The sequence below is a fragment of the Culex quinquefasciatus genome, chromosome 2, assembly GCF_015732765.1.
Source record: "Culex quinquefasciatus strain JHB chromosome 2, VPISU_Cqui_1.0_pri_paternal, whole genome shotgun sequence".
In the NCBI taxonomy this organism is placed as follows: domain Eukaryota; kingdom Metazoa; phylum Arthropoda; class Insecta; order Diptera; family Culicidae; genus Culex; species Culex quinquefasciatus.
The window spans coordinates 43,475,987-43,577,344 of NC_051862.1; the positions used below are offsets into that span (position 1 = coordinate 43,475,987).

The window sequence follows — 101,358 nt, forward strand, 5'->3', positions numbered from 1 at the left end:
TATCGTTGGTTAGTAATTGAAAGACCTTCCAACGAGTCCACAACATTGAAGATCTGGCAACCCTGTCTCGAGTTATGACCACTTAAGTGATATATTTGTACTTTTTGATACAGGATCTCACTTAAATGTATGTAAACGATGTCCGGTTCCATCATCCGACAAACCGTTGGTTAGGTAATTGAAAGACCTTTGCAACGAGTCCACAACATTGAAGATCTGGCAACCCTGTCTCGAGTTATGACCACTTAAGTGAGTTATTTGTACTTTTTGATACAGGATCTCACTTAAATGTATGTAAACGATGTCCGGTTCCATCATCCGACATATTGTTGGTTAGGTAATTGAAATACCTTTCCAACGAGTCCACAACATTGAAGATCTGGCAACCCTGTCTCGAGTTATGACCACTTAAGTGAGTTATTTGTACTTTTTTGATGCCGGATCTCACTTAAATGTATGTAAACGATGTCCGGATCCATCATCCGACAAACCGTTGGTTAGGTAATTGAAAGACCTTTGCAACGAGTCCACAACATTGAAGATCTGGCAACCCTGTCTCGAGTTATGACCACTTAAGTGATATATTTGTACTTTTTGATGCCGGATCTCACTTAAATGTATTAAACGATGTCCGGGTCCATCATTCGACATACCGTTGGTTAGGTAATTGAAAGACCTTTCCAACGAGTCCACAAAATTGAAGATCTGGCAACCCTGTCTCGAGTTATGACCACTTAAGTGATATATTTGTACTTTTTTGATACAGGATCTCACTTAAATGTATGTAAACGATGTCCGGTTCCATCATCCGACAAACCGTTGGTTAGGTAATTGAAAGACCTTTGCAACGAGTCCACAACATTGAAGATCTGGCAACCCTGTCTCGAGTTATGACCACTTAAGTGAGTTATTTGTACTTTTTTGATACAGGATCTCACTTAAATGTATGTAAACGATGTCCGGTTCCATCATCCGACATATTGTTGGTTAGGTAATTGAAATACCTTTCCAACGAGTCCACAACATTGAAGATCTGGCAACCCTGTCTCGAGTTATGACCACTTAAGTGATATATTTGTACTTTTTTGATGCCGGATCTCACTTAAATGTACGTAAACGATGTCCGGTTCCATCATCCGACCCATCGTTGGTTGGGTAATCAAAAGACCATTGCAACGAGTCCACAACATTGAAGATCTGGCAACCTTGTCTCGAGTTATGGCCACTTAAGTGATATATTTGTACTTTTTTGATGCCGGATCTCACTTAAATGTATGTAAACGATGTCCGGATCCATCATCCGACATATCGTTAGTTAGGTAATTGAAAGACCTTTCCAACGAGTCCACAACATTGAAGATCTGGCAACCCTGTCTCGAGTTATGACCACTTAAGTGAGTTATTTGTACTTTTTTGATGCCGGATCTCACTTAAATGTATGTAAACGATGTCCGGATCCATCATCCGACATATCGTTGGTTAGGTAATTGAAATACCTTTCCAACGAGTCCACAACATTGAAGATCTGGCAACCCTGTCTCGAGTTATGACCACTTAAGTGATATATTTGTACTTTTTTGATACAGGATCTCACTTAAATGTATGTAAACGATGTCCGGTTCCATCATCCGACAAACCGTTGGTTAGGTAATTGAAAGACCTTTGCAACGAGTCCACAACATTGAAGATCTGGCAACCCTGTCTCGAGTTATGACCACTTAAGTGAGTTATTTGTACTTTTTTGATACAGGATCTCACTTAAATGTATGTAAACGATGTCCGGTTCCATCATCCGACATATTGTTGGTTAGGTAATTGAAATACCTTTCCAACGAGTCCACAACATTGAAGATCTGGCAACCCTGTCTCGAGTTATGACCACTTAAGTGAGTTATTTGTACTTTTTTGATGCCGGATCTCACTTAAATGTATGTAAACGATGTCCGGATCCATCATCCGACAAACCGTTGGTTAGGTAATTGAAAGACCTTTGCAACGAGTCCACAACATTGAAGATCTGGCAACCCTGTCTCGAGTTATGACCACTTAAGTGATATATTTGTACTTTTTTGATGCCGGATCTCACTTAAATGTATTTAAACGATGTCCGGGTCCATCATTCGACATACCGTTGGTTAGGTAATTGAAAGACCTTTCCAACGAGTCCACAAAATTGAAGATCTGGCAACCCTGTCTCGAGTTATGACCACTTAAGTGATATATTTGTACTTTTTTGATACAGGATCTCACTTAAATGTATGTAAACGATGTCCGGTTCCATCATCCGACAAACCGTTGGTTAGGTAATTGAAAGACCTTTGCAACGAGTCCACAACATTGAAGATCTGGCAACCCTGTCTCGAGTTATGACCACTTAAGTGAGTTATTTGTACTTTTTTGATACAGGATCTCACTTAAATGTATGTAAACGATGTCCGGTTCCATCATCCGACATATTGTTGGTTAGGTAATTGAAATACCTTTCCAACGAGTCCACAACATTGAAGATCTGGCAACCCTGTCTCGAGTTATGACCACTTAAGTGATATATTTGTACTTTTTTGATGCCGGATCTCACTTAAATGTACGTAAACGATGTCCGGTTCCATCATCCGACCCATCGTTGGTTGGGTAATCAAAAGACCATTCCAACGAGTCCAAAACATTGAAGAACTGGCAACCCTGTATCGAGTTATTACCACTTAAGTTATATCTATGTACTTATTTTTCCGGATCGTAAAAAATAGCTGGAGTATGTGTTTAAACCACTAATATTACCCATTGTTGGTTAAAAGTGAGGAAGGCATCAACCACATAGGTGGATTAAGTTAGTTTTTTCATTTAGAACAATTTTTTTCATTTTAAAATTTCGTGTTTTTTCTAACTTTGCAGGGTTATTTTTAGAGTGTAACAATGTTCTACAAAGTTGTAGAGCAGACAATTACAAAAAATTTGATATATAGACATAAGGGGTTTGCTCATAAACATCACGAGTTATCGCGATTTTACGAAAAAGTTTTGAAAAAGTTACTTTTGCGTTTCTCTTTGTTTCGTCGTCCGTGTCTGTCGCGGGTGACCATGAATGGCCATGATCGATGACGACCAACTTTTTCAAAACTTTTTTTCGTAAAATCGCGATAACTCGTGATGTTTATAAGCAAACCCCTTATGTCTATATATCAAATTTTTTGTAATTGTCTGCTCTACAACATTGTAGAACATTGTTACACTCTAAAAAATAACCCTGCAAAGTTAGAAAAAACACGAAATTCTAAAATGAAAAATTTTGTTCTAAATGAAAAAATGACCCTTCTGGGACAATGTAGATTCGAAAAGGACATTGAATTTCCCATAAAATGACATGTTCCAAAATTTTTTACAGTCGAGTAACGGAAAATGGGAGAATTTTTAAAACTTTTTTAGTGTTTTTTTCGATGAAAAATACGTTTATTCGGAATTCTGAGTACGCCATCAAATCGGGCGTCTAATTTTACACAAAAGTCCCTTTGACACCAAATTTCTATCTCATCACCGTTTCAGGCTGCAAATTATTGAAAAACACCTCTTTTTTCACATGTTCAAAAATGGAAGGGGTCGTACCGCCCCTCCGTCACGAGATATCAAAAAACGGACCTCGGATTCGTGATCAGGGACAAAAGTTACCCCTTAGGATAAAGTTTCACGCAAATCGAAGAGGGGTCGGGGCAACTGCTGTGTGAGTTGGCGGAGAATTACCCAAATTATATCTTAGAAAAACAAACTCTGGAAATCTTTGTAAAGTCCGCCAAATGTGAACATTCGGGTTTTCCGGATCACTATTTCTTCAATGCATATTTACAGTTTTAAAAAAGAAAAAAAATATTAAAATTGTTGTTTTGAGTCGCTATTTATTATATTGTAAAAATCCCGATACTGGGAAATTATATATTAGCTATTTTGTTATTTCACAAAAATCTAATAACAAGTTTATACAACAAGTTGTATTGCAGATTCAGAAAAAAATCAAGAAGTAGATCATAGTTCCCAAAAATAATGAGGCTACTAATTAACATTTCATTAAATAAGCATGAATAAATCGTAACTGAATTCATTGAAAAGAAACACATTTATAACTTTTCTTTATACATTACTGGCACTATTGGCATAGTTATAAACACTACCAGGTCCCGGGAATTCCCGGGAAATTTCCAAATTCAACTCTCAATTCCCGGGAAATTGAAAATCTCGAGAATAGTCACCCTCTACACACAAAGCTTTTAGAACCGTTTGTGTAAACAATTACACTGGATAGCCCAACACATGGAATCCATGAAATAAAAAAAATGTATGTGAAAGATAAGCAACTTTATCCATTTCATTAACACATAACAAAACAAAAATTTTCAAGGAAAATGTTACTAACATTCTTCAAATTATTGACCCTAGAAGCAAAATTAAGTGGAACTTTGTGTTTTCCCAAAAAATATTGCTGTTTTTGGAGTTGGAATTTTGCTTTGGTTTAAATTCTAATGGGTCCGCGATAATGGTGTTTCAACAAATCAAAATTATACAAGAAATTGTATAATATTTTACTTTTACGACTAAAAAGTTGGTGGGCATGCCAATCTATGCAACTTTGTCGAAGACACCCAAATTATACTTTTTCACTCTTGCTACAAGCAATTGAATACAAGCAGCAGAATATAATATATTTAGAGCAATTTTTGTGCTCTTAAAAAAACCAACATTTTTACGTTGAAAAAAAAATATTTTGCTAGAAATTTAACAAAAGTCAAAGCATTTTTTGGGTTAGAAATATTCAATTTAAACACTTCAGTATTTCGAAAACGTAGGCCAATCTCATCGCACAAGTTTGCATTTAAAACGATAAAAATATCTCAAATGCCATTTTCTTTTAACTTGAAATATCTTATTCTTTTTATTTCAGATTTTCAATAGAAATGTGTAAATTTCAATTAAATAGCTGATTATATAAAAAAAATCCTTCAAAACATAAAAAAGCTTGATGGTTCCTGATGCTGGAAAAAATGGTGAAATTTAAATTGAATTATAAAATCTCTAGCTATTTCAAAGAATTGTTATAAAACCCTGAAATTTTTGCCACTTGAGCGCCCCCTTTGATAAATGAATTGAGAGAATTTAATTTTAAATTTAATTCTGGTACAATTATTGAAATAGTTGATTTTGGCGCCCCAATTGTTATAAGTAATATTTGTAATATTCCGACCAAGATTATCGAGTTATTTTGTAGTCCTTCTTTAAAATTTGGCACCCCTTTTGTTCTGAATACCTTTCTAGGATTTTATAATAACATGACAAATTTGTACAATCATCGTTTTCGGCGCCCCCCAAGGGCTGGCGCCCTTGGCGGTCGCCAACTGCGCCAACCCCTAGGTACGGCGCTGTATACTTTCTTTAATTATCCGACGATACAGGCTATATTTTAACTTATGTCTTACTTGAATACAGAAAAATATTTGTACATGTAGTCAATAACTAGCAGTTGTTAGCAATATTTTTATTGAATTTGCAGTAAATTTTGTAAAAATGCCTCACAAATTAATGCTGAGTGTTTTTTTGTTCGCATTTATTCTGCCTAAAAATTTAATGTTTTGTACTAATTTGTTTTTTTTTTTTGCATGAAGTTGTTAAATTACTGTTAAAAAGCATCAAAACAAAACATTTTTTTAACTGTTGTTATAAAACATGTAAAGTTTGATTAATATTTTAAAAAATTACGTTGCATTAAACTAAAAATGATGAAATGGATTAGTAATTAAATACAAAATTCTTTTTTTCGGCTATAAACTGAAAAAAGGAACGTAAATAAATGTTATTATAATGAGGAAAGAAGAAATATCAATAATGTTACTTACCAAGTTTGCATTAATTTAACAATTACTTTTGGCAACAAACTTGTATTGCATTTGATTCAACGTACTCCGATTCCTGAAAAAATATTTTGAGTTTTACTTACCAGTTTATTGAGCTGTCGTATTGCAACAAAACTTTCAAGATAATAATTATCTTCTTTTATATATTTTATACAATTTTATTTTTATTTTAAAAATTACTTCATCTCAATTTTTTATGTTGTCATGTGTACGCATTTCTATGTATTTTATAATTGATGATTCTGAAAAAAAATAATGGTTCATTAAGATTTTATCCGTCGTAAGCACGAAGCTTTTTAATGATTCAGTTTTCTAATAAGAATCACATTAGATAAATTATTGTGCAAAAATAAACCCATACTTACTTGGATTAACCAACATTTTGTTAAATCTGCTCGGGCTGCTCTATCCGTGAAGAGTCGGTCCGCATTTCCCTTCTATTGCCCTCCCGTTCCATCAAACATTCTTATAATGTGTTCAACTCACTCGCATTAGAGGTCCTCATGGTGAAGTTCGTCCTCTTGCTCTTCATAGTTTATCACCTGCAAAGAAATCATCAACAAACCTACTCACCAATTCCACCTCCCCAGTTGCAACACTTTGATTTGCCACTTCAACATTAGCCAAATAGTGTAATTTTCACCTTTCAAATCCTCTCACTTCATAATTAACAACACAAATTCAACAAATCGACCGCTCACGTTCGAATCCTTATTTCAAATGACAGACGTAAACAAACCCAAGTTCATCTTTTAAATATTCAACCAAATGTAAATTATATTCAACCAACAAAATTTTTGATTTTCCTAAAACCAAAGCTAACAGTCGAGCACGTTCATTCGAGTTCGGGGAATCTGTTAGCTTTTTGCCTTTAGCATTTTCAACAAACAGGTTATTAAATTAATACTAAATTTTGGTTAATTTAACTGAAAATTGGCAGTGACAAGTACGATTTTGTTAAAATTTGCAAAAGTAAAATCAACCATTTTAATTGTTAAAATTTCTGGGCACGGTCTCTCCGTGTATTCTCTCGACTCGAGGCCATTATTCTCTCGGACGAGCATTGCCCAGTTTTGGGTGTATAACATCCAGTACAGTCATCCCTCATATTCGGAACAGTTTACAGATCGGCCAATGTTCGAAAAATCATAGAAAATCGATAATTGAACATAATGATTTGCTTTTACCTGCACGTGAAAGCTTTTCTTGCGTTTTTTCGATTGATGTATTAACCGGCTGTAAATTTTTACGTTTTATGTTAAGTTTTCAAAGAAAAACATCTGGAGTTTTTTTTAAAGGTCCAATAAACCAAATGTCCAGTTTTTGCTTTTTGGGTGTTTTTGAAACCGCCTAGAGTCAGGGGTATGAAAAAACACTCAAAAACTGAAAATTTGGTTTATTGGACCTTTTCAAAAAAAACTCCAGACATTGACCCTTGAAATCCACAAATTCAGAACAGAAAAGTTGACATTTTATGTCCCCTAAAATATATCAAAAATTAAAAAAAATAGTGTTTTTTTGCAAATCAAGTTTTAGCGACAAAAAGTTAATTTAAAAATCACCAATTTTTTTAACCGTGTATCATTTTTTTCAGTGTAGTCCTTATCCATACCTACAACATTGCGGAAGACACCAAGTCGATCAAAAAATTCCTTCAAAAAATACAGATTTTTGAATTTTCATATATCATTTTTATATGGGCAGTCGCCAAATTTGTATGGAAGTTTATATAGACAAACTAATAATGCAAAATGGTTTGGGACCATCCATAAACCACGTGGACACTTTAGGGGGGGGGGGGTAAGGCGATTGTCCATGCTTCATACAAAAAAGATTTTTTTTTTGTATGGACAATTGTCCACGAGGGGGGGGGGGGGTTGAGATTACCAAAAAAGTGTCCACTTGGTTTATGAATGGTCCCTTTCTTTTGGCATACCGAAGGCACCAAAAAAGTTTCAGCAGGATTAGAAAATACAAAAAAAATAAACGAATGACCGAAATCTGAGAGAATTGCTCAATTGTGGGAGGCACAATAACATCCCACAATTATGGAGGCAGTGTTTTGCAAATTGTCTCAAAATGCAGTGTTTTGTTCAAAAAGAACTACTTTTGCTAGTGAAATAGCAAGAGAATGTCCAAAAATGTTCCGAATTTGTGGATATGTGGGATGACTGTTCTTTGTTCTAGAAATCAGGAGGAAATCCAGTTATTTCAAATGCATTTTTCTCAGCTGTTTTTGTTTATGGGACATATATGCGAACATGGGCAGTTGAGCGTAGGTTAGGGGTACTTATAAAAGCTCGACAATCAGTAATTAGACAACAAAAAAAAACATTTTATCCGTGATTCGATTATCCGAAGTGATATTTTTCAGAGGACTTTGTTTAATCGTGTCTGGACTGTAAATTTTTTCAGAACATATTCATATCCTGGGTGCTGAATAGTGGTTCGCAAAACGGCCTCAATTTTGAACTGTCAAAGTGGAACCAATTTACTGTTTGCCAAAAGGAGAGAGTATTGTTATCGATCATTAAAAATTGTTTATTTTTTTTTTTTTTGCTAGAATGAAAAATGTTTGGCTTTTGAAAACCTGGAAAGGTGGGCAAGAAAAATTATAAAAGTTGGAGATTTTTTATAATTATGAATGGAAGTTGTTTATGGAGTCGATGCGGTTGTGTCCATCCGGAAGCTGTCTTTATTGTTTGATTCCGTTTGAAAACCTACTGGGATTTAGTGAAAATATTCTCTGCTTGTTGGATCAGCTTCGCTAGAATTAGCAATGTTTTTTTGCTGGATCAGGAAGAGCTGCAAGATTCCAGAATCAGCCAGGGAATATATCTGCGACATCGCAGAAAGACACTCTCGCCGCAGTTCTTCGTCAAAAACCTCCTCTAACTGATCGAAACTTGAAAACATACACAATTTTCCACCAAAAATTGTCGAAAACAAGACAAAATAAGACATGTACTACTGATTATAAAACAACTCATTTACCAATAAAAAAGTCATGCTTGTGCTTGTACAGCCTGCTACTTTGTAGATGTAAACAAAGTGGGATCATTCGAAAATCACGTTACGCATTCTCTCTTTTCATCACCCAGTTCATATCTTGCAAATTCTTGATACTTTTTGTTTTTAAATTCTATATTAAGTCTTTTCGCCCTTTTAATCTAAAACAAACTCTACAGCACGTACCCAGACAATGTTTCGTTTAATTTGCATGACCAACCTGTTCAAAATTGCAAATTGCACCATAAAACGCACCTTAAAAGTGGACCACAAACCCATATTCGCAACTCAAACAAAATAGCAGCCATTGTGGTCCATTTACCGCGGACTCGTAAACCGAATTGAGATAAAAACCGTCATTCCGGCTTCACTCCTCACAGACCAGTACAAGAAAATTATGAAAAATTAAACTTTTAAAAAGCCGAATTAAGATAGGAACGTACTGATTAAGGCCTTCCCCCCTAAAACAAAGTGAAACAAAACGCTCGTTTTTGGCCACTTCGCCCCCCACCCCCCGGGCAGCAACCAAAATGGCCGCCATTCAATCGCAAAGCACGCGGAAAAACAACATAATTAATGAGTATTCATAAAGGACCCGAAAACACACAGTCGCGCTCGTGTTAGAGAGGCAGAGTGATATTAAAATCCATAAAAATGAAAACAATTTCCCTTCCTCCACCCCAACTTAAGAGGACTCCCCCCCTTGCCCGGGATGGCAAACAGCACTCGCCTCATCTGCACTCACCTGAAATGTGCATGTAATTTAAGAAATTTAACGATATTAATTGTTGCTTTTTAACGTTTCATCTTTCGGTTGTTTGGTTGGTCTGACGAGGGCTGGAGAGGCCTCGAGTGAGCCCATTTGGGATTAGCGACTTTGCACGGAAAATATTTTTTTAGGCATTATTTGTAAGGAAACTTGTAAAGATTCAAATTTGGACTCAAAAACTTGTAAAACTCAATTTTTAATGGAAACTTGTTAGATGATGATATATTGGTTCTTTGGCAAACTTTTTTTAACGTTTCAGGGAAATAAAACAAATACAAATAGGGGAGCTGGGGGTAAGGCGGCCAGGCGGGGTAAGACGGCCACCCCACTGTTTTAATAAGTATACTAATGAATATAACTAAAATGTTTAGCAATACTGTTCCTCATGCTAAACAATGCTTAGGGAGTCACCTTTGCCAAACCTATTGTTTGAAATAGTATAAAAATAGCTCAAAATAAACAAATAATTTTTGAACTTGAAAATGGATGTAATTTTCATGAATTACAACTTCTTCAAATATTTTTTCATGTTAAATTGAATTTTTCCCTAGATTATGTCCCTCGGAAAAGCTAAAAAATGCAATGAGCTATTTGCAAAAAATGTTTAAAAAAATTATTTGGGGGCAAGACGGCCACCTTCTCCGGGGGTAAGATGGCCACCCGTAATTTGTAAATTTTATTTGATATAGGTTATATTTTTGACGGTTTTTATTTTTTTTTTGACTATTAGGACCTATTTGTAGATAAGGTAAAGCATTTTCAATAAAACTATTCATTTTTAATCAAAATGCTGTAAACTACCGTTTCGACAACATTCTTTACTGTGATATAGCAAAACTCATTGAATTGTATGAAATCCTATCAAACTTTTCATAAAAATCGCTAATTTAATATTGTTTACCTCATTTTGATTTACTTATTCCAATCGAAACACACAAACTTATTATTTTGCATCAAATTGTGTTTGTTTTGTAGTAAAAATTCACAGTTTTTCATAAAATGTGGTCGCAATAATATGAAATTCACTGAGCCAAAATATGAAATTTTTTAAAGAGCAGTTTGCTTCACATTTGAAACTTGATTTTTTCAACCAAAATAGTTATGATGTTCAGAGATGTCTGTTCAACCAACCATGTAGGTATTTGGGTGGATTTAGCCAAATTATTAAGGTAATTTATAGCTCGGACCGTCTTACCCCACATGGGTGGCCTTCTTACCCCGCGTATTTTATATATATACGATTTCAATTATTTTTTTAAAATTGCTGAAATTCAATACTTACAATTTTTAGACCAACCAATTTATGTCATTTCCATAATGGACTACAAGTAGAACAATATGTACGTGATTTGAGATCAAAATAATCTGTTGTGTATATTTTATAAGACTTCTCCCTTAGGTTGGCCGTCTTACCCCCATCTCCCCTATTCATAACACAACTCGACATTTTTGAAGTTGATGTCTGTAAACGCCTCAGTTTCGTCAAGGTATGATAGATTTGGGCTCCCTGAATACGCTCCAATCAACAGAATTGAATTTTAGTGAATTATCTGCAAATAAATAAAATTGAATATTTGAGTATAAAACCTATGGAATCATGTTAAACAACCATGCGCACCCCCTTATTTTTGCTACAGTCATCCCACATATTCGGAACGGTTTCCAGATCGGCCAATCTAATCTAATCTAATCTAATCGAACACAAGCGCAGCCAGTCCGAAGAAAGCATCCTGGAAGAACTTGCGGTTAGATTACGCCTCAAGTCCTTTCTTGTCTATATTAATAATTGCAGTACATCCGAGTAACCCCAAAAATGTACAGCAAAAATTAAAGCGGCCAGGCCTACTGCGTTGCATTAACCGCAGAAACAGATTCGGTGAACGGATCACATTACACAGAATCAACAGGGGAGGAAGGATGCGTGGACATACCGTACCAAACGCTCCGAATTAGTTAGGTGTGGTGTGTAAGTGTAAATTGGCAAATAATTACAACGGTTTCCAGATCGGCCAATGTTTAAAAAATCATAGCAAATCGATAATTGAACTTAATGATTCGCTTTTACCTTCATTTGAAAGCTTCTCTTGCGATCTTTCGAATGCTGTATCAAACATCTGCAAATTTTAACTTTTATATGAAGATTTTGAAGAATTACTTTGACCCATGAAATCCACAAATTCGGAACACTTTTTTCTTACGAATGTAAACAAACTTTGGATCTCTCCAGGAGTACATATTTATTACCAAATAAAGACTTCACACACTGAAACCAATGAAACTCAGCTTAGTGATTTTTTATACATGATTTGATAACTTTTTTGTGAAAATATCAGTTAAATTCAGGTGTTCCACAATTGTGGGAGGCACAATAACATCTCACAATTATGAAACAGGCCATTTGGAGGCAGTGTTTTGCTGCTCTGGACAAAATAGTCTTAGAGTGAAGTTTTTTGTTCAAAAAGTACTACTTTTACTGGTGAAATATCAAGATAATGTCCAAATGAAGGTTCTAAAAATAGTAAGGTCGACAGAAAAGCTACTTTTGGCATGCTATTGACAAATTATCATAAAAGTGTTCCGAATTTGTGGGTGGTCCGAATATGTGGGATGACTGTACCCCCATACATATACGTGGGTGCGCATGGTTGCTAAAGATGATTCCATAGAATTTGCTCCCAAATTTATAATTTTATTTATTGGCAGGGAATCCACTAAAATTCAATTCTATCAATTGGAGCGTATTTAGGGAGCCCAAATCTATCATACCTTGACGAAACTGAGGCGTTCACTGACATCAACTTGAAAAATATCGAGTTGTGTAATTTACCGAAGTCCCAAACAACTGCTCAAATTTTAAAAGTATGATGTAAAAAAACGCAAAAAATATTTGATTCGTAAAAATAATTAGAATTTTGAATTTTTTAATTATGATTTTAAGACATTTTCCTGTGTCTTTCCCATATCCATGAAAATTTCCATCAAAAAGTGTGTGTGTTTTTTTTCCCTCCTGCTCATCCAAATGAGACGTGATTGGAAGGTAATGGTCTATTTGCCATTCCGGCCAACGACGACGACGAAGCCTAAGGGAGTGTCTTGTCCGCCCTCTTGAAACAAATCTCACCTTAAAACCCCCGGACGACGGTGGTGGTTCCATAACCATTTAGGACAGTTTTGAGGTGCGCGCAACAGTAAAATCCATCAAACGGTACCCTCGAACAGAAGTAGACGCGAGGAAGTCCACGTGTTTGCGCTGTTTGATGACTGCCGGACGATTTGAGCTTGAGTGTTGGGTGTTTTAAATGAAAATTTAAATTTTAATATCCATCCGGACGAGTGCTCCTGGGTGCGATTTTGTTTGTTCATTGCTGAGATAAAAGTTCGGCAGGATGAAGGCACTTTTTGAGCACATTTTGTTTCAAATTCGTAAAAAGTTTTAACTAAAAAATCAGACAATTTATGTTTCAATTACCAATTATAGTTTTTTTTTATGAATATTAGATTTTTTCCAAAGTTTTTGTCCCTCGGCTCTAGCCGGGGTCGAGGTGGGGGGATAACATGCCATAGTTTCAACATTTGCTGATTCTGTTTTTTTTTTTTTGCAATCATTAGTTTACAAAAAAAAACTAGCTTAATCCACCTATGTGGTTGGGGCCTTCCTCACTTATTACCAACATTGGCTGTACACGAATGTCATCTATTTTTTAGATCAGGGGTGATCAATGTACGGCCCGCGGGCCAAACGTGGCCCACGAGGTATTGTTTTGTGGCCCGCGGAGCCATTTTGAATGATCATGTAAAATGGCCCGTAGAACACTTGTAAAGTGATTTCAATTCAATTCAATTAGTTTTTATTAATAAATAATCAATTCACAACTTCGTAATTCTTATAACCTAATAGAGTTTTGGAGTTCCTTTCAACTATGATTTGTACTATAGTTCATTTTGATGTAATTGGATATTTTAACAATGGATTTTTCAAGAAAAGGAAACATAAAAAAACCTTCTAAATTTGCTAAGTAAAGTAATTTCATGCTTTTTAAAATTTAAGACTTGTTAAAAAACAGAGTAATATGTTTTAATTTTTTTGTAATGTAAAAACTAATGATTTGTTAGTATTTTGATCTTAATTTTTCGAAACACATTTCTTTTAAATCATAAAACTTTAATAAATATTGTGAAAACATTAAAAAAGCATTTTTGGAAATGTCTATAAAACGTTTAAATTTGGCTTAGGTAGAAATATGTAATAATTGGAAAAGTATTCTATATTAATTTGAAAGTCATAATGACCATTTTTATGATCTGACTATCAATCTTCCCTCGGGATTCATATTTATGTTCGCATTTAACGAATCTGATTGACAAAATGTTGAAATCGGAGAATTAAGGTTGTTGCAAATATTTTACAATGCTTTTGCTGACCAACTCTCCCCTCCTTCTCCATTTTAAAAAAAATCGCTTAAATAATCAGGTTTTTAAAAAATGCTTCAAAATATCAATGTAAATTTAAGTGCAATCAGCTCAAATCAATTAAAATTGCAATAAGTGTTTTTCGCTAAAACTGTTTTTGTCGTCGAACCTAACATTTTTTGAATATTGAGATTGCAAACTTTTTCATATTTTTTTTTTTTGTTAAAATGATGAATTTCTGGCTCTCATTGGCTTTTCTTTACTGCCCACCATTGAAAAAACGGCTAATATCCACTTTTGGCAAAAACGAGTTATTAGCACCAGCTGGTAGAGGACGTTCCAACCAGCGTTGCCACATGTACAGATATTTTTGGCACATACCAAACACTCAAACTAATTATTTTTACAGTTAAAATACACTTGAGTAGTTTTTGTAAACTGCACTAAAAAGATAAACATTTTTTGCATCTCTTTAATTGTTTAGTTTTTGATAAAAATGTTTTTCTTTAAAGTTATACTTGATTGAGTGTTTGGTATGTGCCAAAAATATCTGTACGTGTGTCAAGCCTGGTTCCAACGCACCTTCTGGAGCTTGAATTTTACTGAAATAATGTTTAGACTTGGCTGCCGATAAGAAAAACCAAACGGCTAATAAGCCACTCTTATGGGAAATTGCCTTGACGGAGATTTTGTGACAAACACAAAAACGCGTTTTTCTCGGAATACTTGATTTGGCATAATAGCCGAATTTTCAATTATGGGCAGTTTAGTTACACTCAATTTAAAGATAAAATTACGCCGTTTCATAAATTGTTCAGATTACATGTCACTATTTTCGAAATATAAAAAAAAAAACCTTTAAAATTTAATGAAAACACTAGTACACTCAATTATTTTTTTCATGTGCCTAAAACACTCAAAATAACACTTATAGAAAACTGTCATTTTGTGTTTTCTACAATTTTAATTAACGAAAATGTTATTAATTAATGTTATGTAAAAATAACATAAATTACAAAAATCTTCAACTGACATATTATTTCAAATTAAAATAAAGTATTTTTTTAAATAACCTATTTTGTAAATTTGGCCCGCAAGCTCATTAGAGCTTAAAATTTGGCCCGGCCTTCAAAAACTTTGAGCACCCCTGTTTTAGATCCAGAATAAAAAAGTACATAAATAACTCTTAAATGGACATATCTCAAGACAGGGTTGCCAGATCTTCAATATTTTGGATTCGTTGGCAAGGTCTTTTGATAACCTAACCAACGATGGGTCGGATGGTGGATCCGGACCAAGGGGCTGGAAACTCTAATATTACTTTGGAATACTGAGTATACTAACGATATTCCAGTATACTTGTTACTATACTAACCGAAAAGCAATAAACTGTTAGTATATTAAAGATACTCTCAGTATATTGGTAAGTATACTGGCGATATGTAAAGGAAATAATAAGTATACTAACATATATTTTGATATACTGGTGAACATAATAAATATAGCTCTAAGAGTTTCCAACCCCTTGATCCGGACATAGTTTACATACATTTAAGTGAGATCCGGCTTCAAAAAAGTTCATAAATATTACTTAAGTGGCAGATCTTCAATGTTTTGGACTCGTTGAAAAGGTCTTTTGATAACCTAACCAACGATGGGTTGGATGATGATCCGGACATAGTTTTCATTCATATAAGTGAGATCCGGATATATGTGAAAACACATTTTTATATATAACTTTTGAACTAGTTATCGAAACTTCAAACAATTCAATAGCGATGTATGGGACCCTAAACCAAGTCGAATGCAACCGGTTTGATCAAAATCGGTCCAGCCTGTGCTGAGAAAACTTGACAAGAATTTTGGGAACATACATATATACACACACAGACATTTGTTCAGTTTTCGATTCTGAGCCGATAGGTATACATGAATATAGGTCTACGAGCTGTTTTTCAAAAGTTCATTTTTCGAGCAGGATTATAGCCTTACCTCAGGGGTGAGGAAGGCAAAAGACGCTGCCGCTGTTGTCTATTTTTCACATTTCGTCGCCGTCGTGCTAACTTGTCGTACGTGCATTTTGGGCCAAATTGAGTTAAGAACGCCATTTTGTGCAGCTCACAATGCCTCATCTTTTGACCTATACACAAGTACCCAAAATTCGATTTCAATCCTGAGATATTCAATAAAAACCGAAAAGTGTCGTCTCGTGCTATCTTGACACACCCTGAAAATTGATGTAGGGGAAGGTGGGGCAAGACGAAACCGGCTCTGTGGCTTAATGGTTACGGCTTCTGTTTCCCAAGCAGAAGGTTCAGGGATCAAATCCGTCGGTACCTTTGAAATTTGGAATCAGGAATTTGAATATGAATAAAAACTAAAATGAATCAGGTGGGATTCGAACTCACACCTTTGGATTGGTAGATTGGGACGCTAAGCAGTCGGCTATCAGAAGCTTTGCACTCTAGCAGTGAATTGATCCGTAGTGTTGAAACATGCTATCTCTTCTTCTCATATTATTAAATACGCGCTGATCCCTGATTTGCCTGAGGGGATTGGAAGTCTAAATATAGATCGAGTTTCCTTCAGATGCTTGCTCCTATGTTAAGGCGGGGCCAAACAATGCCCAGCGACCTCGGAATTGGACCGCAAGGAGCTCTGTCATTCTGAAATGGGTCGTTGGAAGCAGCGCGAGGGCTAACACCACCTAATACCCGGGACTGAGATAAGCTGTATCAGCATTCGGCATATACACAGTCTGATACAAATTATACTTTCCCATAATTTCGCTACCGGTTAGCGGGTATTGGATTGGACCACACACACACACACAGGGGAAGGTGGGGCAAGAGGAACAATCGCTCGTACGGCCGTAATTTTTACAATTTTGATTATTTCCAGTATAAGGAAATGTTGCTAGCAATGCAATTAGCTGATTCTACTACCACATAACCGCCAAAACGGCGTAAACGCCACGGAGCATAAGATTGAATGAAATTTTTTACAAACCTTTATTTTCTTATAATATTTGGAAAGTACAAAATAAGACTTTGGGTTCGTTTTAAGGCTCATTTTTTCCTAGATCAGTAGTGTCCCTACCAATGACTTGCACCTATTATAAAGTATGATTTAACTTTTGGTTATATTTGTTGAGAGCTTTAAAAAAAAAATGTTCAGGTGGGGCAAGTGTACCATATGGATTTTTAGTATGGAAAAAATACGAATTGCTGCAACAACATATTTTATAGGGAAATAAATACATAAACGTACTTAATAACTGATAAACAATTGTTTAAAAAAATGTCCATACAAAATATAGTGATATTATGAAAATTTCCTTTTTTTTCATCTAAGTAATAATCTATTTCGTAAAAACGGTCAAATTTTTTGTAAAATAATATTCTTTAATCTAAAAATGAAAGAAACGTTTCAAATACATCCTCATCTGATGTATCTAAGTGATAATAGTTCAATTGTTAGAAAATTAGCATGTTTTTTTCATGGATTGTTCCTCTTGCCCCAACGGGTTGTTCGTCTTGCCCCACTAGTTGAGTGGAACATACGGAAAATAAAAAAAATTAAAATCATTTTTTTGCATTAAAAAACAGGATTTTTTGAAAACTTGTTCTATCAAAATCTCAGTCAAGACCTGGAATAAGATGATTATTATAAAATCCGACAGATTTTTAACGTTTTTAATGGGTTACATCGATCATTTCCTTAGCTTGTTACACTTGCCCCACTTTCCCCTAAGTGCGACAACTGGCCAAAGGCATTTCAGGTCAGCACGCGTTTGACCCAAGTAAGAGCTCGACTACCGTAAACATTTCTAATTATAACTCGGGCCCTCGGCAACCAAATTCAACCAAACTTCAGGACAGTGCACAGAATGGCCAACCAAACAAAATGTGGTTGTTATTGTTTACATTGCGTGCTCTATTTTTCGTTTATTCAAGGTCAAACATTAAAACACGTTTTTCTCGGAACTTAAAAAAGCGACAAACGACAAGATGGCACGATAGCGTCGATTTGATACATTGATCATTTCGCAAAAAAAAAATGAATTTAGTTGAAAATCAAAATACAGTCCAGACACGATTATCCGAAGGCCTTGTAGGATTATCGAATAGTAAACAATATTTTTCGTCTTCATTTTTTGGTTGTCGAGCTTTAGTATAACCCCTAAACTGCCGCTCAAATCAAGTCCGTCCCATATGTAATTTCGTCAATTTTGAGTTAATGATGTAGTCAGGTTCAAAATCATCTGAACTATCAAAAAAAGCAATTAAATTTAGTAGTTTATTCTAGAAAACCGTAGAGATTCACTTTTTCAAGAAATTCTAACATGTAACCTTATGGGCGGAACAACATTGACTTGCGTTTTTCTCGGCTTGCTGTTTTACATATGGGACGGACACGATTAGAGCGGCTGTAAACTACTTTAAAGTGATTTAGTAATTTAAAATCCAAAATTTCGGTGATGAAATATTGAAAAAATGATTTGATTAAAAGGTTTGTCGCAAAACTCCAATTTGAGGTAAAAAATAAAAAAATAAAAAAATATGTTTAAAGCCTTCATAAAACCAGCCATATTGATAAAGACAAATCAGTTCAGTTAAACGAAATCTAGAACAATCTGAATCCTGCGCTTCGAGTCGTCGAATAAAGATATCGTTGCTGTGCAATCTTTACCACGTGTATACTGTTTTGAAAAATTGTTCTTTGTTGAAAATTGCCCATACAAAAAATCTTTTTTTTTTATGGAACGTAGATGATCTCACTACTCCGCTCTCTTTAGGTGTCCGCGTGGGTTATGAATGGCCTTCTACGTTTTTTTTGTTTTTTTTTCATATTTAAAAACACACGTAAGAGAATTTAATATTACTTTTTTTAACAATTTAATTTATATCGAGGTAAATATCATTCGGGAAAATGGATTTTTTGGGGAAGTAACCATTCGGATATGTGGAAATTCGGGAAAACGACAGTTCGGTAAAATGGCCATTCAGGTAAATGACATTCGGAGATATGGAATTTTCGGGAAAATGATTTTCGGGGTTATGGGATTCGGGGATAAGGGATAAAACCATATCATAAGCCAAAATATAAGTTAATTTTACAACATAATTGCTTACATTGCAAGATATCAACAGTTAAAAAGAACTAATTGAGTAACTATTATAAAAACATATTTCTTAAACTTGATTTTTTGAAAATTTTATATTTAAGCAGCGAAAGGTCGACGAAAGAATGTTTAAAATAGGAAACATCAGAATGTTTGCAACCTTTTGAATTTGTTTTAAAGGAAAGATGGCCTCGATTCCGGGGAAGAAAATACTTGGTGGGACAATTATGCGTAGAAGTACAACGATGGGACAAACAGACTTGGTGTTGTTTTTAATGAGTTTCCTAACAAATTACTAGATACGTATACGTCATACGTCAAATTAAACTTAAAAAATTTTAATCAACTTTATTACTCTTTTCTTTTGATAGGGTTCGCAGACCTTCAATATTTCTGGCTCATCGGCAAGGTCAGATAAAAAACCTATCCAACGATAGTTCGCATGATGGACCCGGACATCATTTTTATCAAAATATCTGAGATCCGGCCTCCAAAAAGTTTATAAATTACACTTAAGTACTAATAACTTTTGATAGGGTTGTCAGATCCTTGATGTTCTAGGCTCATTTGAAAGGTCTTTCGATTATCTTACTAACGATAGGTCGCATGATGGACCCGGACAAAATTTTAACTGAAATATCTGAGATCCGGCCTCCAAAAAGTGTATAAATAACACTTAAGTGCTAAAAACTTTTGATAGGGTTGTCAGATCTTCAATGTTTTGGGCTCATTGGAAAGGTCTTTTTAATACCTTTCTGAAAATGTATAACATGATAAGGTTTCTTGCAAAAACCACCCTTTTTACAATCTTCCGCACATACGCCAAAATCGTATCGTAATTAGTATAACTTTTGAAGTACTTAACTAAACTTGCTGATTTTAAATAGAGACTTATGGGACCCCAAGACGGATCGAATGAGACCAATACGGTCAAAATCCGTTCATCCAGTCCGGAGATAATCGAGTGACAATTTTTTTGTCCACTCGCCTACACACATCCACACAGACATTTGCTCAGAACATGATTCTGAGTCGATAGGTATACGTGAAGGTGGGTCTACGAGGTCGAATTGGCATTCATAAGCTAAACGACATGCGACATCTAGTGTTGAGTAGCAGAACAGAGCGAAGGATGTCGATTGAAATTTTTGCCCTTTGAGGTTATGTATGCGAATTCTGTTTTGTTAAATTCCAGCGTTGAAAACAACTTTTGAGCAAAAATTCGAGCTGATCCTTTGTTAACTTTTAATGCTCTATCATTTTAAACAATATTATTTTTTCAAAAAAAAATTTTTTTCAAAGTTTTTTTTATTGCGTTAATTTATAGAGGGCAAAAAGTTAACAATCGTACTACTTGAATTTTCTCTAAAAAGTTGTTCGAAGAGCTGTAAATTCAATTTTAAGTTTGCAGTCCTATGTAACCGAACAGCGAAAATTGGGTCCTAAAATGAAGCTTAGATTGCTGATATTATTGTTTACAGCGATAAATCTTATTTTTCTGAGTACAATGACCCTTTGTACGAGCACAAAGAGTTTAAAATGGATTTTTAAATCAATTTTGAAAAATTAACCTCGCGGTCCTTCTTGACAGAAAAGCTCCTACTTGACAGCTCGTTCCAAGGGGACCATAGTTGATCCATCGAAAAAATGTTGTCTTGCCAAACAAATTTTTTGCATTAAAATGAAAAAAAGTGATCAGAAATGGTTTTTTATCGTGTTTTTTACCGTTGTACATAAAAATTGACATAGGGCTTTAGTACCCAATTTGAATCGTCATTCTTCGATGCTTTGCGCCATCTGTCGGTATTTTTGAGCTTTTGATTGCGAATTAAGAAGTTCATTTTTCGGGTGATTTTATAGCCTTTCCTCAGTAAGGTGAGGAAGGCAAAAACCAAATAAATACATTTTTGATTGAATTTTAAATTACCAAACCTGCTGAAAAGGGGATTTCTTTCTTTCAATTCCTATCCGCTCACCAAACTCCAAATCAAACTCATCATTTCCGTTCCGTTCATGTACTAAAATTTGCATATTATATATATTATGAAAAGTGTGTAACTTAATACAAGCTTATCAGTAATGTCCCTACGCTTACGGATACAATGAACGAAACCCACTCCTGCTCCTCCTCCTCTCCGGCGTGAACTCCTTCGCGGTCTTCCCGGGCAACGGGGCCCAAAGGAGCTCGCTCCGAAGTCCAACACCGCGCGCGCCCCTTCTGGCGGCTGTTTACTTGGAAGTTTTTTGTTAAGCTAAAAGTCCTTTTTGTCACTCGCGCACACACGCTCCCGCCCCACACTACTTTAAACACTTGCGTGGTGCACCACTTTAGTTTCTCGGGGAGTTGGGCGCAACCACGGGCGGGAGGAATATCGGTATTCGGATTCAGTCACGAATACACTCTTTTGAATTTATCTTCTTGATTTAGTAGTCTATTTGCTGCTGTTTTTTTGTGTTGTCTCTGATTCACTTTTTTCTTCTTCTTGCACTTCTTGCAGGAAAAAAAAACTAACGTCCTGAGAAGGGTTTACTGCTTGCGGGTCAGTTCGATTTGCGCTTCGGCGACGGATTTCATGTTCTCCTGGACCAACGTCAGGTTGGCCTTCCACGCGTGCAGCAGGTCACGCAGCTGTTGCCATTGGGGCCGTCCGAAGGTGCGGTGCATCGTGCTGGAGATGTGCACCTTGCGGGCCTTCTGGTCCATGCGGGCGCGCACCAGCTTCGTCTTCAGGACTTCGATAATGAACGGTTCGACGTCGTTCTCGCCGATCTGGAGCTCGTCCTGGAGCTGGGCGAAGGTCATTTCCGGGTTGCTTTCGGCCAGTTGCATGAACGAGAGGAGGCGCATCTTTTTGATGTTTTGTTCGTGGTTCAGACCTTGCGAGTTGACGAATTCCTTGTGGTTCTGGTAGAACTGGAGGTACGCCGGGAGCTTCTCCGACACGAACACCGACAGCAAGTCGTGGATCAGTTCACCCTCGAGGAATCGGACCGGCTTCAGCGACAGCAGAGGATCCAGCAGGAAGGTGTTCGGATCGGCCAGCGCCGTCACGATGCACTTCATGGCGTCTTCGCGGGCGTACGAAGCGTTCTCCGCAGTGTACGTTCCCAGCAGCTCGATCATGACCTTTGAGGCCAGTTCGCTGTTGGTGTCCTTCAGGACGTCATGCAACAGCCGGTACAGCTTCTGCATCTGCTCGTTCGACGGCGGACACTGCGTGAACTGGTTCTTCAGCTGCTCCACACCGGTGAACACCTCCTTAACCTGGTCAACCTGCTTGGCCACCTGGACCAGATGGTAGTACACATGGTACCGCAGCGGAGAGGTCAACTCCAGGTTGCTGAACAATCGCCACAAACTAAAAACGAAAAATCCTATTTAAACAAATCCTTCTTACAAACCCCACCAAATCGCTCACCTCTGCAGGCACACCTGGGCCAGCTTCTGGTCGGGCGCCTTCGTCATCTTCTCGCAGAACGCCAGAATCAGGTTCTCGCCGCGCTCCAGCGGAATGGACACGATAATCGACACGACACTGTTCAGCACCGCGTCAATCTCCTCCACCGTGTGCAGGCTCGGATCCTTGAAGCACACGTCGCACACGCCGATAATCTTATGCAGGTCATCCTCGATGCCCTTCGACGACTTGTCCTCGCTGATTTCGGCGCCCAGCTTCTTGAAGAACTTTCGCAACTCTTGCGCCTGCCGGAGGAAAGCAAAAAAATAACCTCAAAATCCGCCCGAAACTTTGTAAACAAAAACCGCCTACAAAGAACCCGCCCCACGCCCAATTTCAACCTAATTTCGAGCACCCACCTGATCCTCAATCTCGGCGTCGATGAAGATTGCAGCAACTTGCATTTTGAGGCCGGTTTTTCGGTGGAATTTGGATCACAAAAACCGCAACACGTCGCGAAAAATGAAAGCCACTGGCTGGAAAGGATCGACCTGGGGTGAAGGCGCACTGACGTTTGGCGTTGGCAGTTTTCGGCGAGTTTGACAGACGCACGCACACCATCAAAGCAATCGAGATGGTAAAGTAGAATTTGAAGGGGGATGTTCGAAAATGACACACAGAAGTTGTAAGAACACAATTTGTTATGAGTTAGCGTTTGGTGAACTGCTGCATAAACATTCTAACGGCGGCATCTAGCTTCGCAGCAACGTCTTCGCCTTCGCTGCCCATCCTGCCTCGCTTCGGAACAGGAGTTTCAAAGGAGAGGAGATTCTCGGTCGAATCCAGCGTTGGTGTTGATGTGGAATCCAGCCCTCTGTCACGACGGCCATGTTTATTAAACCTAAATGTTCGACGCGAACATGAAGACAACAAAGAAGATGAAGATCGCATTTGCTGTCAAAATTTGAAAATAAACAAACCTTACCACGCGGCATAATTTCATAATGTTGAAATGATTTCCATGAAAAAATAACGACACGGGACGGATTTCCACACAAGTTCCCGAAGGACCCTATCCGCCAGAGACTATGGATAAATGCCCCGCGAAATTGCGATAAAGACGGTTTTGCAAGTTAGAAGTTCAGATTTGTTCGAACCACTTCGCGATGAACTTCTTGTGATTCCACAAAAGATCGGATTCTACACAAGCACGCGATTCCTCCGATTCCCTGTGCGAGTCGACAGCGGGATTGGGCCAGTCCTCGGACAAGGTTATCGAAGGATGCTCGGAAAGACCAGCTCCGCCACAATCACCGGAATCACGGATGTTTCTGCACTTGGTCGGTTAATCCCTGCCGAAGATTGCAGCTAGTTGTTCGGAAGGATCTACAGCGGAACTTGGCCAGTCCCCGGTCCAGTACTACCCGGCAAATCTTCCCGGTCAATCGGAAGCAACAGTTCTCACCTTTTTTCGTAACAGATTTGCACACACAAAAAGTGATATTTCTTGAAGATTTGGTGTAAACAAACAGACAACACCAACACTGCTACACTCACAGAGCCCACGCAGCAGTATTAGTGAAGAGCCCACGATAAACAACGTGGGCTCTTCACTAATACTACTACGTGGGCTCTTCGAGGTTTTGGTGACTGTCAAACGTTCTAGCCATTTACAGTGGTGCCAGAGGGTTGGTGGAATCACCATCAACTTCACCGTCTGTCCAGCTCCGCTTCAACACTTTGGTTTCGAGGCAAGGGGGAGGAAACTTCAAAAATATTAAGAACATTTTGGTAGAATAACGAAGTTTTAATATACTTTTTAATATATTAACGAAATGTCAACCATAAGTTCTCACCAACACTTGAAGCACCTTAATTTTGACAATGCAAGCGGATTGTTGTTGTTTTCATTTATCAGCTGATTGAAATATTTATTTTTAAGCACAATTGAATAATAAAACAATTTTATATTCATGGACCGTTCGAGGGGCGGGTTGGGAGATGTTTCGTCTAGGCTAGATTTTCTGCCGCGATATTTGTGGACCTGATTTGGACCTCAACCTTGACCTCAACACATTATCGTGCTCGTTTGCCTTAGATGTCAGGGCACGTTGACTGGCTTCAACATCCGTCTCCAAATTGACCGTGTCTGGTGTAACATCTTCGGTAGGGACTCTTGACATATTAGCTGGCCACTTTTGTTTGGCTAGAGCTAGCCGCCGTGCCCGACCAGGCTCGATTGACGGAATTTCCACCGTCAGACAGGCACTTGCGTTGGCATGAAAACACTTCAGAAAATGTCACCCTCCTTCTCCTTCTACTACTGTTGCGCTCATGAGGCTGTTCCTTTGGCACTGACATTATAGCCGTTCGAGGTACGGTTGGCAGAAATTCCGTCATGCCGTTCTGGATAGAACCAGCTACAACGGAATCCATCTTCCGGCAATCGCATGTACTCCGGAGATGGCAAAGTTACAGCTTCCAGTTGGCGAGTTTGAACGATATGTGAGTATTTCCTGTTAGATACTTGGAACAGAGTTCAAAGTTGGCCACATCCCGTTCTCGACGTGAAGAGCCTGGGTGGAAATCGGATGGGAACCTGGCTTAGAGACAAGCCGCTTGCAAGCGGCAACGGTCGACCGACGACGGTCAACGGTAAACAAAAACAACAAGAAAAATCTGACTTTTCTTTACGTCAGTTATGACATTTCTATTAAAGGTGTATATATTCAGGGTGGGAAAGTATTAATATAATAACGAACGTTAGTATACTTATTAATATAATAAGTAAAGTTCAACGGAGTTTCCTGCCCCTTGTAGTTATTTACTGTGTTTTGTTTTCTCCTGAAATCTTTCCTAGTGTTGAGTCGTGTTTATATGTTGCTATTTCTTTTGTCGCGGTGTTTTGTTACAATTTTTGGTCCTAAGCATGTTATAAAAGTTTACCAAAAATACAATAGTAATATTTGTGTTAATCCTTTAACCATTCCATAAATTGAGTAAGGGCTCAACCCTCACTTGTTTGAAAAAAGGGTGAAGATTGAAAACAATAGACAGTAAAAGAGAATTTATTTTATAAAAATCAAGTATCAATAGTAAGAGAATGATGAGCGTATTTTGAAGAATAAAAATGAGAAGCTAGATGTATTAGATGTAAAATTAGACAATAGTTAATAAATAGAGATACAAAACAAGCTTAGATCTTAGATTACAGTAATGATAATTTATAGGACAGATAAAGAATTATTCAAATAAATAAATTCGCAATAAAATCAAAAAAGATTAGGCGAATGATAAATAGACTTGATATTACTAGTACATTAAGGAAAAGTATATTTTAAGGAAAAAAAACAAAACAAAGTTTGTTACAGCCTCGACCGGTTCCTTCCGAAGTGCATACCTTACAGTAGATAGGACCTTTTGAAAAAGTAAGCGAGAAATCATGATTTTCGATTAAAACTACCCTGACGTCATTTTGGGGAGACCCTAATTTTTAACAAATTTTGTTCCTGAGTCTGAACTTCTTTACCGACTCTGTCAAACCGCTGTCGCGTTCCCGGTCCCTGATAACTTGCTTTGTTGTCAAATCCACGCAAATCGCGCTGCGGTTCGAATTCGTGACTAATCTGCATGCTGCCGGGTTTCATAAAATTCCGCTGAAACAGTTTTTTAAGCCGTGTGTTTCCAGTTAATTCGCACCTTGCGTTACTCTAAACCCGGGTAGTGTTGTTGCATCAGCAGTTTGCGCGACGATGACGAAACGCGTTCAACCGACGTGGCAGGTTCCGGTTCCGGCGCGGGAGGAACCCCGGCTTCGGCTGTACAACAGTTTGACCCGGCAGAAGGAGCTGTTTGTGCCGCGGGACGGTCGGAACGTGCGCTGGTACAGCTGCGGACCGACGGTGTACGATGCTTCGCATATGGGTCATGCGAGGTCGTACATTAGTTTTGATATTTTGCGTCGGGTGTTGACGGATTACTTCGGGTTCAACGTGCTGTACGTGATGAACATTACGGACATTGATGATAAGATTATTAAGCGGGCGCGGCAGAACTATTTGTACGAGCGGTATGTGGAGAGAACGAGTTCGCTGGAGAAGCTGCTGGAGGATAATGTGGAGGTGATGGAGTCGTTCCGGGGGAATTTGGGGCGGACGACGGATCCGGATAAGAAGGCGATGATGGAGCGGATGTTGGAGCGGTTGACGGCTTCGGTGGACAATCTGACGATTGCGGTGAAGAGTGGGGCAGAGGAGAAGGTGAAGGAGGCGCAGAAGCAGTTCTTGGAGGATTCGAGGGATCCGTTGGCGGATTTGCTGGACCGGAAGGAGGGTTCGTCGGTGAGTGAGAACTCGATCTTTGAGACGTTGCCTCGGTACTGGGAGGACGAGTTCCATAAGGATATGGACGCGTTGAATGTGTTGCCGCCGGATGTGCTGACGCGGGTGAGCGAGTACGTGCCGCAGATCGTGGAGTACATCCAGAAGATCATCGAGAATGGGTTGGCTTACGAGGCGAACGGGTCGGTTTACTTTGACGTGGCTGGGTTTGACGCGAGGGAGAAGCATCACTACGCGAAGCTGGTTCCGGAAGCTTACGGTGATGCCAAGTCGTTGCAGGAAGGTGAGGGAGATCTGAGCGGAGATCAGTCGTCGGAGAAGCGTTCGGCGAACGATTTTGCGCTGTGGAAGTGCAGCAAGGCAGGGGAGCCCTGGTGGGATAGTCCTTGGGGTCGGGGACGTCCCGGTTGGCACATCGAGTGCTCGGCCATGGCTTCGGACATTTGCGGAGACTTTCTGGATATCCACACGGGAGGTGTGGATTTGAAATTCCCTCATCATGACAACGAACTCGCCCAGAGTGAGGCTCACGACAACAGTTCCGAATGGGTTAAGTACTTCCTGCACACCGGTCATCTCACCATCGCCGGCTGCAAAATGTCCAAATCGCTCAAGAACTTCGTCACGATTCAACAAGCGCTGCAGAAGCACACGGCGACTCAACTCCGCCTGGCCTTCCTGCTCCACTCCTGGAAGGACACCCTCGACTACTCGGAAAACACCATGGAAATGGCCGTCCAGTACGAGCGCCAGCTGAACGAGTTCTTCCTCAACGTGAAGGACCTCACTCGGCACGTCGTCTCCGGGAAACCTCGCGACCGCTTCAACCCGTGGACCCCGGTCGAATCCGACCTGCAGCAGAAGCTAAACGCGTCGAAAGCCGCCGTCCACGAAGCCCTCTGCGACAACATCGACACCCGAACCGCGCTGGACGCGATCCGTGACCTGATTTCGTACAGCAATGTTTACATCCGGGATCACAAGTCGGCGTTGAACGCGCTGTTGCTGCGCAACATTGCCACCTACATCACGGAGTTGCTGCACATCTTCGGTGCGATTGTGGGACCGCGGGGAGGAATTGGATTCCCCGTTGGTGGCAGCGCCGGAACGGCGGATGTAAGATTATTTTTTTTGTAATCCCAAAACTTGTCTTGAACAATCCCTTCTCTTTCCAGCTCGAGGAAACCGTCATGCCGTACCTGTCGGCCCTTGCGGAGTTCCGCACCGCAGTCCGCGAGCAGGCTCGCACCCTCAAGGCGTCCGAAATCCTCGCCCTATGCGACCAAATCCGCGACGACACCCTCCCCAACCTGGGCGTTCGCCTCGAAGACCGCGACGGAGCGCCGTCCGCCCTCAAACTCGTAGATCGCGAGCTGCTCCTCAAAGAACGCGAAGCGAAACGCGCCGAAGAGGCACGCAAGGCCGCGGAAAAGGAACGCAAAAAGGCGGAAGCGGCGGCGGCCGCGGCCGCAAAGGATGCCCAGCGGAAGATCAACCCGGTGGACATGTTCCGCGCGGAGACGGACAAGTACTCGGCCTGGGACGAGCGCGGACTGCCGACGCACGACGCCCAGGGGAAGGAGATTAGCAAGGGCCAGCAGAAGAAGCTGCAGAAGTTGCAACAGGCGCAGGAGAAGCGCTACCAGGAGTATCTGGAGTCGGTGAAGGGTTGAAGGAAGGATGGAGGAATCGGTTGCTGCATTTGAAAGTTATGAACGCGATTTTGAATTGCCTTTTTTTTAACAAATATTTAATTTGGATGAGTCGAACAATTAAAAGTAACTTATATCTTTAAAATGATCCTAACAATATCGAAATATTTCCTTAAATTAAACCAAAATAAAAATTTATTTTAATTACATTCATTTTGAAACCATTATCGATTTTCAGAAAACTCATGGATCTCTCTCTGATAAATTTATTTCTAGGTTGAGGAAATTCTCAAATGTCTGCCAGGGTAAGAAGTCGATCATAATTCTATCTAACTTGCGGTTTTTCACTAATTGAACAAAATATTTTGCAAACATTTTAACGGAAACTTGCTTTCTCACTTTCTACATCTAGCTATTAATTACATGATTACATGATTGTTTAAAATGCCTCTTTATGAAAGATTTAAAACAATTTCAAAAAAAAAATTAGGAGGTCGTATAAAAAAAAAAAAAATTAAAAAATCAAACCACATTTTGGAAATTTTGGAACAAAATAAAATGTTTATAGATTTTACCACTTTTACCGATCTGAGGTCCCAAATTTCTAAAAAAATTAGAGTCTTTTTTGGATGAAAATGCATTAATAAGCGTTATAAAATTTATTCTGAATAGTTTACAACCGATTTTACCTGGTTTTTTCTATGAATATTTCGATTTAGTAATTTTTGCCAACAAAAACTTCATACAAAATTAAATAAAATTTAAATACAAAAATTTAAACAGTTAAAAATATAAAAATTCTAAAATTTAAAAATTCAGATATGTTATTAAAAATTATAAAACTCTTGAATTCTAAAGTTCAAAAAACAGAAAATTGAGATGATTTTTTTACGTTTTGAAATTCTTGATTTTTGGCTTCCTCTCCGAGGAATGCCATATAAAATCACTTGAAAATTGGCCAAAAAATTGCACTTCGATTTCTCGGAAATGGCTGAACGGATTTGGACACTTCCGGTTGCATTCGATCCCTCTTAGCTTCCGATAAGTCGCTATTGAAAATCTTCCCCGTAGCTCTTTCCTGTCAAAAGATATTTACGAAAAACGATTTGCAAAACTAAAATGGAAAAACAAAAACGATGAAAAATTTTCAAAATTGCTTCATTTTTGCACAACTAGGTAGTCTGGAATGTCCTCCATCCACGGCTGAAACGGGACAAAAATCCATTGAAATTAGCCAAAGTTACAGCCACTTTAAGAAAACTGTTTGCATTCAGCCGCCTCCAAATCGACTAAAACGTGGCCAAAATTAACCAAAATTTCGGCATGTTGCACATTTTTGTAAAGCTTTTTCAAAACCCAATCCAATGAGATACATATCTCGACGAATTATTAGGCTTAGTCGCTAATATCTGCACTAAACTGCTATTTTTGACGATACCAATGCATTATCACATGCTGGTTCGCCCATCCGGCTAAAAAACCCAGAACTATTATACTTCACTCGAAAGCATTTTTCATCGTGCTTCGAATGTCATTTTAGGAAATAAAATTCCCTTTGTGAATCGCGTCCAGCATGCAAAGATTCCGCCGACCTCAAATCAGGTCCAGCATGGCCCCAAAAGTCGAGCGGCCGGAAGATTGCTCGAAACCAAGTCGAGCACCTTCCGGCCGGAAGATTGCTCGACAACGCGCAGAGAGAAAAAACAAATCAGCTCAGAGAGCGAGCGGGAGAGAACGAGATTCGAACCCACGGCCAAAAATAAAATTCTAGGGCGCGCCCTAGCTCACTACGCCGACTCGACTTGTTGAGAAGAGTGCAACAAGAACGCGACCAACTGGTCGCAATTGGTTTACGGCAGATTATTTTATTTTGGGGAACCCGAGTTTTGGCTTCTCTCCGAGGAATGCCATATAAAATCACTTGAAAATTGGCCAAAAATTGCACTTCGATTTCTCGGAAATGGCTGAACGGATTTGGACACTTCCGGTTGCATTCGATCCCTCTTAGCTTCCGATAAGTCGCTATTGAAAATCTTCCCGTAGCCCTTTCCTGTCAAAAGATATTTACGAAAAACGATTTGCAAAACTAAAATGGAAAAACAAAAACGATGAAAAATTTTCAAAATTGCTTCATTTTTGCACAACTAGGTAGTCTGGAATGTCCTCCATCCACGGCTGAAACGGGACAAAATCCATTGAAATTAGCCAAAGTTACAGCCACTTTAAGAAAACTGTTTGCATTCAGCCGCCTCCAAATCGACTAAAACGTGGCCAAAATTAACCAAAATTTCGGCATGTTGCACATTTTTGTAAAGCTTTTTCAAAACCCAATCCAATGAGATACATATCTCGACGAATTATTAGGCTTAGTCGCTAATATCTGCACTAAACTGCTATTTTTGACGATACCAATGCATTATCACATGCTGGTTCGCCCATCCGGCTAAAAAATCCAGAACTATTATACTTCTCTCGAAAGCATTTTTCATCGTGCTTCGAATGTCATTTTAGGAAATAAAATTCCCTTTGTGAATCGCGTCCAGCATGCAAAGATTCCGCCGACCTCAAATCAGGTCCAGCATGGCCCCAAAAGTCGAGCGGCCGGAAGATTGCTCGAAACCAAGTCGAGCACCTTCCGGCCGGAAGATTGCTCGACAACGCAGAGAGAAAAAAACAAATCAGCTCAGAGAGCGAGCGGGAGAGAACGAGATTCGAACCCACGGCCAAAAATAAAATTCTAGGGCGCGCCCTAGCTCACTACGCCGACTCGACTTGTTGAGAAGAGTGCACAAGAACGCGACCAACTGGTCGCAATTGGTTTACGGCAGATTATTTTATTTTGGGGAACCTGAGTTTTGGCTTCTCTCCGAGGAATGCCATATAAAATCACTTGAAAATTGGCCAAAAATTGCACTTCGATTTCTCGGAAATGGCTGAACGGATTTGGACACTTCCGGTTGCATTCGATCCCTCTTAGCTTCCGATAAGTCGCTATTGAAAATCTTCCCGTAGCCCTTTCCTGTCAAAAGATATTTACGAAAACGATTTGCAAAACTAAAATGGAAAAACAAAAACGATGAAAAATTTTCAAAATTGCTTCATTTTTGCACAACTAGGTAGTCTGGAATGTCCTCCATCCACGGCTGAAACGGGACAAAAATCCATTGAAATTAGCCAAAGTTACAGCCACTTTAAGAAAACTGTTTGCATTCAGCCGCCTCCAAATCGACTAAAACGTGGCCAAAATTAACCAAAATTTCGGCATGTTGCACATTTTTGTAAAGCTTTTTCAAAACCCAATCCAATGAGATACATATCTCGACGAATTATTAGGCTTAGTCGCTAATATCTGCACTAAACTGCTATTTTTGACGATACCAATGCATTATCACATGCTGGTTCGCCCATCCGGCTAAAAAACCCAGAACTATTATACTTCACTCGAAAGCATTTTTCATCGTGCTTCGAATGTCATTTTAGGAAATAAAATTCCCTTTGTGAATCGCGTCCAGCATGCAAAGATTCCGCCGACCTCAAATCAGGTCCAGCATGGCCCCAAAAGTCGAGCGGCCGGAAGATTGCTCGAAACCAAGTCGAGCACCTTCCGGCCGGAAGATTGCTCGACAACGCGCAGAGAGAAAAACAAATCAGCTCAGAGAGCGAGCGGGAGAGAACGAGATTCGAACCCACGGCCAAAAATAAAATTCTAGGGCGCGCCCTAGCTCACTACGCCGACTCGACTTGTTGAGAAGAGTGCAACAAGAACGCGACCAACTGGTCGCAATTGGTTTACGGCAGATTATTTTATTTTGGGGAACCTGAGTTTTGGCTTCTCTCCGAGGAATGCCATATAAAATCACTTGAAAATTGGCCAAAAATTGCACTTCGATTTCTCGGAAATGGCTGAACGGATTTGGACACTTCCGGTTGCATTCGATCCCTCTTAGCTTCCGATAAGTCGCTATTGAAAATCTTCCCGTAGCCCTTTCCTGTCAAAAGATATTTACGAAAAACGATTTGCAAAACTAAAATGGAAAAACAAAAACGATGAAAAATTTTCAAAATTGCTTCATTTTTGCACAACTAGGTAGTCTGGAATGTCCTCCATCCACGGCTGAAACGGGACAAAAATCCATTGAAATTAGCCAAAGTTACAGCCACTTTAAGAAAACTGTTTGCATTCAGCCGCCTCCAAATCGACTAAAACGTGGCCAAAATTAACCAAAATTTCGGCATGTTGCACATTTTTGTAAAGCTTTTTCAAAACCCAATCCAATGAGATACATATCTCGACGAATTATTAGGCTTAGTCGCTAATATCTGCACTAAACTGCTATTTTTGACGATACCAATGCATTATCACATGCTGGTTCGCCCATCCGGCTAAAAAACCCAGAACTATTATACTTCACTCGAAAGCATTTTTCATCGTGCTTCGAATGTCATTTTAGGAAATAAAATTCCCTTTGTGAATCGCGTCCAGCATGCAAAGATTCCGCCGACCTCAAATCAGGTCCAGCATGGCCCCAAAAGTCGAGCGGCCGGAAGATTGCTCGAAACCAAGTCGAGCACCTTCCGGCCGGAAGATTGCTCGACAACGCGCAGAGAGAAAAAACAAATCAGCTCAGAGAGCGAGCGGGAGAGAACGAGATTCGAACCCACGGCCAAAAATAAAATTCTAGGCGCGCCCTAGCTCACTACGCCGACTCGACTTGTTGAGAAGAGTGCAACAAGAACGCGACCAACTGGTCGCAATTGGTTTACGGCAGATTATTTTATTTTGGGGAACCCGAGTTTTGGCTTCTCTCCGAGGAATGCCATATAAAATCACTTGAAAATTGGCCAAAAATTGCACTTCGATTTCTCGGAAATGGCTGAACGGATTTGGACACTTCCGGTTGCATTCGATCCCTCTTAGCTTCCGATAAGTCGCTATTGAAAATCTTCCCGTAGCCCTTTCCTGTCAAAAGATATTTACGAAAAACGATTTGCAAAACTAAAATGGAAAAACAAAAACGATGAAAAATTTTCAAAATTGCTTCATTTTTGCACAACTAGGTAGTCTGGAATGTCCTCCATCCACGGCTGAAACGGGACAAAAATCCATTGAAATTAGCCAAAGTTACAGCCACTTTAAGAAAACTGTTTGCATTCAGCCGCCTCCAAATCGACTAAAACGTGGCCAAAATTAACCAAAATTTCGGCATGTTGCACATTTTTGTAAAGCTTTTTCAAAACCCAATCCAATGAGATACATATCTCGACGAATTATTAGGCTTAGTCGCTAATATCTGCACTAAACTGCTATTTTTGACGATACCAATGCATTATCACATGCTGGTTCGCCCATCCGGCTAAAAAACCCAGAACTATTATACTTCACTCGAAAGCATTTTTCATCGTGCTTCGAATGTCATTTTAGGAAATAAAATTCCCTTTGTGAATCGCGTCCAGCATGCAAAGATTCCGCCGACCTCAAATCAGGTCCAGCATGGCCCCAAAAGTCGAGCGGCCGGAAGATTGCTCGAAAACCAAGTCGAGCACCTTCCGGCCGGAAGATTGCTCGACAACGCGCAGAGAGAAAAACAAATCAGCTCAGAGAGCGAGCGGGAGAGAACGAGATTCGAACCCACGGCCAAAAATAAAATTCTAGGGCGCGCCCTAGCTCACTACGCCGACTCGACTTGTTGAGAAGAGTGCAACAAGAACGCGACCAACTGGTCGCAATTGGTTTACGGCAGATTATTTTATTTTGGGGAACCCGAGTTTTGGCTTCTCTCCGAGGAATGCCATATAAAATCACTTGAAAATTGGCCAAAAATTGCACTTCGATTTCTCGGAAATGGCTGAACGGATTTGGACACTTCCGGTTGCATTCGATCCCTCTTAGCTTCCGATAAGTCGCTATTGAAAATCTTCCCGTAGCCCTTTCCTGTCAAAAGATATTTACGAAAAACGATTTGCAAAACTAAAATGGAAAAACAAAAACGATGAAAAATTTTCAAAATTGCTTCATTTTTGCACAACTAGGTAGTCTGGAATGTCCTCCATCCACGGCTGAAACGGGACAAAAATCCATTGAAATTAGCCAAAGTTACAGCCACTTTAAGAAAACTGTTTGCATTCAGCCGCCTCCAAATCGACTAAAACGTGGCCAAAATTAACCAAAATTTCGGCATGTTGCACATTTTTGTAAAGCTTTTTCAAAACCCAATCCAATGAGATACATATCTCGACGAATTATTAGGCTTAGTCGCTAATATCTGCACTAAACTGCTATTTTTGACGATACCAATGCATTATCACATGCTGGTTCGCCCATCCGGCTAAAAAATCCAGAACTATTATACTTCTCTCGAAAGCATTTTTCATCGTGCTTCGAATGTCATTTTAGGAAATAAAATTCCCTTTGTGAATCGCGTCCAGCATGCAAAGATTCCGCCGACCTCAAATCAGGACCAGAAATGCCTCAAAAACGTCATCGCCAAGCCAAGACAAGTCATTTCGGGAAATGACAATATGTAATGTGTTCTTAGATACCTATCCATGAGCCATCGATCGACTCCGTTAGCGATACACTTTTTACCCTTTCTTAAATTTTCGCTTTAGCTGTAGAAGGTGAGAGCGGAATGCAAGGCGAGAGAAGGAGAGAGTTTACGGAAATTTTGACTCGTTCGAGCACTGCATAGGGACGTGGCGTTACATCGTGCTGCCATCTGGTTTTTTTAAGTGCAAAAGTGCTGAGTCATCGTCTAAAAATAGACGGCGTCCTATCTCGCCCAGCAAAATGAAGTCGTTAAAGTAGTCGGTTTCGATAAGAAAAAGTGGAAAACGTGGTCTAAAAATAGTGACGCCATCCCCCTATGCCGTCACGGTGTAAAAACTCGCGTGCATTGCTTACATGGATTTTCGTCGACGAACATGGGCGTATTTTACTTCTACTCGGATTGAATAGCATTCGATTTAGTAAGTCTCTAGACTATATACTAAGTATTCTGCTTTCAGTCAAAAAGGATCGCAAAGTTATTATTTTAAATTGTTTTAAAATCCATTTTAAATCCTTTGCGGTCGTACAAAGGGTCATTGTACCCAGAAAATTAAGCTTTATCATTGTGAACAATAATATTACCAATTTAGTTGAATTTTAGAACTCAATCAACGAATCGCCTCTATATATACATGTACATTCTCAATACATTTATTTGTGTATGAACCGAAAAGAGGAAGCCCCCATTCACCTAGGTGGATTAAGTAACGTTTTTTTTTAAATTTTAAAAAGTTCAAAAACATATTATTTGTTTAAAATATTGATAAGTGTAGATTTTTTTTAATTTATTCCAAATTTCCGTGTGTCTTTGCAGGCCAAGGATTGATACCTAAAAGCATGCAATGGCACAGACCTTGTTGCGTTCTCTTCGGTTGACTTCCACGTAAGGAACATCCTGGAAGGAGCGTAACTAACTACATCCGTAGTTCTGTTAGATCATCCGAATTATCTTGATCAGAACAGTATAGCTCTGGTTCCTTGCGAGTGTCCTATTTTCTTACCTCCACGTTGGCTTGGTTTTCATGATGACCTAGCTGGTGGCCTGTGGAAACGGATCGTAAACCTTTGACCACCGCGGGTCAGAGTCGAGACGGCTAAAAGAAAGGGGCGCGACAATGTGGGAAAGGGAAGTTATTTGTGATTGTAGACGGCATTGTTTTGATTCGCAGTATGTTGAGTCAACTGCTGTGGATGTACCCGAAACATCGCACAACGGGGTTTCTCTTCTCTTCATTCTTAGCTACCACCTATCTCCTATTTTATTTTGCTCTTCTGATTCCCAATTCTTCACTGATTCTTCTATTTAATATCCAACATTTGATTAATTTGACTAACTTTTGATTCTCTTATCTCTCAAAGCTTTTCCACTCTTTTCTATCAATTGATACTGCTGTAACAAGCTTTGTTTTGTTTTTTTTCCTTAAAAATATACTTTTTCTTAATGTACTAGTAATATCAAGTATATTTATCATTCGCCTAATCTTTTTTGATTTTATTGCGAATTTATTTATTTGAATAATTCTTTATCTGTCCTATAAATTATCATTACTATAATCTAAGCTTGTTTTGTATCTCTATTTATTAACTATTGTCTAAATTTACATTTAATACATCTAGCTTCTCATTTTTATTCTTCAAAATACGCTCATCATTCTCTTACTATTGATACTTGATTTTTATAAAATAAATTCTCTTTTACTGTCTATTGTTTTCAATCTTCACCCTTTTTTTTCAAACAAGTGAGTTCTATGTGAAATAGAGTATAGGGCTCACTGAATTTATGGAATGGTTAAAGGATTAACACAAATATTACTATTGTATTTTTGGTAAACTTTTATAACATGCTTAGGACCAAAAATTGTAACAAAACACCGCGACAAAAGAAATAGCAACAGATAAACAGACTCAACAATAGGGAAGATTTCAGGAGAAAACAATACACAGTAAATAACAATAAGTTTTTGAATTCAAACTAAAAATAAAACAGTTTTTGCTTTAATGAAAGTTGATAGGCACACTATAAATGGTTAGGCGCTTATACATACATCAAACCCTACTTAATGTACCACCCCGGCCGAGTTAAAATGCGTAACCGGAAAAGAAGGTGTGCATGCCTGGCACGAACACTCAAAGCGTGTTCTAGCGTGCTGCTCGTACTGACTCAGAGCAAGGGTGAGATGTAGGTGTAAGGGCAGTGCGTGTTCGTCGGGAACCTAGTGCATAAGATCGGTCAAGGCCCGTTCTTACACTGAAAATTGCGAATTGCGAACTGCGAATTTCCGTGTGTCTTTTTTAATTATAAATCTTTTGAAAATACTGAAATTTTTAAAACTTTTGATTTTTTTTATTTATTTATTTTGCAATTTATTTTTATAACTTTCAAAGTTTTTGATTTTTGTAATTTTTTTTATCATTTTTGGTTTTTAAATTTCTATGATTTTTTTAAACTGTTTAAGTCAGGGGGCGACATCTATATCTCACTACAGGCAGCTCGCCCGTAGCCGTCACAAGCTGTCAACTTCAGCACCAGAACAAAAGAACAGCTATCCCGGTTTTTAACAACATGGACGAATACCGAAGGTAACGCTTGTAACGGTACGGGGGTACTGTCAAACCTATTTTGTAACGCACGCTCACGTCACGTCATTTTTGAACTCCTGTCAAAAAATTTCACCAAGATGGCGTCACATATTTTTGCTCCCGTTCCGCACCAACCGTACACAACAAAACATTTTCTGCTGCTGCCCGGAATATTATCGAAACAACCCGTTTCTCTCCGAAAGCCGCTGCCCAGGAGCAACCCGAGACAAATCCGCTGGCCGGAAACAAGTCCGTGTGACCATAGTGCCAGAAATAAAACCGAGACAGCAAGGCAGAAAGAAGCTCGTGAAAGAACCTCTGCTTCCTGCTAACCGTGTCCGTGGCTAAGGAAAACATCCGTGGCAACATTCGCTGGCCACTGGCCGTAACAGTAGAAAAGGCGCGTGGGAAATACACGTCACAGAACCTGTTGATTTCGGGTAGCGGCTGCCGGAAGAAACGGTGTTGTCTCGGGCTTTTCTCTTAGCCACGGACACGGTTCCAGCTAAAAGATCTGTCGCGAGTTTCTTTCTGGCGTCTTGACTTGACTCTGGTATTTTTTTGGTTATCTGTATTTTGGTCAGATGGTCCTGCGATTTTTTCCACTCTTCAGCGAGCGCTACTTCGTTCCCGGCAGCAGTCACGATTAGTCTTGGTTTGTCTATTTGTTTTGTGAGCATAAACTTAACCTCAAGATGCTGTGCTCATTCCGGAATGGGGACAGCTTTTGGAAGATGGACCAGGAAATGCGAAGACAAGCCGGAAGGGTTCCGCTCGATGGGTAATCGTCCATGTTGTTAAAAACCTGGATATTACGGAACCAAAACAAAGCAAATCCGCACTGTCAAAAAGTACAAAAACTGCAGGCATAAAATGGAAATTAAGTGATTATTGTTTTTATGTACAATTTTACCGCAATGTACGTTTAAAAGTTAGTTTATGTTTTTGAGGTGATTTTTATTAAGTTATTTGCAAAATAAACTACTAAAGTTAAGATTATTAAGCACACATGGCCCGATGACCTAATCTAAAGTTGTACTTTTATCACATGAAACGTTTTAATTAATTACTGTGTAATTTGACTTTTACTATAGCAATTCTTATAACAAAAAATGAATTATTAATAAAACAATACTTTTGTTTTCACTGTGTGCAGTTTGCGCGCGTCATTAATCTCAACCACCCAAGATGGCGGCACAGAGTAATCCAGAGCGAGCAGTCCGAACTAAAGTCATTCAAATGTTTGGCTCCGTTACGGGTTTACCCTTTGGAATCATAGCAGCTTGTGGCGTTATGTTTTGAGCGTAACCAGCCTGGTTAAGAAAAACATTTCATCATAGTAAACTCAGGGTTTTTCTACTTGACTTTGTTTTGACAAGTGCAATGCTTTGAATGGTTGTTGGAAATGTGTGTTCCTTTTTTCAAAATTTATAAAAAAATATTCAATATTGAACTGGGAGAAAAATCCTAATCTTTGTTCGCAGTTTTCCGAATAATCAAATAATGAATTGGATGTAGAGAAGAAGAATGCTGTCGGTGTTTGGGCCTACCTGAAGTCACTTCGTTAGCTCAAATTAATGGACGATGAATTAATTGTGGGTTGTGGGTCTCGTGGCGCAGGGGTAGCGGCTTCGGCTGCCGATCCCGATGATGCTATGAGACGCGGGTTCGATTCCCGCCTTATCCACTGAGCTTCTATCGGATGGTGAAGTAAAACGTCGGTCCCGGTTTCTCCTGTCTCGTCAGAGGCGCTGGAGCAGAAATCCCACGTTAGAGGAAGGCCATGCCCCGGGGGGCGTAGTGCCAATAGTTTCGTTTCGAATTAATTAATAGCTGAGTCTCGAATGCTCGTATATCATTTTCGGTCTTGTTGTGACAAAAAAAAAATCATTTGGAATTACAAAAATACACGTGAAAAACAATACATTTTTCTTCAGCATTGTATTCAGTCGTCACTTCCGTCCATAAAACTAACAATGTTTCAATTTACAGAAATTAGGAAAGTTAGACAAAAATGAAAATAATATATTTATAAAAACAAAAAATCTTTAACACAACAAAACGTAATGTACCTCCAAAATTAATTGTGTAAACAAATCCATATCTTTGTTGTTCCCTTGACGTTGTTCGCCAAAAATTGCTGAAATTAATTAACGAGCCTTTCAGCTATAAACCCTGTTTCGGGTTGGCAAGAAACTATCAAGTAAACCCCAGTATTTGCCGATTCTGATAACAAGCCACGCAAAATTGCAACACAGCGTTCGGTCACAAGTAGAAAATCCGACATCAATCGGTTGGTGCACCATAACAAGTAAGAGCACCAGCAAAATAGTCCCACACTTTATTGTCAAGAGAGTTTTCAGATAAATCTTTTCGACGTTCTTTTTCATTTCATTCCAAATTATCAATTTATTCAATTTAATTTTTAAGAGTCTTCAGAGAAAAACTTTGTTGATGTTTGGAATGTGAAAATTTTTGACAACTTTCCAATATCAACTAGCCGACTAGATCACGGTACAAAAATGTAACGCATTGAACGTCAGTTATTGCCCAGAGGGTTACGATAAGCGAAATTTTGCTGAAGGGGCGATGTACCACAATAGAGCTTTATGACGTTTCGCGTACGCACACTAGCGCACCATTTGATTTTGCTGGCCGGACAAAATTTAACCTCACTTTCTTCTCGTGTACGTACACGCAATACATGCGCACGTAGATATCTCTATGTACCGCGTAACGCAACCATAAATTAAATGCCAGTGCTCCCTCTGGATTACTCTGTGATGGCGGCCTTTAGCATCCCCCTGGTTTAAGTGAGGGCCGTTTCAAATATTTATCAAAGTTTATGTCGCCACCTTCAAAATTGGTCTGAAAAATCAGGTGACGAAAAATATTTTTTTTCCAAAAAACTACAAAATTTCCATGAAAATAGAAGTCTAATCAACTGAAAACAATCTAAAATGCATTTTTCTGCATTGATAATCATATTTAGCACGTTTAAGCTCGTTTATAAATACTTTGAAATTTTATGGAATTCCAATAAACAACACCGTAAAAATTTTATTTTTCGCAAAAAATAAAATTTTCGTCAATACTAAGATATTTTGGAAACTAATTATGGCAAAACTTATGAACAGGTGTATGCATTTTAAAACACTTTTTACATTAAAATGTTGAAACCATGGCTTGTAATTTCAATTTTTATACTTTTTGCAATGAAATGTTGAAACTCTGGCTTGTTTTTTTAAATTTTATATCATTTTTTTTTATTTCCTACTCCCCCCTCCCTTTTGTTCTCGCTCGATCGGCCAGAGCCAATTTATAAGGCTTTCTAGTCAGAAATTTACCAACACATTCAAAGTATGTTTACATGACAGCTGGACGTTTGTTTGCATCAGGTTTCCTATCTCTTTCTAGCAAATTTTTTTTGTCAAGCGACTTCTAGCTGGTTTATTTGACGGACTGCCCGATATGTCAGCCAACATACTCCGCAGGGCTGTGACAGCTACAGCTCGATCATTGTTTGCATCAGGACACTGTGACGAGGAGTTCGTCATTTTTGAGTTAAATTATATTTTTTTCACTGGGCCTAGAAAGCCTTATTAAACTGAATCATAGAAAAAAAAAAATTTACGTCAAGGGTTAACTTTTTCCACAAGTTATTTATGCGCAAAACTTTGCTCAACTCTTCCTCAGCGTGCACTTCGTCACCGTGACAGTCTGACAGCCCGCTGTCAAAGCGCCAAGAACAAGAGGTGAAAACGGTGTAACTACACATTTTTAAAGAACCGCGTTGTTTTGCAAATTTCCCTGCGTTCATCACAACAATCGATTCAAATTACCATTTTTTGAGACATTGAAGTCAAATTTCTTCATTTTTACACCCAAATTCGATAAAAATCAGCCATTTTCACCAACGACGCAAATCGCTTTACCCTTTAAAATCCAACTTTCAACCCACCGCGCGGCCCCTCTCACAAACACAAACGCAGCCCAGTGTCGCCGCAAATGACAACAAAGGAAAAATCAAAGAGTTCCGTCGAATCTTCCTGCAACCATCCACAATCCGATCCGATCGTCAGTCAGAGTCGAGTGTGCGAGCAGCGAGCTGGTTTTGTCCGTGGTCGTGCGTGATCGGTAGCAGGTTCCAACAAACCCCTTGACAGTTTGCCGGATTAGCAAATAAGTCCGGAGAAAAGAAGAAACACGGGTAAAAAGTGGTCCGGAATCTGGAAGCAACGGGGAAAGAAGGAATAAAACTGTGTTGAAAAGAGGTTTTGTGGGGGAAATTTTTGAGTGAATTTATTGCTATTTTTGGGCCTTTTTAGTGTTGTGTAAACAAAGATCTGTCGGAAGAACCGACCGGAAGATTGCTTGGTGCGTGCCCCAGTGAAACGAAGAAATCTCCGAAAGAATCTTTAGATAATAGCGGTTTTGGTTCCGCCAGCTAAGAAATCACACACTCCCGGAGAACCGATTCCCTCGAACGGAAGCCCCGTAGCCAGTGTGGAGGTCGGCAGCAGTAACCACCGGAAGAAAATCACGTAGCAGGAAGGACCGTCCCGGGAGCCGGAACCAACCCAGCATGATTAGCTGCAAGTGCTTGAACGTCGTCGTCCGGACCGTTCCGGACGTGGCGTCGCCGTCCGCGGCACCGCTTCGCTTCAACCTGGACGAGTACCTGCAGCGTCGGAAGCGGCCCGCGGAATCGGCCGGACCGACCGGACCGTCGACACCCAGCGACGACCATTTTCTATTTTTCAAAGAGGTGAGTGCTTTTTTGCCTCTTTTCTCGTTCTCTTCGTTTTGTTTGCTGCGGCGAGCAGGAGGAAAAAGGTTTTTATTTTGATTTTTCTGCGAGCGAGGCAAACCGGCCGGGGTTCTCGGGTGGGGTGGGGCCAGAATTGGAGGGGGGAACGGTTTGGCATCCCCAAGGGAACGATGCGGAATCTGGTGAATGGGCAGCAGTCACGCGGAGCTATTCTTCGTGTGGACATTCCGGCAAATTGGACGGGGAGAACTGGGAATCTTCGATTTGGGGAATCTATGCCGGGACGAGGCATGCAAGTGTGAGGCCAACACGCAGTAGATTGTTGTGCAAGACGTCGATGTCGTCATCGTCGAAAGAGGTCTTTAAAGGGATCAGAAAGATCACTAGAGCAGGCAGAAATAGATCCCTGCTGTGATAAGAGAAGGATGAGAAAAGCAAGATCTCACACGTACAAGGACATTGCGTTCTTTTTCTTGTATGGCTTTCCAGGAGCAAACACTAACGTAACAACGATGGTGGCTTGAAAATTAGGAAAATTTCGTTTAGATCTGTTCGAAAAAGATTTTTTTATCGTTCTTTAATATAAGTATTTTAGTTTATTGCTGTTTTACCTGTAATGTTTAAGAGCGAGTCCACGAGCAAAGCATACCCATCTCGCATCTACCTCACCAATCTGCCTGAAATTTTCAGGGGTTGTTTGTACATATATAACTAGCATCTGGCCAAAATATGAGCACTCTAGGTCAACGGGAAGTGGGGCAAATCGGGACACAAAGTTTGAAGGTTCAAAAACGTCAAAAACCTGAAAAAGGCTATAACTTAGGCAAAATTCAATTTAATTTCAAAATTCAAAATGCATCTGAAAGGGCTTGAAAAATGCAACAAAATGCAGGGTAGAGCATCTCAATTGGTTATTTCTAAAGGGAGTTATTGGCATTTTAGTGAAAAAATAGCATAATTTTCAAACTCAAATAAAATAGTGTTCCATCCAGATATCAACTCGGTTCGACCTGCAGCTTGTAGGGGACATCTGGGACTACCATCTGAGACTGAGACCGCTTTGGGTAAGGCAGTTTAACATATTAAATAGACACTTTTACTTTTAGTGAATTTTTTGGTTGTACATTTTTGCTCGGGGGACCCCCTAGATCAAATTTTCCGGTGATAATTTTATCATATTCGTGTTCCTGAGACAATTTCACAATAGAAACATGTATAAAAATGTTTATTTTCATCCATTTTAACCCTTTAAAAAATAAAAGTTAAAAAAAATCTTAGATTCACATTTATTGAAATTCAAGTTCGTTTCCAAGGATACTAGATGACACCAGAAAAAAGCAGCTTCTCAATTTTTTTTAACTTTCATTTTTTAAAGGGGTAAAATGGATGAAAATAAACATTATTATACATGTTTCTATTGTGAAATTGTCTCAGGAACACGAATATGATAAAATTATCACCAAAAAATGGGATCTAAGGGGTCCCCGACCAAAGATTTACAACCAAAAAAATCACTAAAAGTAAAAGTGTCTATTTAATATGTTAAACTGCCTTACCCAAAGCGGTCTCAGTCTCAGATGGTAGTCCCAGATGTCCCCTACAAGCTGCAGGTCGAACCGAGTTGATATCTGGATGGAACACTTTTTTATTTGAGTTTGAAAATTATGCTATTTTTTCACTAAAATGCCAATAACTCCCTTTAGAAATAACCAATTGAGATGCTCTACCCTGCATTTTGTTGCATTTTTCAAGCCCTTTCAGATGCATTTTGAATTTTGAAATTAAATTGAATTTTGCCTAAGTTATAGCCTTTTTCAGGTTTTTGACGTTTTTGAACCTTCAAATTTTGTGTCCCGATTTGCCCCACTTCCCGTTGACCTATAGTGCTCATATTTTGGCCAGATGCTAGTTATATATGTACAAACAACCCCTGAAAATTTCAGGCAGATTGGTGAGGTCCAAACGACGTTCCATACAAAGGGGTATGCCCTGTTCGTGGACTCGCTCTTAATGTCTTCCAAAAGGATGCCTTATATTAAAAAACTCAATAGCTTCAAACATTAACATTCTTAACTAAGGTAATAAGAACCTATTATCCAATTTAGTTAAACAAAAAAATAAAGAAAAGAAGTAAACGTCCATTTCAGATAACATCATTGTTATGCCAGTAATACGTAATAGCGTGTAATACGGAATACATTTTCATTGAAGTTAACATCTTTTAGTGGCTTTATATCGCTGCTGGTGTTCTCTCTTGTTCTGTTTAAAAAGGAATCCTAGCAAGCTTAGTACAGTACATAGGCATCGATATCTTGACAGAGTTTCCAAGTCATCAAATTTAATTTTATATCGAATAATTTAATAATTAATTTAGTAAGGACTCAACCAATCTTTCCCAAACTAAAGCGATTTTTTAGGACCCCAAAAGGAACTGAAACGTTGCTGTGCTCACTAAATTTGGACAACTTTATTTTTTCCCATACAACCATGTTCCACCATAAGGCTACACATACTTGCATGTAAAATTATATAAGTTTCCATCAAATTCATGTAATTTTTTCACGCTTAGGTTTTTCTTAAATGGCGGGCATTCAGGGGTTTGTTCCGGTGGGCATACTGAGCCCAAATCCGAAAAAAAATGCTTTGAAGGTCTGTATCGATCTTCATAGAGAGCCTATATGGAAAGGCGAAATGTCACTCTTAGGGTTCCAATCGAGCAACAAGATCATGCAAGAACAAGGTTGGAATCAATTTAAAATAATTTTGGCAAAAAACGAGACTTATAACAGTTGGGTACTAAAGCCCTATGTCAATTTTTATGTACAACGGTAAAAAACACGATTAAAAACCATTTCTGATCACTTTTTTTCATTTTAATGCAAAATTATTTTTTTTGACAACACAACATTTTTTCGATGGATCAACTATGGTCCCCTTGGAACGAGCGAGGTTAATTTTTTGAAATTGATTTAAAAATCCATTTTAAACTCTTTGTGGTCGTACAAAGGGTCATTTTACTCAGAAAAATAAGCTTTATCGCTGTAAACAATAATATCAGCAATCTAAGCTTCATTTTAGGACCCAATTACAAGTATTGTAAAACTGTTGTTGATAATATTGATCCTTCCACTGTAACTTGGATTTGACCCGCACTTTTATCTCGCACTTTTGACAACAAAATGTCCAAAAACTAGGCAACCGGCAGTTGTTTATTTACATTTCCAGTCGCAGTTTCCACCAAACTGGACATTCGCACTTTAAAATTGCGATTGACAGGTGAGCAACATCGGCTCGCTTTGATCATTTTTTGAGAAAATTCAAATTTCCCAAGCCAGCTTGACAAGTCGCAATAGTGCGATCGATAGCAATTATTTAGTGCGAAGTCCAAGTTAGTGAGAATTGCGCAATAATCTGGTAGTTTTTATTATGTTTGTGCTTGTTCGGTACAAGAAAAGTGCCAACACCAAAGAAAAACTACAAGTTTTTCAACCTTAAATTTGAATGACTTTGGGTGTTTGAAATTTCTCCCAGTACATTTCATTTCCCTATGTAGGTCCCTAGATCTTCAGGGTGCTTTAATGTTATGTATACCAAAAGATGCGCAAGGATCTGGCCTACACGCCAGTGCTGTTGAGAATAAACCTTGCTGACCAAAATGCCTCTAAAATTTACATTTTCAAACATCTTTTTTTACGGGTTAAATCCCATTTGAAATTCAAGTGCAACCCAAATCCAGCTCATATTTGGGATTTGGGCTCAGTATACCCCTTCGGAACCATGCCTGCCAAAAAGTAATTTTTGTTACACTCTAGTACTTTTCCAATGATATGTAGTAAAGGCGGTATTATAATACAATCAAACAAATAAACAAACTAGCACTTTTGGACAGTTTGCCCCCTTTTAGAGCGTCCAATATCCCGGGAATTCCCGGGATTTCCCGTAAAAGTATATTTCCCGTTTCCCGGGAAATTTATAAATTTCCCGGAAATTCCCGCAATTCAAGCGGAAGTATACATTTTCTTAATTTTTTGGACGGATTTTTTTTAAATGCTCTAGAAAAAATTAAGAAACGTAATTTAATATCTAAAATAGACCTTGCTCAATAAAAATGACTATTAAAGTTCGGGTAAACTTTTTAAAAATAATTAGATGTAAAATGAAGAATATTCAATCCCTTTGCCGCCAAAGTAAAATTGAGATTGTTTACCACTACCAAATTAGATGAAAATTGAATTGGTATCATTAAATATTTCAAAAAGATTTTTGCAAGAAGAATTACTTCAATTCGTCTAAAAAATTTCAATTTAAGGTAAAAGAATCATGGAGCACTGTTGCAACAATGGGTGTCAGAAGGTTTAACATGAAAAAAATGGAAGAGTGGTAGTGGGATGATAATAATTTATCGTATAATTTAAATCATGTTTTCGTTCTATGAAAAAATGTTTAACAGAAGTCAATTATAAACCTGAAAACCTTGTGAAAAACACAATAAAAAATCATTGAAAAACTACTTTGTATTGTTTAAGAGGTGCCCAAAAAAATGCAAACAAAGTTTGAAAACTTGCTCCAAATATGTGAAAACATTGAGTTGTTTGAAGTAAAACAAACACGTAAAGTCAGATTTTTAAGGAATATCTAAAAAGCTAAACAATTTTGTTCACGAGCTGAAGCAGTATAACTCAGTTTAGAAAAGTTTTTTGTTATGAAAAGAATGATTTTATTCGTTTCAATTTAATGTGTCAAACAAGTTCTAAAAAAAAGAGATTGTGGGGTATGAATTCATTTTTTTTTTTTCATTATACTTCACGTTGATGAAAAATACTTCTGAACAAAAAATACCAGAGATCATTTTTTGATTTATTGTACGATTTGAGCTTATAAAATTAGAAAAAAATATTCATTTTCTTGTAGTCGTATGATTTTTTTTTAACTGTCAAACACAAAAAATGCGAGTTTGTTTGTCATAGTCTAATACCTCCTTAAGACTGTTGCACCCTCAACTGCCAAACCTTTTTTTTCGAAAATTTGTACTGTCCCCGTGTTCAGAAGGTCATTTTGTTCGTTTGTTCTAAAATAATACGTGTCATGCATTTCTTCATTTATTTTTAGTATTTTATATATTCACTAATAGTGTTTATTTTTTATTTATCGTGTAAGGCCCAGTTTATAATTATCTTTTACCATCCTGATGTTTTTTTTGTAATTTTCAAATCGAGTTTTGGTTGTTTTTCACATTTCATTTAAGCTTTTAAGTAGCAAAGTATGTTCAAACATAATCTTGGACAAATCTTAAATTATTGCAAACTTATTTTGACATAAAAAGTTAGAAACACGGCCCTAAACATACATATTTTTCTCAAAACATTGACAAAGGCAGATTAAACAAGTTATCAACGCAATGTTTTAAAAAAAATAAAGGTTCAACTTTTTATGATTCTTTTTATGAAGCCTGGTTGGGTAGCATTAATGTAGTGCCCATAACTTCTGGCAGAGTTGCTAAACTTGATATTATTTTATCGTTTGAGATTTTTTTGAAGATCAAAAATTTGTTGAAAAATTGATGTTAGACAAATGTGGAGATCGAATCCCGTCAGAGGCGTTGTTGGGTTGTGGAGGGGTTAAGTGATCATAACTCGCAACGATAGTTCGCATGATAAATTTGGACAATATCTAAGACCCTGTTTCAAAAATGTCTATAAATAAGCAATTCCAGCTCAAATCAGGAATTTTTCTGGTACTTTTGTACCCGACCCTCTCCGATTTCAATGAAACTTTGTAGACATGTTATCTTAGGCCTATATAAGCCATTTTTGTGTATATGGAGCCAATAGTATTCGAAAATAACATTTGAAAAGGGCGTAAGGTATTTAAATATATTTGTAATTTGTAATTTAAAAATTACTGTATCTCGAAGCCGTTGCGTCGTATCAAAAAGTAGTCAAAGACAAACTTGTAGGAAATTGGACGGGCTTTCTGAAAAAAAATACACTGAAACAAAAATACATGCCACATCTATGAGATTTTTTGACTTTTAAGTCTAAAACTTAAATTGAAAGGTGATGTCACGATTTTTTTCGTTTAAAATTTTTGAGGAAGTAGCCTAAAATATAACCAAAAGACTGACGAAAAATGCAGGATGGTATGTCTCTCCTAAAAAATACAAAAAATCATTTACTAAAACTGTTTTTTTTAAAATTGGCCTAAACGTCAAAATTTTTGAAAACCACTAGTGGGAATCGATTCTCCAGACAATTTTACATAAAAGTCTCCATATTGACCATTGTCCTATGTCCAATCCTTGGGAAGAAACAGCGGTTTTAAAAGTGAAAATGTTGAAAAAACGGGTTTTTTTTTGTGGTTTTTGGCAATTTATATTTGACAGTCTTGGTTTTTAAGTCTCGTAAATATTTTTACCGGAAAGCTCGTCTAATTTCCCATAAGTTTGCCTTTGACAGCTTTTTGATTTATGTCGTTTTTATATTTACGTAATCAATTTTACTATCCTGGTTTCTACCACACTGGAAAAAAATATTCTATTTTCAGTTATAAGCAATGTAATTAAGCTTATATCTTTAAGCCCTTAAATCCAATTGAAATGCTGTCAAAGGCAAACTTATGGGAAATTGGACGAGCTTTCTGGTAAAAATACTTACGAGACTGAAAAACCAAGTCTGTCACATAGAAATTGCCAAAAACCACCAAAAAACCCGTTTTTTCAACATTTTCATTTTTAAAACCGCTGTATCTTCTCAAGGATTGGACATAGGACAACGGTCAATATGGAGACTTTTATGTAAAATTGTCTGAAGAATCGATTCCCACTACCGGTTTTCAAAAATTTTGACGTTAAGACCACTTTAAAAAAAAACAGTTTTAGTAAATGATTTTTGTATTTTTTTAAGGAGAGACATACCATCCTGCATTTTTCGTCAGTCTTTTGGTTATATTTTAAGCTATTTCCTCAAAAATTTTGAACGAAAAAAATCGTGACATCACCTTTCAATTTAAGTTTTAGACTTAAAAATCAAAAAAATTCATAGATGTGGCGTGTATTATTTTTTCAGTGTATTTTTTTCAGAATGGCCGTCCAATTTCCTACAAGTTTGTCTTTGACTAGTTTTTGATACGACGCAACGGCTTCGAGATACAGTAATTTTTAAATTACAAAATACAAAAATATTTAAATACCTTACGCCCTTCTCAAAAGTTATTTTCGAGTACTAATGGCTCCATATACACAAAAATGGCTTTTATAGGCCTAGGATAACATGTCTACAAAGTTCCATTGAAATCGGAGAGGGTCGGGTACAAAAGTACCAGAAAAATTCCTGATTTGAGCTGGAATTGCTTAAATAACAAATTTTCAAATTTTCAATATTTTGGGCTCTTTGGAAAGGTCTTTTGATTACCCCTCCAATGATGGGTCGCATGATAGATCTGGACAACAAAAAATCAAACCATCCACATTAACGACCCCCGGGTTTTTTGTGATCTCAATTGCAAGTTTCTGCTCGAACCTAGGAGTCCGAAGGCTTGAATGGGGAGAGCATCCAAACCTCATTCTACTCCAAGGAAACTTCCACCCCAGTGTTTGAACTGACGACCTTTGGATTGCGAGTCCAACCGCCGCCAGCGATTCCACCGGAGTAGGCTTGGTTTGGTGTGTTGTTTGTACTTATGGCCTGGAGACGACTCCTACACCTGGACGGCCTAACAACCAAGGCCGGGACCGAAATTTTACTTCCTCATCCGATGGAAGGTTGGAGCAGATGGGAATCGAACCCAGAATCATCCGCTTACAAAGTGGACAGCGTAACCATTCGGCCACGCACTGCTCCAGATCTGGACAACGTTTTCATCAAAATATCTTAGATCCGGACTCTGAAATTTGAAATTAGAAATGTATTTTTTCTTACAAAACAAAACTTTTAACAATCTTGGGACCATCCATAAACCACGTGGACACTTTAGGGGGGGGAGTATGGCGATTGCCACGATCCAGTTTTTTTTTTGTATGGACAATTGTCCACGAGCGCGGGAGGGGGGGGGGGGCTAACAGATTCTCAAAAAAGTGTCCACGTGGTTTATGGATGGTCCCCTTCCGGACTTTAGTCTAAATAGTTTTTTTAGCATAACTTTTAAAGAACTTTACAAAACATCATAGTTTTCAATGTTGTTGCTTTCTTTTCTCTTTAAAATAATTGCATTATTGCAACAATTTGCTTGAAAAACATAGATAAAGGGCAAATCAATAGACCCACACGGAGAAAAAAGAGTTCCCAAAATCGTAAACAAGCGTTCATGAAAATGGGAACCACGAACAAAGTGTTCAAATCCCATGGTACGATTTTGATAAACGTACCATGAAATTTGGACACTTTGTTCGTGGTTCCAATTTTCATGAACGCTTGTTCACGATTTTGGGAACTCTTTTTTTCTCCGTGCAAAATATGACATAACAATAAAAAAAAGTTTTTCTTGTTTTTTCTTATTTCTTTTTTCTTGGAAAGATCAATTGGATTAATTTGTAATTATTTGTGTCAATTTTTTTGGATTGAAACCCGTTTAGAGGCTGAGTCACCCAACTTAACAGTGAATTCTGGAAGATTGTCAAGTACACGGAGAAAAAAGAGTTCCCAAAATCGTGAAGAAGCGTTCATGAAAATGGGAACCACGAACAAAGTTTTCAAATCCCATGGTACGTTTTTGGAAATCGTGCCATTTTATTTGAACACTTTGTTCGTGGTTCCCATTTATATGAACGCTTGTTCACTATTTTGGGAACTCTTTTTTCTCCGTGTACTGTCGAAAGAGTACTAAACTTGAAAACCATTGGTCTTTAACTAAAAATCCTCGTATTTCTACATGAAACATATACGACTCCGGTCGTTCGAAAACCCATTCCCAGAATATGACAATTTCAATGAAATTTTGAGCTCTTCAAGGGCACCCAATCAAAACCGGTCTTGATTGCAGAATCGTCGTGTGTTCTCTTTACATCGCGAATACGACCGCCACACTGGCACTGTCTATAAAGTTAACGAGCACTAATGAGACAATATGAGAGAATGATTATTAAATTATGATAATTATAACAATCAACAGCAGCAGCAGCAGCAGCAGCAACGCAACTTCCTCCCAACTTTATAGTGTGTTGTTCCTTCCCGTCCCTGGTCCCAGGCTTTAAGTGTCCATAAAACCTTAGTCAGCAGCGCGCATCAACCTGACACCAGTGATTTGCTGCTGCTGCCGAAGCTGCCGGTTTTGGAATCGGATGACACAAGTTAGGTGCACCTCCACCTAGAGCAAAGAGGACTCGTCGTCGTCGGAACGAACGAAGCAAAAAAAAAGGAACAACGAAACGACCACGGAAGGAAGAAAACGAAGCGGAGAGATGTTATTTACGAAAAGAGGAGAAGAAAAAAAAACTGCGCTGCTTATAAATAAACACACGCACGTAGTCACACTTACACAGAATAGTAGAGAAGCAGAAAAAAAAACTGTATAAAAATCTCTCACAACTACCAAAAAAAGACAAGGCAGCAGCAAAACGCTAAATAACTTTACACGCCGGATTCGACTGCGACGACGACGGTATTGGACCCACACACGATCAAATAAAAAAAAATAATGAAAAAGAAACCAAACAGCGCTCCGTAGCTCTCCGAGGCGACACCAATATTGGCGACCCATTGTGGGATCAACATGGGACTTGCTACCCTGCCTCACGAACCGTACGAACCCCGGTCGGGGCAGTGTTTGTACGGGCAGAAATGCACATACAGATACACTCAGTTGCATTGATTAATTTGTATGAAGTTTCGCTCGAAAAATCGGTATCTTCTTATAACTTATAAATGTAGAGTGTTTTTGGGTGAGCAATTTTCTTACAAATTTAATTTTTGCACTGCTAAATTATTTTTTTACCAACCTGTGCCACAGCTCAAAAGATGGCATTTTTAATCAAACCCAAAAATCATTTTTTTCAAAAGTCAAATAAAAAAATATATTTTTAGCGTCAATATTTTTTTTTCTCTGAGAAGTCCTAAGCAATATCTACAACTTTGCCGAGGACACCATATTGGTCAGAAAATCCGTTTTGTGTGGACAGCTGACAAAATTGTTTGGAGACTTTTACGGACATCGAAATGGTAGGGTAGAGTAGTCATCAATGAGACACGGGGAACAATGATAAAATGGCTCTAACAAGTCGTAGTTTCAACCAATCAGGCTCATATTTGGGAGAAAGGTGTGTCTACGAGATACACGTCTGCCATATTAGTGGCTTTGGTTATGGACGCTCCCTTGAAAAGTTATTCATAAATGTTTGATTCTGGGGTGTAAAAGTAAATTATGGACAAAAAATACTTTTTCGCTCGTAGGCTGCCATTTACACCAAAACTAATATTTCTTCAAATTTCTTTAGACGTTCCATAGGGATTGAGTTGGACTACAATGTCCTTTCATTAGATTTGACCAAAATTTAGAATATACCCAGAATCCAGGGCTGTCTCATTGTTCCCCACTCATGTTAGCCCATGGGTAACAATGAGACACTTTGATTTTTCTTCATTTAACATTTCAAAATCCATGTAAATCTTTCAAAACATGAATTGAAAGTGATTTTTGGCATATTTATAGAGTTTTAACTTCATTTAACCAGACATACAAAGTTATTTGGTATAAATATATGGATTTTACAAAATTTAAATACTTTTTAGTATAACTTTTGTTAATTAAAGTTTCATGTTGGCAAAATTGCTCTAAAATGTTCAAGGCAAGTCACCTGTAATGGAACAATACAAAAACATGATGTTTTATTAGAAAAGTATTGATTTTCGTAAAGTGTCTCATTGGTCCCCAGCTGTCTCATTGTTCCTGCCAAGTGCGTCTACAATGAGACAGTTGAATAACTCTGGCTGTAGATGTCGGATCGATCTCATATTTTGGTCAATGTTTGAATACACTAAAAGAAATAAAATGCAACAAAAAGCTCATTAAGACATGCTGATGAAAAAATTAGAAAAATCGTTGAAAGTTGAAAACCAAAAGTGTCTCATTGATGACTACCCTACCCTACACTCAAAGTTTCAACAAAAAAATATCGTTGTCCGAAGTGTCATTTTACATTTCTGGAGTTTGTTTTAAAAAGGTCCAATAAACCAATTTTTTAGTCTTTGCTTTTTGGGTGTTTTTTGATACCCCTGACTCAAGGCGGTTTCAAAAACACCCAAAAAGCAAAAACTGGAAATTTGGTTTATAGGACCTCTCAAAAAAAAAAAAAAACTCCAGATTTTAAATTTTATGACGCACCCCTGCTAATTTATTACAATTTTCATTTCAAGATCTTGATAATCGTACTGCGGGTTCTTGAGATACAGCCTCTTTATGTTTAAATTTTGTAAAAAAAAAATAGTTTTTTTTTTTTCTCAGTGTCACCTTATCAACCCAATTTTTTAAATAACGAGATCTCAGTCTTGGTTCGATTTCCAGTGTGAAAAAGATACTTCTGTGGAACTTTCTGCTCTTTTCCATTATTTTTTTTTTGTAGAAGAGTTAAGTACTGAACTCGGAAGAATCGCGGTTAAGATAAGTTGCGCATTCTTCTCTCTTAAAATCATAATCTTTTAAATTTCTTACATTTTTGAATTCTTAAATTTTTAAACACTCCAATTTTTAAATTCTCATATTCTTAAATTCTTAAATTTTGATTCTTCTTTCTTCTTCTCTTTCCTTTTCTTGAAATCTAAAATCAAAAGTCTAAAATTTGTAGAGTCGGAAATTCTCCAATTCTTAAATTTCAAAATTATATACAATTTCGTGTAATTTTGTTGAGGACTTCTGATAATCGAGTACATACCTGGAGTTTTTTTTTTTTTTTTTAAAGGTCCTATAAACCAAATTTTAATTTTTTGCTTTTTGGGTGTTTTTAGAACCGCCTTGAGTCGGGAGTATTCAAAAACACCCAAAAAGCAAAAAATTAAAATTTGGTTTATAGGACCTTTTCAAAAACAAAAAACTCCAGATACGAACTGTAATTATTATTTTTTTCATTTTATATTTTTAAATTTTTAATTTTCGAATTTCGGAGTTTAAATTATTAAATTTTTGAGCTTTATTTTTTATTTTGGAATTTTTAGTTTTTTTTTGTACAGTCCAGACTCGATTATCCGAAGGCCTCGAAAAAATATCTTTTCGGATAAGAATCACGAACACATTTTTTTCGTTGCCTAATTTTTTATTGTCGAACTTAAGTATGACCCATAAACTACGCTACAGTGATTTTTTTTTTAAATCAAGATGGCGGTGACGAAATATTGGAAACGTGCATTTTTTAATTAAATACCATTCAAATTTGACTAAAATGGGGTCGTAGAACTCGAATTTGATGTTTAAAAAAAAGTAAAAGAAAAAAATGGTTTTGTTCGTGATTCGATTATCCGAAATCCCACACAAAGCTTCGGATAATCGAATCTGGACTGTATTTCTAAATTTATGTTTACCTCAGCTGTTGTAAGGTAGTCCACATCCCAGCTTTGGATAGTAACTTCACATAAGTAAAGCTTAAACAACGCAATAAAATAAATAAATTAATGTTTTTATTTTTGAGTTTCTAAGTTTTCGAACGCACATTTGAATTGTACGGTAATTATTTTTTTTCATCTCAGATTTAAAAATTATTTTGAATTTCTGAATTTCAAATTTGAAATTCGAACTTTTTAAATTTTTATTTTGGAAGTTTTCAAGTTCTTATATTTCTTAATTTTTATTTTATTTTTGGGTTTCCTAATTTTCTAATACATATTTGAACTGAACTTGTACTGTAATTATTTTTATTTAAGAGGCAGTATTTGTAAATATTGCTCGGTTTGTTCTAGAGGTCGTATCGAGGTGCTCCGATTTGGATGAAATTTCCAGCGTTTGTTTGTCTATACATGAGATGATCTCATGCCAAATATGAGCCCTCTACGACAAAGGGAAGTGGGGTAAAATGGGCTTTGAAGTTTGAGGTCCAAAAAACCTAAAAAATCTTAAAATTGCTCGCATTTCCGTAAAACTTCATCAATTCCAACTCTCTTAGATGCATTCGAAAGGTCTTTTGAAGCACTTCAAAATGTGCCATAGACATCCAGGATTGGCTCGACTTTTTCTCTCAGCTTTTGCAAATTACTGTCAAAAATGGATTTTTTTAAAACCTTAATATCTTTTTGCAACATCCTCCAACACCCATACTCCCATAGGTCAAAAGATAGGTAATTACATGGACTATAAGCCTATGGTATTTACTTTTTGGCCAATCGCAGTTTTTCTCATAGTTTTTCGATTTTTCTAGAACAAACATTTTACAACGTTAGTTTTTGCCCTGTAGGCCGCCATAGTGGCACTTTTTGGTCTCAATTTTGTCATATTCGAAATCCTCGGACAATTTCACGTATGTTATAAGTATTGGAGTTGTAAATTTGATTTAAAATATAATTAAATAAAACATTTTTGAAAAAAGAAATAGATCTTATTTACCCTGTGATCAATACGTCAAATGCTGTATCAAGTAGGCGAAAACCTGTTTTACCCCTAATTAAACAAATTGTTAAAAAATATTTTAATTCATTCTTAATGGCAATTTTTCAATCAAATTTACAACTCCAATACTTCTAACTTACGTGAAATTGTCCGAGGATTCCGAATATGACAAAATTGAGACTAAAAAGTGCCGCTATGGCGGCCTACCGGCCAAAAACTAACGTTGTAAAATGTTTGTTCTAGAAAAATCGAAAAACTATGAGAAAAACTGCGATTGGCCAAAAAGTTAATACCATAGGCTTATAGTCCATATAATTACCTATCTTTTGACCTATGGGAGTATGGGTGTTGGAGGCTGTTGCAAAAAGATATTAAGGCTTTAAAAAAATCAATTTTTGACAGTAATTTGCAAAAGCTAAGAGAAAAAGTCGAACCAATCCTGGATGTCTATGGCACATTTTGAAGTGCTTCAAAAGACCTTTCGAATGCATCTAAGAGAGTTGGAATTGATGAAGTTTTACGGAAATGCGAGCAATTTTAAGATTTTTTAGGTTTTTTGGATCTCAAACTTCAAAGCCCATTTTACCCCACTTCCCTTTGTCGTAGAGGGCTCATATTTGGCATGAATTCATCTCATGTATAGACAAACAAACGCTGAAAGTTTCATCCAAATCGGAGCACCTCGATACGACCTGTTACACATTGGTGAAAAACTCGCTCTTAAGATTTTTAAATTTTTCAATTTAAAATTTCTGAATTTCTTAAATCTTAAACCTTTTATTTAAATTTGTTATTTTAAAATTTTATTTTTTATAAATTTTTATTTTTTTTGCAGTTTTTAAATTTTTGTATACATACAGTCCAGACTCGATTATCCGAAGGCCTCGGAAAAATTTCACTTCAGATAATCAAAATTTCGGATAATCGAATCACGAAAAAAAAATCGCTGTCTTATTTTTGATTGTCGAGATTAAGTTTGACCCCTAAACTACGCTAAGGTGATTTACACTTTTTTAATCCAAGATGGTGACCAATATGGCGGTGTCGAAATATTGAAAAAAATGCATTTTACTATTAAAATTTTACTAAAATGGGGTCGCAGAACTCGAATGTGATGTTTCAAACAAGAAAAAGAAAAAAAAACGAAAAAAAAAGTTTTGTTCGCGATTCGATTATCCGAAGTTCTATACAAACCTTCGGATAATCGAGTCTGGACTGTATTTGTATTATTTTAATGAAAATAATACATTTTTATTGGGATTTTGAGTACGCAGGTCAAATCGGGCGTCAAATTTAAAGTAAAAGTCCCGTTGACACCAAATTTTCAAATCATCACCATTTCAGGCTGCAAATTATTGAAAAACGTGTCTTTTTCGAATGTTCAAAAATGAAAGGGATCGTACCCCCTACGTCACAAGATATCGAAAAATGGACCCCGAATTCGTGAAAAATTGCTGTGATTACTGTCTACCGTCATCCGGGGTAAATCGGAACTACAGGCTGAATAGGGACAGCAGTTTTTAGAGCACTTAAAAGCTTGAAATTTGGAAAACGATGCACTATTTTAGATGTTCTGTGTCTGCTGTACAGTAATAAGGCTAAAACAGCTGGTCCAATTCGCCCCATGTGTCCCGTTTCTCTGGGGCGGTACTTCTACAAAATCTTTACAAATATTCAAATTTAATGACAATTTGTCAGAATTTAGAAACGACATTCCTGACAAAATACTGTAAATATTGACTGTTTCAGTTTTACTACTGTCTAAAATTTGCAAAATATCAATTATTTATCAAAATTTTATGTTTTTTTTTTTTTTTGAAGTTTTACTTTTTTGTCGATCATCGATAAACAAAAATACTTCTGGCAATATTATTTTACTACTCTAGTAAATGAGGAAATTTTGAAAGAAGAAGAGGGGGTTGACAATGACTTGCACTGAAATGTGCATAAATAAATCAATTGTTGAGAAAATTTCAATCAAAAGACAACATTTCTATTTAGAAATTAAGTTTAATTTATTGAAAAATGTGTTTCTACCCTAAATTAGTTTTATGTGCTAATTTATATATTTGCCACTGAGTGTGTGCTCTCCAACTATAGATTTCTTTTTGTAGATTCTGTAAATCGTTTGTTTTTCTTTCTTGTGTAAATCATAACAACAAGAGAACCATGGTGACTTCTTACTATTACTCTTAGTAGTATTCCGTAAGGATCTCATAGTGAACGGTTGCTAGTAATAGTAACTAGTACCAGTAAGTTGGTGGTATAATCATAACGATTGCGGCACCACCATCACTAGTCCAACATTCGACACAGATGGATGTAGCCCGTCGTGGTGTCCCTTTGAGAGCTTGTGTGTGTAGAGAGATGGATCCAACGCTAATGGGTTAGATTAATATGCGAAATGATAACCATACACAACACACATCAAACCGGCTCGGGCTTCGGGTTGGATTTCCAGTGGAAGGGCTTTTGAGGGCGAAGTTTATTTTTTATTGTTTTTTTTTTTTTTTTTTTTTTTCTATCTCTGTCGTAATCGAGTGGGCCTTTATCGCGTTGTTGAGCGCGGACTGTCGTTTGTTTTGTTAATTCATGGGTCGAAAGTGGTAGCTTGGTTAGTGAGCAACCTAAAAGAGCGTGGTTTATGGAAAGTAGCTTTGTCAAATTAACTGAAATTCATCCTTGTCAAAAAATTATAACTTTAGCACAGTTCCGCTAAACTTGCATCGTTTGGCGCACAATCGCTGCTGCTGCTGCTAAAATTCTCACTTCCTTTTATCGATACAAACGTTGCAACACCAGCCATCATTTATCACATTGTATTTTATTTTGGTTTGGTCTGGTGGAAATAGCATCAACACAAAAAACCTTGTAGCTTTCAGGCGTGCAGAAAGACGAAATGGAGTAGCAAGTCTACTCGCGAAATTGAATAAACCGTGAAGAGAGTGAGTCGATAAAAAAAACAAATAGCTGAACAAAATCAAAACAAACTTGAAATAATTTTGAAAATGTTACTTTTCCTTGAACATGTGGAGTGTGGAGCCTAACATTTCAAAAGGGCACATAACTTTTGTAAACAATAGTGTATCCCTTTCACTCAAATGACAGTTTACATAAGGTGTGAAAGGGACACACTCTTGGTTAAAAAAGTTATGTGCCCTAATGAAATAGCAAGCGCGATGTAGTGATTTTTCATTGCTCGTTGTTCCCAAGAAGCGGAGAAGCTGGAAAATATTTCTGACGTTTTTTTAATGATCCAATATACAAAATATTATTTGTTTTTCTTTTGGTGTGTTTTTGAAACCGCTTTGAATCAGAGATGTTGAAAACACCCAAAAACCAAAAAAAAAAATGAAATTTTGTTGCTTGAATCTTTAAAAAAATCTCCACATTTGAACACTGAATTCAGCTTTGAAAAGTTTGATCAATCTCATCTAAGAGTCGATATTTTAAAATAGGTTAAAAACAAATGACTTAAGACAGTGTTGCCAAATTCTCGTATTTTCCTCATTGAAGATGTTCCTGAAATACCTTTACTTAAAAAGCACAATGCATCCTGATGTGAATATTCATGATTGGCTTCATGATTGAAGTATGTACCATGACATAAAATTTTGATATTCTATAACGAAACAGATGGACAAACAAAATTACAAATAAATAATTTGTTAAAAAATATTAAATGCAAATGTTTAATTTTTTAACATTGTGTGTTATGTGTCACCTTAAACCTCTTTTACGAAAATGGACCCACGTTTTGCTTCCCCATCCGAAGGCGTGATCAGGCAAATTTCGTCTAGATAAATGCCACCGAGTCCGTCTGGGATTGAACCCAGGCCTTACTGGAGTGAGAGGTTATCACGCTAACCACTGCACCACCGGAACCGGCCTGTTTCTGAGATATTGGAGCTAAAAAAATTTGGACCCGATAATCATGGACACTGTTTCAAAAAATCTAAAAACTGGATTTTTTCAGTAGAAATTAAGCTTTAAGTGGTTAAATCTAGAAAATGGTGAACTTTATTAACAAATTTTTGAAGTACCTTTCGATGCAAATTTGATTTTACATTCAAACTGAAGTAAAAAAATCGAGGTAAATTTTTATTCTTCCAAAAAATCATAACTCGGCGGCAAAATTTGTGTCCTAACTTCTCATGGCTCAAAAGTTGCGGTTTTTGTTCCCTAAAAAATTATAAAAAAAATGCGGATTTTGGGAAATTTAATATTTGTGATAAAATAAAAAATCGACAAACAAAATTAAAAATAAATAATTTGTAAAAAAAATATAAAATATTTGACCTTTTTGAAATATTCCTTCACACAAAAATTTAAATAAATATTTTTTTCGAAAAGATCACTCAATTTTAGGAATGTCTGAATTTTTGACATTGAAAATAGGACCACTAGTTTCTGAGATATTGGCGTTAAAAAATTAGGGCTGGACAATCATGGACACTATTTCAAAAAGTATTAAAACCAGGTTTTTCGGTTTAAATTAAACTTTAAGTTGTTATATCTAGAAAACGGTGAACTTTGTCAACAAATCTTTGAAGTACTTTTTGATTGCAAATTTGATTTTACATTTAAAACTAAAGTAGAAAAAAATCGAGTAAAATTTCTATTCTTCTAAAAAATTATAACACGGCGGCAAAAATGTAGTCCCAATTTTTCATGGTTCAAAAGTAGCGGTTTTTGTCCCAACTCACACGAAATCGGGAAAAGTTGCCCCGACCCCTATTCGATTTTCGTGAAACTTTGTTCTAAGGGGTAACTTTTGTCCCTGATCACGAATCCGAGGTCCGTTTTTTGATATCTCGTGACGGAGGGGTGGTACGACCCCTTCAATTTTTGAACATGCGAAAAAAGAGGTGTTTTTCAATAATTTGCAGCCTGAAACGGTGCTGAGATAGAAATTTGGTGTCAAAGGGACTTTTATGTAAAATTGGACGCCCGGCGATGGCGTTCTCAGGATTCCGAAAAAACGTATTTTTCATCGAAAGAAACAGTAAAAAAGTTTTAAAAACTCTCCCATTTTTCGTTACTTGACTGTAAAAAATTTGGAATATGTCATTTTATTGGTAATTTAATGTACTTTTCGAATCTACATTGACCCAGAAGGGTCATTTTTTCATTTAGAACTAAATTTTTCATTTTAAAATATCGTGTTTTTTCTGACTTCGCAGGGTTATTTTTTAGTGTGTAATAAGTTCTACAAAGTTGTAGAGCAGACAACTACAAAAATTTTGATATATAAACATAAGGGGTTTGCTAATAAACATCACGAGTTATCGCGATTTTACGAAAAAAAGTTTTGAAAAAGTATTTTTTGTGTTTCTCTTTGTTTTGTCGTCCGTGTCTGTCGCGGGTGACGATGAACAACCATGATCAGCGACGACCAACTTTTTCCAAACTTTTTTTCATAAAATCGCGATAACTCGTGATGTTTGTATGCAAACCCCTTATGTTTATATATGAACATTTCTCAAATTGTCTGCTATACAACTTTGTAGAAAATTGTTACACTCTAAAAAATACCTCTGCAAAGTTAGAAAAAACACGAAATTTTTAAAATAATAATTTTTGTTTTAATTGAAAAACTGACCCTTCTGGGTCAATGTAGATTCGAAAGATACATTAAATGTCCCTTAAAATGACATTTTCCAAAAATGTTTACAGTCGAGTAACGGAAAATAGGAGAACTATCAAAAAACGGATTCGTGATCAGGGACAAAAGTTACCCCTTAGGACAAAGTTTCACGCAAATCGAAGAGGGGTCGGGGCAACTGCTGTGTGAGTTGGCGGAGAATATAAAAAAATTATTTTTTCATGTACTTTTTTTTAGTAGTCCTCATCATTACCTACAAGTTTGCCGAAGACACCATACAGATTTTCGAATACTAACGTACCATTTTTGTATGGATAGCTGCCAAAATTGTATGGAAGCTTGTATGTGTGAATCAATGACACAAAATGGCTTTTTTGCTCATAGGATAGGCCCCAAAAACTTTGAACTAATTAAAAAAAATTAAATAAATAAATTCCGGGTTTAGTGAAGAATTGATCAATTGTAAAAAAGCAAAATTATAATCAGAACCAGGATCAAAACATTTTTCCCGGAATGTATGGTATTTCCCGGGAAATTTGTTTGAAAATTCAAGCCCATATGAGCTTGACACTTCGGTCCAGCAGGATTCCCATACTGATGAATTGCATATTTTTGCGTGTAATGTTACATAACATTTCATAAGGTAATGTAAAATTTATTTTACACATATAAGTCAACGCCACCGATCATCATCAAAAAACCGGACATTGAATTGGGTTGGGACTAAAAATACTCCTCCTCGCCTTAACAATCCCTCACGAGCAAATACCGTGTTAATACGACGTTCAAAAAAAATAAAACGTGCGTTTGCTCGTTAGGGTAACAAGCACAACACTGTCAAGGTAAATTTGTTCAAGATTTTTTTTTTATGTTTGGCTCGAAATGTATGAAAAATTCGTCAATCTGATTCGTGTTTGAAATGTTACCTTAGTTTAATAATAATTGTTGTTTCATTGGTCACCCTATTGCTCATGTGTGTACTATATGCAAAACCATTCTGTCCGTTTGATTTGGTTTCTCTTTCACTTGGGTTGGCTCTAGGATTTGGCTCTCGCCATGGGACTGCTGATTGCGTCCACCTCTAAAACGTCTCTTCTTTGCCGTCGTTGTCTGGTGGCTATTAGTGGCGGCCACTAAAGCCTCAAATGGAACGTGAAATATTTTGACTGGCGCTAATCACACCGTCGTCGTCGCCGACAATAAAGTATATTTTAAGAAAACCGTTTCGTTCGATTCCCCATTCCGAGTCCCGAGTGATGATGGTGATGACGATGAGAGTGCGATGATCGGGATTCTTATTTTATTTTTATTTTAGACGCTGTTACTGTTTTAATCCTAATTTACAAATTCCCACACCTTTCCGCACCGTTCCAAAAATACCCGCCAACAATTCGCGAAATATTTAGTGTGCTCGTTAGTAATTTTAATAGTGGCGATCTTGAGCGAGAGCGTAAACAAACCGACTCTCTGGCATGGCCTGCTACCGTTTTTTTAGTGGGTCAATTTGCGTGGGTCGTTGGAAGAGAAGTATTTTTGCTTCCTCGTTCAAAATCAACCGTGAAGGAGAACGTCGTTGTTTACTCGGCATTATTTTTTGTTTCGGTTGGCGGGGGGAATTGGTGATTAGTTTAATAAACTTCTGGTGAACCGCGCGGGTAGCATTCCCGAGGTAGTTTGGTGGTCAAATATGTGAGGAAGTCGGCGAAGGTAGCATTCACTGGAGGATAATTTATGTGACATGGTAGTTTTTTTTTTTTAGGGGGAATTGTGGCTTGAATTTGACAATTGTGACCATTAAGCTTGTTTTAATTTGAAAGATTTTTTCCTGGCTTTTTGATTTTTAGGTTTAACAGTAAATCATTTTTTTGCTGCAAAAAACTGCTTCCGAAAATTTACAAAATATCTGTTAATTTAGGAAAATATTGTTTTCCTGAAATTTGGTGTCTTTTTTGGATTTGCGATCCGGAAATTCAAAAGTTGCTGAAAGTCCCCTATTTGTTTAAATATAAATGTTATACAATGAATTTCAAATAGATTACAATTAATTGTACACGTTTTTTCTATTAAAAAAAAATCCTGGAATAATTATTTATTTGCACACTTGCATTTTTTACCGAATTCGGTAAAATTTACCGAATTTTCAACTGCTGAACATTTTGGTAAACTGAAAATAACAGAATTCGGTAAAAACTTACCGAAATTCGGTAATGAAGTTCATTATTGCTCAACGAACAACCAATTTTCGGTAATATTTTGTTCATTTTACAGATGGTTTACCTATCTGAACTTAACCGATTTCCAACTACCGAATTCAGTAAAAAATGCATGCATGAATTCGGTATAAAAGGCACGCCCTCTGATTTTTTGACCATTTTTGAAGAAAGGGGGACCAACAATTTGAAATGAAGTTAGCAATGACTCAAAAGTCGACCAAAAATTTCCTTGATTTTAAAATATTTTTTTTGCAACGAAAAAAGCGTTATTTACTGATATCTGAATAAAAATAAACAAATAAAGCAGTTTTACACACTCAGATTTTTTTACCGAATTCGGTAGATGAAAAATCGGTAAAGGTAAACGAAAAAAATACTACCGAGAATCGATTACTCAATGAGCTTCATTACCGAATTTCGATAAGCTTTTACAGGTACAGCAATTGAAAAATCGGTAAATCTTAAACTTTACCGAATTCGGCTAAAAAATCCAAGCCTGCCAAATTTAAAATTGTGTACCAAAAATGGAGTAAAAAACACATTTTTTGATATTTTTTCTGGAATTCTTTTAATATTTTGTAAATCTTTAAAAGAAGCAAACATATGCAAAATTGAATGAACTTTCCAGTAAAAATATGTCCCAATTAAATAAAATGTCAAAAACCACAAAAAAGGCATTGTTTCTTCAACATTTTTATTTTTAAAACTTCTGTTACTTCAAAAGGATTGGACTAAGGGCAATGGTCAATATGGAGACTTTATTGAAAATTGTTTAAAGAATCGATTCCCGCGTTCGGTTATTAAAAATTTTGACATATAGAGCACTGAAAAAAAAAACAGATTTCGTAAATGATTTTGTTATTTTTTAGGAGAGTTACTCCGTCCATTAATTTTCGTGAGTCTTTTTTATCATCTTAGGCTATTTTCATAAAAAAATTGAAGGAAAAAAACGTGGACCTTTAAATTTGAAAGTAAAAAATCGCATAGAAGTGGCCTGATTTTTTCTTTCAGTGTATTTTGTTTAAGCTTGTCATATTTCCTACAGGTTTTTCTCTGGCCACTTTTTGATACGATAATTGCTTATATAAAAGTTTCAATGAAATCAGAAAGTTGTTGTTTAGTTTTAGAGCGTCCAATTTTCCGGGGTTAAAAAATTCCCGGGACACGGGAAATTTTCAACAAATTTCCCGGGAAATCCCGAGAATTCCCGGGAAATATGAAATTTAACGAAAATTATTCTGATCCTGTTTCTGATTAATATTTTGCAACCGAATTGTGTAGAACAGCAACTTTAATGTCCAAAATTAGTGTAAGGTTCAATTAATGGCTTGAATGCTTGTATAACATCATGCAGCTTTGAGAAAATATTATAAATTTTCTTATGTTTTATGCTGTCTTTCAAATCGTACCAAATAAAAAAATATTATTAGTATTTTTGTTGAAAAGTATTTTTTTAATCAAATTGTTTGGACAGTGAAAATCTATGCTCCAAAAACAATAAAATTGCTTTTAAATTTGTCTCAGTGATCATAACAGTGAAATGAAAAAAAAAATCATGCAGAAATAATGTTTTTCATGGAAAATTACTAATTTTATTTATTTGAATTTGCCTTAAAAATTTAATTTCTAGCGCTATTTAACTTGAAACACTATTTCATAAAACCAAACTCAAAGTTTTACAATGTTTGAAGTGAGTTTTTGAAATATGGTTGGGTAAATTTCATATGATACGAAGTTTTTTCAAATGATTTTTCATGGTTCCATTTATGGTATGATTTTAGTTATATAATTTTATGGCCAAGTATTAGATTAAAATAATTTTCATAATATAAAAATGGTTGAAATTAAACGATGTTTTTTTCATATTTAAAATTTATAACTTCAAACAGTTATTTCTCGTATACTTTTAAACAAATTCTTCTCGGACAACCCTTTTTAGAAAAAAATATTATATCAATTTAATTTTCATCCAATTTGGTCAAAGTAAACAAAAATGAATGATCAGAAAGGGCCGGGTAAAAAAGTACCTAACAATTCCTGTTTTGGGCTGGAATTGCCTTATTAAAATAAACTTCTGCAATTTCCTTTTTGAGGACATTGCTGAATCGACCTTTGGCCTAGCATAGAATTAAAATTTACGAAAAATCTTTTTTTTTTCTAAATATTATGCAATAAGGCACAAAAAGCTATATTAGGGATACAAAAAATTATTTATCAGTTTGTATTAATTTTAAAATTCAAAAAAGCTTCGTTTTCACCATACTTAAAATGAGATTTCTAGGTTAAAGTGCTCTTTAATGGGGAAAAATGAAACTCCAGCGACAAAAACACACTAATTATGACTCGCTATTTCGGTGCTCCAAACCAATTAAATTTCGCGCAAAACTTTGAAAGCTCTTTGGATCTAAGAATAGCCTACAGGTGCAACACAATGGTTAGCAGCTATTTGTTTCAATTAGTGCCCAACCTCAATTGCTAAACCATCCCCCAATAAACGTGATATATTTCTCTCCGAAATGATCGTCGCTCGCTGGGTGAATGACCATCCTCGGTGTCTCTTCATAGCAAAGGCGTTATGCCTGGTTAAAACACAAGCATCGTTCGGGGTCGCCATCAAATAAGAGAAGACGAAAAAAGCAAGCAACTGTTTCTATTTAACTTGGATTTTTTTTTTTGTTTGGATTTTTTGCTGTTAAAGTTTCAAAAATATTTTGCTTTTTACTTTTAAGCCAAATTTTAGAAAACTTTTTTTTTAATAAAAATGTGTTATTTAGCTGTTTAACCTTTTTCGAGCATCAAGAGTCAACACAAAGCCCTCACACACACATACTCACAAAGAAAAAAAACGAAACAAAACAGCAAAGCGTAGATCCAAATTGCAACATCTGACCATCGAATCGAAAGAGGCAAAATGACATAAAAGTGGTGAAAACAGAGAGCGGAAAAATAGTGGCACTGAATTAGAAGAGACCAAAGCGAACGCGCGCTCGAGCTCAAAATCGACGACGTTCAACAAAACGGCACCAAGTCACGCATTTTTCGTAGTTTTTTGTTTTGTTTTGTTTGATAATATCGCGGACAAAACGCACGCCAAACATGCGTTTCTGGTTTTAGTTTTATTTTTTGGCGAATGTGTTTTTTTTCTGTTTATACGTTATACGGTTGCGTGGAATATGGAATGTTTTTTTTTGGTGGGGGAGAACGAGGTGGGTTGAAAAACATGTGTGCACAATAAATTATCAATTATCATGTTTAGCGCAAATTTAGTGGGCCATGACCTTTTGTTTGAACGACCAGCTAATTGAATTTTTGAAAAAGAGCAATTCCAGCCCAATTTTTTTAGGTATGTTTTTCTCGACCCTCTCCGATTTCAATGAAACTTTGTAGACATGTTATCCTAGGCATATATAAGCCATTTTTGATTATATGGAGCGTAAGTGTTTTAAATATTTTTGTGTTTCATAATTTAAATATTGCTGTATCTCAAAGCCGTATCAAAAAGTGGCCAAAGACAAACTTGTTGGAAATTTTTCGGGCTTTCCGAAAAAATACACTGAAAAAAAACTCCACTTTTATAAGATTTTTTGATTTTTAAGTTTAAAAGTCAAATTTAAAGGTGAGCCCATGATTTTTTTTTCGTTAATTTTTTTTGTGAAAAATAGCCTAAGATGTTACAAAAAAAACTCACGAAAAATGCAGGATGGAGCAACTCACCTAAAATAATACAAAAATCATTTACTGAAACTCCAAAGTGCTCTAAACATCAAAATCAAAAACCGAACACGAGAGTCGATTTTCCAGACAATTCTACATAAAAGTCTCCACATTGACCACTATCCTAAGTACAATACTTGTGAATTTACAGCGGTTTTAAAAATTAAAATGTTGAAAAAATAGGTTTTTTGATGATTTTGGCAATTTCTATATGACAGACTTGATTTTTCAGTCTCGAAAATATTTTTACCGGAAAGCTCGTCCAATTTCCCATAAGATTGTCTTTGACCACATTTCAATGGGATGTATGGGCTTACAGATATAAGCTAATTACATTGCTCATAACTGAAAACATAATATTTTTTCAGTGTAGTATAGTATAGTAAGGTTACACTTAAATCATCAAAAAGACGAGTTATTTTGAAACATGGTCAAAGACAATCTTTTCAGTAAAAATATTTTCGAGACTGAAAAATTAAGTCTGTCATAAAGAAATTGCCAAAAAAAATTTTTAAGGTGAGTTACTCCATCCTGCATTTTTCGTGAGTCTTTTTGTAACATCTTGGGCTATTTTCACAAAAAATTTGAACGAAAACAAATCGTGAGCTCACCTTAAAATTTGACTTTTAAACTTAAAAATCAAAAAATCTCTTAAAAGTGGTTTGTTTTTTTCTTTCAGTGTATTTTTTTCGGAAAGCCCGTCAAATTTCCTACAAGTTTGTCTCTGACAACTTTTTGATACGATGCAACGGCTTTGAGATACAGCAATATCAAAATTACGAAACACAAAAATATTCAAAACACTTACGCCCTTCTCAAATGTCATTATCGAGTGTAACTGGCTCCATATACACAAAAATGGCTTATATATGCCTAGGATAACATGTCTACAAAGTTTCATTGAAATCTGAGAGCGTCGGGTAAAACCGATTCCCTATTTGACATGGAGTTGCTCAAAATGTATTTTTAGCTAATTCGTAATTTTGTTCACTAGCTAAACAAGAAATGCATGAAAAATAATTCACGCTTTCTGAGCGTAATGAAACTGTAATTGAGAAAAACTATTTTTGTTTGTTCATTAATCCGCCTCAACTTAATATATGATTAAAAAAAATCGAGGTACATTTTCACTCGGAAAAAATGTTTTAAAATCGAATTAATAACTAGAAGCAAACTTAAGCACATTTGTCTGCGTTGATTCTAGTTTGAGTATTTTGAAATGCAGACCTGCTTATCAGAAATCCTCAGAAAAATTTTACTTCGGATAATCGAATCACGAAATAAATCGTTGCCTTACATAGTTGTGGTTAAATATGACCCTAAAAATGCCCTGAAAAATAAAAATATTTTAGATATCATAAAAAAAACCAGTTTTAATTCCAGTAGCGGTTGACTCGGAAAATTGGAATAAAATTTACATGCCGTCCCGACTCGATTATCTGAAGTTTTGGTAATCCGAAATTTGATATATTCAAAGATATATAGGAAACTTTTGATTCATGTGTTTTTTTCCTCATATTCATACTTTAGAGCAATTCTCTGAAATTTCGGTCATTGGATTTTTTTTTGTATTTTTTAATCAGGCTGCAACTGTTTTGGTGCCATTTTGCATCATTAGTTGGTCCATTTAATTTTCCATACAAATTTGGCAGCTGTCCATACAAAAAGGATGTATGAAAATTCAAAATTCTGTATCTTTTGAATGAATTTTTTGATCGATTTGGTGTCTTCGGTAAAGTAGTAGGTATGGATACGGACTAGAATGAAAAAATATAATACACTGTAAAAAAAAAATTTGGTGTTTTTTTATTTTACTTTTTGTCACTAAAAAACACTATTTTTTTTTGTTTTTTGATATGTTTTAGTGGACATCAAAATTTAATGCCAACTTTTCAGAAATTTCCAGGTTGTGCAAAAATCTTTGACCGAGTTATGATTTTTTTTAATCAATATTGATTTTTTCAAAAAATCGAAATATTGGTCGCAAAAATTTTTCAATTTCAGTTTGTAATGTAAAATCAAATTTGCATCAAAAAGTACTTTAGTAAAATTTTGATTAAGTGCACCGTTTTCAAGTTAAGGCTATTTTTAGGTAACTTTTTTGAAAATAGTCTCACTTTTTCATTTTTTAAAATTAATGCACATGTTTGCCCACTTTAAAAAAATAATTTTGAAGGGCTGAGAAAATTCTCTATATTATGCTTTTTTGAACTTGTTGATACGACCCTTAGTTGCTGAGATAAAAACAGGAAAATTGATGTTTTCTAAGTCTCATCCAAACAACCCAGAGTTTTCTAATGTCAATATCTCAGCAACTAATGGTCCGATTTACAATGTTAAAACATGAAACATTCGTGAAATTTTCCGATCTTTTCGAAAAAAATATTTTCAAATTTTTTATACCAGAACTAATATTTTGAAAGGGCGTAATATTAGATATTTAGCCCTTTTGAAATGTTAGTCTTAATTTAAAAATGTGGAAAATATTGCCTAAACATAACAGCCGGCTGCAGCCTAAAAACAAAATAACGAAATACCAAGAGAAAAAATAATAATGAATAATAATAATTTACCCAATTTTTTTTTTCAAATGATGCTTCATAATTTCTCCCAAAGGTTTATCAATACTCTTCCTTCGTAAAGAAAAACATCTCTAAGTGTCGAAAACAATCCAAGCAAGCACTTTGGCGGATTCCGTTGTTTTTCACCTGCTTGTAGATTCATTTATTCACTTCGAATCAATTCGTCGGAACTTTCCTACCGCAACAAAGCGTATATTCGCTTCGTTTTTTTATTATTCTCAGTATTATTTGTGATAAACAACTCAGCTAGCTAGCTGTGTATTGCTGAGTGACCTTGATCGTTAGAAGTTTCTCATGTGTGATTTGTACCCTGTTGAAACGGGTACGATTCTTGGGCAAACATTTACAGAGCTTTACTGATAAAGGTATTTTGAACGGTAGACGTAGTGTCTGACGACTACTAATGTGGCAATTTAGGCAAAATTTATAGATGCTACTTTGTATTATTTTATTTTTTTGCTGCGATTCACTTCGGACGATTCCTTGCCAGGTTGGTCATCCAAAGCGTCATCATCAGCCCAATCCCTTCAGCAGCACACCAAAGTCCATTCAGCTGAACCGGTTTTTGCAGAAAGCTCAGCAAGCAACCTGGCTCGGCCTGGCAAGAGAACCAGACTGCCTTAATAACGGTGTGATGACTTATTTATTGTTATTGTATTTATTATGTAGTGCACTCGAGCTCAGCCAGCAGCAAGAGCAGCAAGGTATGATTGGATTACCAGACAAAGTGCCATTTGCCGTTGCGATCATCGTCGTTTTGTTTATAATGCCTTTCGGGGTAGATTTTAAATTTTTAAACCATTTTAAATACACTTCGGAGTAATAGCCCCTGATGGGTGGGACTAAATCCTGATGTAAAAGAATGTTGTTGTTTGTTGCTTGTTTGCATCGTCGCGTAAAACAACAGGACAGGAACGTGTGTCAATATTATGATACACTACTAGCTGGGTGCAACTAAGCAATGTACGACATTACGATTGAGGGTTAGTGGGGTAAAAGTTAACGTACAAGATGATTTTATTCCAGATCAGGAAAGGAAGATCGATTTTTTTTAATTAAAAATCTATTATAAATGTTATGTGAAAAGTGTTGTCCCAAATTCTATTATTAGGCCTTATTTTCAGAATTTTGAAACAAAAAATACAGTCATCCCACATATTCGGAACGGTTTCCAGATCGGCCAATGTTCAAAAAATCATAGCAAATCGATAATTGAACTTAATGATTCGCTTTTACCTTCATTTGAAAGCTTTTCTTGCGGTCTTTCGAATGCTGTATCGAACATCTGCAAATTTTAACTTTTATATGAAGTTTTTGAAGAATTACTTTGACCCTTGAAATCCACAAATTCGGAACACTTTTTTCTTACAAATGTAAACAAACCTTGGATCTCTCCAGGAGTACATATTTGTAACAAAATAATGACTTCACACACTGCAACCAGTGAAACTCAAGCTAAGTGATGTTTTATCCATGGTTTGATAACTTTTTTTTGTGAAAATATCAGTTAAATTCAGGTGTTCCACAATTGTGGGAGGCACAATAACATCCCACAATTATGAAACAGGCCATTTGGAGGCAGTGTTTTGCTGCTCTGGGCAAAATAGTCTTGGAATGATGTTTTTTGTTCAAAAAGTCCTACTTTTACTAGTGAAATAGCAAGATAATGTCCAAATGAAGGTTCTAAAAATAGTAAGGTCGACAGAAAAGCTACTTTTGGCATGCTATTGACAAATTATCATAAAAGTGTTTCGAATTTGTGGGTGTTCCGAATATGTGGGATGACTGTATAGTTTTTTTTAATCGGGATGATGTCAGCTATTCTCCATTTCTCATTAATTTAACAAATCATCAAATTATGAAAATAAAATTAATAATTTAGTAATCGGTATCAAATGATAGAGATTTTTCATACATTTCATAAGAAAAAAATGCTTTTTGATAATACTTCTCGATTACATTTTCAAGAGGTCCTATCTGCCTAGGAAACGCATGACTTATAGGCAGTAATGTCAACCATCGCGACGCTCATTTTTGGTTCGCGGCACATTTTTTGTTTGTAGTGCTTTTCAGTTACGGAATTTGACAAAGTTGTGTATGAAGGACTTGTAGAACACACCAAATCGTACAACTTTGCTGAACATAGTATTGATTTTTGATGAATACAAAAAAAAGTTACAACCAAAAATGCGTTAGGCAAACGAAAGCATCGCGAACCATTGGTCCTAAGGTCTGAAATCTTCTTGTAACTTTTTGCGTATGAATTTTACAGCTATACAATGTTCTGAAGAAATGTTGCTGTTGGTGAGTTTTACAAGTACCGTAAGCTGGGGTGACTTTGATAGCCCGGGGTGACATTGATAGAAATTTAATTTGGCCACTAATTTGACACATCCAATGTAACAGTCACATTTTTGCATATATGTTTGATAATAAGCTATCCCTTAATGCTTACATACTCAAAATTCTCAAAAATGTTTAGATATTAATTTGACGGGCATTTGAAAAACCTATCAAAGTCACCCCGGGCTATCAAAGTCACCCCAGTTTACGGTACTTCGAACACCATTTTGTCGAATTCCGTAACTGAAAAGCACTACAAACGAAAAATGTGCCGCGAACCAAAAAACTGCTTATAGGTTGTTTTGAAAATTTACTCTAGACAAAAATACGTATATTAGAAAAAATACTTTGAATTATAGTTATTGAAATATAGGTATGAAATGATTGGGACTTTTTCATACAATTGTAAACGTAAAAGTTTTTTTTTCGAAAATTTCCCAAATGTTCTCAAAATTACGTATTTTTGAAAAAAAAAAACATAATTTTTATGTGTTTTTTTTAATATGTGTATCAAATTTGGTATCAAACGATCAGGATTTTTCATACCTTTCGATAGCAATTATACTTTTTATAGAATTTTCAAAATTTTCACAAAATTACGTATTTTTGAAAAAAGTACTAAATTTCTTAGTTATTTCAACATGGGTATTAGGGTAGCTTGACATTTCTAAAGAAAATCAAAAATGGTCCAAGTCAATCAGAACAGCTATTTTCTGATCTTAAATCTAAAATTTGGGAGCAATCGGTGTTGGTTTGATTTCCGCAATGCATTTAACCAAGGTTGTTAACGATACAATTATCGAGGTTCGATAACGATAACGGTAGTTCTATCGTTAGCGTTATTCCGATAATTTTATCGACGATAACGGATGATAACTTATATTTAATATAATTCTAAAATTGACTTAAACCAACCAAATAATGTTGAGTTTTCAAGCTTCCTCTTAGTAAATATTTTTTTGATAATATGGTAAGTTTCAAAGTATAAATACTAAAAAAATTTACAAAATACCGTATTAGTTTGAAAGTACTAAAATTTATATAATTTGCAATATGGGTATCAGACGATTCGAAATTTTGCATGGATTTTCACAGTTTTAGAGTTTTTTAAGGAAATACTTAAATTTTCCCAAAATACCGTATTTTCTCGAAAATACTCATTTTTTTTATATTCGCAATATGGGTATCAAATGATTCGAGGTTGTGCATGTATTTTAACAGTTTCAGAGTTTTTTGAATGAAAAAGCTGGTAAAAATACCCATTTTGCAAATCATAAAAATTTTAGCACTTTCAAAAAAATACGATATTTTGTGAAAATTTTAGTATTTTAATCAAAAAATTCTAAAACAGTGAAAACACATGCAAAATTTCTAATCGTTTTGTACCCATATTGCGATTTATAAAAATTTAAGTTTTATCGATAAAATACGGTATTTTGTGAAAATTTTAGTATTTAATTTAAAAAACCCTAAAACAGTTAAAATACATGCATAATTTTTAATCGTTTGATACCCATCTTGTAATTATTAAAATTTTAGTACTTTGAAAAACGGTATTTTGTGTTTTTTTAGTATTTATACTTTGAAACTTACCATATTATCAAAAAAAAACTTAGAGGAAGCTTGAAAATTCAACATAATTTGGTTGGTTTAAGTAAATTTTAAAAGCATATTAAATATAAGTTATCGTCAGTTATCGTTGATAAAATTATCGCCGATACAATTATCGGAATAACGATAGATTATCGTTATCATCCCGACGATAACGATAATCATTATCGTCATCGTTAGACGATTATACTATCGACGATAATTCTATCGATTAACAACCTTGCATTTCACTTTTGAATGGGAAACTCAACTTTTTTGTTTATTTTTTTGGGATTTAAATTTTCTGCTAATTCAAAAACTATTACAATAGCAATTGAGAAAATTTACTAAAACTTTCTCGAAGAAAGTATGGTGCTCCTGGCAAAAGATACATACAGCCTACTTCAAACTGGTCTAAAACGTGATTTTAATGTTAGATGTTAGGGTGTTCCTGTATCGCTTGCCAGGAGCAAGATAATAGCACACTTTCTTTGGGAAAACTCTAGAAAATTTTCACAACTGAAAGAAAAATATTTTTTTAGAATAATAATTTAAAACTACGTTTTTTTAGTTTGTTAAAATTAAATTTAAATTTGAATTGTCTGCTCAAAATGTGTTTTGAAAAATTATATTTTCTTAGTCTGAGATGCGTTAAAAAATACCCTTTTTTTAAATTACATAAATTTTTCAGAATTTAAAAAAGATGCTGTTTATAAATAAATGTGAGTTTTAAAGCATGATTTTACATTAAACTAAAACATAAATTTTATTCCTGATATTTTGAAATGGAAAATCAGGGTCGCAAAATGTATTTTAATTAAAAATTGATATTTAGTGCCTTTCCTTATGTCTAAAAAAAACAAATTGTGAAATTGTGTCAAGATTTGTATGGACGATCCACAAAAAATGAGCGAAAAGAAAAAAAATTAATCAATGTTCGAAGTCTCAAAGAATTGCTCTATTTTACCTTAAAAAGTGTGATAATTTTTGTATTCAAAGAGATTTCACATTTTTTTGACCCGTTTTGTTTTAATTTCAAAACATCCACAAATCACAAATTTCAGCCTTATTTTTAAACAGTTTAATGATCGATAGTCATTACAAACACCAAATCGCTCTTAACCTTTCCAAAAGATGTTGATCAAAAATCTGTATTTGACCCCACTGACCCCAACTAATCCGTGCAGCAAAAACATACCACTGCTGCTCGCAACAACAAAGTGACCGTCAGTTACTAGGCAACAGCGGAGTCCAGCCAGCCAGCCAGTCAGATTCTTGCCCAGTTCCGGCTGCGATTGGCTTGCTGCGACGACGCTGAAGCTTATCAAAATTCTGCACGTTCGCACCAGGCGACGCCGCCGAGTTCAAGAAGTTTGCATTTTCTATTTGCACGCGGGTCACTTTGATTAAATGACGTGTATATATATTTTATTTTTATTTTTTGTGGTAGAGGAATTTGTAGAATTTGAACTCTGAGTGGTTAGTGAAACGTCAAATTATTTGTTTACATTTTATAGCAGTTGCCATAATAGCTGCTAGTAAGAAAAGTTTATTTTTTGAGTCTCGTTGTATTGCTCATTTGAGAATCAAATTGTTTTTTTTTTCAAAATGTTTCAGCTGTAGGTTCTCCCCCCAAATAAAACGACCCAAAATCTACTCAGCGACACATTTGGTTCTTTTGTTTGTCGTTGGTGGAAGGTATTTTACATATGCATCAACAACAACAAAAAACAAACACACTCGCACACACACTTTCCCATGTGGATCTCGCGTGAATGTATTTTTGGGACTGGTATAATATTCTCAAAGTAGGGTTCAAGGTTGTGTAAACATGGTTTTCGGCTTCGGAACAAGCAGCCGGTCGTCGGTCGTCGGAGGCAGAAGCAAGTAAACATGTGTATTGTTTAGGGGAGAGGCATGTGATTCCATCAGGTATCTAATGTTGCCAAAATAAGACTTTTATTTTCTATTAAAGCTACTTAAAAGCACTTTTAATTGTAACCAAGTCATGAATAACTTATTTGAAATTCTTCAAAGTGCGTTGACAGCTTTATTTTTGAAATATCATTTAAAAGGCAACCAACTCAATATACTACCCCTATACTATAAGATGCAGTAGTGTGGGTGACTTTAGTCGAACAAAACTAAACCACAGACAAAAAAAAATGCCATAAATATGTCACGCTGAGAAACGGAACAGATGAGCGGTACTGATTTATTGTATCAATAATGGGGATTAGAGAAGTGTAGTGTGTTTAAGTTGTGTGAGCCCCGGCTTGAATCGGTTCGACAAGTTCAGCCAATCTGGCAACCAGCTGGTGGTGCCAGATTGTTGAGGGGGAGGGGGTTCTATTTTTGGAACCAACGGCGGGCATTGGAGAATAATTGTTTCCTGATTCATAAATTTTGAAGCCGAGGGCTTGTGCAAGTGCAGACGGATTCAAGTTGTTAAATTGTTTACTGGGTTTTCAGATACTTCCTACAATTAAAATAGTAGTGTATGCAACAAGTTGCGAAAAGAAGATTTTTTCAGCACGATTCGTACGTTTATCCAAGGAGGTATGTACGAATATTTATATTTTTAAAACAAGAAGCAATTCTTCACCAAACCCGTAAATTCATTTTATTTGTATTTTTTTATAATTTGGCTCAAAATTTGTAAGGGTCTTCCCTATGATCAAAGAAGCCAATTTGTGTCATTGGTTCACCCATACAAGGCTTTACACAATTTTGGCAGCTGCCCATTAGGGTGACAAAAAAAATTTAAATTTTGGAAAATATTAACAGATACGCCTGGTTTGATTCTTTAGGTAAAAAATAGTAACTGTACAAATTTTGAGCCAAATCGGTTAAGGTATAAGGGTCGCTTCTTATCGTTGAAGTTTGTATGGAAAAAATCGAAAAAATGTATGGGAAAGACAAAAATTTCAAAATTACACCAAAAGTTTTCTTGGGAAATTTTATGAACTTTTCGAAGAAATGAACACTTATAGTTGTTTAAGCCTAAATCAAATTTCAGTTGGCTATATTTCGGACACAGCGTTTTTTATCAAAATTTCTTTAAACAAATTTATGATTGCAAATTAATTTTCAAATTAAAACTAATAAAAAAAACAGAGTTTTTTTTTTTCAAAAAAAAAAATTAAATCATTATATCTTGGCGGCAAAATGTTGGCCCGTATTTCTTTATGGCTAAAACGTTGTGGGGTTTTGTCCCCTGAAACCCAACAAATAATTTCAGTAATAAAAAAAGGATTTCTGGAAATATTTTGTAAAAAAAAGTAGGGGAACCAACTCAAAAATACCAAAAAAATAAAAACCATTAAATTGGCTGTTATTGTATAGACTAGCTTGAGTACTTTACTAGGGTAGGCCATACAATACTACTGTACTTTATAAGGAAAGCTTTTGTATTATTGTTTCTGTTGAAATGTCAAAATCTGGGAATACTTTAAAAGTTACTGTGTTTCATTTTAAAATATAGTCAAGACTCGATTATCCGAAAACCTTGGCAAAATTTCACTTCGGATAGGGGAAAGTGGGGCAAGTGTAACAAGCTAAGGAAATGCTCGTAATAACTCATAAAAAAGTTAAAAAATCTGTCGGATTTTATTATAATCATCTTTTTTTAGGTCTTGACTAAGACTATGTTAGAACAAGTTTTAAAATGTCGGATTTTATTATAATCATCTTTTTCTAGGTTTTGACTAAGACTTTGTTAGAACAAGTTTTAAAAAAATCCAGTTTTTTAATGTAAAAAAATGATTTTAAAATTTTTGATTTTCCGTACGTTATACTCAACTAGTGGGGCAAGACGAACAACCCGTTGGGGCAAGTTATGTTATCACTTAGATACATCAGATTAGAATGTATTTGAAAGGTTTCTTCCATTTTTATAATAAATAATAATATTTTACTAAAAAATTTATCGTTTTTACGAAAAAAAAAACTTAGATACTTAGATAGCAAATTTTCATAAAATCACAATATTTTGTATGAACATTTTTTTAACAATTGTTTATCACTTTTTAAGTCAAAATCAAATTATTCGCTCTACAGCATTGCCTTGGCGTTCTCGATTGCGAAATTCCTACTCGAAACTAGGTGTCCGAAGGCTTGATTGTTGAGGCAATTGCAAACCACTTTTTACACCTAAGCTTCCATCCACCCCAGGATTCGAACTGACGACCTTTGGATTGTTAGTCCAACTGCCAACCAGCGACTCCACCGAGGCAGGACCCAGGGAGACGACTCCTACACCTGGATTGAGCTAACGACCTAACCCTCTAGGATAGTCCGGGGCCAACATTTACTTCCCCATCCGACGGAAGGCGTGGTTAGACAAATCTCGTCTCGAAAAATGTCACCGGGACCGTCTGGGATCGAACCCAAGCCGACTGGGTGAGAGGCAACCACGCTTACCCCTACACCACGGTTCCCGAAGTTTTAAAGTACTTTCATGTATTTATTTCCCAATAAAATATGTTGTTGCAGCAATTCGTAATTTTTTCCATAGTAAAAATCCATATGGTACACTTGCCCCACCTAAACAAGGTTTTTGAAAAACTCTCAACAAAATACAAAGAGACGAGTTGTTCCTTTTAATTCCGCTATATATTTTTAATATCTTGACAGATACGTATTTCGTCTACTACTTGCAGACTTCATCAGTGTTCTGTTCTCGGAGTCGAGAACAGAACACTGATGAAGTCTGCAAGTAGTAGACGAAATACGTATCTGTCAAGATATTAAAAATATATAGCGGAATTAAAAGGAACAACTCGTCTCTTTGTATTCACAGTAATGCATTCTGCTAAAACGCTCAACCAAACCACAATCTCAACAAAAGTTAAATTATACTTTGTAATAGGTGCATGTCATTCGTACGGACACTACCGATCTAGGAAAAAAAGCATTTTGAAAATATGAGCCTTAAAACGAACCCTAAGGCTTTTTTTTGTGCTTTCCAAATATTATAAGATAACAAAGGTTTTAAAAAAAAAATCATTAAATCTTATGCCCCGTGGCGTTTACGTCGTTTTGGTGGTTATGTGGTAGTAGAATCAGCTAATTGCATTGCTAGCAACAATTCCTCATACTGGAAATAATTAAAATTGTAAAAATTACGACCGTACGGGCGATTGTTCCTCTTGCCCCATATGGTTGTCTTGCCCCACCTTCCCCTAATCGAATCACGAGAAAATATTTTTTTTCGTTGTCTTATTTTTGACTGTTGAGCTTTAATATGACCCTTAAACTACTCTAAAGTGAATTAGAATTTTTAATGAAAAGATGGCGGTCAAAATGGCGATGATGAATTATTGGAAAAATGCTTTTTTTTTTATTTCACGTGCAATCAACCATTCAAATTTGACTATCATGAGGTCGCAGAACACGATTTTGATGTTTAAACTAAGAAAGTAAAAGATACGAATAAAAATTATTTTTGTTCGTTGATTCGATTATTCGAAGTTTCATACAAACCTTCGGATAATCGAACTTCAGATAATCGAGTATGGACTGTAATAATTACAGTGCTGATTAAAAAATATATATAAAATTTTAATAATTTTTATAAAAGCAAATTTTTGTTCAAAATTTATATATTTTGTCAATAAAGCCAATTTCACGAATCAAAATATTTCCACAATAACTTATAAATATTTTTATCCTGTAGATGCATGCAAATTTAAAGGTATTTTTGAAATCGTTTTCAATACCACTTAAAATTTGTCTTTAAACAACTTTTTTTTTGAAAAAAATTCCGAAGAATCGAAACATTTAGCACTTTGAGAAAATCTTATTGATCAATGTTTTCAAAATTATAGTTTAACTGAGCAGTTCTCTACGGAATCGGTCTTTTTTCTTTAATTTTAATTTTTGTATTTTTTAATCCGGCTGAAACTTTTTTGGTGCCTTCGGTATACCCAAAGAAGCCATTTTGCATCATTGGTTTGTCCATATAATTTTCCATACAAATTTGGCAGCTGTCCATACAAAAATGATATGTGGAAATTCAAAAATCTGTATCTTTTGAAGGAATTTTTTGATCGATTTGGTGTCTTCGACAAAGTTGTAGGTATGGATAAGGACTACACTGAAAAAAAATGATACACGGTAAAAAAAATTGGTGATTTTTTATTTAACTTTTTGTCACTAAAACTTGATTTGCAGAAAAACACTATTTTAATTTTTTTTATTTTTTGATATGTTTTGGAGGACATAAAATGCCATCTTTTCAGAAATTTCCAGAATGGGCAAAAAATCTTTGACCGAGTTATGATTTTTTGAATCAATACAGATTTTTTCAAAAAATGGAAATATCGGTCGCAAAAATTTTTCAACATCATTTTTCGATGTAAAATCGAATTTGCAATCAAAAAGAACTAAAGTGAATTTTTGATAAAGTGCACCGTTTTCAAGTTATAGCCATTTATAGGTAACTTTTTTGAAAAAAGTCGCAGTTTTTCATTTTTTAAAAATAGTGCCCATGTTTGCCAACTTTTGAAAAAAATATTTTTGAAAAGCTGAGAAAATTCTCTATATTTTGCTTTTTCGGACTTTGTTGATATGACCCTTAGTTGCTGAGATACTGCCATGCAAAGGTTAAAAAACAGGAAAATTGATGTTTTCTAAGTCTCACCCAAACAACCCACCATTTTCTAATGTCGATATCTCAGCAACTATAGGTCCGATTTAGAATGTGAAAACATGAAACATTCGTGAAATTTTCCGAACTTTTTGAAAAAAAAATATTTTCAAAAATTTAAAATCAAGACTAACATTTCAAATGGGCGTTATAATGAATGTTTGGCCCGTTTGAAATGTTAGTCTTGATTTAAAATTTTTGAAAATATTTTTTTCGAAAAGATCAGAAAATTTCACGAATGTTTCATGTTTTAACATTGAAAATCGGACCTATAGTTGCTGAGATATCGACATTCGAAAATGGTGGGTTGTTTGGGTGAGACTTAGAAAACATCAATTTTCCTGTTTTTTAACCTTTGCATGGCAATATCTCAGCAACTATGGGTCGTATCAACAAAGTTCGATAAAGCAAAATATAGAGAATATTCTCAGCTTTTCAAAAATATTTTTTAAAAGGTGGGCAAACATGGGCACTAATTTAACAAATGAAAAACTGCGACTATTTTGAAAAAAGTTACATAAAAATGGTTATAACTTGAAAACGGTGCACTTTATCAAAAATTCACTGAAGTACTTTTGATTGCAAATTTGATTTTACATCGAAAAATGAAGTTGAAAAATTTTTGCGACCAATGTTCGATTCTTTGAAAAAAAAAACTGTATTGATTAAAAAAATCATAACTCGGTCAAAGACTTTTTACCCATTCTGGAAAATTTCTGAAAAGTTGGCATTTTATGTCCTCTAAAACATATCAAAAAATAAAAAAAAATTAAAAATAGTGTTTTTTTGCAAATCAAGTTTTAGTGACAAAAAGTTAAATAAAATCGTAACTTAATCCACCTTTAGGTGGTTGGTGCCTTCCTCACATTCATAAAGTAAAGACACTACACGTCCTCAAAAAAAGTGTATAAATAACACTTATTTTTTTGTCAAATTATCTGAAATCCGGCCTCAAAAAATTGTATCAAAAACACTAAAGTACTTATAACTTTTGATAGGGTTGTCAGATCTTCAATCTTTTGGGCTTGTTGGAAAGGTCTTTTGATTACCTATCCAACGACGAGTCGCATGATAGATCCGGACAACTTTTCATCAAAATATTTGAGATCCGGCTTCAAAAAAGTCTATAAATAACACTTAGGTGCTCATAACTTTTGATGGGAGTGTCAGATCTTCAATCTTTTTAACGCGTTGGAAAGGTCTTTCAAACACCTTCCTAATAATATATAGCATGACGTGTTTTCTTACAAAAACCACCCTTTTTACAATCTTCCGAAGTTTAGCTAAAATTGTTTTTTTACCATAACTTTTTAAGTACTTTTCTAAACTTCATAATATTAACTAGGGTCTTGTGGGACCCCAAGACGGATCGAATGAGACCAAAACGGTCCAAATCGGTTCAGCCAGTCCGGAGATAATCGAGTGCATATTTTTCGGTGCACGGACTCACATCCAGACACACGCACAGACATTTGTTCAGAATTTGATTCTGCGTCGATAGGTATACGTGAAGGTGGGTCTACGAGGTCAAATAAAGAAGTTAATTTTTCGAGTGATTTTAAAGCCTTTCCTCATTGAGGTGAGGAAGGCAAAAATCACTTAATTTTTTTACCGCGTATCATTTTTTTCAGTGTAGTCCATATCCATACCTACAACTTTTCCGAAGACACCAAATCGATTAAAAAATTCCTTCAAAAGATACAGATTTTTGAATTTTCACAAATCATTTTTGTATGGACAGCTGCCAAATTTTTTTATGGAAAATTATATGGACAAACTAATGATGCAAAATGGCTTATTTGGGCATACCGAAGGCACCAAAAACGATTCAGCAGGATTAAAAAATACAAAAAAAAATTAATGACCGAAATCTCAGAGAATTGCTCTATTAGAAACAAAGAAAAACCAAACATGAAAAATGCAAATTCGGTTGAAACCTCAAGCTAAAAAGCATAAGCATAAGCATAGGTGCCCACCCGCAGTTGCTACTCCGTTATTGATCAGGACCTCCAGAAGTTACATCCACGAGCCGTGGAAGATAAGTGGGAGCTATCTTTCCTCGCTTCGCAAATTCTCAAAGGCCCCTATCATGCTGATCAATACCGGCGCCGGCCACGACCAGTGGTAGGGTCACGGGGAAGTGGATGGGAATGTTAGTCCGATACTTGAGTGATAGAGACCGCCCAATCGACTGCTTCTCCGACAAAGTATCACATGAGTTTTGAGGGGGTTAGTAGATGGGTATGAGGTCAGGATTCACGAGTGGCAGTGATGTGACCATGAGCATTTTGTTTATCGGTTGAAAATTTTAAATCTTAGGCAGCCGGCTGCGGAAAGATAGATAATTGATCATTTAAAAAGTATTTTTTTTATCCAACGCGTGCCAGCCGAGCAGTAGTGCTATGGGCTGGACTTATCAGTATATTTTTACTGTTTTTACAATTTAGATAACGCGAGCAAATTTAAAAAAAAGGAAATAAATAACGCTTTACTCTTCATAAAATCGATAGTTTGATGAGTTAATACTAAAACTGTCCGTTGGAATAAATTTGTACGATCATTTACTACGAAAATTATCGCGAAAAACAGGACTGCGCGTTCCCAGAAGCACTGCACTTATGATGACATTATTCAATTATAATAACCAATCACCCCATGCACACAAACAGCGACACAAAAGAAATGAAAATGAGCATGCAAAAACAAGACAGCGCGTCCTCGTGGTCAGCGCACTAATCGGTTGAAACCTCAAGCTAAAGAAGAAAAAGATAAAACGAGAAAAGTAAAGTTTTTCGTGGAACAAAACATGCTCAAAATGACTTTCTGAACACGATAAAATTTAAAATAACCAAAGAAAATTTTAAGCAGTAGTGTGATATAATAAAAGCTTTGAAAATACAGGTTCCAAATATATCCTCAAGAGATCGGAACTCAAGGTGTAAATTTAAGTAATTCGAGCCGGAACTGTTGAGGTTATCTGAAAATTAATCAAAATTGTTTGTTTGCATTAAAGTGTTTGTTTCCATTAAAGTGTTTGTCACACACGCACAGAAATTTGTTCAGAATTTGATTCTGAATTGATGTGTAGGAAGCAGGAATATTAAAAAAGTTCATTTTGCGAGTGATTTTATAGCTTTTCCTCAGTTCAGCAAAAACGGTTGTCTAAATTCCGTAACAAGTCAAAACTAAATAAATTGAATCTATAACTTGCAGCAAATGTTAATCCGTTAATCCGTTTATGGCTGCTACTGCAAAAAAAAATCTGCCCGGTCATCATTATGCATGATGTGTGAGGAGCGGAGTGGGTTCGTAAAACTCGAGTACACTCAAATTGATAGGGCAAACATCAATGGTCTGATTTGCCCTGAGAGCTTGCTGCTGCTATACCTACTTCTACTGCTTTCGATGAATTGATTTTATTCATTCACACACAGTGAAATTGTAGGAATATTCGATGGAGATTAAATGTGGAAGAAAAAGGAGAAGAAGGGAAAAAAGTGGTAACAGAAAGCTCTCAGAACAAACAAAAAGAAGATTGTCTAATGCATTAGAAATGCCATTTTGCGCATTTGATACAGGGTTTGAGAATAGTTTAGCAGTAGAGGAATAATAAAATAATTGCGATAAAGGCAGATATGTGTGCCTTCTCCGCGCTGACTCTTTCTCGAGTTAATCGGTTTTGAATATCAGCCGGTTGTTCGTTCGCGGCCGCCTGATCATCGTTTTTCTGCACTCGGCTGTTTTTTTTTATTATATTTATGCAAGTCTGCTGCTGCACGTACACACAAACCAACCAAGCCGGCAGCCGGCCTGATGGATGCAGCAGCAAAAAAACAACGGCTGTGTGTTGTTTTGGTGGGGAATATAAAGAGAACAATAATAACATATATACCAACATGGAAGAGCCAGGAGCAGAAGCAGTGTGTAATATATACGTACTGACAAGCCAGATATTAATGCCAGAAAAAATAGTTGCAGAAAGAAAAGAATTTAAAAAAGAAAACGCCGGGACCGGTTTGTGTTACGAAATGGGATACGAAAATTTATTTTGCTGTTTTTTGTCGATAATTGTAAGAATGGGTGTATCAATACATATTCTCCTTCGGTCCCTAATATTTCTATCCTTACAAATATCTTTGTATTTTGTTTAATGTCACTTTTCTAAATTTGAAAACTATTACGAAAATGAATTGACAGTCGAGTATAATAAGTACATCTCTGGTTAGCTTACATTACGTCGCTGAAAAAAATTAAATACGATAGGCCATTACGATTTTTAAGGTGGGCAAAAATATAACTAATAGTAAAAATTATTAATAGCTAGGGGAAATTCTTGTATGTTTGGCAGGCAGTGAAATAGTATACACTCAAACCCCAATGGTTTGACACCGAACGGGGTCACTTTTTAGTTTGACACCCCTTTTACTCGGAGTTCACACACAATACCAAACGTTTGTTTTGATAGTGTTCGTAGTTTGACTTTGACCAACCAACGGGGTACAAACTAAAACAGTGTCAAACGAAAAAGTGACCAACCACCGGAGGTTGAGTGTATATTGAACGTCAAAGTGCTGATAACTAGTAAAATCGATTGTGAACAGGAAGGTGCTGTGTCCTATCCCTCGCCTAGACCAGACCAAAATCCATGATAAAGCTGTCAGACCAAATCTGTCAGACCAAGACCAAAGAGCAAAAAGTAAACAATCTTGGTCTTCGACGTAGGTGCACACAAATCAAGAATAGAAAATTTTAAAAGAATTTTATTTTTCCATTTCAAAAACTGGGCTGCAAAATCAAATGTACGCCAGAAAATGATCAAACAGTGCAATTAAATAAGCAGTTAAAAGCCTTATTCCCTCCACATTATTTTTTGATCACGTTTTCGGTTTACACCTGAAAAATCTTGAAATAATTTATGCGGTTTCCCTTGATTGTGAGCTATTCAGAATTATTTGTTTAACTCTCTACTCCTCAATTTTTTTATTCGAATTTTTTTATTTTTTGGGTCATTTTGAGCAACTTTTGTTCTACGAAAAAGTTTACTTCTCTTGTTTTATGTTTTTCTTGTTTCATTTTTAGTATTTAAATTTACATTTATCTTGTTAAGTTTATGTTTATTTTTGGTAGTATTTGGCATATTCTACCACCTCCTATCATTACATTTTGCCTATCTAATTTTTTCATGTCACTTTTTCAATTTTTTGCTTGTTTTTCACATTTTCTGCTCTAAAATGGAACCATTATAATTTTAATTGTATAAAAATGAGTAGAGGCTGGGACACTAGAAAAATTACTTCATAGGTACTTCTTTTTACTTGAAATATAGGACATGTTAGTGAAAAACACAGCCACAGTTGACACCTAATAAAATGACATTTTTAAATACATTGGCAAAGTCACATAAAACAAGTAAAACTTCCATCCCATAAATTTTATAAAATTTAAGAATTCTTCTATCCAATGCTTTTCAAAGGTCAAAAACTGGTTAAAAAATGGATTTTTGGCGATTTTTTTAAAATCGAAGCCCGTCTAAAGGAGGGGTTGGGTTGGAGAGGCTGACTTAAAAATTAAAAATCACTTTAGAGTTAGGGTCATACTGAAGCTCGGCAATAGGGTGCCAGTAATAAAATCGTCATCCGTTATACCCCCTGACTAGTTTCTTTAGGTAATAATAAGTAACTGTGAAAATTTTGAGCCAAATCGGTTAAGGTTTAAGAGTCGCTATAGACCGTTAAAGTTGGTGAAAAAAATCTTTTCTTCAAATCACTGATAACTCGTTAGGGTTAACTCGGATCGTTTGCGGTCTTCGACAATATTATTTGTCATGAAATATTTTTTCGATTTTTCCCATACATACTTTTTCGATTTTTCCCTACAAACTTCAACGATAAAAAGCGATTTTTTACCTATTTGGCTCAAAATTGACAGAGTTGCTTATTTTTACCTAATGGATCGAGCCATTGGGTATCTCCAAAGATTTTTTAACTTTTCTTGTCACCCTACTACTCGACAACCCTACTCGACAATAAAAAAAAAGGCAACGAAAAAAATAGTGTTGCAATTCCGTCGTGAGACAAGGGGAAATTATCATTTGAACCCAAAATATGACCAAAAATCGATTTTTCGATACTTTGACTCATTTCTGAGGGCAGATTCAGATTCAGCGGGCAAAATTACATGGAAAAACAAATATTTGGACAATTTTCGAATTTTGTTAGGGTGGTCCCGAATGGTTTTCCCCTGAAAATTAGACTTTTTCAAATGGAGATATCTCAAGTTTAAAGAAGCATTTGTGGTGCTAGATCTCCTCTTTCAAATGCAACCTGGTGCTTAAAATTTGGCTTGCGCCTTTTCGAGATATTTAATTTTTAAATTTGCATCTTTTTTACCTTAAAATGGCTGTAACTTTTGACCCTTAAGTCCAAATTGACAAGTCAAAAAATAAAAATGTCCGTTTTTTAGAGTTTTAAAAGTGCTTCGAATATCACTTTTCTCTAAGACCGAACCCTGAATTGCCACGTTCCAAAAACTGATTTTTGAAGGTTTGGTCAGATGCCTTCCATAAATTTGGTTAAAGAATGCGTTGATTACGAAATAAAATTTTGGTGTCTTCGACAAAGTTGCTTGAATTGGCAAGCCCAACAACTTTCTAGAATACGAAAAAAATCCCAAAAATATTCCTGTAAAGTTAGATTTTCAAAATAACCCTAATCGTGAACCACCCTAATTTTCATCAAACCAAAAGTTGCCCCATTCCATTTGCAACAACTCTTCTGAAGACACCAAACCTTCAAAACTTCACCATTATTCGGAAAATTCATTTTCCACTTAAAGTGTTACTTACATGTAAATCGACAAAAAAGTCAGAGGTTGGTGAAAGCATACACTTAATTTTATTTAAAATTTGTTTTCAGGGCTTAACAATATACATTTTCATCCATTAAAAAATAAATATGAAGACATTTGGATGTACCATTGCCGAGATATAGCTGTTTTAAAAAACGGGTGCCACGATATCTCAACACTGCCTTGACCAAATCGGCTCAAAATTTTGGTGAAGACTCGTTAAACCGGTCCTGTGAGCATGACGAAGGCCGATTTTCAAAAAACTTATTTTAAAAAAAGATAAAAATATTTTTTTGTTTTTCATATAAAAAATCGTCAGTTTTTGATTTTTGTATTTTTTTAGAAAGCAAAATTTCCAAATCGGGCTTCGTCATGCACACGGGATATGTCTCCAGAGTCTTCACCCCGAATTTCAGCCAATTTGGTTCATCACATCTCGGGATATCGTGGCACCCGTAAATCAACTCGGTGTTTAGAGAAAAACGCTCAGAAAGTTTGACCGTCCGCTTTGCGCACGGCAAAATGTTGAGCTTAAAATCGTCTCTAACTCAGTTTAATCATGTAATATCTTCATGAAACTTTCAGGAGAGATTTAAAATCATCTTTTTAGTGGAATAAATAAATTTTCCGTAATATGAAATTTTGTGATTTTCTACATGTATGTAACCCCTTAATTTTGCGTTCTGGAAAAAAAACTGTAACTTTATGATCCCTGCATCAAAATTTCAGAGAGTCTAGCCTGTGAACGCTTTTTCTCTCTCTCATGATTTCTAGCAGGAGCATTCTCTTTCTATCACTCCCCCTCTTTTCCTCGTTCACGCGCAATCGCCGCTGATTCTTTTGTTCTGTCAGCAAACCGCAAAGAGAGAACGCGATTTGGAACCGACCGCGCATTACGTCCCGTGAAATTGTGTTGGCAGATTTGGTTTTGTGACGTCTTTTGTTGTTTAATTTCATTAAGGGATGATGATTGTGAATAAGAGAATGAGAGAGAAAATGAGATTTTCAGACGGGATCGTGAAATCTCGCAATGGAGAGAAAGAGGTAGTGATAGTTGGGGGAATGAGATTTCGCGTATGATAATTGTAGTCGTTGAAACCTGAAAGTTTGATATTTTTACAAACCTGTTGATGAGTCAACATCAGATGTTAAAAAATATGATTCATCAATCTTTGTTTTTCTCCCCCTTCTCCTTCCAGGCCCTCGGTCCCGTGCGCTGCTCCAGCGTTCAGGTTCAGTTCGACGACCTGGTTCGAACGGTGCGCCTGTTCGACGAGTGGGACCTGCACCAGTGCCGCAACTGCCGGTGCTGCGTGTTTGCCCGGTTTGCCGGTACTCCCGCCTCCTCCGCCGATAAACCCGCCTCCTGCCTGGTCAACGCGTCCCTGGTGGTAAGATGGATATTAGAGATGCAATGCTGAAGAGGAATTTCACTTTTGTTTCCCTTTTTTGTTTAGACGAACGAGGACCAGCTGAACGCCCGCATGGCCGACGGCAGCTACTCGCCGGCGTTCGGCATCGTGCTGAACAGTTCCGAACTGAGCTACAGTGACCTCGCCGAAAAGAGCAGACTGCTGAGCATGGCCAAAAGTGGCAACACGTTCGTGCAGCTGCTGCGGGCGTACATGGAGCGCGAGACGGAAGCGGCCAACGCCCGGATCCACCGGTTCACCGAGCAGGAGTTTGCCGTGCTTAAGGTGAAGCGCGAGCGGGCCGAGCAGGACTGCATGATTCTGGCCAAACGGGCCAACAACGTACCTGAGCTGATGCTGCGCAGCAACAGCATTTCCGAGAGACCGATGCCGACGACGACGACGACTCCGACGTCGAAGCCCCTGGCCACCAAGGTGAGCCCGATGACGGCCGTTGGCACGAACGCCAACGGAGCGACCCATCTGAACGACTCCGGAGCCGGAGGACCATCCCAGCTGGAGACCCCGCCGCCAACGCCCGAATATCTGCCAATGTCCACCGGAAACAGTCCACCGATGGTGACCAGCAACGGGGTGGCGCGATCCCGCATCACTCCACCCTCATCTGCCGACCAGTCCAGCGGAACGACCCGCCCCGGCAGCAACCACAACAACAACAATATCGTTAGCTTTAGCAACAACACCCGAGGTGCCATCGCCGCTGGTCGACAGCCACAGCAGCAGCCGCAACATTCCAGTACAAATTCGTTGATGCAGATGCAGCAGCAGCAGCAACGGCTGGCCACCAGCTCGTTCGAGTCGGACTGCATGTTTGACATCGACGGCATGGAGAACGACAAATCGCCCCTCACCCTGTCCGACGAGGAGGACCTCGGATTAGATGGTTAGTTGTTGAAACCTGCCTTTCAAGTAGTCCAAAATTCTGACACTTTAATCTCACTTCAGAGTCCACCGGCAACAACAACGAGGACGGGATCTACATTCCGGCGCGCCACTCGCTCGGCCGGCAGAGCAGCTCGATCGCCAAGAGTCTGCCCATCTCGATGCCCCAGGTGATGACGCAGTTCCGCGCGACCGAGGAGGACTACGACGAGGTGAGTGGGAACTGGTAGCCTATAAAATTACTGAATATTTTTAACCGAAAATGTATTACAAAAAATCAAACTGGCTAGCCCTACTGCGTTGTGTTTAATGCAAAGATCATTCTGAGAACGGATCACATTTCACAGAATCTCTAGGGGAGGAAGGATGCGTGGACATACCGTACCACGCGCTAAAGTTCACAGTTTTATATGTGTATTGTATGATGTGTAAAGTGTAAAATATGGTGTGGTTATATAATCAAATAAATATAATAATGCAATATAATGATCATTTAATAAAATCCCTTCACCTATATATAATAACCAAGCACCCAAGCACATAAACAGCGACACAAAAGAAATGAAAATGAGCATGCAAAACAAGACAGCGCGTCCCCGTGGTCACCGCACTAATGATGCCATTATTTAATTATAATAACCACGCACCCAAGCACAAAAAAAGCGACACAAAAGAAATGAAAATGAGCATGCAAAAACAAGACAACGCGTCCCCGTGGTCACCGCACTTATCTTATAATTACAAAATTTCCTAAATTCATAAACCAAATAATAAAAAATATGAAATTTTGAAATTTCAAAGTATAAAAATCTGGGGATTTAGAAACATCAAAACAGTTCGTAATCGAATACCCGAAGTGCTCGTCAAAATTTCACTCGCGCTAATCAAACCACGTAATCTTTGCCTTTCTCAAAATTTGCATTTCTTTCCTAATATATGACTCAAAATATGATCCAATGTAATGTGGTTTTCTGGAATTTGAGATGGCGGCATTTAAGAATTTCATGATAAGGAATTCAAGGATTTGAGAAATCAAGAAATTACGAATTTCAGAACATAAAAAATTGAGAACTTTAGAATGTTTGGACCATCCACAAACCACGTGGACATTTTTTAGGAAATCTAATTTTCTAAAATTCTCTTGATCTGAAATTCTGAACTTAAATTAACGAGTTCGGTAAAAAAACCGAAATTCGAATTTTTTACATAAAGTTTTAGAATTTCAGGATTCAAAATTTTGTATGTGAAAAATTCGATTTTTGCAATTCCGTCGTGAAACTATTTACTTTTTTTGTCATTCTTGAACGACGAAATAGCCTACTTTTCTGTACCAAAAATAACAGAATCGAATAGCAACACTTTTCAAAATAAATGCTGAAAAGTTGAACTTTTCAGCACTTGTTTCGAAAAGTAACACTTTTCAACATTTTTTTTTGATTTAAACGATTTATTGACAAAATACATGAAAATTTGACATAAAATTTTACTCAGTGTGTGTTTTTTGGAATTGCAAAAAATGTTGTATGGAACTCGTTGCAAAACTTGATTTTTCAGCACTCTTCTTATTTATCCAACTCGGTGAACCTAGTTGGATAAATGTACGACTCGTGCTGAAAAAATCCTCTTTTTGCAACTTGTTGCATAAACTACTATTTCGTTATTTTTTTCCGAACTCGTTAATTTAAGTTCAGAATTTTGGATCATGAGAATTTTAGAATATTAGATTTTTTATATCCATTTTTTTTAATTTTGTTTTTATAATATTTTTTTTATTTTGATAATATAAGAATCCAAAATTTCAGAATTATGGAATTTTAGAATGAAGGTTTTGTTAATTTTTAATTTTCTGTTTTGCCTTCCTCACCTCAATAAGGAAAGGCTATACAATCACTCGAAAAATGAACTATTTTATTCGACCTCGTAGACCCACCTGCACGTATACCTATCGAATCAAATTCTGAACAAATGTCTGTGCGTGTGTCTGGATGTGAGTCCGTGCACCGAAAAATATGCGCACGATTATCTCCGGACTGGCTGAACCGATTTGGACCGTTTTGGTCCCATTCGATCCGTCTTGGGGTCCCACAAGACCCTAGTTAATATAATAAAGTTTAGAAAAGTACTTCAAAATGCTAAAAAAACGATTTTAACAAAAGTCCGGAAGATTGTAAAAAGGGTGGTTTTTGTAAGAAACCCGTCATGTTATACATTTTCAGAAAGGTATTTGAAAGACCTTTCCAACAAGCCCAAAAGGTTGAAGATCTGACAACCCTATCAACAGTTATAAGTACTTTAGTGTTTTTAATACACTGTTTTTGGGATATTGATAAAAAATAAGTGTTATTTATAATCTTTTTTGAGGTTATGTTGTGTATTCACTTTATGAATGCGAGGAAGGTACCAACATATTCTAGAGTTTTTTTTTAAATGGTCCAGCTTATAAAACCTTTTCAAAAAAAACTTCAAATATAATAGATACTCGATTTTTTCACACTTAAAAAATAAGATCCTGAATTTTCACATATTTGTAAATTTCTTTCATTTTTTGATTTTCTTCACACTTTATTTATTTACCGAATTCGGTAGTTGAAAATCGGTAAATTTAGATCGGTAAACCATCCATCAAACCATCTCTTAAAATAATTATTGTTCATTGTACAACTGATATTCGGTAACATTTAAACATTTTGATTTTTCAACTACCGAATTCGGAAAAAATGTATGTGTGAAAAAAGCTATGCAAGACATTTACAAAATGTTAATATTTCTGGATCTTTTTTCTAAAGTGAATTCAAATTTCGGTATTTTTTACCGAATTCGTTGATTTTCAATTTATTTTTTTTTTTCTAAGTTTGTTTAATTCCTTAGTTTTACATTTCTGCCGTTACCCTGCCGTGTGGGTCTCGTGGCGCAGGGGTAGCGGCTTCGGCTGCCGATCCCGATGATGCTATGAGACGCGGGTTCGATTCCCGCCTTATCCACTGAGCTTCTATCGGATGGTGAAGTAAAACGTCGGTCCCGGTTTCTCCTGTCTCGTCAGAGGCGCTGGAGCAGAAATCCCACGTTAGAGGAAGGCCATGCCCCGGGGGGCGTTGTGCCAATAGTTTCGTTTTTTACATTTCTGCTATTGCTTCAATTGTCTATGCTCATAAAATTTTTAAATTTGTCAAATTTGTTAATATTCTTGAATTACTTAAATTAATTTGAGCATCTTCATTTTTTTTAATTTTCTCTTGGAAAATTTTGCAACTGCCTAAAAATAATTTATTTTTTCAACTTATTTGAACTGTGAACTGTCCATGTTCACATAAATGTCCTACATGCATTTTCATCACTTCTAGAGCTTTGTTTTAAATTGTCCAAAAAACAAAATTGTATTTTTTTTTGATTTTTAGGTGTTTTTGAAATAACCTTAAGAAATATTCAAAAACAGCCAAAATGCCAAAACATGCAAATTTTGTTTATTGAACCTTTGAAAAAAAAAAACGTTACTTATCCACCTTTAGGTGGTTGGTGCCTTCCTCTCATTTATAGAGTGATTACAATCCCCTAAAGTGTCCACATGGTTTATGGATCTCCCCTAACGTGATCGCAGCACCTAAGAGGTCCTATATAATAATTAAAAAAGAGTGACGAATAAAAAAAATAGACTTCCTACAGACTTTTTGTCAAGATTATACAGACACCGCCTTTCAGGAAATGGCATCCCTCTACATGGCTTTTTACGTGGCGATCAGACGGGACCATTTGAGGTTATGTAAATTCAGACCATTTTTTAAACTGCTTGTAATTTTAGATAGGTAAGTCAGATCTTCATAATTCTTACTCCACAAGAAAGGTCTTCTCATATGCTTTCTAAAAATATGTTACATGTGAGGGTTTCATGAAAAAACACCCTTTTTACGATAATTTTAATTTAATATGAAACAGTTTTTTTAACATAACTTTTTAAACACATGATAAAACTGCATGAATTTAAATAGCAACTAAAGGGACGTTAAGACGGATCGACTAAAACCTTTCCGGCCAAAATTGGTTGAGTCTGTGACGAGATATTCCAGTAATATTGATTTGGTACACATGTCTACATACAGCCAAACACACGGACATTTGCTCAGCTGGTGATTCTGAGTCGATATGTACAAATGAAGGTAGGTCTAGGAGGTAAAATTAAAAAGTTCATTTTCCGAGTGATTTTATAGCCTTTCCTCAGTAAAGTGAGGAAGGCAAAAAACTGCAGACTTTTGAGTTATTGAAGTAGTTTGGTTCAAAATCGTATGCCCTTTGCTGAATTTCCAATAAATCAAATTCTCAGTTTTTGCTTTTGGGGTGCTTTTCAATACACTGACTCAGGGCGGTTTCAAAAACACCCAAAAAGCAAAAACTGAAAATTTGGTTTATTGGACCTTTTCAAAAAAAAAAATTCCAGATCTATAACAGTGTTCTGAAAAATAGGGCGTCCAATTTCCCCGGGGTTTGAATTTCCCGGGAAACGGGAAAAATATTTTTGAAATCCCGGGAATTCCCGGGATCCCGGGAAATTTTTGAAACATTCCTAAATACCATGTTTTCATTATATTGATATTGTTTTCAAGCTTAAAATCTTAGAATTAGCTCAAAAATATTTATTGATGATAATTTACACTTCAATCGAAACAAGGACAGAAATTTTTAAATAGTTTAAATGAATTTTTTTTATCTGTGTTGTGCTTTGGTTTATTAATTAACCACAATTTTAAATACCGTCATTAGGGGTGACATTGGGTTTAGGGAGTGAGATTGGGTCATACAAACTTCAGCTTTTTTGTATGATGTCACCCCTGATGACGGTACATTGTGATTCAAATTGAATATGTTTTTTTTATAAAAATATTTCTTTTATTTATTTTTGTAAAAAAAATTCTTTGAAAATGTAATAAAACGCTAGAAGCAGAAACAAATAATATAATACCGGTCAATGCAAATTTTAAATACGATTTGAATTTCATGTTTTACATAAAACATATTTAAAAAAATATCTTTGAGTTACTTCTGCCACCTGGGGAAAATCGACACTACACTCTGAACAGTTACAGGAGATTTCAGAACAATCAATTTGGAAATCGGTGTACTGATTGTTCTGTTTCTGTTTTAATGAAGTCAATCAAAACATTATGGAAAAAATGCATCAACAGCTCCCTTAATTCGATGAAACATAATTTTATATGATTTTTATTAAATACCTAAATATAATACCCACGGTTTTTAAAATATATATATAAGATTAAATAGAAAATATTTATACCACTAAGCATTATGCAAACTAAAAGTTTTGCATTTTCCCCAAATAAGCCAAATGAATGCCGATAAATGCCGAATAAAAATTTAAATGCTTTAAAATTCTTATGGATTACTAAGTCATCAACTTGTTATGTGTTTCCACAACCAAATCTGAATTTCAAGAATAAAATTAGATTTTTTTCAATTTCCCGGAATTCCCGGGACAAATTATTAAAAATCCCGGGATGGACGCACTACTGAAAAATATTTTTTGCAGGCAGGTTGAGAAAATGAGCTTGTTTGAAGTTTGAAAAAATATTTCCCATTTTTAACATACAAAAATAATTTTAAAATTAACCATTTTTATCTCTCTCCCCTTTTCAGATGGCCGAGGACAACGTGGACATCGCGGCCAGTATTAAGGCACTCGCCCGGAGCGTCCACGGCGATACCGTGTTTGGCGACCTGCCGCGTCCCCAGGTCCAGCGATTCAGCACCCAGATCTAAACCCGGCGGCAACCGGCCATCCTCTTGATCTGCTGAGTAGTTTGTGATGTTCTTTTTTTTTGGGTCTTGCTGCTTGAATGAATTTCGAAATCAAGCGTGTTTGGAAGCAAGCAGAAGCAACAGCAGTAGTTTCGCGTCGCATCATTCAAACTATTACGATTAGCGTTTATTTCTTTGTTTATTTTTGCTTATTGTTTAGGTTTATAACTCTTCCAGCCCTCACACTTTGATTGCTAGCAACGCGAGCTAGCTTAAGAGCCATTTCGTTTCGTTTATAGTTTTTAGTTTTTGAAAGCACTTTTTTTAAGCATGTGTCGAGCTGATTAAGGGACGATTTGCTTTCGCGGAGAAGGATGCAGGCTGGCAGTTGTTTTAATTTTTTGGCCACCCACTCGCAGAAAGAGAGTGAGAGAGTGAATTGTGAACGAAGAACTTCCCGATTGGAAGCTGATTATTTTTTCTTGTTATTCGAAATCGATTTCGTTATTCTGTAACACTCTAACTAAAATCCCCATATCTTGTTTCTTCTTTTCATTACGCAACACTACTAATTAATCTACTTAAAACATTCTTAACAAGCTTTGAAAAGTGCGCGAAAACGAAAGGAAAGCGTCGAAGTTGAGCTTCGACAAGTTGGCTAGATTAGCAGTGATAGAAAAAGAGAAAAAAAAGATAGTTCTTTGTGTAACATTGTGGCTTTTTGGACATAATTCTCACTAGAGATTATAAGATAGGCAGAGCGAAGCGTTTTTGTGTGTGTTTAGGAGAGAGAAGGTGTAGATTTAACCATCTATTAAGGGCAAAGTTTGGTAAAGAAGTTCGCTAGATTGACATACAGCAGATTGTGCAGATCACGATTTTATTTGATTGTTGCTGGTAAAAAAATAAATCTTTAAAAAATTCTACTCAGAATTATTGTGATTCGCCGTCGACGCCTGTAGAGATTTAATATTCTGTTACTCTCTTCTTCCACAACAAAACATTTTTTAACTTAAGTTCGTCGCGCTTCCCACGCAGAGATAGAGCTTAGAGCGCGATCTGCACAACAACCTATAGAAAACCCTAATCATCGTTGTTCCCGCCATTATCTTAACTACCTCCCAGATTTAAACGAAAAAGAAAAACTACTAAACTACAAACTCCTCCATCCGAGTTGAACAAAAAATAAATAAATCATAAAAAAAAACAACAATATCCCAGATCTTCGACAGTGCGCTCCGTTTGTGACCAATTTGAAAAAAAAAAGAGATGTCCTAAACGACTCTCGAGTGACTTGCGCAGTCAGCATTATACAAAACGAATAAACAAAAAAAAAATTATATTACAAAAAAAAGAAGGATTCAAAGCAAATCGAAAAAAACAAAAAAATAAAAGTGAAGCAGCGAGAAACAAGTCGACACATAGCTATTAAACAAGGAAAAACACGTATGATTATTATTACTATTAACAAAAAAAAATAATGTTACTATATATCATACAAACAACCACAAAATACACACCAAACAAACTGAAGAAGCGAAACAAAAAAAACAGTTCGTATGGAACTGCACTTTTTTGGACGAAGGCGGTGTGGTGAAGCTGTGAGTTTGAAGCGGCAATCGTTTATTCGAACTATTAATAAAAAAAATGCATTAAAAAGTAAGCCATCAGTTTATCTTGATTAATATTTAAAAAATCCGAAATGGGGGAGCGGTGGTGCCTTCGTGTGGTTCGGTTCGGTTCGATGTTGGGCGTGATTGGAAATAGTTTTTCTATGTGAATTATGCAGAGTTCCAACTAAAAATCGTGCAGAAGTGTTTATTAATATAAACCTCCATGCATTTGTAATGGAGTTCTCGCGAAATTCTCATTGTTTTAGTGATAAAAAACGTGTTTAATTTTGAGCAAGTGCTAATTTTGCCGAAGCAGCCATGTTTTTTTTTTCTTTTCTCGAGCTGTTACAGTTCGTGAGAGAGAGAGAGAGAGAGAGAGAAAAAAGAGAGAGCTCTCTCTTCGTCCGCAAGTCTCATTTGATGGTGTTGGAGCTGCCAGAATGTTGTTTTGTGTGGGTAACTAGTGCATCGTGACAGAGGGTGGTGGTTGGGGTGGCTCCTTGCCACCTTGTGAAGTAGTGTTATTTGTTCTTCTCGATCTATTTTGAAGATTTTCTGTTCAAATAAATTTTGAAGCTGTGGGTTTTTGAATGGAAAACCAGTCCCCTTCGTTTTGTGGTCTCTTACGTCAGTGTTTTTCGCAAACAGGGGGTTTGTGTTCCGGCTTGTGCAAGACGGTTGTGTTCGTGGAGAGAGTTGGTGCACGGTGCTCGCAGGAATACAGGAGTAACGATGACGGATCGTTGCAGTCGGGTGTGTGCGAGGGATTGTGTGTGTGTGGGTGGGAACGGACACAGTCGTGGGTGAGGAAAAGAATGTTTTGCATTCTGAAGGTGTGTGTGCCGGGTGTTGACCACGAGGTTTTAGAAGCTGTTTCATGCTGCGATGCGATGACGTGGCTTCCCCTACGGTACCGTGCTGCGTTGCTAGCTTGGGGAGTGGGAGCTCGTCCCCCCAACGACGAAACCTGCTAGCATCTCGACGGCTATGGATTTGGACGGCGCATGAGAAACTCGGTGAGCTCGTTCTGAATTTGTGATGGTGTATTGGTGTTGGTTTTTATGTGTAGGTAGTCGTGTAGTGTGAGTGCGAAAATGAGAATGAGAGAGTGTGGTTGGTTGAATCTTTACTGTCACTTGAATGGATCATGGTTTTTTCGTTGTGGCAAGGTTGGTTTAAAACTTGCATACAACATTTTACTTTAATGTGCACTTGTAAAATAAATGATCACGTTTTAATCAAAAGCAGATGATATAATTAAATTTTAATGCTAAAATTATTCAACGCAAATTTTCTATCAATATTTATTCAATTTTGTGCGAAAATTGAGGCGCTTTTTATTAGCCAAAATGAATGACAAATGGAACACTTGAGCAAAAAATAATTAAATAGTTTTCAAAATGATTCATTCATGTATGAAGAATGGTGTGATTGTGTTGTTGTTACAATAGTTCAAATTTTCAGCCATTTAGGGAAAAAATCTACAATTGATTCACAAAACTACGCGTATCTCGTTCGAATCTGATAGGTCGTTGAACCGGAATGCTTGTTCTTTCACTCGCTGCAATTGCATTTTCCACTATTCAAAATAAGAGTTAGTAGAATTAATCAATAATTAATGTTAAAGTACTTAACAGAGTAGTGCAGTGCCTGTGTGGACGCTCAGTCCTGTTTTTTCGTGTTATTTTCCGTCTCTTTTGTGTCGCTGTTCGAGTGCATGGGGTGATTGGTCATTATAATTATAATTAAATAATGGCATCAGTAGTGCGGTGCCTGTGTGGACGCGCAGTCCTGTTTTTTTTTCGTTTTATTTTCCGTCTCTTTTGTGTCGCTATTTGTGTACAGGGGGTGATTGGATTTCTTCTTCTTTTTTCATTAATTTTTGTTCGCGCGTTCGTTGGCCGATGAATTTTATTTTTGTTCTCTTTATATAGTTTTCGATAGAAACGATCCGATTTTTGTTATTTGAGACAAGCAAGTCGTATTGCTGGATTAAGTCCTTTCCATATCATCGAGGATCGGAAGGCACGTCGACGGATATGTTTTAAGGCTTATGATATAAAATAATTTTAATGAATGAAGCCCTTCCTACATCATCGTTGATCGGAAGGCACACCGACGGAGAATTTCGCGGTCGCGGTCGAATTAATACTATATTTAAATCCCTAGATAGCTATCTTTCCGCAGCCGGCTGCCTAAGATTTTTAAAATTTCAACCGATAAACAAATTGCTTATGGTCGCATCACCTACCACAGTGAATCCTGACCTCATACCCATCTTACTAACCCCTCAAAACTCATGTGATATTGTGCGATCAGTTCCTAGCTGGACTCGGTCACTGGAAACGACCGGCGACTCAGTGACCGACGAAATAGGCGGCGGGCCAGATGCGGGCATAAAAATGTCAAAATCTCTTCCCCCCTCACTTCGTCTCACCATCCAGCTGCAGATTTGTTGGCAAACAAACGGAGCACGCGGTCGCATGATGGCGGCATCGAGCCAGAATTAGGGGTGATCATGTGATTAAGAATGAAAGTTTTTTCAAGAAAAATAATATTTTTCCGACCGAATAAAAAAATTGCGAGCATGTTCAAACAATTATTCCTGATGTCGGAGAAGTGATGAAAAAGCAAAATTTTAATCCATAATTTTTCTATAAATTGATTTTTTTCACTCTAACTAGGAACCCCTAGGTATATCCACGACCGTTTCCAATGACCGTGAGAAGATGCCAGAAAATCCAGCTACGAGCTAAATCCACAATACTTTGTCGGAGACGCAGTCGATTTGGCGGTCCCATCACTCAAGTATCGGCTAACATTCCCATCCACTTCCCCGTGTCTTACCACTGGTCGTGGCCGGCGTCGGTATTGATCAGCACGATAGGGACCTTTGAAAATTGCGAAGGGGTGATGATTGGTTCCTACTTTTCATCTGTGGTCCACGGAGCAATGTTTGGGGGTCCTGGTCAATAACGAAGTAGCAGTTACGGGTAGACACCAATGCTATGCTATGCTATGCTATTAATATTTAAAAAATCCGAAATATCCAAGCAAAAAACAAGTTGTTTTCTTTTTAATTTTCAATATTCCCAGATTTTTGATTTTTGAATTTTTATAATTTTGATGGTTTTTGAAATTCATTTTTTTTTATTTTCAAATTGTGATATTGTTGAATTTTTGAATTTTTCAAATGTTTTAAAGTTTCGATCATTTGATTTTTTAATGCTTTTTTATGTGTTTAATTTTACAGTATCGAATTTGTAAATCACTAAATTTTAAAATTTTTGAAGCTTCGAATTTGTGATTTAATTATCGTTTTTGGCAATTTCAAAATATTTGTTTCCAAATTTTAGAGTTTGTGAATTACTTATTTTGTTCTTGAATAGTTTTTTTTTTGCAAAATTATTTTTTGCAAAAACATTTTTTTTTGTATAATTTGATATTTTAAATTTAGTTTCCAAATGCAGATAATATGTTTCGTGACCTTTCTATTTTAACATAAACAAAATTATTATAATTTTTTTATCATATCTTTCGCAATTCGCAATTTTCAATGCAGGGTTGTTACGGACGGCGCGGATCGCGCGGATTTGGCGCGGATTTGCTGACTAATTTTGCTCAGGCGCGGATGGTAATTTTGATAAATAAATAGATAAATAGATAGAATTACTTTCAAGTTATTAAGAAAAATATTATCAAGAATAACGAGAATTTTTTGTTTCATTGAGTGCAATTCCAATTTCTTATTAAAAGATTTTTTCTGAAAATGGTTGTTTGTATTTTCTTAATACGAACCGTCGAAAAATTAAGAGGAAGATTATGTAGATATTATTTTTTAAATGTATGGTTGAGAATTTCTTAAATAAAATTATTACTACACTTAACTCATTTCTTAATATATCTGGCTCTGAATATGTAATTTCTTTTGAGTTTTGAGTAATGTTTTTTTAACCTTATTTATTTTTTATTTTATAGTGGATATATTCAATTTGCCTTTGAATTTTAGATGGGATTTACCCGTAGAATTTTTTTTTTTTCTAAATTTAAACATTCTTTGCGAAAAATAAAAAGATCTGAACATTCAAAAATTTATGCTCCATCAATCCATCATTCAAAATTCAAAT

The 101,358-nt window shown here is 36.3% G+C and overlaps 3 protein-coding genes across 3 annotated transcripts; 2 read left to right on the top strand and 1 right to left on the bottom strand.

Annotated features, from left to right (window-relative positions):
* Positions 1 to 21,206: 21,206 nt before the first annotated feature.
* On the bottom strand, positions 21,207 to 23,187 carry LOC6043043 (eukaryotic translation initiation factor 3 subunit M). Its single transcript, XM_001855089.2, has 3 exons — positions 23,025 to 23,187; positions 22,627 to 22,910; positions 21,207 to 22,566 (listed from the first exon to the last, which is right to left on the bottom strand). Exons 1-3 carry the CDS (start codon positions 23,067 to 23,069, stop codon positions 21,735 to 21,737), a joined length of 1,161 nt encoding a protein of 386 aa, XP_001855135.1. The 5' UTR covers positions 23,070 to 23,187; the 3' UTR covers positions 21,207 to 21,734.
* A 3,000-nt stretch (positions 23,188 to 26,187) lies between these two features.
* LOC6043046 (cysteine--tRNA ligase, cytoplasmic) lies at positions 26,188 to 28,748 on the top strand. Its single transcript, XM_038255820.1, has 2 exons — positions 26,188 to 28,061; positions 28,121 to 28,748. Exons 1-2 carry the CDS (start codon positions 26,358 to 26,360, stop codon positions 28,616 to 28,618), a joined length of 2,202 nt encoding a protein of 733 aa, XP_038111748.1. The 5' UTR covers positions 26,188 to 26,357; the 3' UTR covers positions 28,619 to 28,748.
* A 13,011-nt stretch (positions 28,749 to 41,759) lies between these two features.
* On the top strand, positions 41,760 to 97,281 carry LOC6043048. The gene is made up of 6 exons (XM_038253929.1): positions 41,760 to 41,934; positions 42,053 to 42,492; positions 88,758 to 88,949; positions 89,016 to 89,874; positions 89,937 to 90,085; positions 95,517 to 97,281. Exons 2-6 carry the CDS (start codon positions 42,310 to 42,312, stop codon positions 95,637 to 95,639), a joined length of 1,506 nt encoding a protein of 501 aa, XP_038109857.1. The 5' UTR covers positions 41,760 to 41,934; positions 42,053 to 42,309; the 3' UTR covers positions 95,640 to 97,281.
* Positions 97,282 to 101,358: the final 4,077 nt, after the last annotated feature.

Bases quoted from the DNA above. Each gene is read 5' to 3' on its own strand.
- LOC6043043 (XM_001855089.2), bottom strand. From the start codon at position 23,069: ATGCAAGTTGCTGCAATCTTCATCGACGCCGAGATTGAGGATCAG. The intron at 22,911-23,024 runs GTGGGTGCTCGA...TTCCTCCGGCAG, and splicing joins ACGCCGAGATTGAGGATCAG to GCGCAAGAGTTGCGAAAGTT. The intron at 22,567-22,626 runs GTGAGCGATTTG...TTTCGTTTTTAG, and splicing joins GCCCAGGTGTGCCTGCAGAG to TTTGTGGCGATTGTTCAGCA.
- LOC6043046 (XM_038255820.1), top strand. From the start codon at position 26,358: ATGACGAAACGCGTTCAACCGACGTGGCAGGTTCCGGTTCCGGCGCGG. The intron at 28,062-28,120 runs GTAAGATTATTT...TTCTCTTTCCAG, and splicing joins GCAGCGCCGGAACGGCGGAT to CTCGAGGAAACCGTCATGCC.
- LOC6043048 (XM_038253929.1), top strand. From the start codon at position 42,310: ATGATTAGCTGCAAGTGCTTGAACGTCGTCGTCCGGACCGTTCCGGAC. The intron at 88,950-89,015 runs GTAAGATGGATA...TTTTTTGTTTAG, and splicing joins TGGTCAACGCGTCCCTGGTG to ACGAACGAGGACCAGCTGAA. The intron at 89,875-89,936 runs GTTAGTTGTTGA...ATCTCACTTCAG, and splicing joins GGAGGACCTCGGATTAGATG to AGTCCACCGGCAACAACAAC.